At 47.9% G+C, this 121,896-nt stretch overlaps 1 protein-coding gene across 1 annotated transcript; it reads right to left on the reverse strand.

The window, feature by feature from the left end:
- Window positions 1-60,052: 60,052 nt before the first annotated feature.
- LOC119403430 (lipase member M) lies at window positions 60,053-98,093 on the reverse strand. Its single transcript, XM_049418326.1, has 9 exons — window positions 98,000-98,093; window positions 97,294-97,349; window positions 82,913-83,129; window positions 80,870-80,984; window positions 76,555-76,705; window positions 76,074-76,166; window positions 73,367-73,519; window positions 61,976-62,047; window positions 60,053-60,079 (listed from the first exon to the last, which is right to left on the reverse strand). Exons 1-9 carry the CDS (start codon window positions 98,091-98,093, stop codon window positions 60,053-60,055), a joined length of 978 nt encoding a protein of 325 aa, XP_049274283.1.
- Between the last annotated feature and the right edge of the window lie 23,803 nt (window positions 98,094-121,896).

The raw sequence follows: 121,896 nt of genomic DNA on the forward strand, positions 1-121,896 counted from the left end.
CTTGTTCCTCTTTGAGGGAGATGAAATCATTCATGTCATGCCATCTAGTTCACTGTATATTAACACATACCATCCCACTGTGGCACATACACGCTTGGGTGTAAAGAAGAAGAGAACGTTTTTGCTGCTCTGGTTCTGGGGCAGACGTCGGCTCCTGGTTCCCTGTCTTGTTTCGCCCGCGACATTACTGGTGGAGGGTGCTGGGTACATGTACCTTGGCTACAAAGTGTCAGCCGTCACTCCTAGAACCTTGGAGACAGCTACAGCTCCCAGAGCAAGAAGCAGCCGCCGCCTGCGAGGATTACCCCCCGAATTGCCAGCATCAACGAATGGGACGATGTTCGCAAGCTGCGGATAGTTTACTTCGCATTGGAAGATTCTGCGAAAACGTGGTACGACAACCACGAGGGCTCCTTTGCGACATGGCAAGAGTTTAGTCGACAGCTCCGCGACGCGTATCCCAACGCCGAAAGCGAAAGGAAGGAGGGAGCTGAACAAGCCATCTCGTGTAGGAATCAGCGGCCGAACGAGCGAGTTTCAATGTTTGTCGAGGACATGCTTCGACTCTTCCGGCGCGCAGACCCTGCCATGTCAGAGGAAAAGAACGTGCGGCACTTGATGCGCGGAGTGAAAGAACAGCTTTTCGCTGGACTCGTGCGCAATCCACCCACAGCTGTGGCCGAGTTCATCAGTGAGGCAACCACGATGGAGCGTACTCTCCAGCAGCGGTCGTCACAGTACGAACGCAACGACATCACAGCCACTGCATGCTCCATCGGATCTGACAGCGAGAGGCAGGCCCTCGCAGACTTCATACGAAGTATCGTGCGGGACAAACTGCGACAACGCCATGCAGTAGGAGCCCAACCACCTGTGACTGCACTCGCGGACGTAATCAGACAGGAAATAAGGCAGGCGGTCGCACCCCTTGCGCCGCTCGCACCACCAATACCTGAGGCCCCCGTCCTGACATATGCGGCGGCACTGCGATCTTCTGCGCCACCAGCACCGGGTCTCACTATGCGGACAATGGACCAGGCTACGCACCCATTCCCGGACACCGCTTCGAGTCCGCCTCCCGGGTCAAGGTTTTCGAGCGCACCCACATATCCGCCGTCTGCCTCGAGACAAAATGCTAGCAAGGCAAGTGTGTGGCGCACGTCGGATAATCGTCCACTCTGCTACCACTGCGGCGAAGCGGGTCACGTGTATCGCAACTGTCAGTACCGTCAAATAGGTCTCTGCGGCTTCCACCCTGATGCTCGATGCCCACGCTACGGTGAGTGCCCCTACGAAATCGAGGCGTATCTTACGGGCCAGCGAATTCCTTCGACTGTTCAGTGCCGCCAATCGAGATCGCCATCGCCTCGCCGGTCAACATCACCTAGCTTGCCCTCGTCGTCTTACGCTCCTTTCAGGAGCCGGTCACCGAGTCCCCGCAGGGGAAACTAGGAAACGCGACTTCTGGGGGTGAAGTCGCGGTTTACAGGGTCTTTCCTCGTGTTGCCTGTCTGCTCTCGGCCAGTCATCCTGGGAATGGACTTTCTTCGTGAATACGGTGCCGTCATTGACCTCCGTGAATTACTTGTATCATTCGAGGAACCTTTTCCTGCTGCCACTGAGAGCATGGAACTACCGAAGACAGCGTTACGTGTTGCCGATGATTCTGTGACTCTGCCGCCTCGAAGCAGTCTCTTTGTGACTGTGGAATTGGGACAGGACGTGTCCAACGCTGTAATTGCGGAGGCAAATTTGTCTTTCCTTCTTTCACGACAAATCTGCATTGCCCGAGGAATCATTCAGCCTAGCAACAGACGAGCTCACCTGCTGGTCACGAACTTCAGTGACGAATATCGTAATCTTGCCAGACGCACCGCCATTACATACTTTGAGGAAATTGCCGACGCCCAGGGTTCGTCAACATTGGCTTCACTTTTGTCTGGCGACCATTCTACCGATGACTTCACGAGCACTCTCGACGTAAGCCAAGGTCTACCCTTAGCACAACGAGAAAGCCTTTTGCGTATGCTCGGCTCATTTCAAGACTGCTTCGCTACAACGTCGAAGGTTAAACAGACACCGCTTGCTCGGCATCGTATTATCACCGAACCCACCGAACGACCCATTCGACAACATGCCTATCGGGTGTCGCAAAAGGAACAAGACGCTATACGTGACCAAGTTCAGCAGATGGTTAAAGACGACGTCATCCAGCCATCGACCAGTCCCTGGGCTTCACCAGTTGTGTTAGTAAAGAAGGATGGTACGTTGCGCTTTTGCGTCGATTATCGGAAATTGAACAAGGTCACCAAAAAAGACGTTTATCCTCTGCCCCGAATAGATGACTCCTTGGACCGTATACGAAATGCCAGATATTTTTCTCCATGGATTTACGTAGTGGCTACTGGCAAATCGCAGTTGACGAGCGTGACCGCGAAAAGACGGCTTTTATTGCTCCTGATGGCCTCTACGAGTTTAAGGTCCTACCTTTCGGTCTATGCTCAGCGCCAGCTACTTTTCAAAGGATGATGGATTCGGTTCTCACAGGGCTCAAATGGAAGTCGTGTCTCGTTTACCTTGACGACGTGGTGGTCTTCGCCGATACGTTTGAACAACACGTCCAGCGCCTGCAGACGGTCCTTCAGGCAATTAGAACAGCTGGGCTTTCTCTCAAACCTGAGAAGTGCCATTTTTGATACGAAGAACTGAAATTCCTTGGCCACGTTGTGAGTCAAGCCGGCATCCGCCCCGACCCCGAGAAAACCAGCGCCGTTGCCGCATTTCCCGTACCCACAAATAAGCGCGACCTACGCCGATTTCTCGGGCTCTGTGCGTACTACAGGCGTTTCGTCAAACATTTTTCGAAGATCGCTGAACCCCTCAATCAACTTACAAAAGACGGCGTCCCGTTCCTTTCGGGTGAGAATCAGCGAAATGCCTTCGACACCCTCCGAAACCATCTCCAGGCTCCACCTGTACTGGGCCATTTTGACGAAAACGCTGATACAGAGTTACACACAGACGCCAGCAACGTCGGTCTAGGCGCCGAATTAGTTCAGTGGCATATAGGCGTAGAGCGCGTGATTGCTTATGCGAGCAGAACCTTATCACCTGCTGAGAAAAACTGTTCTGCTACAGAAAAAGAATGCCTAGCTGTTGTCTGGGCCATAACAAAGTTTCGACCATACCTGTACGGCCGCCCATTCAGGGTAGTTAGCGACCACCATTCTCTTTGTTGGCTCGCGAATCTCAAGGATCCCTCAGGTCGTCCCGCATGATGGATCCTTCGGCTACAAGAATTCGACGTCACCATCGTACACAAGTCTGGGCGGAAACACACCGACGCTGACTGTCTTTCACGTGCGCCAATTGGAAATGCCAACACTGACCTTGAAGACGACACGTTTCTTTCCGCCGTGTCAGCATCCAGCTTGGCTCAGCAACAGCGTGACGACTCGGAGCTCAGCCCGCTCATTGACTACCTGGAAGGGCGCACATCCCAACCTCCTCGAAGTTTCGCACGCTCGCTAGCCTCCTTTTGTTTCCGGGATGGAGTCCTTTATAGGAACTTTGACCATACGCAAGCTACGTAACTGCTAATTGCGCCAACCACGCTTCGTTACGACATTTTACGTGCTTGTCACGATGAACCATCGTCTGGACACCTTGGCTATACGCGCACGTTGCAACGGATTCGCCGCTCCTACTACTGGCCACGTTCGCGAAGACTGTGAAGCACTACGTTCGCACGTGTCGCGACTGCCAACGACGTAAGACACCACCTATACGACCAGCGGGACTGCTACAACCAATAGCCACACCGAAGGCGCCTTTTTATCAGATTGGCATGGACTTGCTAGGATCATTCCCCACGTCTTCGTCTGGAAATCGGTGGATTGTGGTTGCTACCGATTACTTAACACGGTACTGCGAAACAAAGGCACTTCCAAAAGCTACCGCAGCAGACGTCGCCCATTTTTTCGTTAACAGCGTCGTCCTCCGTCACGGAGCGCCAGCTGTCGTCATCACTGATCGTGGGACAGCTTTCACCGCAGAGATGCTGCAAGAAGTCTTGAAGTTAAGTGGCACGGAGCATCGCAAAACAACGGCCTATCACCCGCAAACAAACGGGCTGACTGAACGACTGAACAAGACGATTGCAGACATGCTGTCAATGTATGTAGCCATTGAACACAAGAACTGGGACGATGTCCTTCCTTACGTCACTTTTGCGTATAATACTGCAGTTCAAGAAAGTACCGGTTTCACCCCTTTTCGCTTTGTCTACGGTCGAGAGGTCACCACAGTGCTCGACGCCATGCTCCTCCCCGACAACCTAGGAATGTTTTACACGGATGCTGCAATGTTCGCTCAACGCGCCGAGGAGGGCCGTCAACTCGCGCGACGCCGTATTCAGAGTCGCCAAATTGCAGACGCACGCCGCTACAATCTTCGTCACCGAGAAGTTACTTTCAATCCTGGTGATGAAGTCTGGGTGTGGACCCCCATCACACAGCGCGGCCGTTCAGAAAGGCTCCTGCGCCGCTACTTTGGACCTTACAAGGTTGTACGACGTCTCAGCGACGTTACTTATGAGGTTCTTCCAGAAGGCACCTTGAGACGTTGCCGTCGCCTTCCACAAACTGAAGTCATGCATGTTTCTAGGCTGAAACCGTACTTTTCCCGCTGTGACTCGACTGTGGAGTGCCATTGACTTCATTGACGCCTTAGCGTGTGTCCCCTTGTTTTCTCTTTTTCGTTTTGTTCTTTGCTGTTATTTGACTCATAGTTTGACAGCAGCAGACTACGTTCTTTTGTGTTACGACACATTTATTTCGCTTGTATAGTATCCTTCTTCACTTTTCTTTTGTCCTCATCTACAGCATCGAGACGATGCTTCTTTGGGAGAGGGGGTAATAACACATACCATCCCACTGTGGCACATACACGCTTGGGTGTAAAGAAGAAGAGAACGTTCTTGCTGCTCTGGTTCTGGGGCAGACGTCGGGTCCTGATTCCCTGTTTTGTTTCGCCCGCGACAATATCGCATGTTTGTCATGCATGCATGCGTGCATGTAGAATCTGGTAAATACAACGCATGACCTGTAATTTATGCTCGTCACGCACCCATGTCATGCCATGCCAAATTTGGTATACATCCAGTTAACAAAACGGCCGGAAGCGCACAAAGACAGTGTAATGTAAACCATGCCGTACATGTCATGCATGTCATGGTTTTCACGTTACCACCTGTCATTCATGTTCGTCATACAGCCACCTAGAGTTTTACTAATTTTGGTGTATATCAAGCTAGCGAACCGGCAGCGAGCGCACCATGAGCGTGGTAAGTGATGCTGTACATGACATGCAAGTCATGATTTTCATGTTACCACCTGTCACTAACGTCCGTCATACAGAAATATCTCGTCATATCGATTTTCGTATATAGGCATCTCACTCAACGACCGCGAGCGCCCCGAGGCCACGTCATGTAAATCATGTTTTACATGGTATGCCTGCCATGATTTGCACGTTATGACCAGTAAGTTATGTTCGTCATCCACTCTTGCCACGCGATATCAATTTTGGTGTCTACGCGCTAGCGAAGCGGCCGCGAGCGCACCATGAGCGTGGCATGTTAGTCATGCCCTACACGGCGTACATGTCATTATTTTCATGTTACCACCTGTAGTTTATATTCGTCATACAGTCATGTTATGCCACACTAAATTTGGTATACATCCCATTTACGAAACGGCCAGCAGAGTACAAGTGGTGGGCGGCTAGATAGATAGATAGATAGATAGATAGATAGATAGATAGATAGATAGATAGATAGATAGATAGATAGATAGATAGATAGATAGATAGATAGATAGATAGATAGATAGATAGATAGATAGATAGAACGTTTAAACTCGCAGAAGTTCGCTAAGTAATGATTCGCATTTAATAAATGGCGACAGCCGAGCGCGTAAATGCTGCACAGTTCGCATTTCTTTATCGCGTTAGTACTCGCGCGTGCGCGTGTAGGCAAGTGAAAACTGTCGCTATTTCTTTCTTAATCAGTTACAGAACAACGGTATGCTTCATTCGGGGCTGCAAAAGCGCGCGCAATGCGTAAAACATGCGTTACTCCGCGTGAAATGAACACCGCGCCGCCGCAGCTTCGGCCGCGCTGGACCAAATATGGCGGCCGGCAGGACGGTCGCGGTACTTTTCCCGTTCCAGTGACTTTAGATAAAACTAGAGTCACTGTATATGCTACCCTTAGGTAGCAGAGTAGCGCATAGGTCCGGCTAGCAACCACAGCTATGCGGTGAAGTCGCACTCCATTTTTGCAGGCGACATGTCTACCGCGTCGCCGATAAACATGTCTGGCGTGTCGAAGGCCGGCGATAAACATTGGCTGTCGATCATCATCATCATCATCATCATCATTAGCCTGTCTACGCCCACTGCAGGGCAAAGGCCTCTCCCATGTTCCGCCAATCAACCTGGTCCTGTGCTTTGTGCTGCCACGTTGTACCTGCAAACTTCTTAATCTCATCTACCCACCTAATTTTCTGTCTCCCCCTCACGCGTTTGCCATCTCTTGGAATCCAGTCAGTTACCCTTAATGACCACCGATTATCCTGCCGACGTGCTACGTGCCCGGCCCATATCCATTTCTTCTTCTTCATTTCAACTATGATGTCCTTAACCCCCGTTTGTTCCCTGACCCACTCTGCTCTCTTCTTGTCTCTTAAGGTTACACCTACCATTTTTCTTTCCATCGCTCGCTGCGTCGTCCTGAATTTAAGTTGAACCCTCTTTGTAAGACTCCAGGTTTCTGCTCCGTAGGTAAGTACCGGTAAGATGCAGCTGTTATATACCTTTCTCTTGAGGGATAGTGGTAGATTGCCATTCATGATTTGATAATGCTTGCCGAATAAGCCCCAGCCCATCCTTATTCTTCTAGTTATTTCACTCTCATGGTGCGGCTCTGCGGTTACTACCTGTCCTAAGTAGACGTACTCCTTTACAACTTCCAGTGTCTCGCCACCTATCGCAAAGCGCTGTTCTCTGCCAAGATTGCTCCACATTACTTTAGTTTTATGCATAATAATTTTCAGACCTACTCTTCTACTTTCCTTATCCAGTTCAGTAATCATGAGCTGAAATTTGTCTCCCGCGTTACTCATCAATGCAATGTCATCAGCGAATCGCAGGTTACTGAGATACTTTCCATTAACTCTTATCCCTAACTCTTCCCAATCTAGGGCCCTGAAAACTTCCTGTAAACACGCGGTGGATAACATTGGAGAGATCGTGTCTCCCTGCCGTACGCCCTTCTTTATTGGGATTCTGTTGCGTTCTTTATGGAGGACTATAGTGGCTGTGGATCCGCTGTAGACTTCTTCCATTATGTTTATATAGGCTTCGTCGATGCCTTGATTCCGCAGTGCCTGCATGACTGCTGATGTCTCCACCGAATCAAATGCCTTCTCGTAATCTATGAAGGCTATGACATAATGAACAGAATGTGAATAGAATATAAAAATAGAATAGTGGGGCGTAGTCCTGAAGGTGGGTACAGGAGGAAAACGAGAAGGAGAACGAAGTAGCTTTGGAGCTAGCCCTTGCACAGTAAAGACGTCTACGACCACGGGTGCTCGTTATTTATACGAGTCTTCTTGTTCTTGTTCTTCAAGCCCTTTGGTGATGATAATAACGCAGGCAAAACCACATATAGCCTTGCCAGCTGTAGCAAGCGGCGCTCGCTCCACGCCGGCGCGTGCACTGGTTCGATAGGATACCGCTAGAGGGCCACAACTGCGCGCTTCCTCTCGTTTTTGACAGTCGTCAGTCAGTCGGTTTCGATACTAATAACACGAACGAAGAAAACAAGGCGGCGGATCGGAGGGCTCGCAAGGCAGCACGCGGGCTCGCCACCAAGGCCCTGCGTGGAGAGTTCTAGATGTCGCAGAGAGACGTCAGCGTCGTGCGGACCCCGATATACAAGCGCGCGAAGCCGGAGCAGCGCGGAAGCGGCGGCAAGAGAACATCGAAGAGGCACGGGTGCGGGATGCAGCGGCCGAGCGCCGAAAGCGGTCGCTACCTGAAGTTCGTGGCGTCGATACCCGCTTCAAGTGCGATTTCCTCGACCGCACGTTCGGCCACAGCTGCAAGATATGCGACCGCTTGTGGTTCGACAAAACCTAGGCCACAATCGTTAGTATAACGACGTCTCACATCTCTATATGACAGTAGAGGAATTGTACGCAGTGTTCATAATTTACCTGATTATCTCCGAAGCAGCCTTCTCAATCATCATTCACTTCGTGGATATGGAGTGATTTTTTTGCACCATATGACACTATGCACTTCACAGTCACACATCTTAGATGGCTATACTGATACAAGCATTTAAATGAGGAATACGTCAGCTCCTGAATTGGAAATCACAGACCATTTTTTGCAGTTTCTATATTACTCTGCTGGAAAAGGTGTGTTGTTTTGATGAGTTTTTTTATTAAAATATTGCGAAAATCGAACTATTTTTTGCAGTTCCTGGGCACAACAGCAAGTACTATTGGACTTGCCTAAAATGAATACTTTACTATTTCCAACAGTAGCCGCGCAAAAGTAGAGCTTGGGTCAATTATGTAACTTAAAATAGTTGTGGAGTCGCTTAACGCTTTGGTGTGTGTCATTTGACCCACGTAGGAGTGTTACCGGCAAGAGTCCTCTGACTCCCTCAGATGTGGTAATGTGATCCTCGAGATAAGAGTCATTCCACCCTTCCTAAGAGAAGCAGGGTACTTTCTTAGAGCGCGCCAACTGTGATCCACGAATAGAATCACCGTGACTCTTTAAAAGGAGTCGTATACGTGGCAAGTCAGAACTCTCTGAAAAAAAAGTCACACATACTCTTCTTTTCTTACAGTGCATTAGCTACCGAATTAGCAGACATGCCTGCCTCACATCGTTGGCGAACCTATCGACGACTTTCCGCAGCGGCGATCGGGCGCTGCCATGTTTGATCACGTGATCGTAACTGGCCTTCCCCCATTCACTTGCCCCAGCCAACGCATTGGGCCAGCGAAGCGGCCGTGGCCGTAGCACACAAGCTGGTTGAAGCAGGCCGCAAGCAAGTCGTATGCTTGCGCAGCAAAACATAGTTCTATATGTTCTCACCCCAAAGTTGAAAACGTTAAGACATCTGCGTTTGTTTAACACGGACCACGCCACAACGATGAGCGATGTTTAATCTACTTCGCATTTATGGTGTATGCCTTTAATTGTTGTATTAGCAACCGCCAGTAGCTGGTGTCACAAGCCAACATGGCAGCACCTATGCAGACGCGACAGCCCTCTTCGATCCGAACTCGCGCTTGCTACTTGCCCACTGTCCTCACAGCAATAAATAAATGGCAAAATCGGTCATCGCGTTGAGTCAGCTCACGCTGGAGAAAAAGCGTCACGTATGCTTTGTCTTTATTATTGCGATCAGCTGTGTTAGCCATGCCTGCTAAGCCATGTCTCCGACAATGTGAGAATGAATCTTGGAAACACTGCAAAATACCGACGAGTACATTGCTCTCGAAGCTTCAGGACGCTAATAAAGCAAATAAATGCGTTGGTTTTGAACTTACGGGCCACACAGCGCAGGACGGCGACGTGATAAATTCGAGGCGGAAGAAAACTGCATCCACAGGTGCCGCCATGTTTACTTTTCCGGCGCTGCCGTCTGCTCGCTTTTACTAGCGTGCGGGCAGACGCTATGGGAACGCCGAGCAGACGACGCGACGCGGATGGAGACATATTGAGGAGAGCTGCCAAAGGCCATGGCAGGGGGATGGCCATGGAGACGGCCACGGTGCGTTGGCACGATCTAGCATTGATTTTACAGACCAGCTGCGGAAAATCGTGTATAGAAACAGATGCCTTACCCGGTATTAGAGTCCCTGGTGCCCCATCAAGCGGCACAGTGTCCACCTACGATAATTAAACTGTAGCTCCGTGGAGGAATTCAAAATTCCTGTCATGTATATCTCAGTAACATTAGCAATAGCGTCGTAGAACTTGCGAGAAAAGGGGAAAAAGCGAACCGGGCCAATCATCGCAGAAAGGTAAGCGCGCTTCTGCTCGTTAGCCGATGCTCAGCGGCGCAGTTTTCGTGCTTCGTAACTAGTCAGAGCGACAGTCCGCGTGCGCGTTATCGACGCGATCCTGCGGCCAAGAGCGGTGATTGATAACGCAACGCTGAATAGTGCCACAACACACTAGCTGTGGCCCAGTCTACCTCTACCTCGCGAAACTTCTGTGCATGCACACATTCCTCCCGTCAGTAGGCACTGAAACTGTGAATTAATAAATGATTGCTTCTTTCACCAAAGATTGAACCCCAATTCCACGCATGTCAAATATGAAGGAACAGCGTAGCTACGGTTGTGCTCTACTTGCGTTCTAGACAAGTCAGGCAGGCGTGCTCACACCTCCTACCCGATCGGAATCCATGTCGGGAAAATACCATCTGAAGCACTCGCTCTACATTATCCTTCCATTCTTCTTTCTTCGCCTGGAGCGCGCTTATTGACTCGCTCTAAGCTGTGCCTCCCGCGCCGGAGCTTTGCTTTGTGAGGCGGTGGTGCCCTCTCTTGACCCAGCGGGAAACCTGTGGGGAATGCTATCTGAATCCTAGCTGCGTGCATGACATCGTGGACACCGGACATTGCGAGCCTGTAAGCAGCCTGGCTGTTAAAAATCGAGCAGGAAAAACGCAGACGACGAAGGGACAGCACGGGGCGACTCTGAACAAGTGCGTTCTTTTTGATGGATATCAGTACACAGCTCCTATAGGTAGAGGCTGTCTACTGATGTACGTGCTTTGCTCTCATCACTTACTTCGCACTGAGACGACAGACAGAGTGAAAACCGCTCTGCTTACTGGAGCGGCCGTATTCCCTTACAGAAGCGTTTTGTAGAGTTACTCGAGATTATATTACAAACGAGTTCACTTCGTGTAGCATTCGAATTTGTTGCTATTGCATTCATTGCTTCACCCTTGCCGTGGAGCTGTCACTTTTTGATATTTCAATTCTATCCTGGTAGCCTTTCCTGAAAAAGAAGTGCTTTAGAAATGCATGTTCGAAACGGGCGGCGCAAAAACAAGGACAAAGGAAAGACTACACACCACAGAGGCGCTCTGTGGTGTGTAGTCTTTCCTTTGTCCTTGTTTTTGCGCCGCCCGTTTCGAACATGCACAACCAATTCCAACTTGCCCAGGCATCAATTCTTCTGCTTCAGAAATATTGAAACCGTACAGAGTCAGTGTTTGGCTGCTCACGCTGCCCCTAAGTAGGAGAGGGAGTTCCAGTACGACTACACATTCACTTGCTTCATTCAGATGTGCGTCGTCAGCAAAGGGGAAGATAGACGATGTGCCACTTACTTCACGTCTCAGACGTCTTCTTCATTACTGTCACATCATCGTTCTCTCATTTCAGTTTCAACGAAATCGGTCGCTACGATGTCGCGGCTGTCATCGATCATGTTCTCAACGCCACCGGTTCCACGAAATTGTCCGTGCTGGCGTTCTCACAGGGATTCCTCTCAACTGTCATACTTCTCTCTACAAGACCTGAATACAACGACAAGGTCCGTTTGTAAAAAGCGAGTTTCTTATACATTAGCGTAAGACTCAAACCTCGAGGTCATTTTACCTCCCTTTCAAAAAATTATTATAATTGAAGTTTTTTTTTCTCGCAGATTAATATCTTCTTGGGTTACGGTCCAGTGACGCATGTGTCGAATCTTCGTTTTCCTTTCCCGGAGCTCGTAGCCATCGATTACCCAGCGATCGTAAGTAACGCTGTATATACAAGTATGAAAACAGAGGGATCGTTCGAGGGAGTCGATTCTTCGGTTAGACTTAAATAGTGAAACCAAAAGACAATCAAGCCAAGGAAAGCATAGGTTACGATCATTGTTGTTGTTGTTTACATTAGCGTAATAATTATGACCTAAATTAAAAGGAATTAGCAGTGGGAAGGGCAGACGACTTGGGGCTAACAGTTTTTGCGGGTGAAGCTCGGTGACATGAAAATAAAAAATAAAAAAATAAGCGCGACTGGGCAAAATCAACGATAACATATAAACTGACTACATACTCTTCTATTTCCTCAAAGGCTTCCACCGCGTAGCTCACTGGCGCTTGGTTTCTGAACAGTCATCACTTCATTTGGACTAATTATTTTATCGTGGGCGCGTTACTATCTCTCAAACATTAAACAATTATTAATTGTTAATAATCTGTCCTGTAATATTTATCCAGATATCTCAGGTGGGCCGTAGGACAGCGTGCTGGGTCCATTATCATTTCTTATTTTTATAAATGATTTGCTCAATAACATTTCTTCCTGTATGCGAATTTTCGCAGGTGATAGTCTTGTCGATGTCCACATTAAATCTGCTACTAACCACTTGGCACTCCCATAAGACTTCCCTCTTATTAAAGTATGGTGCAACACATGGCTAAAGCACCTTAACACATCAAAACGTAAATTCATCTCATTCGGCCGTAAACGTAACCACGTTCAAGACGACTTACCATCTCACGTTTACCAATAGAACTACCTTGGTTCTAACCTTATTTCAGATCTCGCATAATTATTTCATATCTCGTGCGCACACGTCAGTGCCTCAATATCGTGCGGTTACATACGCCGTAACCTCATGAAGTCTCCCAATCATATTCGTAAACTAGCTTACCTCTACTTGGTCACTGTATCATCTGTAAACTCCAGTAATTCTCACTATGTCTCCTTCATACGCAAGCACCACCTACACTTGTTTGATTATGCATTATGCATCGTACAGCTATCGTCAGGAAATAAGTACACATACCCTGTGCTTATTTCTCATCGTTCCTCACTTGCACCAAGCACGTTAATACGTTAGAGCGAGAGCCCGGAAAAAGCTAAATTTTGTTAAATGTAACTTCTGCTTAGCGCCTCCCAAAATCAGAGAAATACTTTACTTTCGAACGTAACACTCGCATTAGAGGACGTATGCATGGCCAGGGACCCGCAACTTACAACTCTGTCTGACATGCCCGAACACGTACATGACCGCGCAGTCCGATTTGATGTAGTAATTGTTACTTCACTTCCAGTTTTACAGCACTTAGTGATAGCTTGAGGTGGGAAATATTAAGCACACGCACAAAAAGCAGGATATTATAAATGTTTTTCAAATTTGTTTCCGTATGGCTAAAATAGATAAGGAAACTTACCTTTTACTCCCTCATTTTGTATCTCAGGGAAGTGACAGCTGGTTAAAAATAAGGGAATTTATTTGTCGAAGAAATGTCCAGAGCAAAAACTTGGGGAGGGTCGAAGCATGTAGGGAATGGTGTTTCAGCTCCACTAATGTGAAACCTGTAGAGGGGTGAAGCATGCAGTGTACGCCGGTGTTTCCCACAGGAAAATAAAGGCTTATGGGCAATGAGACCCGCAGTCTCATTGCCCCTAAGAGACCCGCACACCCACAGAGACCCGCAGTCCACTTTTAGTTAACGTGCACGCTGCGAATATTTATTGTTCAACTACTCGCAAGAGAAATCTCCCACCGGCACCACCTTGCAGGTCAAGATCCAATGCCTATATATACACGGTGGCCGGCGGTTGTGCAGCGTGAGCAGTCGGTTTCTTTTTTAATCAAGAAAGTCGCTAGCAGACGCTGCTCAGTGTTTATAGCAGAAAGAGCGTTTCCATAGTCGACGCACACCGTTCGCTCTCTCTCGCCACACGGCGAGCACTGAGGCGGCGTCCCCCTCTCTGCGCTCAAGCAAATCTACCGTCCCGACAGCAGACGACGATGCACGATACACGCCGACAAGCCGAAACCTTAAGGTGCTTCACCCCTAATAGTGTTGGATGTATAAGGGCATGCAGTTTTTTCTAGTTCTCTTGTGTTAATTCTATTTGCTCAGTTGCCTGTTTGTACGAGCAGATGTAAGCCTGTGTATTCCCCGCTGGCAGTAATGCCTTCGGGCGCTGCCGGTATTTGAAATCAAAAATAATAACATGCTCACCGCACTACAGTCCATGCCAAATAGGGCAGAACGCTTCATCTCGAGAAACTATACCACTGAAGCGTCAAGAAGATTAGAACTGACCTTCTCGACAATCATTACGTATGCTCCATGGCATCGCTCTAGCACCATTTTTCCACAAGTATGTACACTGTAACAGATCTTTCATTTCATATGGATGTCCCATCGCGGGTGTTCGAAAGATTCCATCACCATTGATACGTTACCTGCATAATTTAGTGACACTTTAACATTGGATTCTTCAGCACTTGCACGCGCCATAAAATTATGGCCAGACCTGGCAGACAATATCCCTTTATTGTCCATTCCTGACGTATTTCGTCACCGACTGATTGCACATTTTCACGGAAGTTGTTTATTAACACAGCTATATTTGTATCGTATATTTGTATTATCGTAATTTGTATATTTGTACCACTGCTATATTTGTTTGTCTCGGTGCAAAAAAAAAAAACAAATGAGGACAACTTGCGACAGAGAAGCAGCGTGTTCAAAGTCAGCTGAACAGAAAAACGTCTTCCTCGTCTTTCACTGCAAAACCTACTGACCCACTAGCCGGAGTCTGTGAGACCTCGCCATCTTCATCGTCGTTTATGTATATACACGTGTCAGTATTATGGATTATGCACTTATTGTATATTATGTGTTGCGTTAAACTTTAAACATAATGTTCTTAAACTTTGTATACGATGTATAGTCGTTTGTTTTTGATATTCTTTTATTTGATGTGGAATGCGATTGTAGCACCCTGGTTACACACTGTTCAATGGGCCTGTGCGTTACTTGAAATGAAAGCAATACGAACACAAATAATGCGCTCATCGCATGTGGGACATTGTCATTTCGACTGCTGCGGCAGTGCTGACAGACTGGCGTCCTCCAATGGGGCAAAGCGACATTTCTGCCCATGTCAAGAAATGCAGTACAAAAAGTAATGTCACACTATTCATGTTCTTTTGCTGCGTGTGTCTCGCAGTCCATCCTCGACCCGTTGGGAGACAGCGGACATTTTTACGTGCCCGAACCATTCAAGCGCCTCATCCAAGGAATCTGCAACACGTTCAATGGACAGCCGTGTGCTGCTTTTCTAACACTCACATTGCTGAGCAGTAATGATCAACTAAACAAGGTAAGAACAACTAAACAAAGTTGCTGAGCAGTAGTGAAGAACTAAACAAGGAGTCGAACCCACGACCCCCCGCTCGGCCACCGACGGCAAGTTCTTCAGCATACTAGCGGCGAGCTATTTATATATAGCATTTACCGCTGGTGGTACTCAAAGCTGCATGGCACTTCACCGTGTTTTCGTTATCACTAGCAAGATGGCGCGAAGGGCTCGCAGGGCGCGCTTTAACGGTTGTCGCCACGCACGTTTCGATGCGCGTGGGCCTCTACAGGGCGTGTTCACTCGTGTGCGCGTGCTTATCTCATGATGCGGGTGGTTTGTGCGTCTTCTGCTCTCACCGCAAATTTTTGTTGCGGTTACAGAGATCACGAAGGTCATTTAGCTCCCTGCAGCGGCCGCTTTTGCGAAAGGAGCGCGCTCCTCACACACAAATAAGTTACAACTGTAACAGTTAGCGCTCATCCCGTGTGTACTTGTGCGTTCGTTTCGTGCGTCATCCCTTGTGTTTGCGCAGCGCGCTTTAGCTGTCGAGCTGTGACAGTGGTTAGCTCACGCTCATGCTCTGTATGTTCTTTCCCTGCTTCTTTTCTGCTTGAGCAGCGCGTTGCAAGTTTCGAGCTGCTTGCCTTTCTGCGCGTGACATTACAATTTGTTGCTATGGCACTCAGTCCTTCGCGCTTGTCGCGAAACAATGCACAATGCTCAACTGCGTCTGTGAATGCACGCTTTACTTTCGTGTTATACCGATTCCTATGACAGAGGGATCAGCCATGTTTTTTCCTACCTATGTCTGCTTGAATATGCGCTATGGTCCTTTGCTCCCTAAGAGACAGAATTCTTTTACTGTTGCTTGCAATCATCCGTGATATACCTACAGCAGCACGGACATATTGACGCCTTGTTTGTAATATAACGAGTAGCTTATTTACTCAACTATTTACAGTGCACAGCGCAGAGTAGACAAGATGGCGCCAGTTTAGCAACAACCAACAGCCACGTCGTGTGGCGTCGTTTCACTCCTCTTTCATGCAGCCACATTGCGGCGGCAGTTCTGTATAATAAGCCACGGGCGGTACAAGCACCGTCTCGGTGCTTAATCTGTACACATGTGGTTGAAGGAATGTAATAGAGCTACAGCCGAGCTACGTGAACGATGTCGCTAGAAGCTGACGATGACGCTGGATCAGCTGGGACGATCTCATATGTAACGTCAGTCACCTGGAGAACGACACGGTGTGGTCCAGTATAGCGTGACAGCAGTTTCTCAGAAATCCCCACACGCCGAGTAGGTGACCACAGAAGCACAAGAAAACCCGGGGAAAAGTGCACGTCTCTATGATGACGAGTGCAGGTCTCTATGATGAGTGGTAGAATACTCGTCTGCTACGCAGAGAGCCAGGGTTCTAATCCTATCCGATCCTGGCTAATTGGCGCGATGGCGGTTACGGACACTGGCCGCGGCGGACAACTGCGGCGCCAAAATCGGCTTTTGTTGTGATCTCATAACAGCTTTCGCTGTAAAGAAAAACACGACGACGTACGCGGTAGTATGCGCGGGAAACGCCCAAGTGGCCCGCCGGTGGAGCGTCATGAATTTCGAGGAGGGAGTAAGTCAGAGCTGAAAGGCTCGAGGTTACGGTGGTATAGGATCCCGTGTTTGACAAGAAGCAATCGTATAAACGTCGCGAGGCATTGGCTCCAGTTTGTCAATGATGGCTCGTAAAGAAGCATCGCGGTGTTGCTCGTCGCGAATATTGAGTAGCTACGACACAGAAAAAAGCGCCTGCGATGGTGTCAGTACCGCCTGCTCCTTCCACGTGTAGCGGGATAAACAATCCGTATCATGATGCGATAGGCCTGCTTTATACATTACATAGAACGCGTATTCTTGCATGCGTAGGGCCCAGTGAGCGAGCCGTCCTGTGGAATCCTTGAGTGAGGCTACCCAGCAGAGCGTGTGATGATCGGTGACAGCTTGGAGTGGGCGCCCGTATAAGTATGGACGCAAATTGGCGACTGCCCCCACAAGAGCCACGGCCGCTACATAAAAAAACAAAGCGGCCTGCTGCGTCGCGTCGCCGTCAATGGGCGAGCGCGGGTCGGCTGAGCGGCAGCTGTTTTGGGGTGAGGGCGCCACAAGCACGGTCCTCAAGGCAGACGCCGGTTCCTGTTACGATATGGTCGCCTCAGGATTAATGCGTGTCCGTATGCTTTTTCCTGTGCTTTCTCGTGTCCTTCTTGTGTGTGACCGCGCGTGTGAGCAGCTTGCCTCATGTTTCCTGCGCCTGAGTACGGTTTTTTGGTGCGCGCGTGTGTGGCAGACGGTTTTTTCTAGCGCTGTGATGACGCGAAGCTGTTGCGTGCCGGTGTGCAGCTGTGTGAAAAGACGCGTGAAAAGACGCTACTGTGAAGTACCACGTATTCCCATGCGATCTACAGTGTCGGGAAGTGTAATATTCGCAACAGAGCACTTCTTTCTCTCACAAACGAGCGCTAAAACACGCGCGCGCCGCCGCATACTGACGACAGCATCAAGCCGCTGTGCCGACTGTTACTGCTGTTACCGCTGTTACCCCCACCGTGTGCGCGCAACGAAAAAAAAAGACGAGCATCAAAAGGCGCCCAGGTCGAACCCCTACCCTCTCCACCGAAGACGCCGTCACGGTTGCGACAGCGGATCGGGAGAATTCAAGAAATCAAAGTGGAACCGACCGATTCCGCAGACGAACCGTGAGACGAATCCTTTTCCCCTAGCTGTCGCTGCGCTACGTGCTACGAGCCGAACATGTTCGCGAAACCGGGAAGGATCCAAACGAGAGACGACGGAGGGTAGGACGGTATGGTGAAGTCAGCGAAGAAGTTATGTTGTTCGTGTGAGTCGTGTAGTGCGGGAGTTGCTCGCTGGATTTCATGGAGAACAGACGTGCCGCCCGCGATGCCTTACGGACTAGTCCTCGTGCCTCTCGCCGTCGGCGCCCTGTGACGGTTGCGTCGACCGCTATGCCGTGCGCCTCTCATCGGCGGGGCCTTCGCCGCCTCGTCACCGACGTGTACCGTGCCTCTAGCTGCATCGTGGTCCCGTCCCTCGAACTCCTGTGACCACCTCCATCTGTCCTGTCTTCTCTTCTCTTCGACGCCCCTGTCTCTGTCCGATCACTTCTCTTTTTCTTCGACTTTCCTTTTATTCCCTCCTTACCCTCCCCCAAAAGGCGCTGAGCCGTGCTGCCGTGAGGGTTGCAGAAAATAGTGCCTTATTCCTTTCCTTCAACCACAACCACCACCGTGTAGTGCGGTCAGTCGATCTTGGATGATCTAGTGATGACACCGTGGGAGCACTATTTAGAAGGGTGTCGCCGAATGACGGTGACAAGAGCTGGAGTTCGTTTGAGTGTTTCCTGGAAGAGAAATATTCCAGAAACGTTCGAAGCATTGTGGGCTACACACGTTTGGATAATATTCAAGGACTTTAAGTGTTCGTGGATAGTTTCTAATGGATGAGAGTGCATTTGTAGCACGGTAAGTTTGTTCCCGTTGTTTTAAACACCATCTAAGTGATGTTGTAAGTCTCCAGGTTTCTGCTCCGTACGTAAGTACCGGTAAGATGCAGCTGTTATATACCTTCCTCTTGAGAGATAGTGGTAGACTACCATTCATGATTTGATAATGCTTGCCGAATGAGCCCCATCCCATCCTTATTCTTCTAGTTATTTCACTGTCATGGTTCGGCTCCGCGGTTACTACCTGTCCTAAGTAGACGTACTCCTTTACAACTTCCAGCGTCTCGCCACCTATCGCGAAGCGCTGTTCCCTGCCAAGATTGTTCCACATTACTTTAGTTTTATGCATATTAATTTTCAGACCTACTCTTCTACTTTCCGTATCCAGTTCAGTAATCATGAGCTGTAATTCGTCTCCCGCGTTACTCATCAATGCAATGTCATCAGCGAAGCGCAGGTTACTGAGATACTCTCCATTAACTCTTATCCCTAATTCTTCCCAATCTAGGGCCCTGAAAACCTCCTGTAAACACGCGGTGAATAGCATTGGAGAGATCGTGTCTCCCTGTCGTACGCCCTTCTTTATTGGGATTCTGTCGCTTTCTTTATGAAGGACTATAGTGGCTGTGGATGCGCTGTAGATTTCTTCCATTATGTTTATATAGGCTTCGTCGATGCCCTGATTCCGTAGTGCTTGCATGACTGCTGATGTCTCCACCGAATCAAATGCCTTCTCGTAATCTATGAAGGCTATGTATAGGGGTTGGTTGTATTCCGCGCATTTCTCTATCACCTGATTGATAGTATGAATATGGTCTATTGTTGAGAAGCCTGTACGAAATCCTGCCTGGTCCCTTGGTTGATTAAACTCTAATGTCGTATTAATTCTGTTAGCAATTACTTTTGTGAATAGCTTGTAGACAACGGACAGAAGGCTGATGGGCCTGTAATTTTTCAGGTCCTTGACGTCCCCTTTCTTATGGATCAAGATGATGTTGGCATTCTTCCAAGATTCTGGTATCCTCCCTGTCGAGAGACACTTCGTATACAGGGTGGCCAGTTTCTCTACCATAATCTCTCCACCGTCTTTCAACAGGTCTGATGTTACCTGATCCTCACCAGCGGCTTTGCCTCTTTGCATTCCCTTTAGGGCTTTCTTTACTTCTCCTGTTAATACTGGTGGGATGTCAGATTCCTCTGGGATATTACTGCTTCTTACGTTATCATCCTGACTGTCTCGGCTGCTGTACAGATCTCTGTAGAACTCTTCCGCTATCTCAACTATTCTATCCATATTGGTTGTGACCTTGCCATCCTTGTCCCTTAACGCATACATCTGATTTTTGCCTATGCACAGTTTTGTCTTCGTAGCTTTGAGGCTTCTTCCGTTCTTTAGAGCATGCTCAATTCTCTCCATATTATACTTTCTTATGTCGACTACTTTACGCCTATTGATCAACTTCGAAAGCTCCGCCAGCTCTATTTTGTCTGTTGCATTTGAGGCTTTCATAGCTTGACGTTTCTTAATGAGGTTTTTCGTCTCTTGGGATAGCTTACCAGTGCCGACGCAGCGAGCGATGGAAAGGAAAATGATAGGTGTAACCTTAAGAGACAGGAAGAGAGCAGAGTGGGTCAGGGAACAAACGGGGGTTAAGGATATCATAGTTGAAATCAAGAAGAAGAAATGGATATGGGCCGGGCACGTAGCACGTCGGCAGGATAACCGGTGGTCATTAAGGGTAACTGACTGGATTCCAAGAGAGGGCAAACGCGTAAGGGGAAGACAGAAAATTAGGTGGGTAGATGAGATTAAGAAGTTTGTAGGTATAACGTGGCAACAGAAAGCACAGGACCGGGTTGATTGGCGGAACATGGGAGAGGCCTTTGCCCTGCAGTGGGCGTAGACAGGCTGATGATGATGATGATGATGATGATGAAGTGATGTTGTGAGTTGTAATTGATACCTGCCGAGTGTGGATGTTTGCGTGATGCTTGTACTGCCTTAACTGAGAATATATTTTGTTTGTGTTGTCAACTCTTGGCTCTAACTCTTGCTTTGGACCACAACCGGCATTTGTTGGCGCACTAACAGGACCTTCATTTAAATTTTGTGTTCTTTCGTGGTGAGTTTCGGTGGGCCGATAAGTCAGCCCTTGGAATCTGCCCAACGACTGCCTGCCCATTAAGGGGATCAGTGATTGACTGACATTTTTCATTTCAGGTGAGTCAAACGGGCAGCATTCGTAGAGAGTATTGAGGCCCACTCTACAAAACACTGGTACTTCTAGGGCAAACTGTTCACATATGTGGGGTAATCGGCAGTTCTAATAACGACTTCAATATTCAACGTGTAATGTGCAGCTATAAAACGCGTTATCTACGGCCTGATTGGAGTAAGTGTCGGGCGTACAAACGAGGCTGTCGAAGCGCTTCTCCGTGAACAGCTGTACCAGTGTGGTGGCGCCAGTGCGGGCGCAAGGAGGACTAGGCCCCGGACGCCGTTTCGGCGCCACGCAGCAGGCCGCACCTGTTTTTTTTTATGTAGCGGCCGTGCAAGAGCGAAGCGCTCGTGCTCTATGCTTGAACAGTTGCGCTCGGCTGGAGATAGAAGTCGGTTTGCATAGGCTATAAGACAGTCATGTCCCCGTTGGTGTTGCAATAACATTGCTCCTATGCCGTGCACACTGGCGGCAGTGCAGACATCGGTTGAAGCTTAAGGATCCAAGTGGGCCAGCATTGGAGGCGTTGTAAGCAGGGTCGTAAGTTCAGAAGAAGATGAAGCATGGTCAGGGCCCCAGAAAAAAACGTGGCGTCGTTCATCAAGGGGTCTATGAGGGGGCGTGTAATGGTCGCAAAGCCCTTAAAAAAGCATGAGAAATTGGAGCAGAGCCCCACAAAACATCTTTTGTGGACTTCGGAACAGGAAATTTTGCAACAGCGCGAATTTTCTCTGGATGTGGGCGCATGCCTGTTGCATCGACGAGGTGTTCAAGTACAGTGATTTGACGACGAGCGCAGTGGCACTTAGAAGTGGTCAGTTGAAGTCCGACTCTACGTAAAACATCAAGAATCGTCGATAAACGGTCGAGATGCGAGTCCAATGTCGGCGAAAAAACAAGGTCTTCGAGATAACACAAGCAGGTGGACCATTTGAACCCTTGGAGCAATGAGTCCATCCTTGGTTCGAAAGTGGGCGGCGCATAACTGAGACCGAAGGGCATCACCTTGAACTGATAGAAACCTTGAGGAGTGAATAATACAGTCTTCTCGTGCTCCATCTCTTCGACGGCTATCTGCGTGCAGCAGGAACGAAGGTCGATAGTTTAAAAATAAGTAGCACCGTACACGCAGCCTATGGCGTCGTCGATACGGCGAAGGGGTAAACACCTTTTGTTTTGTAATTTTGTTGAGGTGCCAATAATTTACACAAAAGTGCTATTTTCCATCCTTCTTGAAGCCCAGGCGCTGCACGAGGGCTCAGTAATGACTTTCGCAAACATATTCTCTGCTTGGCTTCCTATTGTATTACTGTACGCTCTGTAGCGGAGACACGATATGGACGTCTGTGAATTGTATTCGCATCGCCAGTATTGATGCAATGAATATAGACAGTCGTTTGGCTTAAAGATGTCCTTCCAAAGTAAAAAAAGGTCGCCGTAGTTTTCGAGAACGAGGTAGAGGTGGCCGTTGTTGCGACCGCTGCGCGTCGCCATGGAGGCACGGGAGTCGTTCACCTCCACCGCTAATGTTACGAGGAGCTTATTTAAATAAACTATTTAAACTGCACAGCGCAGGGTGGACAAGATGGCGCCGGTCCATCAACAACCAAAGACGACGTCATTCTCCTCCTCTTTCATGCAGCCACACTAAGGCGGCTGTTATTTATCACTATCGTTTCCCCCCCTTAAAGTACCCCCTCACCAACCGGAGTTCAAAGACAAGGCAGTGGTATTTGTCTCGCCTTCACTACCCTGCCTACAGGCGATAGCTCCTCCTCGCTACTTATTTCTTAAAAGCACCTGTACAATGCCAGCACTAAGCGTGGAGCCCATGAGGATTTCGCGCTTGTCGGCTACACGCAGTTCGCTCCGCTTACGCAGTCGAAAACACAAAATGAAGTGAAATTAGTTCATCGCGCATGATAGTCATGCGAGACAAAAAAGAACGGGTGGATGGCTGCAGGGCAAAGCGGTTTAGGAGACAATTCAAAACTGATTATTTGCGTATATGGACAAATTGAGAGTATGTACCGTAATTACGTCACGTCAATCACTGCTCTGACGTCACGAAGTGCGCCAGAAAGGCGAGACACGCCAGGAGAGAATAACGCGCTGTTTTTGTAGCGTTAGCTACACTTGCCTAGCCAAAGCAGGTTTCGCGGGGGTCATCATGAGCAGTGCTGCGCATGCGCGCGCGACTCGCCGCTGCTGCTCTGCGCATTCGGCATGTCTAGCCCGCGTTTCCTCTGAAACGCGGGCTAGACATGCCGAAATTCTCTCCTGCGCAACGCCGATGAGCTCTAGCGCATGCGCGTCCCCTCCCCTTCTCTCTCCTCTCCTACGCTGCCCCCTCTCGCCCGCCTGTCGACCGCGTTCCCCGCTCGCCCTGTAAGAATTAACGGCCAGGCTAGATCACGGTGTGGGCTAGATGGAAGATACGACGCGCGTAGCGTCGCTCTTCGCGTTCCACGACGCGAGCTCGGTAGCATGCCCAACGAACGCCAACGGAACGCGATCGTGCAAGTGCTCCGGCTTCGCATCTACTCATGGTCCCCTTTAGCGGGAGATGGTGTATTCGCCTTCGCTGTGCAGTCGCCGTCTGACAGTGCGCTGGTGCCGCTTGATAGCGCATCTGACTGGCGTTTGCAGGTGGGTAACGCCATGGAGAAAGAGAGCGCAAATGCTGCTCAACGGTGCAGAAGAGCCGAGAAGGTTATGTCATCGGATCCCGAATTAGTTGCCTGGCAATTAGCGCTTCAGCGTAAGAAGAATGAACAGAGCAACGCTAAACGTGCTGCGGAAAGCTAAACGTGCTGCGGAAATCAGGAAAGCTCAGAATAATCAGCTGAACCTTTGCTGACGCTACGTATATCCTGGCATAGCCGAGCTAAGCCACTGCATTTTTTTTTGCACTTTCAGAGGCCTTAACGTGGAAACATTACGGAGACAACTAAACCGTAAAAAAAGCAGTGGGCACCGCACGCAGGCGCCTACTTCTCCTTGAACATATTCTTTAAAAAAACGCCAGCAGTATGATTTGATCTAAAGGGATGCGTTGGTGGGCTAGTTGGTACATGCCTTGACATTTACTAAGCATGTGCAGAGCAAACAAACAATGACAAGGGCAGTCTATGTCGTTCATGCGTGTGCCGTTCCTTGTCTTGGTTCCTTTGTGCTGCACATACTTCGTATATGGGTCATTCCACACCAACTGTGCCTATTGTCGCGGTCGACAAAAATCAGTTTCTCTAAAAAAATTCCAGAAAATACACACCTATAGGCATAAGTTCTACGGTTTTTTTTTTGTCGCGGTCGACAAAAATCAGTTGCATCGTAACTTATTTTAGCGCACACTGACACACGGACACAGCTAAAATAAGTTACGATGCACCCACCTGCAAACGCCAGTCAGATGCGCTATCAAGCGGCACCAGCGCACTGTCAGACGGCGACTGCACAGCGAAGGCGAATACACCATCTGCGCTAAAATAAGTTACGATGCACTCATACCAACTAGCTCCTCTTTCAGTATTACTTCAAAAATCAGTTTCTCTAAAAAAATTCCAGAAAATACACACCTATAGGCATAAGTTCTACGGTTTTTTCTCCAATAATATGAGCCGCAATAATTTCTTTGGCACGTGAGCGCCATTTGACCTTCACCAAATGTTGTAAAACCAGGTACGAAAACAAAATCACTATAAATCGACCGTTCCGGGCATTCTCTCAACACTTCTTTTTTTTTTCGTTTTTTTTTTATCTTCGTCATTTTATTATAGGGTATTTCCTTATAGCTGCTTTATATTTTTTACGCCTTAGGGCCTAGGTAAAGTTGAGTTAATTGTAGCGTTTTCTTGAATTTTGTCACAAAAGACGATTATCGTTCAAATGCGCAAATTATTTGTATAAAGATCTCCATAAAACGCACTGTCGCCTAATTTTTTTTGCCTCTGTGTGCTGCATAGGCTCTAAAATAAATTTCTAAACTTGGAAAACATTTTATTTTGGATAATCTTGCGCCTTCTGTAGCACCCTAAAGTGCGCCAAGAAAAAATGAGCAGAAAAGCATATACGATTGAGAACCATAACAACTTCGTTAAGAGAAAATTTAATCAATGCACTTTTTGTTTCAGTCGAGAAAAATATTTTTGTAGTTTAATAATAATATCTGGGGTTTAACGTCCCAAAACCACGATATGATTATGAGAGACGCCGTAGTGGAGGGCTCCAGAATATTTTTGTAGTTTAATCCCACCATTGCATTGTTGTTCTATGGGGGCAATACAAACCAGCTGAATTTGTTACATAAAAAAAGAGGTAGCGTATTCATAGCACATAGTTTTGACTTGCTTTTGTCAGTGCCTTATATTGTTTAATACATATCAAGGTGGCAATAAACAGAGCTAAAAATATAAAAATTTGATTTGCTTAGATGCCACAATTCCCACAACATTGAGTCGCCTTACTTATTGCATGCGGCTCTGAGAATCAATGGGCGTTAAAATAAGTTATGCTTCAACGTTCATGTAAATCGGAGAAAGGAGGCGTGAGGGTGCTCATTTATAGCTGATTCACACGAAGTTCATCTATGTACTCCGCAAGGCACGGCAGAATCTAAGCCAATGGCATTGCTATATTTTTACCTCTGTTTATTATCACCTTGATATGTAATAAACAATATAATGTACTAACAAAAGCAAGTGAAAACAATGTGCACTATTTCTTTGAGGTAGTGCACATTGTTGCACTACGTCTTTGTACATGAATGCACTACTTCTTTCCACTACATCATGTTGCAAAGGAATGCACTACCTCTTTTTTTTGTGCAGCAAACGCAGTTTGTTTGTATTGCCCCCATAGCAAAACAATGCAATGGGGGGACTAAACTTCAAAAAAAATTCTAGATAAAAAAAGTACTTTGATTAAACCTGCTTTGGGCAAAGTTGTTATGGTTCTCAATCGCATCCGCTTTTCTGCTTATTTTCCCTTGGACCGCGTTAGGGGGCTACAGACGTCTCAACATAAGCTAATATACCGTTTTTTTTTTCAAGTCCACGATTTTATTTTAGAGTCTAAGCGCCGCACACAGGCAAAAGAAAAAAAAATATTACGAGATAGAACGTTTTATGGACAATTTTGGAAAAATAATTTGTTTTGTTCGTCGATAATCATCTTTTGTAAATAAATTACCGAAAACGCTACAATTTACTCAACGGTACCTACGTGCTAGGGAGTAAAAAAAAGAAAGCTACTGTAGGAAAATGTTCTATAATCAAATCAAGAAGCTCGAAACACGCCAAAAAGCAATTGTTTAAATAATGCCTCGAACAGTCTATTTCTAGCGAATTTTGTTTTGTTTTTCGTACCTCGTGTTCCAACATTTCGTGAAGTTCAAGTGGCGCAGACGTGCCCAAAAGCTTTTTGCCGCTCAAATTATTTGGGGAGAATACTGTGGAACTAATGTCTAAATGTGTGTAATTTTCTCAGAATTTTTAGAGAAATTGATTTTAGATGAGCAGCATTTGCTCGCGGCTGTGTCCAGCGGTGGCGTCCGCGCTGCACTGCGCATGCGCCCACTCTCGCGCGCTCGGGCCAAGGAGAAGTCTTCTTCCGCTTGTTATTCGACCGTCTTGATGTGTGCAGAGCTCGCGCTCGTGCCAAGGAGAAGTCTTCTTCCTCTTGTTCTTCGACCGCTTTCATGTGCACTGAGCGCGCGCTCTCGCCAAGGCGGTCTTCTTCCTCTTGTTCTTCGACCGCCTTGATGATGATACGTACAGAGCACTTTAGAGGCCCAGGCTGCCGTATGCTGTCCTAGCTTGGCGTAACTCAGACAAAACCATACGTGAGGGCACGCGCTAGCGCCTTCGTACCTGTGTAAGGGGCTGGTTAAAACACTGTGGCCTCTCCCCCTTACTCTCTCTCAGCAATAATGTGATGGCGCCGGGGAACGAGATTCGGCAGACACGAGATGAACCCGCGTGGCATGCTTCATCAAGAGGTCGGGACGAGCAACAGCAACAGCAACTACAGTGAATACATGGTGTGCTCCACTTGCAAGGACACGTTAACATACGGCAAGGTGCCTTTGATGAACGGAACTTTAAGTCGACCCATGCGCTGCTTCGCATCCCCACACGGTTCCCTTGAGTGGGAGAAGGTGTAGTTTTTGTCGAGCGCCACGTTTGGGACACCTGGTGTGGAATGACCCATATATAATAACAATAACTTCTTTATTTCCATCAACGATGGAGGAGACTGCTGGTAAAAGTTGCTTGAAACACACGTAGCTTGACAGAGGCCCGCAGCTAACAAGCTATGAAATATCAGGCACCAAGCTATCAAGCTATCAAGTAGGATTTGAACTCGATTTACAATTCTCTATCAGGTGGGCTCTCCCTTCGTTCGAACAGTCTTACAAGCGTGAAAGCAACTGGCCATCCTATCTGGCAGCTTCGTAATTTTAGTGAACACATAAGGAGCTCGAAACGGTGACGTAACCGCCCATGCTTTTCAGAAGCCAGCTGGGGCTGACGTCACGTTGCGGCGGGCGGAAAATGGTTTCGCGATAGGCGGTCACTCACAGCATACGCCCACTTCTTGCCTGAATACCCGCCATGGTGGTCTAGGGCATTTGGAACACGACTACTGACTTGAAGGTCGCGGCGGCCGCATTTTCGATGGATGCGAAAAGGCTCGAGGCCCGTGTGCTTAGATTTATTTGCATGTTTAAGAACACCAGATGTTGAAAATTTCTGGAGCCCTCAACTGCGGTCCTCCGGAGCCCTCCAAATTATATTGTGGTTTTGGGACGTTAAACCCTAACAACTATTGTTATTATGACTACTTGCCTGAATAAACGAAATTAAATGATCACATTGGCGTCACTGCACAACGTTGCCATTAGAATGTTGCTGCTTCAGTCTACATTGGACGTACTAGCACGTGCATAGCGGCACGACGAAAAACCTTTCACAATGGATGAATGAATGTTTGAATTCTTTGAAAAATACGCATTAGTAACGCGAAGGCGTTTTAAATGCGCTCAAAATTTCTACGTTAAATGTTCGTGTATACTGAATTCTCGCAATGTCTATGAAAATGATAGACCTAGGGCTGTATATTTCGTTACGACTCTTGAATTTTCAGTAATGTGCTGACGGCTGCACGTCATATCTGACACTCACTCATTATGTATGTCATATTATCCCGTTGTCATGAGGTTTACGAAGGAAGCAGTCGGCGTGTTCAAGACGAACCTCTTCATTTTATCCCACTTGCGCCTGAAAATGAAGCGGTCTAGTACAAGCTATTCAATCTGTACACTGATAGCGGCGAGAACAGCGTCGACCGTCGAGTAATTGACCGAGCGGTAAAGCACGTGAGCATTTATACTTGTTCCATCGAAGGTTCCGGCGTTATCGCTGGTGGCCGCGTAAATTCCAGCATAAACTCCAATGTTTGCATTGTGCGCGCAATTTTATCGGGATCTTCTAAAATATTCTGGAAGGTTCCCAGTCATTCGGGCGCGGTTTACGCAAGGCTGCAGTTGCACCTGTAACTAGAAATATAAGGTGCTCATGTGGCATTGCCCCTCTCTGAAAAAGCATCGCCCCGATTTTTAACCCTTTCAATACAAAATTATATATTTTATTTGTAAGCAACCGGTTTTTTATTTTGAGACGTGCATGATAATGGTGGCCCCCAAAAATGAAAAAAAAAAATCTTTGATCACATTGTTCAATGAAGATAAGTTTTTGTCCGAAGCATTTCAATTATTAATTCTTATTTAATAATATTTCCATTAACCTTACTTAACTTATTACATAAGTCGTTAGTTATATGGGATAGTATAATGTCCAATAGCCACCATTCCAATTTTCGACGCAAAACTAAAATAAATACCCTCTCTCAGCATGGTGAAAGTAGAAGCTGCCTCAGCAAAATGCGCAAATAGCATGAACGCTTCTGTAATTTCTTTGTTCGCAGGTGACCTCGCTTTGGTGTATGTACCAGGTATGCACCAGTTATAGAGCACATGGTTAATATCAGCTCTTGAAAAATAACAACGCTTTATATTTTCCAGGTGCTTGCTGAGTGACCTAGAAAATTGGTTATTCCATTTAGAATCGCCGGACCTGAATCATTTAAAACAGAGCATGGAAGGGAAAGAAATATGCATACAAACGAAGCAAAATAACAAAGATAAGAAAAAAAGTACATTTCTCAGGTTAACGAACGCGTATCAAACGGCTTACAGGGACACTAAAGGCAAATATGAAGTCGACGTTCATTGTTGAAGTAGCGTTCCAGAAACCACGTACGTGCTTGTTTCGTGCCAAGGAAATGCTTATTTTGAAAGAAAATAGCGTTTTAGCGGTCCGCGCAGCGTTAGCGCACTACAAATCACCCGCCTGAACGGTCCTTCTGACGTACGGGTTCCCGTGCCCAACGTTGCCTGCCTTTACTGCCCGGCCGCCGACGCTACGGTTTCTTGTGCAACAGCAGCCATCAAGCTTGCCAAGACGCAGCCACGAGCCACTCCGAAACTGTATAGTTCACTGTAACGGAGCTTAGCTTGGTCAGCAGCAGAAGCAGAGTATCAACAGTGCGAAAATAGCGAGAGCCAAGCACACGTAGCAGTAGCGATACCGAAACTGCGATTGAGACGCGACCACGTGAGCGAAGCGCAGCTCGGCGAAAACGGAACCTTTGAGCCATTCGCGCCGTTCCCCCATGATAACGCCAATAGGATTTTTCCATGTATCAAACAGAAACGAACAAGCAGCATTTCATTACGTCTTCTGATGCGCGGAAGGTTATTTTTTTTATTATTGCAACTAGTTTATTTACTAGTGGTTAATTGCACTCGGAACTCTTGACGTCATCGGGGTCATATCCAAAATGTCCCACTCGTGGCTCATATCGTCTGCTACATTTACCTTAATTTCTTGATTAGTAGAGCACTGCTGTAAATAATATTGACGTTGTAGGCGTTCTCACACATTGAACTTTCACTCTTACATAAGTTTGTTATTTGCCTTTAGTGTCCCTTTAATGTGCACAACATGGACGACTTCAGGCAGTGCGCGGCGCCGATGAGAGTTTGTAATTCCGTCGAGGATGACCTCGTAGTCCAGAGCGCCGAGACGGCGATGCACATTGTATGGCTCGAAGTGTCCCTGAACTTTTTTGTTGAGTCCACATCAGTGTATCGGTGTCCAGACGCAAACAAGGTCTCTTGGTTGGTATTTCATGTTGCGTTGTCCAAGATTGTAGTGACGGCTGTCAACCCTCCGCTGGTTCTCGATAGGCAGGCGGGCGAGCTGTTGAGCGTCTTCAGTGCGTTGTAAGTTCCTAACAATGTCCATATTTTTAAATCAGTGATGTTCCGCATCATAGCGTCGAGCGTCGTTCCCGGATTTCTCCCGTAAACGTACTTGTATGGCATCAACTGCGTCGTTTCTTTTACAGCCGTGTTGTAGGCGAAGGACACGTACGGAAGCATGACATCCCACGTCTTTTTGTTCTACGGCGACGTACATGGCTAGCATATCCGTGATGGCCTTATTTAGACGCCAGGTGAGGCCATCTGTCGTGGCTGGTATGCGGTGGTCCGGCGGTGTCTTGTCTGGCTGTATGTAGGAATCGCCTGAGTTAGGTCCGCAGTGAAGGCCGTACCTCTGTCGGCGATGACGACCGATGGGGCGCCATGATGCAGGACCGTGTTCTCAACGAAGAACTTGTCTACCTCGGCGGCGCTGCCTTTGGGCGTGGCCCATCTTTTGGCGTAATCGTTGAGGTAGTCAATAACTATGACGATCAATTTGTTTCCAGAAGACGACGTCGGGAACGGGTCAGTAAGTCTATCCCGATTTGCTAGAACGGTCGGCGAGGAGGCTCGATGGGTTGCAGAAGTCAGGCTGATCTAATTGGCATTTTGTTCTGTCGCTCACACTCTCGGCAAGTCCTTCTGTAATGGGCGACATCGGCAGTGCGGTGAGGGCAGTGGTAGTTTCTTTGTATCCTCGCTAGCGTGTGGGAAAATCCAAGATGTCCAGCCGTCGGGTCAGCATGGGAAAGCTTCCGGAACCTCTGCAACTAATGCTGACGGTGTAACGAGGAGGCACTTGGCTGATGGTTGAGAAGCTCTTTCTTAGGCGAACGTCGTTTTGCAAGAAAAATGACGCCAGTCGTCGCTTGAAGACCTTCGGAACAACGTCGGTCTTCCCTTCAAGGCCCTGAGTTCCGGGTCCAATCACTGTCATTCAGTGAACTTGTTGGCACTTCTGGTTCCCAAGAACCAGTCATCGTCCCGTCAACCAGTCGACAAATCATCAGGGAGTCGACAGGCAATGCTCTGGTCTGGACTTGCAAACGACGGTAATGTTGAATTCTTTTAGTCTCAGTCCCCACCGTGCCAACTAACCGGAAGGATCCTTCGAGTAAGCTAGCCAATATAAGGCACGGTGGTCGCTCACAACTCTGGAGGGCCTGCCGTAGAAGTAGGGGCGAAACTTTCATGTAGCCCAGATGATGCAAAACACTTGTTTTCTCTAGTGGAATGCTAAGCTTCCGCCTTGGATGTGACTGCCTTGCAAAACTGATAACACTTTCTAGTCCGTGAGTCCTCTCCGGAAGGATGACACTGAGTGCTGCACCGCTTGCGTTGTTGTGGGCTTCCGTGTCGGTGTATTCGTCAAAATGCGCAAACATCGGAGGCGTCTGCGGGCGTCATTTCAGTTCTTGCAACCCCTCGAATTGCGTCGTTTCTCACTTGAATTCCGCGTCGGTATTCGTGGGTTGAGTTAGTGGCTCGGCAATCCGTGAAAATTCCTGGACGAAGCGTCTGTAATAGGCGCACAAGCCGAGCAACCTGCGTAAGGCCTTCTTGTCGGTGGGTGCCCTGATGGCAGTCATGGCCGCTGTTTTCCGCCGGTAGGCGTGAACTTCAAGCTGGCTAAAAATGAAATAGATGAAAGAAAAGGAGGCTACTACTGAAAGTGCCTACTGTGGACTGAGGGATGTCCCACACTGGCGTGAAGTCGCAAACCACGCAAATGCATTTAATTGGAACGATTTTTTTCTTTACAAAACAGTTCCCACTTTCCGACAATAGATCATTACTGTTGTTTAGCGAGGCTCAGAGAAGAAAAAAGACGTGTTACTGTATTTTGTTGTTACTAGAGATGTTTTTTACGCAGTAGCCATCACGCTCTGGAAACAGAATGTTTGACATTTTCTGCTTTTGTTCTAATAAAAATGATGCAAGAGGTTTTTGATAATATCACTCTCCACTCCTTTGAAACATTTTGGGGGACTTTGAACAAAATTGAGATTGCGGTTTTTTATTATAAATTTTCGAATCAAGGAGCACTTTAGACTTTTTGTTGTTTCGCGCATGAAAATCTATTACTTTGAAAATTATTCGAGAAATACAAACGCAGAGTCTCATTATTCACATAAAGGCCTATTCATACAGCAAATATGAACAAGCTAAGATGTTCACAGAAGTAGCCATACCGTCCCAAATTTGACTGATTCTCAAAAACGCAGCGTTTTTCGTAAATCTTTAAAAATACATAGTTTGCTCAGAATTCCATGAAATCATAAGAGCTATTTCCTCTCTAGTTCTACTTCCGCTAAGAAGAAAGATATTTGTAATATATAGCTTCAGTAGCTGCCAGCATGCCTGCGAATTTACGAAGACGCACTCTTCGTAAAATGGTCGTCGTCAACCGGAGACACTTGTCGAATTTTCCTGTGTTGAAAAAAAATTTTGTTTGAAAACGAACTGCGATTTCGTCTGTGCAGTCATATATGCACAACGTACAAAAATATCAGGAAAATTCTAAACATCAAGTATCCACCTTTTTTTATCTTTCTTGGAATCGACCCGAGTGAACGTAACGGAAACTTGGTGTACATCCCTAATGCTGATTCGCATCCCCTCATGGCTCCCTTGAGTGGGAGATGGTGTAATTTTTAAATATATTTCCTGACTGTTATCCTTATAGTTGTTTACTCTTACTGATTTCACTGTTTTGTTCCGGCCTGTAAAACGGGTGCATGGAACAGGTCAAGCCTTCAAGACCTATGGCCACTATTCTCAAGATTAGTTGCATGTTGAAATAAATCTGATCTGATTTTATACGTAATACTCATCGACGGAACCCTTCTTAACGAGACTATAATACTGGTGTCACTATGTTATGCTGCGTGAGGCGTACTGCCCTCCATCTGAAAACCATTCTCATGCAGTATATAACGACCATCCAACAAGGTTTTACGAAATCTCCAAGCGCTGTCTCTTGTCAATCTCTGCAGTAATTTCATTTTTATGGCATGCAGCGTGCAGCAAGCAGCAAACGCAAACATAATTTTACCGCATTCCTGGTAATCTTTGCGCCTATTTCAGACGAGGATACCTGTGCTTCTGACCCACTTTCCCACCGGAACATCTTACCAAAACCTACAACACTACGTTCAGGTAAGAGAAATCAATATATAAATAAGGCGGTTTGCTACCAATTTCTATAATGTGAGTCTAGCTATCAAGCGCGAAATGTTTATCGAATAGTGCGTAAGAGCACATAACAATATCATTGGGGGCCTAGATTCGAAACAAAGGGATTCCCTTCTAAACAGCGATAATGCCGTGGATATTCTAGACATTGTGAATGAAATTCCGTAGGCACAAAATGTGTCCTCAAAGAATGTTCAGTGACTTCTAATGCTAGACCAATCTCCACGAGCAATATCTGCTCTGTAAGACTCCGCACTTCGTTGAACTGTTTCCGCTGACGACAATCAGGCCACACTAGGAAATAACAGAGACAGGTCATATACTGTGTATGCTGGCGTGTCTCCTGAAATCCAGCTTTCTCCTGGAGACAGTGGCATAGGCCGAATGATAGGAAAAACGTGGGGCCAGGGAAGGGGGTGAGGTGCATGAAGAGCAACGAGGAGGTATGACTCATACCGAAAAGTCGCCTCCTTCTCACCGCTCCGTGTGCACTAGTCCCAATAGTGGTAAGACGATCAGACAGCGCACAGCAACAGTCAACTACGATAAGTGCATCGGCGCAATGGATTTCGACCAACTCACCGGCAGTTTCCGCCGTCGATGGGAATGTGCTGTCATTTGGGACAGCGGACGCAGAACTATGTTCCAGCAAGTGGGATATCTATTCGTCGACCGAATCACTACTGCCAACCGAGCAAAGCACCAGGGTGCGGTACGTACCGTGCCCCAACTACACTACAAGGGGAGAAATTCTGCATTTTTGGTAAGACGTGAAGCTGTAGCGCAAAGTAACACAGAGACAAGAAGGCAGGACACAACACGTGCGCTATTTTTCAACAAAATGGTTTATTGCAACCTTAGCACGAATATATACGGTGGTGGTCCTCACCACTGTATATATTGGCGAACGATAGCGCACGTGTTGTGTCCTCACTTCTCGTCTTTGTGCTACTTTGCGAAAAATATTGCTCCAACAAGAGTACCTCAGGTGGAAGATACATTGGTCGCTTCTTGTGCAGCCCTCGCATAAACAATTCTCACGCAGCTGTCTTTAGTCTCACATCCGCATCAGTGTCCCAATGGCTGTCACATACAGAACACATCACCGAGTCCACAGGTAGGACCACATCAATCGCTTCATTATATATTATAGCCACTCAGGTCGGTGATAATTACGTTAACAAGACTGTTCTCCGCAGGCTATTTCTCTGTGTGGTTAGTACAAGTCTACGCTAGAAACAAGCAGTTCCCCGCGCTTCTCGAAGCATTCGTGGAAGCAACATTGACGCCCGCCTCAGCAATTCAAGCTGGAACTGGTCTAACACTTGTACCGAAATCCTGACCCGCAAGATAGGAAAATTAGATGACAGGCTTCTGAATCCATATATTGACAAAAGAAATTTTAACTTGCAGAAGTAGAAATTCCAAAAGTAAAAAAAAACTACTTTTTCGTTATTGTGACTATTGTCCGCAACAGTAGACAAGGACTTGCTAGATCATACATATTGCGAAATTACAGAAATATTGCTACTCGAACTTATACAAAATAAATGTGTGGTTTAGATTGATACCGACTAAACTAAAATACTTTTGCTTTGGACTGACTGTTTCAGGACATCTGGCTGAACTATTAGGAGATTTGTTGTAATGCCGCAGTCACACGTGAATCAAATATCGCATTAGGGCTGCCGAACGCCTTATGAGAATTTCGTTATGCGGCTCAATAATCTCTTAAGTCTTCTCACGCCACTTCTAAAATGCTTATTGAGTTTTTATTTAGTTAAGTTCTTTTTGTAAAAATGGGCACATACTTCCTTTGTCTCATATATGTTTATGCACATAACTAAACCATTTTAACATGCCCATTACACTTATCATCTGCAGGTTCTTCGGAGGCTTACAACATGACAAAACATTTCAACTTTACACGGGACGTGCGTCTGTAGTAAGTGTATAGATGGCACTATATTACGCCACCTTTGTGGGTGCAGGACTCAGAATAATGGGGGGACGGGAGAGGTGACAAAGCATTAGGTAGAAAGACAAGGGTGAAGCAATCGGGCTTGGGCGACCGGGAAGCAGGGGCCCCGTAAATGCGCCGGCTACCCTTCGTCCCTGTTGTACTTTAAACCATCGCAAACACTGGCCATAATGCCATTTAGAAGAGTTATGACCTAGGCCTAAATTTCGAATTTATCAATTTACATACACGGCTTACCTAGTTCTCCGGTTTGTATTCTGAAGCAGCTGTGATGGCCAAAATATTATACACAAAAAAGTAATCTTCGCCAAAATGGTGCATCCGATGTAAATCGTTTTATCAGCTCCTTATTAGGCGTCATGCATAAAGCTTCAATAGGAAACTTTATAATCGCGATCAATGACATCAGGGAGATTGTTATCTTTCTAAAACTTGGTTATCGATAAGGAATGAACGGTGCAACTATCATATCCCATTGTGATAAAGCAATTTACGAAAAACTGAGAGCCCTCCCGGTGGCTCAGTAGTTACGGTGCTCCTCTGCTGACCCAAAAGACTCGCGTGCATTCCTGGCAGCGGCGGTCGCATTTCGATAGAGGCGAAATGGAAGCACGATGCCAGTGCACGTTAAAGAACACCAAGTGGTCAAACTATCCGGAACATGGAAACATCACCCCTTCTATAGACTAAGCCTCCATATCACCAGTTCATCACGATCCTTGTCTTTCCGCGCTCAAAATCCTTATGTTTTGTTTTGCGCATATCTTTTATCAACTGGAAGATGACTGAAGCCCATTCGCAATAGCCTTAGATATGGCGACATACAAGTGAAATGAATTTGCTAAAGTACACGTGGAAATTCAAGGCGATAAAGTACCGTCTCGCATTCTGTTTTGATGTCGCTCAGGCACATCTTGTTTTTAATATACACGTCATTTGCCCTACAGGGGCCCTGCAACACTTTTCTGATTGGTAATGGAATGGTCTCGCTATTACCGCATAACGCTTCACGAATAGTATGCCGCACCCGCCACGGTGGCCTAGTGGTTATGGTGCTCGACTGCTTACCCGTAGGTCGCTGTATCGAATCCCGGCCGCGGCGACCGCATTTTCAATGAAGGTGAAAATGCTTGAGGCTCGTGTACTTGGATTTAGGTGCAGGTTTAATAACACCAGATGGTCAAAATTTCCGGAGCCCTCTACTACGGCGTGATCATACCATGGTTTTGAGAATTAAAGCCCAACGATTATTGTTACGAATCTTATGCCGCAAAAATTTTTAGAACCCCTCAAGTGCGAGCGGAATTACAGGGATTTGTCGCACGCTAAAAGCGTTTTCTCTCTCCTTTCGTACCAGCGAGCGCGCTGAAAGCTACGTAGAGAGGGAGACCTTCAGGGCTCTCTTTCTTTTTTTTTTTCGAGCGCGCGGCTTACCTTCAGTGAGATCGTGAACGGGCGTGCGGGCACATGGCGGCATCTCGCGGCGGCCACGGCAACTATACGCAGCTCACGATGTCTCTCTCTCTCTCTCTCGCTTTTTTTTTATATCATGGTACTGAAGCCAACAAGCTATAGCACGTTGTATATAGTCCTATAAAGTGTATATTCAATCAATCAAATCAGCCGACCGCAGAGGACGTGGGTATATGGCGCAGTAATTTAGGTTATGGAATCACCTGTAGAGAGAAGAGGGAGTGATTTTTAGCTGACTTTGAGAATTCATTTTAAATTTCAGGCTGCGTGCAGCCCTATAATATTCGCTCGCCCGTTGTCTGAAGCCTCTATTATTTATCGGCAATGTTGCCTGAGCAGACTCAAAAAGTGTTGCAGGGCCCCTTTAATAAGCGCTGAACTTAACATATTGGTAAAATAAAAGACTTTCGCGTGTTCTTTTACAGCTGTACAAAAGCAAGAGATTTGGCATGTTTGACTACGGATCCTCTAAAAATAGAGAGATCTACGGACAGGTGAACACATTTTTCTTTCTCTTTAAGGACAGTTTAGGCGGTCTGAATTTTCGACACTAAAGCGATTAGGCCAACCTTGCAGTATAAGTGTTTCATCAGTTTGTTTGAGGTATTTCAGATAGTTTTTTTTGTCATAATACACTCTACAATGAAGCATGTGTATAGAGTGCCACATTTGATGAATTAGCGCTATTTAGAAAAAATAAACGAAACGAGACGATAACGACGAAATAAAGCGCATTGCTTGCAGCCTTATCCTCTTCCATTATTTTGTAATTGTCTTGTATGACTAGGTCACTATAATTTGCGCTGATTGATTAACAGCTGTTAGGGAATACTAACTCGCTTGAACTGCCAGCTGCTATTCGTATAGATACGCCCTGGAGCACTAAATATCACACCAGGCACATTCATCGGCGATCTTGCATTTTACAATTTCAATCATGTTGACAATGGTGTCAAGAAGGTGCTTCCTTTAGGCGTACAAAAGAACAATAACAGCAGCATTTAGCAGCATAACTGTGCACAAGTGGTTTCTAATGGTAGACCCATTGACATGATAACCGAAAGGTTAAAAAAGGTAATAACTCAGCAATGGCGACGAGCATAAAAAGATTAACTACTTGACATTACCCGAGTTTGTCAATGTGCCGTCAATCATCCCGCAACGTATATTTTTTTGTCTTCTGATGACCACTTCGGAACCTTTCGAAATCCAGCGAGTTATTTAGTCCGGTCATAATGCTGAGCATGATGATACCTTCTTAGTTAACATGCTTAAGGTCACCGTCGAAGGTAATATGCCACTGGAACAGAACTGCACAACTTGCTAGATAATTTTGGTCCATATAGCAATTCAATAAGCGGGTCCGTCGCGGTGGTGTAGCGGTTACGATGCTCGGCTGTTCACCCGAAGGTCACGGGTTCAATCCTGGCCAAGGCAGTCGCATTTCGATGGAGGCGAAATGCGACAATATCAGTATACGTTAAGAACACCAGATGGTCGAAATTTCCGGAGCCCTCCACTACGGCATCTCTCATAATCATATCGTGTATTTGGGACGTAAAACCCCAGTGTCACTTGTCCCGCTAATCGGATTGGCAATCGCCGGGCGGATTCTAAGTGCTGGCGTCTCGGCCCTCCGAAACGCACCACGAAAGCGTGGACAATTTAGAGTTGGTCCTTTGGTGCGCCAGCGAACGCCGGTTGCAGTCCAAAGACCGAGTCAGAGCCGAGAGTCGATAACACAAACGAAAACGAAATATGTTCTCAGTTAAGGCAATACAAATAATACAAACACGTGCACACTCGGCTGGTACCAGTTACAACTTCACAATATAACTCAGATGGTGTTTACACAACGGGAACTAAACAAACAGATCAAATGCTACAAATGCGAACTCATGCATTATAACTCTTCAAGGACAGTCAAAGTCCTGAATATACAAAGGCGTATCCAGTCCACAAATCTTCGACGGTAATCGAATGCTTCTCTTCAAAGAAACACTCACGCCAGCTCCAGCGTTGGTCGTCGTAGCTCAACCGTCGTCGTAACTTGTCACGGCTCACACGGCGTCGTCCTCCAATTCTTCCAGATCGAGGATCGACTGACCGCACGCCATCATAAACACGTCTTCTTTGGCTAACGGAGCCACACTTAGCATAACTTCACCATCACCGGCCGACTGACTCACTCACTCCTTCTCTGACTGTCTGGTCGTCGTTTGCGCGCTTTTATCCCCTCTCTCCCGGTTTCTAGAAGTGCCGGGAGCGTTCTTCGGCGTCTAGTACAGCCAAGCCTATGGAAAGGGCGAGAGCTTTCTCGTAGGTTCGAATCGCCGCGACGTCGCTTGGCGATGCATCATGATTCGCCCTTCTAGAAACATCCAGGATTTGCCGGGCGTTTGATAGCGTTGTCTGCGTCTGGCCGGTCTGGCTCGAATAGGTGAGGAAGATGGGGCGCGTCGGCGTCTTTTGATACTTGTTTTTTCATCTTACGGTCACACGTTCTGTCAAGCATGCAAGAACATACACTACTTCTTTCCTTGCGCTCAGCCTCGAGCAGCATCATCTCTAAATAATCTGCCTTTTGTAGAGCGATGTTGTTTTGTGAAGATGTACTTATACACTGTATGGAAAAATCACCCCGTCCAGAGATCACGCGAATTTGGTATATTTCGCACATTGAAGACGTTGTTTCTCCACTGATTACCAGATTCGTTTGTCGATCACGCTGAGGACACGCTCACTTGGTAACTGTGGCCGTAGGACAAAGTAAGGTGTTTAGATATGAACAGAGAGAAAATTTTTTTTATATCTTCACAGCATGCAACTCCGCACTTTTGTAACGTCTTGCCAAAAGCGGCATTGATCAATGCAGACTATTCTCAAGGAAATATTTCTGTGCAGACGACGCCACCAAAATTGCAACCAACTGGGCCCTAACATTTCATTTTAAGGTATTCGTCAACAAGAATACAATTTTTTCAATAAATAAAAGGTATTTGTGTCTGTTTTGTTTGTGTATCGCGTGCTCCATTGCAGTTCAGTATTGTAGATCTCCGCTCCTTCCCCACTATACTCCTTGTGTTGATTCTCCAGCTAGTCCATACAAATGAAAGACAGTACCTAAGATTTCATACACCAATCAAAAAATCTTATCGCATGACATCGATAGTAACTGCCATAGGTTCTGTCAAACCCTTAACATGCTGACTTGTCTTAATGTCATACCGCAGGAGGAGCCTCCAGAATATCCCGTGGAGCGTATCAAAGTTCCCTTGGCACTATTCTCCTCAGTCGGCGACACGCTCGCAAATCCAGAGGACCTCTCGGCGTTTATTGACAGTTTGAGTTCACCGCCACTCTTCAACCACGTTGTACCGCAACAGGACTTTCGTCACGTTGACTTTTTGTTTGGTTTGAACACATATGACTACCTCCACAAACACATGATCGAAACCCTGGAGAAATACGCTGGTAGAAGCATGTGAAGAAACGACAATATTGCTAACGACCTAGACATTGTCGTCTGGCCCTGAATGATGTCACCTATATTATACGACAACAAAATAAAATCTGCTTTATTATTAACATTTTCACGTGACGTCTACATTGGTTGGAGGCATTTATTGTGGTGGTTCTTTTGGCATAAACTATGAAATCATTGCATCTACAACGCAATTCAGTGGTCGCTATGGGTGCCAGAATTGCGAGAAAGCTGGTGGGGCAACAAGTCTTTTAGCCTCTGTTGATTCTCCTATGCCAAAGTGTGCCAAAGTGTAAAAAGAGCTGAACAATAAAAAACACAAGGCATAAAAAAGACTGCTTTTTAAATGGTTATGCACGATTTTGCATAATACACGTTGTGCCAACATCTCGGACATTTTTTATGGCTACCTGAATTTTTATATGGCTACTAATTTTTATATGGAATGGCTACCTAATATGGCTACCTAATTTTTATATGGAATTTTTATATGGCTACCTGAAATGGTATGCTCATTAAACGTCGAATATACCAAGCCAACTGTTCACGTGCGCATGCATCTGCGGTAGCACAGCTTGTTGATTTGATAAGAATACAAAACGGCAAAGGCTACAGAACCTTATGACGGCACCAAGACGCACCCGAAACATAGCCTATAGATGGCTTGAACTGACTGATGCTGGAGTACCAACATGGTGGAACGCGAAGTTTGTGATATCACCTTAAGGCCATCAGCATATTCGAGGCAGGTTCCTTTTGTGTTTGTGCACAGATGCCGCAAACCTTCGAGCGGTCTCATATTCACATTGAAGCAGCTTAACCGCCAATTAATGCTGCTGCCGTGACTTCATTGAAGCCGCCATATTTTGAGTCAGTACGTTAAAAACTTGCATCCGCGACATCACGCGCAAGCAATTTACGAACGCGATGTGCTAAGTTACAACCATAACAACTTATCACGCGGTTAATATTTCTTGGGGCAGAACAGCCGCGCTCTCCTCATCTTCAGACCACTTATGTAAAGCGTGCTCTCGATCAATGCCCAACAACTGTCTCCTCCGTTGAAGAACTGTCTCTTCTTTTGTAAATGGCCTTGAACTCAACTCTGACAAGCCGCGTTTCAAAGGACATGAACAAGATGAACGGGCGCGGACAAGGGTCTCTTGTATAAGCAAGAAATTACGTGACCGCCTGTCTTCTTAAGTGCATTGAATTTGATAGCACTGCATTTGCGTGCCTGTCAATTCTATATGAATGTCAAACTACACAGAAGTCCTTTTTACGCGATCACAAGACATGATTGTTCAGACGTGTGTTTGTATAAGACCAATCAATTTTGAAGGTTTACCACAAGGATTTTGGGTGTGGGCAAGGTCGGTTATTGACATGTGCACACACAATTTACGACTTGGGCAAAATGAATGGTGTGAGTCCACCACCCAAATTATGAAGGTGGCCCTACAGAACTGTGGGAGTAAGTCAAGTCATTATCGAACGTTCAACACAATTCTCGCAATGGTCAGATTGAGTTTGGCGACTCGGCCACCCCAATTTTGGGGTTTGTTCAACTCAGTTCTCAGAGAGAGCCACCCAGCCTTTCTCGATATTGAAAGCTGACGCCATCCGATGTTGATGCCGTATCTCCTACTTCATAGAGCCCATTCCCAATAAGTCACACGGCCACTTATGCATTCGTCTAAGACAACCCGTAGACGCAGGCCATTTTTTTCTTCTTTGTATGCTGAGTCGATAGTACTGACCGGGGGTACGACACAGTGCTGCATCGTGGGCTTTCGCACACGGCATTGCGAGAGTTGCCGCTCCGGTGGAACGCTACCAGAGCGGCCGTGCATGTGATTCCACAGCAGCAGCATCGCTGGCAACTCTGCTTGCGTTCCAGCGCCGATGTGATAGTAATACGTGTTTTGGGTGAGTAGGCGGGTGGAACACGCCCTGGTCGTACTGAAGCGCTACAGTTGCGTTGAGTCGCGGCCGTGCATGAGCATATCCTAGCGCGGGATCTACATGGCTTCCTGAAGAACATCGAAACAACAAAGAATGTCTATTGAAAAGTTTGCGGAAACTTAGGAGCATAATGCAATGCCTGAAAAAATGGTGGCGGCTTTCGCTGTGCGATGGTATTCAAGGAATGGAACGGGCTAAATATTTTTACATTGTTAGAGTTGCCGTGGACGCAGACGATCGGTTTTCACGTTTCATGCATCTAACCCTTCCGTCTTAAAGATAAAACGCAATCGCAACCTTCCCTCAATGTGCGCCGGCACACATTTCACTGCTCTACCAACAAGTTACTCGAAAAAACAGGAACACGTTGGCATTTTGGTGTTGTGTTATCCAGAAAACTCCACGGAGGTCACCAGATAAAATACATTGCATCGAAGGTTGCTCGAACAGCAAAAATGCTTCGCAATTTCTGCAACAGTCAATTAGGATTGTTCCTTCCGTTTATGACATCCCATGCATACCTTTGGATAAAAGAATGTTCGACTGAGTTTATTTTCCGGGCGGACCTGCATAGAAATGCCGGCGTGTAAGTCTTTAGGCTCCATTATTTTGTCGCCAACATGGTCCTATAGATCAGTGAGTTTACGCTATCATGTGCATTCTCATGTACCTTCTTATGCGCCTGCGTAACTTACAAGTTGAATGGTCCTTAAACACTCGCAATTCTGACTGTTGTGGTCACACATTTGCCATCACTGAACCTGCTTCGTGTAGTACACTCTTAGAAAAACAATTAGTAAACAATTAGTAACTGCATGTATTCACCGGTTTCGAGCGTATTGTACTACCACTGTGGCATCTCTTTACTAACCAGGAACTAGTAAAGAATGTAAATTTTGTCGTTACTGTTTTGTCGCATTTTACTACCTCCACTTTCTACGATGTTGGACCTTTTTGTGACAAGTAAACGGCTAGTATTTAGATAATGAATATGCCGGCTTTCCTTTTACGAATGTAGCAGTAAGCGATTTCACTTGCGTATGCTCAAGAGACTTGCGCCCCGTGGAGGGCGTTAAGCGAGACCGCTGACACGTACAGGTGCTCGCAGAATAATTAAGAATGCCGGAGAGAAGGCAGCTCGCCAGCGGAAACAAAGCGCAGTCGTATTCGGGTGTGCGGACTCCCTGACAAGCAAGCTTGGCGTCGCCCTGCACCACGTTGCCTTGCACAGTAAAACACCACATTTCAAGCCGCAGATACGAAGAAATAAAGCTCGGCACTGCGCAAAAGCCTAGACGCTTTTGCGCAGTGCCTGCGCAAAAGCCTAGACGAGACACACAGGAACAGGCCCAAACTTCCAACTGAATTTATTATCAGTGTGAGACATATAATTATGTGTGTGACACAACTGAAGTTACCAATGACACAGGTGCGCAGAGTGCCAGCGCGCATGAACTAAATACTCCCACGGATGTATTGCCCCCTCCAAAAAGGTCATTCCTTCTTTGTCAATGATATCGAGATCATGCATGGGCAACTGATACCTTCACGTTGCATTTGGGCTGCCTCCACAATCTCACACGTGTGCTGATCCGCGTCATGGAACACAGCAGTACACCACTCAAAAACAACAGAATGACCTTCTTGGAGCGGCACTACATCTGGGGGAATAATTAGTTGATGCGCTCTGGTACTCTACTGTCACTGATCCCCTTATTGGGGGTGGCAATAGCCGGGCAGATTCCAAGGGCGGGCGTATCGGCCGCCCGAAACGCACTACGAAAGCGCGGATAATTTGGAGTTGGTCTTTTTAGTGCGCCAGCGAACGCCGGGTGTGGTCCAATGACCGAGTCAGATCCGAGAGTCGATAACACAATCGAAATATCTTCTCAGTTAAAGCAGTACAAACATCACAAACGGATGCATACTCGGCTGGTACCAGTTACAACTTCACAATATAACTCAAATGGTGTTAACACAACGGGATCTAAACAAACAGATCAGGCGCTAAAATGCAATCTCATGCATTGCAACTATCCAAAACAGTTAAAGTCCTGAATATTCAACAGCTTATCCAGTCCACAATTCTTGGACGGTACCTGAATGCATCTCTTCCAGGAAACACTCACGCGAACTCCAGCGCTGATCATCATTGTGTTCCTCCGTCGTAACTTGTCACTGCTCACACGGCCGCATCATCCGATTCTTCCAGATCGATGATTGCCTGACCGCACAACATCATAAACACGTCTTCTTTGGCTGACGGACCCACACTCAGCATAGCTTCACCATATCCGGACCGACTGACTCACTGACTGGTCATCGGTACACGCTTTTATCTCCTCTCCCACGGATTCCAGAAGCGTCCGGAGTGTTCTTCGGCGTGCAGCACAGCCAAAGCTCGGGAAAGGGTGAGATGTGTCTCAATAGTTCTAATCGCGCCGGCGTCACTCGGCGTCACGTCATGGTTTCCCTCGAGGTGGTTCTTGGCTTTGCCGGGTGTTCGATCTGGTTGTCTGCGTCTGGCTTGAGTGGGTGAGGGGGGGGGGCGCCACGCCGGCGTCTTGTATTACTTGTTTTTTCGTTGTTCGCGCTTCTTGGGCGACCGGCTGGCGTCATGCTATCCCGCTGCCGTTTGAAAGTCGCCGCGCGCGCGCTTTATTGACGCGCTCGTTTGTGGTACTGCCCCCCTCCCGCCCACTTGAAGAATATTATCAGATAATTCGCAATGCCCACGAACTATAGGTGGCGCGCCGTGCGATTCAACATGGCGCCCGGAGGAGGGTCAACCCGTTTGTTAGCATAGGAACAGATAGGACGTGCGGACGTACGGCCCGTGCCACTTTCACCGGATGAAGTCATGAGCTGCACTGAATTGGATATGAGACCAAAATACTTTCCCAAACCATGGAAAGTGCTACGTACTCGCCACCTAATTATTTGCTGCGGTGTGAAAGTTTATATTTCCGCTCAGTTCCCGTGCATCAACGATGCTGCGCGAAATCCTGTGCGTGCTACATAAAACTGCATGAACTAGAACTGACGTATGAGCCGACCGGCACTCCGAGGCAGTACGTACCGAGCCTGACTTACGGATTTGCTGCAGTAGTACGCCGCCAGCGAGTAGTGCCATCGCTGCTGCACGGGACCGCACGTTTAACGTGGTGATGGTTTGCAAACATATTACGCCGTCGTCATTAATTGCGTACTCAGGAACGCGGAGTTACTTCTTCAACGGAGAGAGAGAATTACACTTTATTGAGGGACCAGGCGCGCGTGCTCTTCCCCAGAGGTGGGTGACTTCCTCATTCCAGGTAGCCATGGCTTGCAGCTGACGCTCGAGCCCTGTCCACCAACCGGAGCTGGTCCTCAGGGTTCGCGGACGTCAGCAGCGCCTCCCACTGGTCTTCCGGATTTTCGTCCACGTTCCGTTCGTCTATGGGCGGGATACTTGGGTTGTTGCGACATCCCCATACCATGTGGTACAGGGTGTTGGCAGTGGCCGGGCAGTATGTACAGTGCCTGTTAAAGTTGCCGGGGTACATTGCGTGGAGTAGTGTACCGTGCGGGTAGGTACCCGCCTGTAGCCTTCTCAAAGTCACTGCTTCCTCTCTAGTAAGCCTTTTATGAGCCGCTGGATAGTGGCGTCGTTGCTTCCTGTAATGCGCGAGTAGGTCGGAGTACTTTCTTGGAATTGGCTCCTCTTCGTTTTCGGAGTCCGAATATCGCTGCGGAGTAGCCCGGTGTGTATGCTCTCGGGCTGCGGCATGTACCGCTCGGTTCCCCGCTAGGGATTCGTGCCCCGGTGTCCAGAGGATACTTGCATCTTCGAAGTCGCACTTTAGGAGGACTCGAAGGGTTGATTTACTTATTGATCCTTTTTGAAATCTTCGACATGCTTCTTGCGAATCCGTCACTATGGTTACTGAAGAAGAACTTGTACCTATTGCTAACGCAATGCCAAGTTCTTCTGCGGTAGTTGCGTCATTTGCATGTGTCGAAGCGGCAGCGAGTTCCCTACCTGTTTCATCCACCACGCTAGCTACATATTTCTTTAGCCCTCGATACTTAGTAGCATCCGTGTAACGCACGCTCTCTTTGTTGCTATAGGTCGCTAGCCTCTGCTGTAACCATCGTGCTCGCGCTTGTCGGAACACAAGCATTTAACATCCCATTCAGTAGCACTTGTGTCACAGCCATGCTGAGACTCTAGCCGTGTGCAACTCACTTCACTCGCATGTTGCAGGTTCGATCAGCACGATCGAAACACGAATATTGAAAAGAATGCACACGTATGCTTTTTGCAACGTCGAATAATTCGACGATGCAAAACATTCGTGGAATAACAATGCCGTTCGGAAGCTGCCCGTGAAGTACAGGAGAAGTTAGCCGAGAGGCGGGGATTGTGGCCGTGACTGCACGTTCCATCACTAACCATTTCGCTTCGCTGGTCGAGCTCGAGTGTGTTGGCGGCAAGCGGCGCTCCATAATATCCACAATAATTGTGCTACATACAATGCACACGAAGAACTATGCTTTTATTTTGATCGCGCTCAAGGATATTATACATTAAATACAATCAAAGTGACTTACGAGCGTGAAAGAACATTACCGCACGAGGGGACGTGAAGTGCAACTAGCCCCTCATGAGTTAGCAGCTGATCGTTCATCGTTGCTGTCACTCTCGGTGCTTTCACAGCCTTCTACGTCCAGTGAAAAGTCCTCGTCGTCAAGATGGTTTCTTTCGACATCACTGCTGAAAGCAATCTGAAGAATATCCTCCGTCGAACGACTTCGACCACTCCGCGTCACCATGTTTACAAGTAGAGAGACGTTTAAGCGCGAACGTAGGTGGACGCGCGAAGAACATATTTTGCTCTCAAACCGGTCAACAAGCAAATCTCTTGCAGTGTGCTGCCACCTATCAACAAACGTACAAAAACAAGTGGCGCAGCGCTGGCTATGAAACAAACACGCTGGTGAAGGACGGCGTCGAAAGCGTTCGCTCCACGAAAGGCGTGGAGCAGACGCGTCTTCGAATGATTGCAACGTCACTCGCACTATTCATAACAGCGCTTTCCTGACAAAACATAGAGACCCTATTTTACTGTATCACCGACTTGAGAAGTTATTGAAGAGCACATCGCGAACCCGCGCGACCTCCGTATGTACAATGTTATGGGATTCATGCACTACAAGAAACACTGACGAATGCTATGTGCAAGTAAAGCAGGGTGAGCTTCAACTGAAAATGTCAGACGATAACATTTAGCTAACCTACGTGGCTACAGAAAGCCTCGCGAAGCTGATAGTATGTGTACGCTGTGGGCTAGCATTGTAAGCGCGAGTTGCCACATATTTTCACGAAAACTTCGCGTCTCGCAAGAACGAACCAGATTTCTCGCGTCACGGAGGGCCCGGTTTGTTAACTGATGCAGGGAACATGCAAAGTCCTAGTGTTTGTTTCTTCCCAACGCGTTAACACTGAGGCTAGCACAGCCGAACAAGGGAGCGACTACGCAGTGCTGCCATTTTGTCGTCTACTAACCCTCCTGGACGCTCCTGAATTCCGCTTGGCGGCGCACAGTCTATGGGCATTGCGAATACTGAACAACAGAAATGAGTGCGCACATACAACCAAAAATATCTCACATACAAAGTCCATAACTGAGTCCATTACATAATACGCGTCACATTTACAACATAGATATCAATACAATTCATGGGGCATTTTAATTTCACGACACTTGAAAAATAAACACAAGTTCATAAGTACAACACACTAACAAACAGTTTATACAAAACAATGTGAACGGACAAAGCTCTGCATTTACAACGCTTATACAAATCTATCAATGGTATGGTACACATAATACCACCTACACTTCGCTCACTAGCCATACACACATGCCATAGTTTATAACAGTAGAACATACGCAAACTCAAAACACTTCAAACGCATTCAAATTCAAGCTCAACACCTATCCTGTGTACATCGTGTCGCGCTTGCGCCCCTTCTTGCGGTGCTCGCTCCCTCTCTTTTTGTTTGTCCTCTTCTTTTTCTTCCTGCGAGCCGTCTCGATCGACGGTGTGGGAGGAGTCGTCTCTGCCGCCGTTTACACATTCGAAATTGGCAAGGCGTCGCCGCGTTCTTTAGAACGTTCTCCGTGCTTCATCAACTTCTGCACGTCGTGGTGTTTTGCCTGGACGATCACCTTCGTCATCATTTCACTCACGGTTGGTGGTGGCCGCCCGGTGGCAACATCACCTGCTCGGCGCGTTTTCGCAGGCAGTACAGCGACCGTTGGTGCTTCAGTGTTGCCGTTCTCTGACACCTCGGCTTCAATTTGAGCTCGGGCGACTGCTTTCACGGGATTCTCATCCGCGGTTCCTTCTCTTTGCGGTTCCCGAACTGATGAAGGCTCCATCTTTGGGTCTTCTCCCAAACGTTCAGTATCGTATAACCCTCAAGCTCCGTCGATGTTTTCCACGATTAGGTCTAACAGGGGGTTATCCATGCACAGGGCAGTAACTCTCCCCTGAAGTAAGGCGTCTCAAACTCAATCTTGGCTTGAGGAAGCATTCGAGTCGAACTATCATGCAGGCGAACCCCGCTGATACTGCCTGTGAACTCGGTGTCTCGGACCAATACTTTTCGCACGATAACAGTGGTGCATCCACTATTTCTTAGTACCTTGACTTCCTTTCCACCAACTTTCCGCTTAAGTGTCAGCATTCCTTTCATTGTGCCCGTTGTCCGTGTTGTCATTTCAGCACCAACGAAATGCATCTTCTTTCCGCTCTTCAGCTCAATTAATTCCCAATTGATCTCTTCATCCTGCTCCTTTTGCGGGGCATACATACAAGCAGCTTGGAGGTGCGTCTGCCTTGTGCCCAGTTTGTCCACATTTAAAGCATTTTCTCACACTGGGACATGAAAAGTTGGTCCGACAACTGTTAGCGCGATGACCTACTCGGTCACACAAAAAGCGTCGCGGAACATTCTCCGCTCTATGCTTCTTTTCTTCTGGTGCCAATTTATTCGAATCATCGGGACCCTCCTTTTACACTTTGGACAAATTCATGCCACCTTGCGCTTCCAAGAATTGAACACCCAATTCAAGCATATAGCTCTCCTCTCTTTCAGATACAGCGACATGCTCGGGCGGCAACTGGGGAGAAATTGTTCTTTGATAAGAAGCCCTCAAAGTTCACCATACTCCTGTGCCGTCTCTGAAAGTTCGATCCACCTGTCAAAATAATGGCTGAGTCGGGCGACATACAGCGTTGCCGTCTCGCCATCAGCTGGCTTTCCAGTACGAAACCGATCTTGGACCCTTCCACCGTGAATCTAAATCGCTTCAGCAAAGCAGCTTTCACGCTTGCGTAATTAGCTGAATCGGTAGGCGTAAGCCAACCGTATACACTCAGCGCTTCGCCACTCAGACAAGTACTGAAAGCAGTTGACCATTGCTGCTCCGGCCAATTCTGGCTTTTAGCAATCGTCTCAAACCTGGTTGTCTGCGTCTGGCTCGAGTGGGTGAGGGGGGGGAGCGCCGCGCCGGCGTCTTTCAATACTTGTTTCTTCGTTGTTCGCGCTTCTTGGGCGAGTGGCTGGCGCCGTGCTACCCCGCTGCCGTTTGAAAGTGGCCGCGCGCGCGCTTTATAGACACGCTCGTTTGTGACATCTGCGCACCTGTGTCATTGGTTGTTTAGCTCTGTTACACACATAAATATATGTTTCACCTAGATAATTAATTCTGTTGGAAGTCTGCGCCTGTCCGTGTCAGTTTCCTCGTTTGTCTCAGAGCATTTTTTCGCGGAAGAAGTAGTACAGCATCAAACAAGCTTGTTTTAAAATTAATATAAATATCAACACCCAAGATCCAACACGGTGGCCTAGTTGTTATGGTGCTTGAGTGCTAACCCGAAGGCCACGGTATCAAATCCAAGGAGCAGGGCCGCATTTTCGACAGAGGCAGAATTCTAGAGGCCCGTTAGCTTAAACTTAAATGCACGAAAAGACCACCAAATGGCCTAAATATCTGGAGCCCGTCACTACAGCGCTTCTCGTAAGCATATCATTGTTTTGGGACGTAGAACACCAACAGTCTATATTTTCTAAAGTATGGAGTTGCTCTACATTCCTGTAAAAAAATTTTGGTTCTCCTACTGCACATATTTTGGCGATTGTAAGAGCCGACTGCCGTAAGACTACAACAAGCGATAAGATAACGCTTCGATGACGCCGACGCATCCTGAAGCCTGGGCCTGCCGATTATTTGCTACTATGCAGCCCAGCCAGCGGTGGTGGGTGATGTTGAAAACTGGGCGTAACACTATCTCAGTGATAGTAGTATCGGCAACAGTCGCATGAGCAGAAAGAGGCTGGTGTTTGCAGTTTACGGGGGATACATTGAACGACTTTTGCCAGCGGGCGGATGCGCTGCACCTCACGACTCTTCAAGTGCACCGGTACACGGTGTTCGGGTTTTCGCCGGAACTGGACATGAGACCTCTGCGCTTCGTCGACCCCATTCTGGCACGCAGAATAGCGATGCCTGTGGGTTGATCCCTATAGGACCGTAATTCTCCCATATCGACACGTCCTTTGCAAAACGTGCTATGAGCAATGCTTTCTCAACGAGGCTTAAGAATGCGCACTCTACCGTGTCCAGTTTCATGAACAAGGCTTGGAATGGACAGATCTTCCTGTAGAGAATGTGCTCAAGCGCAAGGTAAGAATTTCGAATTTTCTATTGATAGAGCCCGTCTTATGTTAAGCAGAGACGCTTGGTGTACCTTATTCTAATAAAAGGATGCAGGAGGTAACGCGGGCGAGTACCTTAAGAAATAGCGTTCAGCTTGCGAGGATACAGGAGTGGACATGTCGGTAAATATCCTTGGCAAAGAAAACAGCATTCTGAGATAATACAAGAAAGGCAGAGGCGGGACGAAGCGCATCGTATAATATCTTCTTTTTCCTCGAGTCAATATAGCGAGCACATTTCTTTCTCCTAATCCTTACTTGCTAATACAACAGTGCACACGTAGTGGCAGCGATATTAGAGGCGGTAGAATTGTTCAGAGGGAACATCAATTGGTTGGAGAAATCCAGAAAGCGGCAGAGGAGGCCTTTTCCGGCGTTGGCATAGGTCGCAAGTAGCACCATAACGACGCACTGAGTGGTATAGTCCAGGCCAGAAGAAAAGACGTCGCGCGCCGTCGTGTGGTCGCGAAACACCGAGATGTCCCGCCATTGGTGCGTCGTGAAGTTGTTCAAGTATGACGGGCCTTAGATGGCGAGGAAGGACAAACTGGAGCTCAGGGCCTTCGATGCTGACGTTGCGGCGGTAGAGGATGCCGTCATAGAACACCGACATACGGAATGGGGCGTCGGTGCTGCCAGACAGAACGGCGTCGATGATATCGCGCTGTGACTCACCCCTACGTTGTTCGGTGTGCATATCGCTCACGTCAGTAAAAGCCATTACGCAGCTATCCGGATCATGCGCAGCTGGGTTAGGATCATCCACCGGATGACGAGAAAAACAGTATGCATCCTTGTGCAAGCGTCCAGACTTGTAGGTGAATGTAAACGAAAATTCCTGGAGCAAAGAACCCAGCCACCAAGACGTCCGGTCGAGTCCAGAGAAGTGAGCCAGCAGAAAGTATGGTGGTCCGTAACGCCGGAGAACATGCGGCCAAATAGGTATGGCCGGAACTTGGCGACACGCTGTACTAAACCCATGCACTCTCTTTCGGGGATAGAATAATTACTGTCGGGGGGGGGGGAGAGAGCAGGCGACTGGCGTAAGCTATCACGCACTGTCGACCGTGCTGCCGTTGAGGGAGGACTGCTCTGATACCGCGCCAGCTTGTGTCGGTGCGGACTTCTGTTGGAGCAGATGGATCAAAGTGGGCAAGTATGGGGGGAGTAGTCAAGAAGCCGATGAGAACTGTGAACGCTTGAGCCTGCTGAAGACCCCATGAGAATGTGGTGTCCTTCATCAGCAGACCTGTTAATGGCCTAGCAACGTCGGCGAAGTTTTTCACAAAACGACGAAAGTAAGAGCATGCGCCGAGAAAGCTCCGCACGCCAGAAGAAGAGCGGGACATAGGAAAGCTGCGAACGGCGCGGATATTTTCGGGATCTGATTGGACGCCGTGAGAGTTTACAAGATGTCCCAGCACGGTAATCTGAAGGCGGCCATACTGGCATTTTGTGGAATTCAGTTGAAGCCCGGCTGTTCTGAAGACTGCGAGTATTGCAGCGAGACGCGTCAGGCGGCTCTCGAAGGTGGAAGAAAAGACAATCACATCGTCAAGGCAACAAAGACAACTAGACCAACATATAACCTCGAAGTAAAGTGTCCATCATTCGTTCGAATGTCGCAGGAGCATTACATAGGCCAAAGGGCAAGACCTTGAACTGGTATAATCCATCCGGCGCTATGAAGACAGTCTTCTCGCGGTCCATTCCATCGACAGAAATGTGCCAGTAGCCGAATTGAAGATCAATAGACAAAAAGTATATAGCTCCGTGGAAACAGCCCATCACGTCATCGATGCTTGGTAGCGGGTATCCGTCTTTTCGTGTGATTTTGTTTAAGTGGCGATAGTGAACGCAGATACGCCAGGTGCCATCTTTTTTCTTGACAAGGACGACAGGGTAGGTGCAAGGACTGTCTGACGGTTCTATGACACCTTTGCTGAGCATTTTTTCGACTTCCGTTTGGATAGCTCTGCGCTCAGTGTTGGAGATACAAAAGGGGCGCCCTCGAATAGGACTCGCGTCACCAGTGTTTATACGGTGCTGAACGACGGACGTTTGCCCCAGAGGTCTGTCATCAAAATAAGAAATGTCACTGTTCGACGCGAGAAGGCGACCGATTTCAATGGTATGGTGCAATCATCTTCGAGAAATCATCCGACAAAGAAGATGAGCTCTGAGTCGCAGTAGGTGGAAGCAAGTCAGTTTCGGCGGTGAGAGTTGCAATTTCAAATTCGTCTACATGAGATATGTTGGCCAAGAACATGCCACTGGGAAGTACTTGAGAACACAAGCTGAAATTTAGAGGTGGTGGCGAGGTACGGTTGTCGATGAAAGTCGCGAGTGTATGCGGAACGGCAACGTTCCGGCTCAAAAGAACGTCAACGAGGGAATAGAGGACATATTCACCGTCGGGAACCTGCGGCTGAACGGTCAAAACGACGTAAGTGGCTACCTGAGGTGATAGACGCACATCTTGAAGAGAGCACACTCGCGGCGGGGTAGTGTTGGGAGCAGTGACGAGCTGAGGCAGTTCTAGCTGAAGGACGCCGGTAGTGCAATCGATAAGAGCAGAATGATTTGACAAAAAGTCCAGTCCAAGACAACACCGTAAGGGCAGCGGTCAGTCACGGCGAAGATGACTGACGTGCCTCGAAATTTGCTCGACTATACTTAAGCGGGCAGTACACAGACCAAGAACCATCGGCGTGCCGCCATCGGCGACACGGAGCACTTGTGTAGTTGTGTGAGGACTTTCCTTAAACGTGTGCGTTGGCATGAACTCATTACCGATATCTTCATTCCAGTGTCGACAAGTGCTTGGACAGGTACGCCTTCTACTTTAACGTCAATGACAGTTCGTGTAGTGGCCACAGGTAGAAGATTTACTGCCGCAGTCGTCCATGCAGCAACACCTCCGGGGGCTGCATATCTTAGTCTTCCGAAACGGGGCGGCCCAAAGCCACGGAGGACGGTAGGCGTCGTGGGTGTGGCGAACGGGACGATGGGCGACGTGTTTGCGGCGAACGAGTTTGGTGTCCACGTGGTGAAGGCGAGCGGCTGTACCAAGTGTTCTTAGCGGCATTGTCAGCGGCGTTGCACTCGGGAGCGGGTGAAAAGTAGTGGGTATTACCGTCAAAACGGGTCATATTGGTCGTTGCACGAGGTGCCGAGGACCATGTGCTACGGCAATACGAGCAATATGTCCAACGCGGCGGCAGGCAAAAACATATTTGGTGGTCATCTGCAGTTCGCCGCTCAGCGGGGTTGCGAGAACGTGGAGAGAATTGTCGGTTTGAGGAGGACATAGCAGAAGGGCGTTCGCTGACTCTGGGCGTGGCGACAGAACACACGGAATGCACTCCGAGATTTTCCAGCTCCTGACGAACGATGGCTTGATTGAGAGGAACGGTAACAGGTGCGGCATCGGTGCTGCGCCAATAGAATGCTGAGGGCACCATCACCTCCAGTTCACGACGAACAATTCATGTCTGGTCTTCCGGTGGCGAATGATGTTGCGGTGCCGACTGGTTTTCACACGTCGACGTGGCAGCGGTGTTTGGAAGTCTGGCGAACTGTTGCAGAATACGGCGGCTTTTGGTTTGACGGCACTCCTTGATGATCGCATCCACGGTGGAACAGCCCTTGCATATCAGGAGGTTCAATGCGTCGTCGGCAATCTCCTTCAGCACATGCCCGACCGTCTCACCTTCCGTCATTTCACTGTCCGCCTTTCGGCAGAGAGCGAGCACGTCCTGAATATATGAGAGGTGCGATTCCGTGAAGATTGGGCGCGGAAGGCCAATTCCTTTATGCCGGCCATCTTACGGCCAGCGGGTCTGCCAATTACCACTCGCAACTTTTTTTTGCATTGGTCTCAGCTAGTGAGTTTTTCGTTGTTTTCGAACCACACCTTTGCTGTGCCCCTCAAGTAAAATAACATATTGGCCAGCTGAAATGTTAGATCCCATCTGTCCGGTACACTCACGCGTTCAAACATGGCCAACTAGTCTTGAACGTCGACGCCATCGGTCCCACAGAATGTACCGAGATCCTTAAGTGGTACGCAAACAAGTGGTGGTGATGGCGACGTTGATGGAGACATCGACGTTGATGCGGAATGCTCAGCGTTAGCCATAGTTGGGAGGGCGAGGCGACGTCCGCTGCGGAGCTCCGTTGCCTGCTGCAGCACCCCAAACCTCCACCAATATAATACGGGGTTGTTTCAGTATACACAATACGTATTTACGAAGAATTGGTAAAAGAGTCAAAATGGCTGACCACCACACTCGCGCACCAGTCAGGCTCCCCAGCCCTTCGTCTTCCTGCACTTCATTTCCGTGAAGCAATACGTTAGAACGTGACCAGAATCATCAGACTAAAATTACAGCGCGAACGCACAAGACACCCACGAAGAAAAGAAACGTACGACACAAGCGTTGAATACCAACTGCTTTATTCTTTGATACTCTAATTCATATATTCGTGTATCAAGGCAAACTTACCGCACCTGCACTCACAATAGCTTTAAACCAAAACGCCTTGTGCTTTCACCGCGAAGTTTGCGTTGAAGGTATAGGCCACACGAAGGTCACTACGCTCGTGGAGCAGCCGCGTTTGCGAAAGGAATGATTTGCCAGCTAGAGGAGCCAAAGTAGGAGTTAGTTGAAGTAATAACTGTGAGAGTTCGCGCTCTTCCTGTGTATACCTGTGCGTTCTTTTCATGCCTTATTCTTTGTGCTTGAGCAGCGCGCTGTCAGTGTCGAGCTGTGACAGTTGTCAGTTCGCACTCGCATTGTGTTTTCTTTTCCTGCTTCCTTTGTGCTTGAGCAGCGCGCTGCAAGTTTATAGCCGCTTGCCGTTATTCTTTTTGTCGAACATTTTCTTGTGTTTTCACGAATTACCCCGTGGACACAAAAACCCTACTTCGAATACATGATTGCTAAACACACTGTTAGGAAGCTTTCCCTTCAAAAACTTCGAATCTTCTGAATACAGCTGATTGTAGATGGGACGTCTCTGTTATTGAGAAGTCCTATACCGACGAAGATGCTCTTGAGTCTTCAGAGTTTATTAAAAATTTCGGATGAATCTGCTGGTACTTTTTGACGATATTTTTCCCTGACTATAAATATGTATTTATGCCGAAGTAAACCTGATCTCATTTGCGTGACAACAGCGACTCGCGTTTGCAGGGCAAGCGAACAAAAACAATGCCAAGCAGAAAAGCGCGACATCCATCCTATCAAATAACACAGAGTTTCTTCGAATAAAACACGATTGGCCTTGCATTTTCTTGCGGATTATTGTAGCATTGCTAGGTTCTTGTGCCGGCATTATTTTCGATTGTATTGATCATCAACTTGTGCAGGAAATCTGTCACTTGGTAGCCGTAACCGAAGTCTAAATGCCGGAAGTCTTTTGGTGGCACCACGTTGTTGAAGAGCAAGTTAGAGCCAAGCCTTTCAGCAAGAAGAGACACATCTTTTGGATCAGCGAGCGTGTCTGCCTCTGCTGAGAACAGCGCTGTCTTGACTGCAATGCGATCCACGTCGTAAGCGGGAGGCTTCGCCTGTAAGCATGTATTAAATAAACGCGTGATATAAAGGAGCACCCATTCATTTAACTGTAGAATAAAGCAACCAGTCAATAAACTAATTTTGCAGTTTTTTAACATGAAAAGCTAAAGCTAAGTAGAGAAGCGTCACTTGACAATAATGTGCACAATTACATTATATGTATCTGTTCTTGTCTGGCCCAAGTGATAGCACTTGTACCGTGTATCTGGCTATCGCCAGTATGATGTGAAACGCACACAAAATGTATTGTCAGTAAAGTCGAGCATAAAAACACTCTTATTTTGAAATACCTGTCAGTGATGTTCGGACAGCTTATTGGAGCTCATCATAATTTATATCCTCGAAAAATAATGACTTTACTTCGTAGCTATAAGCCGCGACACTATCACACATACGATCCGGCCAGGTGTGTGTTGTTACATATACAGCAACAAAAAATTGCACGTCTTTACCGATTAACGGGTAAACTGGTATCAGGACACTAATATTCCCTTTAATGCAAATTGGTCGCTATATTGCTGCATTCGCTCTTTCAACCGTGACTACAACAGATAGCCTAGAAAGTAGACATTACAATACAGGTATGACCAATACGATTAGGGCTCTGAAACTATCAAGAAGTCAGAAAACGCAAGGTTCAAAATAAGCGCATTTATCTTCATTGTTAGCCTTCAGTTCCAAGAAACTTTGCGTGTGAATGTGTCATGATCGCTTCGTAAACTTCACGTTATATATCTCCGTGTATAAATAGATACTCTCACATTCAGAGTAAAATTATTGCAGCGTTGCAACCAGTAAGAATGAAACGCAAAGTAGCGATTACACATTACATTCCGCGCAGTACTCCTGTACAGCCAGATCGCGCGTGTAGCATAAAGATGACAATTAAGAGGTGCACTATTCTTGCGGCCGGATCTAACAAAACACTAAGCTCAGCATCTTAATCCACACAGAAACACACAACAACGACGTGGCGCACAATGCAGACATCACTTATTCGTCCACTGAGTAAAGAAATCGAGATCAAGAAGAGTAAAGAAAACATAACATTATGGACAGTGGAGCCATATTTTACGTGATATGCAATGCTCATGAACAAGAAGAATAATCAGGCCTTTTATGGACCTGTGTGGGTCGATATGCTGTTTGGCACGCAGACAATGCGTAATAAATAAATAAATAAGTAAATAAATATATATATGTGGGTCATTCTCTATCAGGTGTAACAGGTAAATTTTCAACCATCTCCAACGATGGTAAAAATATCATGCTAGTATATGTGTATGGCAGAAGTAGTTCTTGAGGCGTTATATTTCGGGGAAAAAATTGTGTTGCCTAGAGGGTGCTTCAAACTTCGGGCACTCAAGTGAAACTGTGTCGCGCTAACTAATTTATATAAAATTACTGGTTTCAGCTATTACTACGAAACAATTTATTTCTTAATCTCAAGGTCCTGAACTTTGATGACTATGAGAGTTTATTCATTTTTAACTTTCTTTATTTTTGGCATTGATGAAAAATCGCGACGTGCTGCATGTTTAGCGTTTCTTTAGAAATGGACAGATTTTACGTGATTGATATCATCACATTGGCAGCTTTGTATATTTTTTTAATTATTGATAAAATCATGGCGGGATAGAAGGAAGCATAAACGTTGTCACAATATTGTGAGAAAAGTGGGAAAAAGAGCATTTTGATCTATATTGTGGCTTTATTTTCGCATTGTAGCGTTCGAAATCAAAATGTGACTTATGCGATGCGTTGTTATGAAGTATGCATTGTTGGTATAGCACAAAGAAAGTTTGAAAAGATTAGTCTTTGTTTTAAGAGAGAAAAAAAAATTCAACTGAACAACGACAGGTTGGTACTAATGTTCTGTTTGCCTCACCTTCACTGAATGGCACGTCAGCGCAGGATTTCAGCCGGGGCCTTCTCGCAGCAAATATTGCAAGTCATAGAAGTGCTTGCCACTTATTTTAGTGACACTGCTGTATACAACTTCAGAGACAGCAATAGTGCTTAAATTTTAGAACGGTAAGTCCCCATTGGGCCATATATATATATATATATATATATATATATATATATATATATATATATATATATATATTCACCCTGATTACCCCTTAGCCTGCGTGTGAAAATCTGTGTAGGTGTATCTATATTACATATCATTCGGGTATCAGAAGAAATATTCTTTACCTGTCCGTATCTCTTTTTATTCTTCGCCACACCATAATCAAACATGAGAAAGTTCTTTGCCCTGTTGATCTGCAAAGGATAGAACGACACGTAAGCTTATGTATAATCAATATCACCTGCAACAACTGTTGAAAGCGACACTGCTTGCGTCACTACCATCGAACCACTGCGAAACGACGAGCTGGTGCGCATGGTGTTCCTCAGTTATAATGCCGCCCTTCCCTACATCGCATGCATTGAGATAATGTTCGGTTTAGCAGCTGACCTCTCACCAAAGAACCGCTGATGAATCAGTGATGACCACTTCTAAAAATAAATCCTTTTGAAAGTTAGCAGTAGCACTGATAGCTAGGCGAGTTGATAAGGGTTAAGAACGTGCAACACTATATCACAGAAGCCAGAGTAAGCCTCTCAATCTTCACGCAAGCCTCCAGCTCTTTCTCTACCGTGCAAGCCACAGTGATTCGTTATGGTTCAAGTTAGCTTGTGTTTTTGTGTTACGGCAATAATATTTTTAAGGAAAGTAACGCAAAAGCAATCGATTACATTTCTGTAATTGCTCAGTTGTTTTTGTGGGTTCTAATTGACAACTGTAATCAATTACATTTTAAACGAAGTAATTGTAATTATATTCGGTCACTTACCTTCTGTAACGATTACAAGTCTGGTTTCGACACCAGCTGATTGTTGTGGCGCTTTCAGTGCATCTAACGCGTTATTTTATTGGATGGCTGAAGTGTCGGTGTCGGCGGACGATGCCGAACACGTTTAGCGCGTTAGCAAGAGGTTCCGTTTACAATAGAACTAAGAGATGCGTTTGGTTTACCGAGTAAAAGATGAGCAGCGCGAAACATTAATGTGGGCCAAGCCGCTGCTCGACTATGATGATTGCAATTTTTAATCGATGTGCACATGTATGTGAACATGTATGTGTTGCCTCGGACATGAGGCATATGAGGCACTTAGCCCTAATAAATCGCGATTTCTAGCGGGTGAATATGGGTGCAGCATCCTAGATATTTTCCGATTTTTACCAGTGGCACCACTAGGCTATTGTTGCGATTGCGCAGAATAAAGTTAAGCAAACATCAAAAAGTTAAACTTATCATTGCGTCGAGTCTAATGACGCTCACCAGGCCACGGTGGCCGCATTTCGCTAGGGGTGGAAAAAAAACGACCGAAATGGCCGTGTATCAAAAACGAATCTGGAGTCTCCCAGTCCACCACGCATCATATTCGTATGATGATTATGGCGCTTCGGTTCCAGAATGTTTCTGCCGTTTAGGCTGAAACCACCGCAAGCTGCATGCTTTGAACGGCTACTCCTTTCGCCTGGGTGCTCATCTCATAACTTGCGACGCACTCAGGCACTCATTTTCGCATGTTGTGTGTTAAGAAAAACTGTGTGAAAGTAAAGCGACCACCTGGGAAGTTTAGAAGCCTGTCGCGCACACAACCACAGCGATACCAGCGTTCGCATGCCCTCTCATGCGCAGCTGCGCCTCTCGGGAGGGGGGGGGGTTCCATATGAATCTGACGCGGCAGTTTCGTGACCGTAGGAAACATAGATGTGCTCTGGTATGTTCGATAATTAACTACCCACGCGGTACGTGCGATCCTATCTAAACGTCCGGCAAGAGTTGCGAAAATTCCTGTGGTACCCGGCGTGGCACACGTCGAGCGACAGGACCGACTCTTAGCCGGTGGCACAGAGTCACAATCAACTGGAAAAAGACACGTTCCCTTGTCAGTACTTCCCTTGACATGGTGACCTGTTGCTTTCCTATAGAACGGACTTACATGATACTTTATCACGTCTGTATTTCTCACAAAAAAGTTTAGCTGTGGCATATCCCTGCCGAAAAATCTCATACGACACGTATACATGGCACATATCAAATAATCTCGTATGATGATACGAGAACAGTTATGATTCATATTTGGTCATACGAGTTTATTGGATACGAGGCATATGTGTCATATGAGAACTTAGACGAACGGGAAACTCATACATATGTATGCACTTCCCGTTCGTCTACGTGTTTCCTGCGAGCATGAATTTCTTTATTTGCCCCCTGTGCGGTGGTTATACGTATTTCGAGCATGTCCTGTGGGGCTTCGCTCCTGCCGGTCCCCCTTTCACCCGAAAGGAAATGAAGAGACTCATTAAGGCCCGGGACCAGACCTCTCAAATCCTGGCCGTCCAGAGGGCCCGCGCGAGGGCCGTCAGGTTTTACCTGATGGTCCCCGAGTGGGTTTACTCGCGTCTATTGTGGAGGGAATAAGGTTGTTTCACTCACTCACTTCCTCGTTGCATGAACATCAACTACGTAGATCCACTGCCTTTTTGACCACATTGCCTCTCAGTTTGATCCAGTTCGCATTTTCTGCGGTCCTTTTGCGGCTGTTTTTGTAAGTCCGCGTGCTGCACAACATGGTACTTCAAATGCACCATTACTGATTGAGCTGAGATTTATTAACTGTGGCAAAACTACAACAATTGTGAATAGTTCATACATGTATGCTATAAGGTCCTTACCAGTCCTCTATAAGTCTATGACATAAAATTGCTTTGTTAGAAAGAATCTGCTGTGTGCAGGGGCGTAGCCACATTTTTTTCAGGAAAGGTGTTTAACCACATTTTATATCAGTTCGTGCGTGTATGTATATGGGCTGTGTGTGTGTGTGTGTGTGTGTGCGCGTGTGTGTGCGCGCGTGTGTGCGTGTGTGCGCGCGCGTGTGTGTGCGAGTGTGTGTGCGTGCGTGCGTGCGTGCGTGCGTGCGTGCGTGTGTGTGTGTGTGTGTGTGTGTGTGTGTGTGTGTGTGTGTGTGTGTGTGTGTGTGTGTGTGTGTGTGTGTGTGTGTGTGTGTGTGTGTGTGTGTGTGTGTGTGTGTGTGTGTGTACACGCGTGCAATACTTCAAAAGGTCGGCGTGGTCAGAACCAAACTACCCACCACCCCTAGGTTCTTCAATGGTGCAGTGGCAAGAACTACATATACAGCAAAATATCGTATACGATGGGGGTATTGTACAGTTGGCTTTGTTTCTTACCTGCACGAAGTGTCGTAGATTTTGATACGATGTTCCGATAGGATAATGCGACAGCGCTACAGGCAATCTCGTCTGAAAGAAAGAAAACATTTATAGGGACCTAGAACAACAGCCATTTTGCCAAATAATGGCTTTCGTTACAACTGTAGCGAAGCGCTCGAACTTGGTAATGGGTCGTCCTCTCGAACACCTCCTAGTGGGTCGCCCTCTTCGGCTCTTTTAGAAGAGAACGCAACTCGCGCTGAGAGTCGGCCCCGCCTCGACTGTCGCTGTTGAGTATTGTCGCCGCTAATAAACCTCTTTATAATTTGGTGGGGAGTGCTGAGCCTTCACAACAACTTCGGCCCTCGTTCGATGCCCCTGGCTCTTCGATCCCGTACCTTGCCGCCTACCATGTCTCAAGACGCCTCCCAGCAAACGACCCCGCCCGCACCGACATGTCCCGGTGTCCCTCGTATTCGCGACCCTCCAGTCTTCACTGGCGCCGATGGTACGAACGTGGAGGACTGGCTCGCCATTTACGAGCGTGTGAGTGTCCCCAATAAATGGGACGAGGCCGGAAAATTGACTAACCTGGTTTTCTGCGTCGCGGGTGTGGCGGGCCTGTGGTACAACAACCACGCATCCGATTTTACGACGTGGTCCGACTTCAAGACCGCCATTATCAACGTGTTCGGCCGACCTGCCGTTCGTAAGCTCCAGGCCGAACAGCGCTTACGTGAACGCGCTCAGCAGACCGGTGAGTCATTCACCAGTTACATTGAAGACGTCTTAGACTTCTGTAAGAAAGCCGACGCCACCATGTCCGATTCTGACAAGATCAGGCACATCATGAAAGGCATCGACGACGACGCCTTCACCATGCTGCTCGCCAAGAACCCCAGCACAGTGGCAGAGGTCATCACGCTCTGCCAAAGCTATGAAGAGCTGCGCCGGCAGCGATCGATGACCCGTCACTCTCCATCACGCGACGCCGAGCTTGCTGGCTTGTCGACCATACCCGACTACTCCGCGTTGCTCGCAGAGATCAAGACCTTCGTGCGCGAGGAAATCGCGCGCCAGTTCTCTCTGTTGGACTTTGCTCGCCCTCGGTACGCTCAACAGCAGTCGACCACCCTTCTGCCTCCCCTCCGTCGAGCAATTGAGCATGAAATCGCGGAGGTCATGCCCGAGTACCACCAGCACCATCCGGCTCCTGCACCTTTGAGTTACGCCCAAGTTGTCGCAAGACCGCCCCCATCAATCGCTACGGCTGCCCCACACATTTACGCCGAAGCCTCCACTCGACCTCACCCTTTCGAAGCTGATGTACCGGTAGCCTACGCCGACGTCACGCACAGGCCACGACTGCAGCCCACCATGCAGTCCTATCAGTTGCCGCCCCGTCAATCCCGTCCTGCACCATGGGCGGCCCTGCCCCAGCGAACCGATGGCGCACACCTGACAACCGCCCCATATGCTTCGCATGCGGTTACGCCGGCCACGTGGCGCGCTATTGCAATCGCGTGCAGCCGCCTAGAGACGTGTCGCCTGCCACCATCCAGTCGAACCGGCCGTATTACGACCGTATTACATTTGTCTTCTACGCGTCTAAGGGAACATGCAAGCTTTTCATGACATCGCCGCAGCCCCGATGTGCAGCACGCATTACAAGCAGAGTTATAATACGATCCATCGAAACCCGATTTTACGGAATTCCCGGTCCAATGAAGAATTTTCCATTCCCGGGCAAGTGCACCATTGCACTCAATGTTTTCATCTCCTGGAATTAACTCAGCTAACTTGGCACCAAATTCGAGTAAACTGTTTTTCCCGAAATGGGTAGGAAGTAGTCATATCATTTTTACTTCTGACAAAGGCACCTTTTTCATGGAGCATGCGCTCTAACGATATTGAGACTAGCCACCCTAGTCGTGACCATATATTTATTTTTACGAGGGCGCACATGGCGCTCATGCACGGAACAATGGACTCAAAAGTCGGTAGCTTCCTGAGATGGCGCCATGGGCGGCGGTGGTGTATTTTTCCGCAATGATACGCGAGCACTGCAATGCTTTCTTTCCTTATTCCATGCTTGCGTGGCCGATTGCACTCACTGATAATGTCTTTCCAGCTTTCGTGATCGGCCTGCTCGCAAAATCAGTGCATTCGTTTCGCCGTCCTCGAATACTTGAAGCCTGTCATAGCATCACGAGACCATCTACCCTGCTTGCATCGCCCGGACATGGGAGGTTCCTCGTGCGAGCCACCTTCGCGGACCTTTCACTCGCTCAAGCATGCGTTGGCGGCAAATACAATGCCACGATAGCTAATGGGCCTCGGTACATTATAATTTTAGGCTTCCGAATACTGAAAAACCTCTTTCTCGATTTTCCCGATCCCGATCTGACGAAATGATACGAGCGGAGTCATGACTTCGTTAAACCAAGTGTAAACTACCTCGAACGCTGAATACCTTGAAACGAAAAGTTAATGCAGCTTTGCACTAGTCGTGCCAAGCCTGAAGAAATTTCAGAGTTGGCCGCCTTCTTTATTTCTCCTAGTTTTGTCTTTCTTTCTTCCTCTCTCTCTCTTTCTTTTTCTCTTATCTTTTTTATATCTATTTTTGTCTTTATTTGTCTCTATCTTTATCTATTGCTTTCTCCTTTTCGCTGTTTCTATCTTTCTCTTCCTTCTTCTCTCTCTTTCTGTATCTCACTTGCTTCCTGTTTCTTTCTCTATTTCGCTTTCTTTCTCTATTTCTTTCTCCCTTTTCTCTAATTATTTCTCTCTCTCTAGTTACCTCTTTCTCAGTCTTTATATGTGGTGCTCTCCCCTCCTCCTTTTTCTCCTTGGCCCTCTCTCATTTTTCCTCCTCAACCTCACTTCCCTCTCCCACCTCCTGGCTGGATGGATGGATGGATGGATGCTATGAGCGTCCCCTTTATAACGGGGCGGTGACAAGTGTGCCACCAGGCTCGAAAAAAAAAAAAAGAAAACCTTTACTCTCTTTTTCTTTTTTTTTAGCGTTGGCCTAGTGTCTTTACTTCAATTAAAACTATTTTACTCCAGAAGACAAAAAAAAAACCTTAAGTTTTCAGCTTCGTTCTGTGCCCTTTACGGCAGAATGTCCTTATTTTTTTTTTCCCCATTATGGCTTATGCTGAGCGGAGTCGCCACCTGGTGGCTACTTGCCGAAGCGCACCTAGTGTGGATAGCTCCTTTTCTCGCCTGCTAGCCACCTCGTGTTTGCATGTGCACGTACGTCATGCACGTCCTCAAATGGCGCTTTGTTTCCTTATGTTAGCTATAAAGATGTTTATTGGCGGACACTCGGCGAAGATGAACGACAGCGACAGTCAAGGCGGGGCCGACTCTGCGCGAGCTGCGCTCTGTCCGAAGAGGGCAACCCACTAGAAGGGGCCGGAGAGGACGACCCACTTCAGGGTTCGAATAAGCTTCGCCACAATTACTCCAGGTGCGAAAAGGGAGCCGCCTGGCGACCTAACAACTTGTCACAATGAGCGGGTCATGGTACGCCTTGAGGCGCTCCACGTTTACAATGTCGCGCCCTCGACGGCGCATGTCCGAGGATGGATCGGTAGGTTCGATCAGGTAGTTTACAGGGGATGTGCGTTCAACGACACGATAGGGGCCTTCGTATTTGGGCAGTAGTTTTGAAGAGAGGCCAGGTGCAGTGGTAGGGATCGAGAGCCATACGAGCGCTCCAGGGAGGAACGTCGGCTCAGAAGTGATTCTGTCACCGCTAATGCTCCTCTGTCGCTCTTGGTCATGCGTAGTGAAGGTCTTGGCAAGTTCGCGACACTCTTCAACAAGTCGGGCGGTAGCAGAAATCGGCGCACACTCAGACCGATCCGGCTTGCATGGAAGGATTGTATCGATTGTGTGCGAGGGGTGCCTGCCATACAATAAGAAAAAGGGAGAAAAACTAGTGGTGCTCTGAGCGGCGGTATTGTAGGCGTAGGTTACGAAGGGCAGAATGGCATCCCAATTGGTGTGATCGGCGGCGACGTACATGGAGAGCACGTCGCCGAGCGTACGGTTAAAGCGTTCGGTGAGGCCATTCGTCTGCGGGTGGTAAGCAGTAGTTTTGCGGTGAACAACGTTGCACTCCTTTAGAATGGCTTCGACGACTTCTGACAAGAAGACACGGCCTCGATCACTGAGCAGCTCCTGAGGTGGACCGTGACGTAGCATGAATCGGTGGAGCAGGAAGGAGGCCACATCGCGCGCTGTAGCCGCTGGGAGGGCGGCAGTTTCGGCGTATCGCGTGAGGTGGTCTACAGCGACGATGGCCCAGCGGTTACCAGCGGATGTCAGAGGAAGTGGCCCATACAAATCGATGCCAACACGCCCAAACGGCCGGTCAGGGCAAGGTAGAGGTTGCAGACCTGTCGGCGACAGGTGCGTTGAAGTCTTGCGGCGCTGACAATCGATGCAGGAGCGAACGAACTTCTGCACGTAGCGGTACATCCCTCGCCAAAAGTACCGTTGGCGGATGCTGTGGTAAGTTTTCGATACCCCAGAATGCGCACACTGCGGATCAGAGTGGAACGACTCGCATATGTCAGAACGCAGACTTCGGGGTATTACTAGTAGCCATTGGCGGCCGTCGCCGCTGTAGTTGCGTCGGTGGAGGAGGTCGTCGCGAACGGCGAAATGGTGGACTTGACGACGCAACGCGCGAGTGGGTGGTGTTGCTGACGGATCAGTCAGCAAGTCTATCAGTGAGGCAATCCAGCGATCCTTGCGCTGTTCGGTAGCGATGGTGTGAATATCGATGGAAGAAACGGCAAGGGGAGACACTGAGCTGTGGGCACTGTCGTCAGGCAAGGGAGAGCACGACAGGGCGTCGGCCTCAGCATGCTGGCGTCCGTTGCGGTACAGTACGCGGATGTCGTAGTCTTGCAGGCGAAGTGCCCAACGGGCGAGATGGCCTGAGGGATCTTTCAATGACGACAACCAGCACAGCGCATGATGGTCGGTGACGACATCAAATGGGCGACCATACAAATAAGGTCGGAACTTCGTAAGGGCCCAGATGATTGCCAGGCATTCTTTCTCCGTGTCGGTGTAATTGGTCTCGGCTTTAGTAAGCGTGCGACTTGCATATGCCACGACATATTCCGGAAACCCAGGTTTGCGCTGTGCAAGGACAGCGCCGAGGCCCACACCGCTGGCGTCCGTGTGTACCTCTGTAGGGGCCGCAGGGTCGTAGTGGCGTAGTATCGGAGGAGACGTCAACAAACGACGGAGCTTCGCGAAAGCGGCGTCGCACTCTGACGACCACGTATTGAGGGGCCCGTTGCTGCCAAGGAGCTTCGTCAGCGGCGATATAATGGTCGCGAAGTTTCGTATGAAGCGCCGAAAGTAGGAGCATAGTCCTACGAAACTGCGCAGTTCTTTGACGGACGTAGGTTTGGGGAACTCTGTCACGGCCCGAAGCTTGGCTGGATCGGGGAGAATTCCGTCCTTGGATACGACGTAGCCTAGTATTGTCAGCTTCCGTGCTGCAAATCGGCACTTCTTTATGTTCAGTTGTAGCCCGGCGTCGCTCAAACGCGTCAAAACAAGTCGCAGGCGTTGAAGATGCGTGGAGAAGTCCGGGGCGAAAACGACGACGTCGTCGAGGTAGCACAGGCACGTGTGCCATTTCAAGTTGCGCAGAACGGTGTCCATCATGCGCTCAAAGGTCGCGGGCGCATTACACAGCCCAAACGGCATGACGTTGAATTCGTACAAGCCGTCGGGTGTGACAAACGCTGTCTTCGGTCGAGCGTCATCAGCCATGGGGACTTGCCAGTACCCTGAGCGCAAATCGAGCGATGAAAAGAATTCTGCTCCTTGCAGGCTATCAATGGCGTCGTCTATTCGAGGGAGGGGATAAACGTCTTTACGGGTGATCTTATTGAGTCGTCGGTAGTGCACGCAGAACCGCACAGAGCCGTCCTTCTTCGCAACGAGAACGACAGGAGACGCCCATGGGCTGTTTGAGAGTCGAATAACATCGCGGCGAAGCATGTCTTCGACTTGCTCGTTAATTACACGACGCTCTGCAGGAGATACGCGATAGGGACGTTGCCGCAGTGGTGGTTGGGCGCCAGTGTCGATGCAATGCGTGACAGCAGACGTGCGGCCGAGAGAAGTTTGCGCGACATCGAACGAAGAACGAAATTCTTCCAACAGGCACAGAAGCTGGGAACGTTGGACCGACGTAAGGTTGTCAGCAATGGAGGAAGCAAACACGTCAGCGGGTGACGAGTCGGATGTGGTAACAGCACTGAGCGTACGGGAGCTGGCACAGTGCGTGTCACCCGGTGCGTCCATAACTTGTGCGTCTTCGAGGGCTTCCGCTCTGCCGAGACATTCCCCTCGCACCAACGTAACAACGTACGGGGATGGGTTCGTAACGAAAATATCGGTGTCGCCCTGAGTGACTTGCACGGTCGCAAATGGCACCAGCAAACCTTTCCTGGTGAAAACGCGGTCAGAGGGAGAAAGGAGTGCAACGGTGTCGGAGAGACCGGTGCAATAGACGGGGACAGCCGTTGACGAGTTTGCAGGAACTGTTGTGTCGTCTTTGACGAGTACCTTGGTCGCAGCCGATGGACTATTCGCCGGCGTCAAATTGGAGAATGGTGAGAGATCTATTTCGGCTGGTGCGCAACGAATTACGGCATCGTGGCGAGCTAGAAAATCCCAACCCAGGATGACGTCGTGAGAGCATGAAGAAATGATGATGAATTCGACGGCGTACAGAGCGTCCTGAATGATGACACGGGCTGTACACACCGCTGTCGGGTGAATACTTTGGGCGCTGGCTGTACGGAGGGAGAGCCCGGAAAGCGGCGTCGTCACTTTTCGTAGTAGTCGGCTAAATTTAGCGTCCATAACGGATACGGCAGCTCCAGTATCCACAAGGGCTAATGTGCGCACGCCATCTACAAACACGTCTACTACGTTCGATGGGCTTTGCTGAGGGCTTTCGCAGTTCGATAGCGTCGCAGCCCTTGCCTCTTGGACTGCGATGACTAGTTTTCCTGGTCGCGCGCGACCGGACGGGGCCGCATCGGTGACAGTGAGCGGCGTCTTGGGGACGGCGAACGGCGGTTAGATGGAGACGGGCGTGACGTCGGTGACATAGGCGGCGGCGACTCGTAGTATGGGCGGCTGGACTGGCTGGTGACGGTCGATCCGAATCGAGGCGCCTGCATGCGATTGCAATAGCGGGCGACGTGACCGGCGCAACCGCACGCAAAGCAGATGGGGCGGTTGTAGGAAGTGCGCCATCGGCTTGCCGGGCTAGGTGCCATCCATGTCGTAGGACGCGAGGGACGGGGTGGCTGCTGATATGACTGCATGGTGGGCTGCAGTCGTGGCGTATGGACGACGTCGGCGTACGCAGCCGGCACACTCTCTTCGAAGGCCTTGCGACGGCTCCGGCGTAAGTATGTGGGGGAACCACAGGAATCGCTGGAGGCGGCCTGGCGACAACTTGCGCGTAACTGAGCGGCACAGTCGCCCGAGGGGGCTGGTGGTATTCCGGCATGACCTCTGCGATTGCCTGCTCAATAGCCCGGCGTAGGGGAGGCAGCAGTGTGCTCGACGGCTGTTCAACAGGCTGCGGGTGAGCGAAGGCCAGTAGAGAGAACTGGCGGGCAATCTCCTCGCGCACGAAGGACTTGATTTCGGCGAGCAAGACGGAGTGGTCCGAAATGACCGACATGCCTGCGAGGTCGGCGTCGCGTGATGGAGGTCGACGCGTCATCAGCCGCTGCCGGCGCAGCTCCTCATAGCTTTGGCACAGTGTGATGACCTCAGCCACAGTGCTAGGGTTTTTCGCGAGCAACATGGTGAAGGCATCGTCGTCGATGCCTTTCATGACGTTCCGGATCTTGTCAGACTCAGGCATGGTCGCATTGGCTTTCTTGCACAAGTCCAGGACGTCTTCAATGTAACTCGTGAAAGACTCGCCGGACTGCTGGGCTCGTTCACGCAAACGCTGTTCAGCTTGCAGCTTACGAACGGCAGGGCGGCCAAACACGTCGACGATGGCGGTCTTGAAAGCGGACCACGTAGTGAAATCGGAAGCGTGGTTGTTGTACCATAGGCTTGCGACACCCGCGAGGTAGAAAACCAGGTTGCTTAGTTTTCCGGCCTCGTCCCATTTATTGGGTACGCTGACACGCTCGTAAATCGCGAGCCAGTCCTCGACGTCGGTGCCATCTGCGCCGGTGAAAACAGGAGGGTCGCGGATACGGGGGACACCGGGACAAGATGTCGGTGCAGGGGGAGGCGTTTGCTGGGCGGCATCTTGAGTCATGGTAGAGGGCACGGCACGGGATCGCAGCTCCAAGGGCATCGAATGCTGACCGTAGTTGTTTGAAGGGCACAGCACTCTAAACCAAATTATAAAGATGTTTATTGGCGGACACTCGGCGAAGATGAACGACAGCGACAGTCAAGGCGGGGCCGACTCTGCGCGAGCTGCGCTCTGTCCGAAGAGGGCAACCCACTAGAAGGGGCCGGAGAGGACGACCCACTTCAGGGTTCGAATAAGCTTCGCCACATAGCGCACGTTTAACTGCTTTACGCATGCATAACAAGATGTACAGAAGCCTTTGGTCCTGCTCGACGGCATATGCACTGTAATAAGATCAGTGAGTGCGACTTTCGAGAGTGCTGTGTATTGTCGTCGTACCCTCCGTTCGCCAGAATTACTTTATTTAGTGTCCGTGCCGCTTTCTACGTCAAGCACATTGTAAGGTGCCCTTGGCATCGTCCCAATATACTATTAAGCAGTGTGAATGCAGCGTTTTAGCGACTCGGTGGTAAACAAAAAGGAGGCTCTACGCCATGCACTTTCGCGTTGTTCTTAAGCGCATAATTGCGCTAGTGTAGTTTGTTGGTTACGCGATGAGCTTTGGTTGTGTTTAAAAGGCCGTGGTCCCACAACATAGGAATATTTCTATCAAGTCTGACACTTTGCTACCTAAACTGTCCTCTAAAAATGCAGAACACGTAATGACATGGAAGTCATAAAACGGCGTTGTGCGCAATTTGAACTCGGGGCAAAATTTAGGCAGAAACACCCGTGTGCTTAGGTTTAAGAACGCTTTAAGGAACCCAGATTTTTAAAATTAATCCAGACGCCTTACATTTACTTCATGTAATTTTTGCGAAACCTAATCTGTTTTTACATTATCTTCATCGTTTGTGTGATGTTGTTATAGAGTGATCGAAGGCAGCGGTCATTACTCATTTGAAAAAAAATGCTCCTCCCATAAAATAACCGGACTATGTTGCGTCACTGTCAAGCACGTAATCAATCGATGAAAGCTCTGTGCTGAACTGTTATCTACTTTTTTCACTGTTACTGGAGCAAGAACAAGCGCCTACGTGTTAAACACCTCCGTAGCGCTAAAGCTCTGTCAGCCACGTAAATTTCCTGACTAAACTAATCAACTGTCCCATATTTCATGCAGAACTGAATAAGAAAATAAAATGCGTAAGCATATTCGTGCGCGCAGGGATACTCAGCTCATCGCACAGGTATGAGGGCTTTCATTTTTTTGTATCTGTATGAGCAAGAAGTCAATACTTAAGTAGTTCAGTCACGTTAAAGCAGTGCGTAGTAAGCGGAACACAAAGTAGTCACGTACGAATAGAAAAACAGAAATACAGCATATAATAAGAAAGCGCAGACTGCCATCCAGGTCAAGCAACCCTTCCGGTGGCAGATTGCCGTTCTCTTAATAGTAATATTGACGTTGGATGGGCTTCGTGCACGGATTCGGCAAAAAGGAGCGTACATATTCAACGCATTTTATTCGTCGGCAATTGCCTCAATCGCTAAAGCTCTGTCAGTCACGTAGATTTCCAGACTAAACTAACCAACTGTCCCACATTTCATGCAGAACTGAATAAGAACCGCACACAACGAAGCGCCACTGTGTGCATTTGTATACGCGCCACGGACCGCCTATGCACACTGCCGCAGCGACAATGCTACCACCTAGATTACAATCTCGTGCCGAACACTGTGCAAGGCTACGCTATGCGCTGCTAGCGTGGCTGGGTAGCCCAGAGGTTAGGACGCTCGCTTTCTGATCGCGGGTACACGGGTACGAATCGCGCCTCTCCAAGAAACTTTTTTCGCCAAGAATTTCCCTGTTTCTCTTTCTATCTCTTAGTCTCTCTCTCTGTGTAATTAATCTCTCGCCCATCAGAGTTTTTGCATCCCACGTTGGTCAAATCGGCGCACGGTTTCTGGGAGCGCTGTAGAGAATGAAGAAGAGGACGAAGAGAAGGCGTGCCTTTTCATGAAGGTGATCATTTCTGTTCACGCCTCACGGAGCAATGCTTCGCTTAAGGCGAAGCGAGACTTTGATAGTGAATTTCAAAATTTGCCTTTACAGCAGTAGTAATAAAAGCTACGGCTATAAAATTTGCAAGGTAGTTTAAAGGTAGACGCAGGTCACATTGCAGCCTAAAATTAGTTTGAAATTGTGTTTAGTGTTTTTTTAGTTTAGTTTTTTTCTAGTTTTTACACACGTATTTTTGTTAAGATCTGCTGTCTGCATATCATTGCAATATTGCACAAATGTAGCTACTAACGATTCACACAAGTGGAGCCAAAATTGTTAGCGTACAACAAAAATTAGATTTCTTATGTTTTTTATCTTTGTTGATATATCAAAGTTGCCACTTACGAATGTTTTTTTTTTTTACACTAAAAAATACAGACGCACCGAGGCTATTTTTTATACTTCCAGTTAAATAAGTATCGCTAATTCAAATACCTGAGAATTTTCGCTTGCTTACGCCTGATAGTTCCCGAGAATGAAGTACACACGCTCCAAAAATGTTGTTTTGCTAAAACGCAGAGATTACGGACGGGTACACGCACATTCCTGTTACCGATTCATAAGAAAAGGACCAAAAATGATTTTCCAAACCGCGAGTGTCGAAGTGTAGTATAGTTTCTGAAAAATAAAGAAACTCTTCATCAAGTGATTGCAAAATCTTAAAATAAATATATTGATCAAAAGAAGTCTCACAACACATTAAACAGCCCCGCTTTTAAAAGCTATATTTTGTGGGCTAGTAGCACTACTTCAGGCAAGAACGATCCCCAAGCTACACAAATGCCATTGCTGATCTGCATACCTAACAGTTACTTCGCTAATCAAAAAGCTTCTGCATGAAGTTACTGCCGTTTCAACGCCAGCTCCGCAGTGATTACATGTCGCGCTTTTGTCGAGGACGCTTCATGGATTTTGCAAACGATTATGTTCTCTCTCCGTTTCAGTTGACCCTGGGGGTACATTTTATCAGTTGACTACGATAACCACCAAGATATAATGTGCCCGCGTAACGGAGCAGCAGTACCTTGTTCATCTCCTCAGGACTGCTCAAAAGTGTAACGAAGAAGAAGAGGCTGCATGGTTGTCCTTGCAGGACGCCACAAACGAGCTCGGTTACCTCCCTGGGAGCCTCTGGTATGTACAGGTAACCGCTGTTTCCAAGAGGATCCAGAAGAAGCTGCGAAGAAATACGTGATGTCATAACATAAACCTGCAGGTATTGCGTATTGTTCTTGTGGTAGCATCAATACAGCAATAGCCTGCTTAATCAAGCAGATACATCAGTTTTGCCGCGCGAAAAAAGTGATGTCACCACAGGACAGCGAAAACAAGCATAAATACAATTAGCATTCTCAGTGTCCACCTGTTCTTAATGCAAGACAACATTACGGCAGAGAGAATCATAGACATAATATTTAATTTTATTGTTAATCTATGCTAAATAAAGACGATGGATCGCAATGCTTTGTTTCCCTTTTAAAAATTCTCTGAAATCGAAATGGTTCGCTAAGACCATTTGAAGAATACCGATGACGAATTTCAACAAAGTTGTAATACGCGGTAGAAAGACCCATTTAAAAGTACTGAATGTTTACCATTGTTTGGTCATTGTTTTGGCACAATAGTCAATGTAGCGGCAAAAATCTGTTTTCCCAATAAAAAGTCTCTGACTGGTATTATTGTGCACCGAGAGTACCTGTTCTGCTTTTGCATTATTTAGATAATTACACGTAAACTCTCAAATGCGACGCACTACCTTCGCTTCAACGATTTCATCGGGGTGTGGGAGCGAAAATGTTTGAGGCCCGTGTACTTAGATTTAGTTGCACGTTAAGGAACCCCAGGTGGTCGAAATTTCCGGAACGCTCCACTACGGCGTCTCTCATAATCATATCGTAGTTTTGGGACTTTAAGCCCCAGATAATATTATTAATATTCACCGGGGTGTGTACGCCAGGGCATCGTTGAAGGGAAGTAACGCTAGTGGATGTTTATCCTGAAAACTGCTCGTTGGTTTAAAGTGACGTTTTATTACGCTGCTTCAGTGTGAGTAGGTGTCAGTTACCTTTTTTTTCCTCAATCAACCTCACGCCATTTTCACGCCTTTAGCATGAAACTATGACAAACCGTTTATTAATCTACCACATGCTGAACCTTTCACTCATTCAGTGCCTCTGACTCCTTCTTTTGCCCCTCTGTCATTAAGTCCGAGCTGCCTGAAGTTCTTCGTGTGGCATTCTAATGTGTTGCTATCGCATTCATTGCTTCACCCTTGCGGCGAAGCTGTGACTTTTTTTAGCCCCTAGGAATCAGACAACCTTCCCACCTGGGTTGGTTTCGTATTAGAGCATCGTCAATGAAAGAAGCGTCGGAAATGCCACCTGCCGTCACGTACCACATGCTACGTGATTGCAGATGGCAGAAGCAGGGTGTCGTGCATTCGCCGTCATTGCTACTAGTGGTCTAGCTAACACTCCCAGGATTATACGCGCAGAAATACCCAATAAAGTTGACGGGGAAACGACCGCCATCGTATCTCATTTCTTGGAATATGCGATGCGTTATCCAAAGGTTGTAGGTTCGGGCCCTACAGATGGCAAGTGCTTTTATTGTAGCAGCAAATATATGGGCACTCCAGATGTTTATTCTTGCTTTTTGCGGTAGGCCTAGGCGTCGCCGTAATGTTCAGTATAAAGTCAAATAAATGACATCGCCCACAGCGTCGTATTTTTTCAACTGCGAGTGAACTCGTGCGAGCGCTGCCGATGATGGCGGCTCTAGCAGAGGTGAAACGTGCGGGCCTTCTCCGTCGAGCGAAAGGCGTACGAAAGAGTGCCGGAAGCGAGGTTGCATACCTCCAGGAAGAAATTCGCACTTTAATCAGGCTGGCGTCTTCGCTCGCGGCAGCGCACCCGTATCTTTCGAGGCAGTCAGCCCACGGCCTATACCAGGGGTCTCAAACTCACTTCAGCTAGCGGGCCGCCGTCACGAAATTTCGTCCCGCAAGGGCCGGGACTGTAAAGAAGCTAGGAGCGGGGGTGGTGGGGGAGGAGATTAGGAGTGGCTGCTGTTTCTACAAAATTTCAAAAAGGTCAATTTTGAGGGAGATTTTGGCACCCAGATTTCACCAACACATCGATACCGATCTCTAAAATGAGTAAAATCTGAACGATTCTGCAATATAACTCGTCATGATCTCAGAGGATGGCTCACGAAAAAAGTGCGTTGTGCCAGTCAAACTTTTGTAGCTCATGAACGTACTCAATAACAAAATTTAAAAAAAATGTTTGATGATGGCAGTCATATGGGGGGCAGGCCGCGTGTTTGAAACCATTAGCCTAGCTTTGTCCGCATTGCCTTATCGCTATTTTGTTCTTTTAACACCGCAGAGTTGAAGCCATAGACAACGCGAAAGTAGCTTCGTTCGCTGTAGCTGTCGCGTTTACTTACGCCAGCGTTTTGTTTGACTTAGCCAAGTCTCACGCAGAAGGAGTGAGTTCCTAGCCTTACTTCGTATGACATACTAGTTTGTTATTATCACATTGACTGCCTAGCCCTCGCAGCGAAACGGACTTTCTGCAATAGCCTCCTGTGCGAAGAATGGCTCGCATAAATTGTAGTGTACGATACTTCACCAACATGAACCTCAACACAATCCCTCTTATCAGTTCGTAAACAGTCATCGAGTGAGATGACAGGAGTAAGAGGTGCACAATCATTCTAGCACTTACAGACAGTGGATCAAAGACTGCTATGATCTCAGGAAAAGGAAATTCAATGTAAGTTATATTCGCCACTGGACCGTAGGCTAAAAGTAGGTCAACCTGCAAGAAAAAGCGCGATACAATTATATTTCAAATTTTTAGATATCTATAACAGGCGCTTAAATTAAGCGAACATGAATATATTAAAAGATTTCACTTTGTTAAATAGCATCATATTCGAAATAATCGTTAGCACTAATCATTGCATACAATATTTCAGCAGTTACGCGTACAAGCATTTTTTCTCAGTCGGGCATACATCGCCTTCGCACTGGCAATAATAAATGCAGACGATTCCAAAAGCAGGAAAGTGCGGGCGGGGAAGAATCCTAAACAGTCGAAAGCTTATCGCTAATGTTGGCCATCTTCCCTCACTTTGTGCTTTGCGCAAGCTGGTTATATTACATATGGTCCTTAAGGCACGACGACGCTCTTGCCGACAACGTACCTTCTCGTTGTACTCCGACCTCGTAGAAAGCAGTACGACGCTCGCAGTCACGCCTTGAGAATATGCGAGAAGGGTCACTCTGCTGGCGCCGGTGACATTCAGTACAAGGTCAATGACGGCGGCAATATCGTAGCGACCGATTTCGTCGAAGCTGAGGCATGGGTGCAATGAAAAACACAAGTGATCGATGTCGTTGATAAAAGTTCAAAACTCTGATTTTTTTTTTACATTTCCTTCTAATAAATATGCCAAAACGACGCTAGGTGGCTGTGGAGTGCACGCGTGCTTCACATGGGCTCCCGCTTCTTAACTAGCACCACGGCTCACACCAACTTCATTTTGGCATCGGCGTAAGAGACAAGATGAGCGGAATCGGCTGACACTACTCACCACCAAATGAGTGTCCCATTTTCTGATTTTCGCGAAGCCACATGCTCGCCTGGCTAAACGTAACGTCGAACGCAAGCCCATCGGGAAGCGTGCTGTTAGAGCGCTGCGCGTGCTTGCGACGGTCGAGCGCTCCTGTGAGCTTTGCACCGGCTCCTGGCCATGTGACCACCGGCTGCCAAGATGAGTTTATCAGCAGCAAAGGAAATCAAAACGCCTGTTGACCAGCTGGACGATATGAACACCATGCATATGGACGCAACCGAAATACGGATCGTAGAGGTTACCTGGAGGAATGACGCAAGCAGCGCTTGAACAATTGAACATGAAAGCGTTTGGATAACGGGAGATGGGAAGAGGCAAGAACGACGCCGTGGATAACACGATGCCAGAAGGAAAGCCAAGCAAGGAACAAACGTCACCGCAGCAACCCCAACCACAACGTCGCAAGCCTGTGATGCCGCCCCTACCATTTGACAACTAGCAACGTCGTATAACGCACACAAGAAATCCTCGAGCTAGCAAAGTGGAACAACAACGCATGCACGCAATCAGAGAGCCAGCGCCCTCTCTCAGCAAGACTTCGGCGAGAAATTGTTCGTGCAAGTGCACCGACTAGAAAACCTGATTACAGCAAACACGGCCGAATAGGAAGACGCCAAAAAGTTCGAAAGCATCACCAGCATACAACTTGGAGGCACTTTTTTCACCATGAAAGGCAACACGAGAAACCAGGACGACGTATACTGCCGTGTCATATGCGGACTCCTTCCCGGCATGAGCGAAGAACTGAAGGCAGGCCTCCGCGCACCGGCACCGTGCACAATTTTCCGCGCCCTCATGCTCGGAGCAATCGTCTGCGGCGGTGATCGTTTAGGGGCGAAGCTCCTTAAGGTCGAGGCTTCTCTGCTGTTGCATCGTAGGCAGCCGCTAGTACTCGGAGCGCCCACTAGATGGCTCTGCGGCGCTCGCTCTCGTATACTCCGACGCGTGCTCTTGTTGGATAACAGCCCGCTAGAGAGCCACAACTGTAAACCGCGTTCGCTCTCGGCGCGCTTCCTCTCTTTCGACAGGTTGACCCTCCTCCGGGCGCCAGCTTGAATCGCATAGCGCGCCACCTATAGTTCGTGGGCATTGCGAATACCAGACAGGAAATCGCACAAGACTGTCATCGTTGCGAGCGTGTACAGCCCGCCAAAAACCAACTGCCAGACTTCGACCTCTTGGAGCGAGAACTGAGGAAACGCACCGATAGTCATAAATTCCTTATAACGGGCGACTTCAACGTCTCTCACGCGGCTTGGGGCTACCTTACCACCACAAAGAAAGGCGCCCGAGTAGACGACACTGCTCAGCAGTACAGACTAACTGTGTGGAACGATCCACTCCAGACAACAAGAGTAGAGAATAGTGACTCCAGAGACCCAAACCCAGATCTCACGGCAACGCTAAACGTGCGCTCGGCAGAGTGGAGCCGTCTCCCAGAAACCCTAAGAGCGACCACCACATCGTCCAATTAACCGTAGCTCACACTCGGAAGCCCGCCAGAACAGGCACAGCATAAATAACCGAGTGTAAATTATTCAGAGATGATATAAATATTGACATCACCATCGAGAACGTTGATGACTGGATGAAGAAGGTCCTCGACACGGCGCAACGTCACACCAAGAGAATCCAGCTGAATGAGGAAGCGCCAGCCGTTTACACGCACCTCCTCCATCTCAGGGAACACAGATCTCTTAGGAGATCGAAGAGACAGAGCTAAACAGGCAAGTCAGGAAGAGGATCGCCCTGCTCACCGAATACGCGCACGAATATACAGAGAAGTTAGGACGACAGAACTGGCATGCATTCTGTGGCGTGCTACAGGGAGCTTTAAGCACTGTGAAAACGTGGCACATTTTTGGTGGTAGAAGGACGCAGCAGCAGCCGAGAAGCTCTGCATGCTCGTACAAAACTACGCTGGACCAGAGGAGAACCTCCTACGAGAGGTTCAGGAGAAGCTGTGTGGAAACCCTACCATAACAGTCACGGCACACGACAGAGCCTGCGGCGCAAACCAAACCCTGAACTTGACAAAACTATTACGCAGACCCTGCGCAGCACTATCTACACTCACCAGAAACACCAGCCCAGGCAAGGATAGCATTATCAAGAAGCATCTCCGGAACCTTCCGCAGCAGGCCACCGAAACACTCCTCCAGTGTTTCAATGAATGTTGAGAACGGAGAAATATCGGCTACCTGGAAACACTCAGAGATCACCATGATCCCCGAACCTAACACGCCTATCAGCATCGAGAACGTACGCCCCATATCCCTTACATCGTGTGTGGGGAAATTATTCGAGCACAGGGTACACAACCGGCTTACTCCCTACCTCGAAGACAGGGCATATTTTCCCAACACAATGTTCGGATTCAGGCAACAAGTATCAACGCAATACATCTTCTACCCAAGGAAGACCTTATCGATCACTCTGGCACCAGAATCAAATCTTCAGTTGTAGCCATCGATATAAAGGGAGCTTTGGACGTCAGTCACGTTTTTACCCTCTGCAATCTGGAACATCTGGTCTCGGATATACACTACGTCAGGAATTCAGGAATTCTCTCATGCACCGCAAGGCCAAAGTGGGAATATACAACCTGCGCAGCTACACTTTCCCACTACCGAGCAGAATTACGTTGCAGGGTTCGGTCCTACAGCCGTTGTTCTTCAACGTTTCCTCAATCAAACTACCTAGCCTCCTCGAAAGTCTGCCAGACCTACGACATGCTTTTTACGCAGACAATGTCACGTTAGGGACAAGGGCCTCAAATACCGGAACTCCAGAAATACGCCTACAAGAAGGGATAGATACCATCGAAAGATTCTTGCGAAAATGCGGGCTCTCATGCGCTTCCGGGAAGTCGGAACTTCTCATCCTGAAATCCAGAACGAGAGGACAGCCAGCCGACTACAATGAAGCCGACCCCTGCGTCCCCCTCAGGAGAGCCCATCCCGAAAATGGAATCTTTGCGAGTGCCGGGGCTCCACATCCACAAAGATGGGTCCGGGGTGGCCATACTCCCTCGACCACAGCACACGTTATTGTAGCTAACACATCTCGTCAGGAGAATCGCACGCCGCAGAAGCGGACTTAAAAAACAAGACACGCTACGTGTGATGACAGCTGTCCTCAGCAGTCGGAAAACTTAAGGCACTCCCTATCACGCGCTGACGAATGCAGAGGTAAATGTCAACATCACAATACGTAAGGCCAATACATTCGCTTTGGGGCTAGCATTCCCGGCTTCCACGGCGACACTTCTCAAGATGGGCGTACACAACACCTGACATGAATTAGCCGAAACGCACAACGCTATTCAACTAGAACGGCTAAAGCTCTCGCCCACTGGGAGATCAGTGATTCAACGGCTGAACTACGGCAATACTTTTGTAGGCGACACAGACACGGAGCGAAAAGAACGAATTCCGCCAAACATCTGCGATTCTTTGTGCATTGCAGAAATCCCACGCAACAAGCAACCACGCAACACCAGGGAAGAAGACAAACCCGAGTGAACGTTCTACGGCGAAAGCACAGCCATGATTCATTCGGACGCCAGATATACAGATGCAACCATATATTCAAATAGAAACGCCTACGCTTTGAGCGTCGTAGCCAAAGCTTGTTATTTTCGGGCTGCTACTCTCTGAATACAATTTATTCGACATCGTTTGAATGAACAGCGACCACATTTCAAGCGTACCCATTAAAACTAAGACACAATTGAATTGGGTATGTAATTCTGATCATACTGAGTTATTAAATATAATGCATTTACATAATGCATGGCATGCATAATGCAATATAATGCATTGTTATTTTGGAAGATACGAACGTTCGACATGACTAAATGTCTTAGGGCAGTGTGCCTTGCCTCCACTGCCAGTAGCGGTCGTCTTTTTGACGCAGTTTCTCGTGGCGAGAGCGGAATGCAATCTCCCGAGTGTTCATGGCCCATACGTCGTAGCCACGTTGAGCCAAAAGGAAGCCTGCATAGTATGACAACAAACACGTTATCAACACAGTCAGCCTTTGAAATGTTTTAGCTCATGACAGCCCCCGAAAATATACAGAAAACTTCAAGGGCGTTTACCTGACGATATTTAAACGTGTCAGGATATCTAATAACTGTTTCCCCGTTATTCTTTGGGATCTGAATGCACATAATTGTAGATTGTCCTAGTTTTTAATAGAAAAAATTCCTGCAGGCGTACCCAGTTTCATATTTATTATTAGAGATCTCTTAACGTCCGTGATCGAATCAATATGATCAGTAATACCATCCGGTGTATATACCATACATTCAAAATCTCATTGCAAAGTTTCATTGCCAGCAAATACATTGAAGTTTATGGCAAATATGAAGAGCAACGTATTGTTTAAAATAAATAACACATGCCTAGTGTCGAGGCGATCACGGAGGCGATCACGAGAGCACCCAGACGTAGAGGGATGGATAGATAGATAGATAGATAGATAGATAGATAGATAGATAGATAGATAGATAGATAGATAGATAGATAGATAGATAGATAGATAGATAGATAGATAGATAGATAGAAACGCTCAAAGTGCCTTTGGTGTGCTAAGAAATGTTTCGCATTTAAAACTGACAACAGAGCTCCAAGATGAGTACAGACTTCACGTCGGAGTATAGGTAAAGATACCCTTTGGGCGTCAGTGTAGTCGACGTATCTGGTATGCTCACGATCCATCCCGTAACCAGAAAGGGACGGGGGCGGAAAACGGGAAAGCTCTAACAGTCATCCTCCCTTTCTGTCTGCCCCCCCCCCCCCCCCCTTTCTGACTACGAGATTTATTGTGAGGTTGAGCTTGATCGTCGACGTCACGGACGCACCAAGCGGATCTTATGGTCTGATAGGAGTTCCCCCCCTCCCCAGCCCTTCCAAATAGTTGCCTCCTCAAACAGGTACTTTCCTCCAAATAGGTGCTTTCCTCAAAGAGTAAAGACCTCCAGCGAGTGCTCCCCTCCATCTCCACCCCCCCTCCCCTCCCACCAAACCGAATAAGATTTCTCGTTGCGGGCCTGCCCACGATATCTACATGACTATACAAAATGCACAAAGAAGACTGTTCAAATCGCAACGCTTTGTTGAAAGCAATAAAAAATCGGCATGGGCCACTAATCGGCTACTGCTCCCTGAATGAGTAGGATCTGCCCATTTTTTTTTAATGTGACATAGACTTCTCCTTGCGCCATAATGTTTTGTGTGTATATGTGCATCAGATGTGCGTCGTTGCACCGGTGTTATCTGTGAAGTGAAGCAGTGGCTTGTGGAATCTGTGATCCAGTGGTCTTAACTGGTCGTGTCAGCCTCAGGAAGGCCGGCTTGGCAGGAAGCGCAGGAAGAGTTCAGACTATGACATTCAGACTATGACCTTCAGTATCTATGACATTGCGAGCCTGCAGCATCGGGGAGGACCGCAGCTTTGGCTCAGCCTTTCGAGAGTGTTCCATGGCTAGGCCGCGCAAAGTTAGGATTCCCGAACAGCAGCATGCATAAGACGAGCGGTGTCGGCAACAGCAATGGCAGTACGCGTAGAAAACGCATGCACCTTACGCTGGACCGCACTCGTTTTCCGCGTGAAAAATCAGCCTGGCGGCCCATGTCACTGCGACAACGTATTGTGAGTCCTGCTTCGGTCGAGCAATGGGAGTTAACACTCGCGAAGAGCGGCATGAGCCAAACGGAACACTGCACTTATCTTGCTGTCGGTCACTTCATGTGGTGCATTGTTGAATTGGTCAAGGCTTTGTTGCACTGGTCACTCTTATCAGGTGGCACCACAACTTCGCTGGCCAACCACCTTCACGACATAGATTGATGTCCATGTTTGTTATTATTTTTACAATGTCTTACAAACGCTTCAATTACGCAAAGAATTGTTCGCTTACCTGCGCTCTGTGAGGGGTAGTTAAGGAACCAGACACCCGATTCCGACAATATAGGCGGCACCAGAATAATCGGGTTGCAATTGGTGCTGTTTTTTGTTGATACGCTGGTATTGTCCTGAGCCAAGAGGCCCACCCTGTCGATTTCTAAGATGTAACCGTCGTCCGTCGTAGCCTCAGTCGTCTCACAGGAAAATCCGAAAAATCTTATTAACTCGCACTGAAAAGACGGAAACCAGGAAATAGTTCAGTGATAATCTCAAGAATTTTTTTTGCATAGAATGATGCGATGTACCTAAAGAAGCCAAGGTTTCGCCACAAGGGCAAAGGAATGAACACAATAGCCACAAACTAAAACGTTATACACGATGAGTCTAGTTGATAACGTCTTTAGGATCCAACCTCGAGTAAGGAAACACGCCCGCTGCAGCGAGCGAAGCCACCTTCGTGTAATCTATCGCTTAGTCTTAGACTGAACGCTAATACCAGAGCGCGCCCCAAGGTATGCGCTATCTGCTAATCCGTGTGAACACAGGGCGTGAGCTACCGCGCTCGGCCGTTCAAAGAACGCAGTTTCTACCGCAGCTACGCAGCCCCCTCTCGGAACACCCCATATGGCTTTGGAGCGATGGAAGAGGTCCAGCGCGTTTCCTTTCCGCTTGATCCGCCGTCGTCGGCTGCTCTCACACGTACAACATACGGCTCGCGCGTTTCGTCTTCCCTTGAGCCACGATTGTCGGCAGCCCTCGTATCTGTACTTGCACATGGAACAATCTACGTGTGGACGGTGTTATCAACTGGGACTTAATACGACACCTCACGGCGACGCCGACGGGAGAATTGTGCCTGGGGTGTCCATACAACTGCTATCGCGCTAGAACTGATTAAAATCCGATTTAAGGTAACGTATAGCGATTGTGAACGTGCGCAACAGCAATTGATTGTTGCTCACGATGAGGCCCAGTGACTGTCGATTGTAAATGGGCAGGGTTCAAAGTGCAAGTTTGTTGCATGTTTAAAATTTTACTCTTAAACGTTTTTTTTTTCTCTTAAACGCCAAAGTTTACACGAGAAAACTCCTATTGTGCTTTTGTAACCCTTTACGCAGTGCTAAACTTCCTATGCTTATCGGCTGAAATATATGTTGTAATATAATAATAATAATAATAATAATAATAATCTTATTATTATTATTATTATTATTATTATTATTATTATTATTATTATTATTATTATTATTATTATTATTATTATTATTATTATTAAAAAATTCTGCAGATTCCATGTACCGTGGGAATCGATGTTATGCGAAGGATGCGCGGTATGGTGAGTGTGGCGTAATTTTTCACATTGAGCGAAACGTTACGGAATGACGCTAGATAAACGTATTAGAGGTATACGCACACTCATATGTTCAAGAGTCGCATATGTATTATATAACCAGTTGTTTACAGTTGCGTAACGATACCAGCAGCAACATGTATGTTACCAACCAGACGCGGTAAGCTGATATGTAGTGCTTAAATTCTTCAATAGTAGATAGCTCGAATCCCAACAGGACAAAGAAGGAACACATGCACAGGACAGGCGTTACTCGCAAGTAAGCTTCATTCAGCAAAGCCGAGTGGCACGCGCAGGCGCACTGCACACGCACTACAGTCCCAGTTGCAGTTTTAATGTTTATACTTGTCTGTTATGGCGGAGAACGCACGCACGTTTCACGAACCCGTGTGTGTGTGTGGAAGGGGTTCTTGACAGTTCTTGAACAAGGTCATCATCCCCGTGATCAGTGTGCACCAGCAGCTGGACCGGACTTCTTAATCGGATCCGTTCATGATCGCGGCTACGAGAAGTCTAAGTGAAGCGCGAGTCTAAGTGAAGCGCGGTATAGTGCAGCTGGTGGAAATCCTGGATGCCTCTTACGATGCAATTATCTATGATGCCTCCTGTCATGGAAGCGGCGGCGAGGTCTTTTGATGCCCTATCCACATCCAAGCCGTCTTTCACGCAGTATAAGGACCAAGCTTTGTTGGGTCTTGATAAATCAATGTTCAAGTCACCGGTATTGATGAGATGCCTGGTTCTCTCAGCAGATTTATTGTAGGAAGCATTGACCCCGATTTATGCGTAATACACGTGGTCCACGTTGCGGACCACGTGGACGAGTGGATGGTAGTTGAGCGTCTTCCAGGGGTGTTCTGACTTCAGCTTCCTCACTTTCCTTGCGTCCGCCGCTTTGGTGTAGTGGTCACGGAGTAAGATAGACAGGAGCGCCGACTCCGCTCGTCTGGAAGGGACACATTTTGCAACGCCACTTGATGCTTCGCGGCGTGTTTGTCAGATGGCGCTACGAATGGAGAAAATCGAGAGTCACTGTATATGCTACCTTTAGGTAGCAGTGTAGCGCATAGGTCTGGCTAGCAACCACAGCTATGCGGTGAAGTCGCACTCCATTTTTGCAGGCGACATGCCTACCGCGTCGCCGATAAACATGTCTCGCGTGTCGAAGGCCGGCGAGAAACATTGGCTGTCGATGACTAGTGCTAATTGAGTGAGCTGCAGCGGCGGCGTCGAGAAATACAAAAATTGGCCCGAGCGTCAGCTTCTCCGCAATGCATGGTTGCTAGCGGCGTTGGAAAACAGATGCGCAACTCTGCTACCTAAAGGTAGCATATACAGTAACTCTAAGAAAATCGGCGTAGGAGAGACGCCGTCCTCGAGCAGAGCCACAGGCGGGGACTACGTCAGCCGTTGCCATAGCAGCGGCGCGGACGCGTGCTTGGCCGCGTTCGCGGGTCTGCATGCCTATCTGTGTTGTCGTTTGCTCCGCGCATGCTGCACGCCTGCTACGAATTCTTTTCTGTAGAGCGCATAGCTTTTGTCGCAGATGGGGCCACGAAGAGCGAAATCTTCTCTCGCCCTTTGCCGTAACCACATTTACAGCCAGGAACAAAACTCTTCATTGCCTCCTGTCCGGTTGCTGCATGTTGTTATATGCCAGGGCTCCCAATCCAAACTTCCTTACTTCGGCAAGGCATTCAAGCTGGTAGAACATCTGACGCAAGTGGTGTCGACATCGATAGACTGTCTGATGCAACCAACGTCAACACCAGCGAGGTGCCATGCAACCCCCGGCAACTCCTGCGATGCGTCTGACGCACCGACGGAAATTTCTCACGCAGCGTGCGGCAAGCCCTCTCATCCAAGGATCCGATTCCAGCCAGCGACCAACGGCGGTTCCTGATTGGAGGCTTCGAACTACTGGCTGATGCAAGGAATCGGCCAGGGTTATAAAAGAACCAAGCTGCGCGGAGAGGGGGACAGCGGACGAAAAAATCCCGGGTCGTCGTCGCACCTGAGTGCAAGCCCCATAAGCTGTCGGCCCCAGTGCCGAATATGTAACACCTCTGTTTATAGGTATATAAATTTACCTTAACTCACCCTCGCCTTGTCCGCTCCGTCTATCAGCTCTGCGCGATGCAGCCGCAAGCTGAGACACCCGATACCCAACAATGTCTTCACACACAAGTACCAAACACCTTGTTTTTTCGAGTATGAAGAAGCACACTGCAGACACGCTAAACAAAGGATGTAACACGAAAATGTCCAACCAACACTACCGCGCAGGCGCCCAGATGTGGAAAACAAGTGTACTTCTGCTCTGCCGTTTTTGTTCAGCATAATTTTTCGTCTGCTTTCACTGAAGATATGTTACAATGTTTTGCATATGTGTATAAAGAGCGGTACGATGTTTTTAGTTCATATTTTAGTATCAATACGCATACATAGCGTTTTTTTTTTTCTCATATTGAGAATGCCGAGCGAACGGGTTTCTAGCAGACGACACGCTCCGCGCAGACCGTTCCCTGCCACCGCCGCCGCCGCCGCCGCCGTCTTCCTCCCATTAGCGCATGCGCACATGAGCGCAGGTGTTGAAGGATTTCTATGCGCTTCGACAGATGGCGCTACGCGTTGCGATCAGCGCCGGGAGAGGAGAAAGCATGTGCGAAAGCGTGAAGAGGAGCGGAGGGGGAGAGCAATGGAATGAGTTAGACCGCCGCGTCCTGCGTTGCACGGTTTGTCCCGAGTGAATGCGTGGGGCGGCGGCGGAGTCGGCGCTCCTCTCTTATCTTACTCCCAGGGTTGCCAGGTTGGGCTATAAATAGCCAAATTGTGCTACATTTTTATGGTCTTGGCGGGATTTTTTGTCGTTGGCTATTTGGCTACTTTTGGGCTATTACCTGCCTTCGCTTCAAACGCTTGTTTTTCAGTGCCCTTTCTCCTCTTTAGTGGTGGTTTTGTGCCTCCAGTTCGTTGTGAATCAAGTGTTTACGTACACAGTTATCTTTACTTCACTCTTTCTACTATCCTTTACCTGTGTGTTTGCATTCTTTAGGTATCAGCAGCCTCCACCAGACAATTACGGTAGTCAGTAATAATGAATATATTCCCTGCCTTTTAAGACGAAGCTTCTTTTGCCGGGTTTCGCGATGCTGCTAAGTTGCTCCTTCTCATGGCGAATAAATTTGTGGATTTAAATATAAAGTGTACATGATAGCACGCAAGAAGTAACTTGGACCCTCGTAACGTTTTTCTGTGCTATGCCTACTATCACCAGATTTTACGCATCACCGTTGATTTTAAAGGTTATAATTTACCGCTTTACTTTAGCTTAGCTTGATGTGGATTTCAACTTATGCTGTGAATGTGATCCGCATCATTTAGCTTTAGTTATTTGCTTTAAACCACGGCCGCTACATAAAAAGAAACGTAGTGAAATACCAAACGAGCAATTACTAAAAACATTCATCTCCTCCATGGGGTTCTCCATTCCTTTGACTACAATCCTCACATTGTGTCGTCACTTCAAAGAAAACAAATTAATAAAGAGCAACAAGAAAACAGAAATTCTAGCAAATAAAGTGACATTTCCTTTCTATTTCTGCTACCTGCACCACACACGCGATCTTGCAAGCAGCAGCACAATTGGAGACATGTATAAACTCTCTGTGTATAAATTATAATAAATAGAAACCTTTTTCTATATTTGCTGTCTTTGGCTATGTTGGGCTATTTTTTATTAATTACGTTTGGCTACTTTTGGGCTATTAACGGGCAGAAATTTGGCGGGTAGCTCTCCGAGTACCTGGCAACCCTGCTTACTCCGTGGTAGTGGTTACGGTGCTCGGCGGCTGACCCGAAGGTCGCGGGTTCCATTCCGGCCGCGGCGGTTGCATTTCGATGAATGCAAAAGGCTAGATGCCCGTGTACTGTGCGATCTCGGTAGGCGTTAAAGAATACCGCTACTATGTTGGTTTAGACTCTGTATCACATGGGGCACATACCCGCAAATAATGAACTCTGGTATACGGGTATGTGCCACACGTGACTGAGAGAAAGGGTTTCATGACAGACGCGCCAGATATTTTGCGTTATACTTGTCACGACCAGTAAATTGTGTTCGTCATGCAGTGATCCCCTGCTATGCCAATTTTGGTATATTACAAGTTATCGGGACGACCAAGAGAGCGCCCAGACGTAGGCGCCTAGATAGATAGATAGATAGATAGATAGATAGATAGATAGATAGATAGATAGATAGATAGATAGATAGATAGATAGATAGATAGATAGATAGATAGATAGATAGATAGATAGATAGATAGATAGAAACGGCCAAAGTGGCTGAGGTTTGCTAAGAAATGCTTCGCATTTAATAATATTATTAATAATAATATTCTAATCATTGATAATATTGCCTGGGGCTTCATGTCTCAGAACCACGATATACTTATGAGGGCCTCTCTAGGGAAGGACTCCTAAAATTGAGACCATCTGGTCTTCTTTAACATGCCCTGACATCGGGCCTCTACCATGTAGCCTCAACCGAGGTGCGACCGCCGCGGCCGGGATCAAACCCGCAACATATATACTGCTGAATGATTAATGGCTGTCAGTGCATTCACTGCTTTCGCAAAATTTCAATGAAAATTTTATATAAAACATTGGCACGCGCTCTTCCTTTGTTATTTTGATATAACTAGTCCGTTCCACGCGTAGCCGCTGCCTTGCGCAAGCCGCGCCCTAATGTCTGAGAACCTTGCAGATTATGTTAGAATCCTATAGGCTTGAGTGCGAAAACGCGAATAGCTGAGGTTATTCTGGAACTAAAGCGGCCACCAGCGATAAGGCTCGAATGTTGGATGCCGCATGTATAAATGTCAACGCGCCTTGCTGCAGATCACTTTATCGACGGCCGGCGCTCTGTTCACCGCTATCAGCGTAGAGTGTGTATTGCTGTAGTTTGACTGCGTTTCCCGGTCACAAACACTCCGACTCTGGCCCTCGTCGACGTCACGATTCCATGATAATACTGACGTAAAAATTCTTACAAAACGTGTCTAGCTAATCTTCATATAAAGCCTAGGATCATTTTCACATGGATAGATTGCTAAAACAGGCTCGCACTTATAAAAGGCCAGTCATCACCTCCAAATGAAGGCAAGGATATTCCGTGGAAAGCGGCTTGAAGCTTTCTAGTACCTACATCATGACGAACTCTCACCTTGCTTAAACAATTAAACCATGCTTAGAATTTTTTGACGGGCTACGCACACCTCAAAGTAGTAATAAAATGCACTTGACATAAAAGCTTGCTGTCATGCTTAACCGTTCGCCGTCTTCATTCTGATGACTTCATTACAATAACTGACTTGCTGATCACTTGTTGTCCTGCTATTACACAAAAATAAGCATTACTTTCTTAGCTTATATATGACTCACTCATTCGCATTTATTAAGGTTCTCTACACTAGGGCAATCGAGTACTAGAAAAATTTCCTCGTGAAATTTTCTTTCCTGATGTTGCAGGTAGATATTGTTCAGAATGAAAATTGTCCAAACGCCCTAACTGACGAATGTGTCCATTTTGTTCTTCGTCATGACGCGTATTATTATTGCTCACCGTAGTCATCTTTGCTTGTTGTTGTACGTCGGAAGCATATGTTGTCGTTGTCCACTTCATGCATAATAATATAAGCAAAGGAACCTTCAGTAGAACACAGTGAATCGCAGGTAGACACCTCATGCCGCCTGATCAGTGCGAAATGCGCACGTGAAACAGAGTGCAGCTGCGTTGTACCTTTTTCCCCCAAGGTCATTTTGCTTACGCGTTCGCCTGGTGTGCTTCAGCCATTTTGTCACTTGCATTTTGTAATCAAAGCCACTACTTTGTTCGAAGTAGAGGTAAATTTGTGTGCTCAATGCAAACAGCTGCTCAGCGGAGCAATGACTCAGCTTATCCAGATAAAACTGCACTATGCAGCTTTTAGATTTTTCATTTTTTTCATTTCACCTAAATTAACATTTATTTAGACTGATTAGAAGGCTTACTGCAAGAAGGTATAAAATAAAACGCTATCTTTGAAAACGGTCATAATTTTTGTGTGGCTTCCTCATTTTAGTTACTCGATTCCCGATTCCGCTTTCACTAACCATACCTTACTACTGCTACCATTATTCACTACAAAAAAAATTATGGCTGATCCCTCCGTCATAGAAAACGGTGTATAACACGAAGGTGAAACGGCATCGTCACTGAAGCACTTCATTGTCTATAGTGCATTGGTATATGATAGCTTGTACAATGGCTGTTGCTTGCCAGATACAGCACCGCTTGATGTGGACGCATCCAGGTTGACGCCTGGTGGCACATCTCCATACCGACAGCTAAGGTCCATGATCATGATTTAAGCACTACGGTAGCTAAAGTTGTCAAGATATACCTGGACACCACACATGGTGTCTTGCGTAAATATGTCATCAACAATCACATAGTAAACACTGATACTCGATAAGCACTCCTTCAAAGCGTCTTGAAACGCGAAGAGAAACGCGACGAGCGTCGTGTTTTCTCTCTAGCCTAGCCCTTAAATTCACAGGGAAAGCGGGGAACGTGGTGCGACAGCCAGGAGAGCGTCGGAGAGCTATTTCTCGATATGGATGGATGCTATGAGCAAGGCTTCCTGGCTTTCCTCCCTTGGCTGAAGCTGACGCCTCGCGCTTTTATTCTTCGAACATGGTGTTACACATGTCACCGCCCGGTTATAAAGGGGACGCTCATAGTGTCTATCCATTCATCAAAGAGCACTGTGAGAGGATAGCGTGAAAGCTTAAAGGCGCGTCTATGTAGCCTCCGTGATGCGTTTGGCCGTATCTCAGTGGGCTAAACGGCCGCCAGCTAACGTCGCGGGCCGAGAGCTCGTGGGTTCGACTCCTGTGAATGGAACTTCTTTTTTCTTTGCCATCTGATGGCACTCATTTTGCGGACGTATTTCCGTGACGGAAATACGTCAGCAAAATGAGTGCCATCAGATGGCAAAGAAAAATATCTATCAGAAAAAGTTCCGTTCCTAGGAGTCGAACCCACGAACTCTCTTTGTACTCACACTTTCACTTTGCCAATTCACCATTGCCATTTGTCGCCCCCCCCCCCAAAATTTCCGGAGCCCTCCCATACGGCCTTCCTCATAATCCTATCGTGGGTTTGGGACATAAAACCCCTATATTTATTTTTATTTTTATTGATATGACGGGAGGCGTCTGCTTCTGCAGGAGCTTGCTGAGTAGCGTCACGCTGGCCGGAGCTCACCGGTGCGATTTTGACCCCTCCCACACGTAGTCGTGCCCGGCTGCACCTTGTCTAGAACAAAATGGCATCTGGGGCCTGAGTCGATGCCGGGCGATTGGACCTTTGAGACCCTCCGGGCTTGGGAACACAGCTTTTTTGGCTTCGGCTTCATGTACACGGCATTTTCGCATTGACCCGCCCGAGGGGAAATCGGTGGTAGCCTTTTCTTATCTGCCAACCCACAACTTCGTTTTTTCTTTCCCTTTTTGATCTTTCCAGGCTTCAATCTTGGTCTTTCCTCCGACATTCCTTATATATATATATATATATATATATATATATATATATATATATATATATATTGACACATCGCGATGTTGCTTATTTGTAACGCATTCAAGGTGAGATTGCAGAGCGATGAAGGTGCAGAACTGCACGCATCCGCGATTGTTAACGTAACAAATTTAGCACAACTACAGTTTTATTACTGCGCCAACTGTCTGTCGTCATAGCGCACGTTTCGTTTCCGATTCCTCACCATGCACTCATTTCATGATTAACCGCATAACTAACTGCAGGATCTCATCCTTGTCCTAAATCTACGATATCACACTCGTGCGCTGCAAGACAATGACAGCAATGTTCGTTCAGCGATCTCAGTGTTCAGTTATATGCACATATTTGTCAGCTATCACAGTAATTATACACGTACGGAATGAAAGCTTTCCATGTATATGAGTGACTTGTTTTGCTTGCACCTGACTGTATACATTGCTTGTACCATGCAGCTTGGGCACTCAAAATAAACGATGTAAACCTGACATAATGTCATGTTTTCCACATAATGTGGAAAACATGACACTTTTTGAGAATGGCTTCGACGACTTCCTACAAGAAGACACGACCTCGCACGCGGAGCAGCTTCTGCGCAGGACCGTGATGCGCTATGAATCGGTGGAGTAGGAAGCAGACAACATCGCGCGTTGTATCCACTTGTAGCGTGGCAGTTTCGGCGTGTGACGTGGGGTGGTCAACAGCGAAGATGGCCCCGCGGTTACCAGCCAATGTCAGAGGAAGTGGCCCAAACAAATCTAAGTCAACCTGCCAACACGCCCGGTTAGAGAGGTAAATGTTGCAGACCTGCGGCGACAAGTTCCTTAAAGATTTCCGGCTCTTATAATCGAGGCAGGAGCGAACAAACTTCTGCAGGTAGCGCTACATCTCCTGCCAAAAGTGCCGCTGCCGAATGAGGTGCTAAGTTCTGTATACTCTGAAGTATGCACACTGCGGATAAGTATGGGACGAATCGCATGTTTCAGAACGCAGACTGCGGTATACTGCTGGTAACCACTGGCAGCCATCGGCGTCCTAATTGCGTCGCTGAAGTAGGTCGTCGCGAATGCCGATATGGTGGACTTGACGACGCAGCGCGTGAGTGGTGAGTGTTGCGGGCGGATGAGTGAGTAAGTCTATCAGCGAGATGATCCATTGACCCTTGCGCTGTTCGGTAGTGATCGTTTGAAGGTCGGTAGAAGAAACGGCAAGGTGAGATACTGGGCAGTGGGCATTGCTGTCGGGCACGGGAGAACGCGACAGGGCGTCAGCGTCAGCATGCTGGCGTCCGTTGCGGTACAGCACGCGGATATTGTAGTCCTGCAGGCGAATTGCCCAGCGGGTGAAACAGCCTCAGGGATCATTCCATAACAACAGCCAGCATAGTGTGTGGCGGTCAGTAACGAAATCAAATGAGAAAACATACATAAAATGTCAGAACGTTGTGAGGGCTGAGATGATTGCCAGGCATTCTTTTCCCGGGATGATGTAATCGGTCTCGCCTTTAGTACGACTTCCACATACTACGACATATTCAGGAAATCCTGGCTTGCGTTGCACCAGGACAGCGCCTATGCCAACACTGCTGGCGTCCGTGTGTACCTCTGTAGGGGACGTAGAGTCGTACTGGCGTAGTGTGGAAAGTGACATCAACAAATGACGAAGTTTTGCGTATGCGAAATTGAGGGCCTCGTTACATCTGAAGAGCTTCATCAGTGGCGATATTATACTGGCGAAGTTCCAAATTAAGCGTCGAAAATAGCAACGCAGTCCAATGAAACTATGCAATTCTGTGACGGACGTAGTTCTTGTGTGGTGTGCATTCTTTTTGTGTCTTGGCTACGCTGACCGTCATGAGTATGTTCCAACTAGCCCAATTCGCTGCATTATCGTAGTGCTAGGGAACTCGGCTACGGCCCGAAGCTAGGATGCATTGGGGAGGATTCCGTCCTTGCACACGGCATAGCCTGGTATTATCAGCGGCCAGTCTTAGAAGTGGCACTTCTTTGGATTCATTTGTAAGCAGGCGTTGCTCAAACGACATTAGTAGGCGCAATTTCCTGTGACGTAAAATGCGCTTACGCTAACGTCGCTTATGAGGTCCTTCTTGATGCACTTGAAGACGTCGGCGTGGAGACCGACTACACGCGTGGATAGTCAGCTGCCTTAGCGGACGTACCATTATTATCTCGATGTCTGAACTCGACACGGGCCGGTAGCCCATAAGCCATGGATTCCCACAAGGCGTGGTCATCAGCCCATACTTTTCAGCATTACCCTCATTGGTGTGGAAGCTGAGCTCCCTGACATTGTCAGAATGAGTTCGTACGCGGCCGCTTATGCATATGGACATCGGGAGCAACGCATTCACAACTGCGGGCAAGGCTACGACAAGGCACGTCAATAACATCAATGTACTTGCGTCGTCAGGACCTAAAAAATTTATTAGCGAAATGTGCCGCATTGGCGTTTACAAAGAAATCAATAATGTGGTACCCAATCTTCGCTGACGGAGCAGTGATTCCTGCTTTTACGCACTACCGATATTAAGGCGTCATCACTGACCGCAACCTATCCTGGCCGAAGCATTTGAGTGCGCTATAGACCAAACTAGTTCGTCTTGTAGACATTCTTCGTGCTCTAGCAGGATTAAGATGGGGCGCCTCTGTAAAAGGTTTTCTGCAGTTGTACCAGGCATTGTTTGTGGGCTATATAGGGTACAGCTCACCTGTGCTTTCGAGTATGCGTGTAGTGTGCATTTGTACTTTGAAGTTGTTGTACTACGGGTTTGCCACGTCCGCGAGATAGAGCAGCAAGTCGCTCAGTTTGTCTGCCTTTTTCCACTTATTGGTTGCCCTCACGCACTCGTAAATCGCGAGCCAGTCGCGCACATTGCTGCCATCAGCGCCACTGAAGACAAGTGAGTCGTAGTGACTACGTAAGCCGGAAGATGTGGTCTGTGTAGATGCCAAGTCATTAGCAGCTACAGAGAAGCTGAGGCAAGAGCCGTCGTGTAATCATGATATATCGTGTTCTCTACTTCTTCTTTGCTTTTTCTCGTTGGCTGCGCTTATATATGCTCTTTTCTGCGTCTTGCCTTGCCCCAGAAGTGATGGGCATTTCCAGGTGATGCAGAGCTTGAGCCGATATTTCAAACACTTTTCTATATTGAATCTCGATGGTGCAAGCCCGTACCAGTCCATCACGACCAGGGTATAATTCTAGTATTGGAGCGAGCGGCCAAAAACATCGATTCTTTCTGTAACCTTGCAGTAGCACAACATCGCCTACACTTAAACTGTGGTTAGATCCTATCGGATACTGAAGCAAAGATCGCAATTCCAAGAGATACTCATTTCTCAAACTTTGCCACAGATGATTCAGTAGCCCCTGTCCATGCAATAGCTGCCTGATAGCACTATTGCTAGTAGTATGAGGCCAGCTTGAAGCTTCAGATATGCTGGCGTCCCAATGGGCTAGCGTTAACTCCCGACGAGCAAGTCAGCCGGGCACAGCGCTGACAGTTCCCCTGCCGTCGTATACGTGGATGTCATAGGACTGGAATTGATCGCTGCTTCGACTTGTAGAAGTAATGTCATCAACGCTTCGCTTCCTAGACCTCTTTTCCCGAGAACTTTTCGAAGAGCTGACTTGATCGACCAGATGAGCCTTTCCCAGCAGCCACAGGGCGTTGGGCACAAAGAATTTCCACAATGTTGGGTGGATGGCGACAACTGCAGTAAACGGAGATGTCAGTGCGAGGCACTCCTCTACGAGCAATAATCGTTCTGAAAGCAAGAATAAAACTGTGCGATGAGAGGTACCCCGTCACGTCTCAATATACCGCTCTTCTTGCGCAGGCAATTAGCACAATGTAACTTTTGCTACATTGGTCCTCTCTCTTGTCAAATTTCATGTGCAACGGGCCTCACGGCAAAATAATAATAAAACTTGTGATTTAACGTCCCAAAAGTGCGATATGATTATGAGGGACGCCGTAGCGGAGGGTTCTGGAAATTTCGACCACCTGGGTTTCTTTAACGTTCACCTCAATCTAAGTACACGGGCCTCAGACATTCTAAGTACACGGGCCTCAAACAAGGCCACAAAAAGAAAGAGAGAAAGAAATGAAGAGCGAGACAAATATAGAGGTACAAACAAACAGAAAGAGAGATAATAAAAGCATAACATGGCCTTGAATAGTACAGTATAGCAAGGGGGTGCGAATGGAAACTGAGGGTGAGCAGGAGAGAAAGACATAGAAAGACATATAGATAGAAACAGACACAAAAAACGATAGAAAAAACAGACAGCAAGATAGAAAGAGAGAAATATAGAAAAATAAAGAACGAGAGAGAAGGAAACACAGAGAGAGCAAAGATAGAAAGAAAAAGAAAACGAGAAACAGAGACCGAGAGAGAGAAAAGAAAAAAAAAGATTGAAAGAGCGAAAAAGAGAAAAACTGTATGGTGAGAGAAAGAAACAAAAAGAAAGAACCAATGATAAAAAACGGGAAACAGAGGTAAATTGAAAGACATAGGGAAGGAGAAAAATAAATAGAAACAAGGAAGGCCACCCTGCCCCGCTCTTCCTTCAGGCTTGGCGCCACTAGAGCGAAGCTACCTTAAATTTTTTCAAGGAGCAAACCACAATTCTCTTCCAGCCAATATGAGGTTGAGTGCTTCCTCAAACGGCACGAAACCCAAATTACAAATGTCATATAAAATGAAGGTAACGTTATGCTCATATAAAAATGAGGTCTGTTTTATTGGTTTTGTTTTTCTTTCTTGCGCCGTTTCTTTTTTCTTTTCTCCTATCACCCTTTCCTCTATGCTTAGCCCTCCCGAAGAAGCAGGCTGGCGTCGTGCCCATTTTGGTGGCAAATGCCAGCCTGTTCCCTCCATGTTTCCTCTGTGTCTTCGTGTGTTTTGTGCATCCAAAGTAAGCAAATAGGTTCGTTGAGGAAGCGTGCTCTTTTCTTCTAGGTATGTGCCATAACGATGAAATAGGATGACAAGGAGAACCCCTACCAAAAAGTATTTTAGGATACCCGACATTTCGAAGCTTGACCGGCTTCCTCTTCAGGAGTGAGAAAGCCCAAGAATCTACAGTGTTTATGTGCGCCGTCTTGCTGTGCGCGCGAGGTTTGCCGAGACTTGACGCAAGCCTTGGCAGTAGAGGGAAGGCAGTGCCCCCATGATACGGTTGAAGTTTCCCGCTGTCTGTTGCATGAAGAAAGTAATCCGTGGTGTCAGTACAAACGGCTACAAAAATGCACTTATCCGCAGAGCCTTCCACAAAATAAAAAACGGGGGAAACGGGCCATCAGCGTCACCGCAAAGACACCGCCTATCACATTCCTAAATCGCGGGCGCCAGTCAGACAATACCCGTATACTAAGAAAGGCAGGAGTCGACCTCACCCTCAAGCCGTCCACCACCAGCGGAAACATGATCCCTGGGCCCAAAGACCGCGCACCTGTGGAAATAGGGCAGGGCATTGTGTACAAGTTTGTGTGCGCCGACTGCTCCGCCTCCTACATTGCGGAAACTAAGAACTTTAAAGAAACAATGCCGCAGCACTGACGCGACCTCCGTCCATTGAACACTCAGTGGAGCGCAGCGGCAGATCTCTGCGAGCAGTGTGACCACCTCGTGAACGTCGACGCTGCGGTGTTCTTGCAAACCGGAAGCAACCTTCGCCGGCGACTCCTCCTGGAATCTTGGCGCATACCTCAGATAGCAAGAAACATCAACCGTACCACGGGTACACTGCCCTCCCTCTACTGCCAAGGCTTGCGCACGCACGTCAAGAATGCCCATACAGGGTGTTTCAGCCAAAAAGCACCAAGTATAAAAACAGTAAACTTAGGCGCTACGCGTCTCCAATAAGCGCAGTATTGCTCTGATCCATATAGTGCACGCCAGAATATATGTTCCAATCCGCCAAGCTCGGCCATTAACAAAGATTTCTTATGGTGGGACACCACCTTCGACAAAAAATTTTACAGTTGTATTCCAAGTTGCTGCTACCAACGCTCGAGGGCAGGGGCCGACCGCAGCCGCGGCTGTGGTCACTGCTGCGGATCGGCTGCGTCGGCGTCGCTGCCGCTGGGAGGCGGCACTCACCAGCGACGAGCTGACTGATCAACTTTGGGCCGTCCTGCAAGCCGAAGATGCCGCCCGGGTCAAAGGACTTCAAGCCGTCGCCTGACGCCGTCATCATCGAAGGAGGGTGCGACCGGACCGGGGTTAACCGCCTCTTCCCCCACCTCGCCCGGACTTTTAATATAAAGTTTATTCATTCATTCATTGTAATCCAAAAGTAATATTTATAGTTTTGGCTTGTAGGGCTTAGGTAAACTTTAAAACGATGAAATTCATAAAAATTCAAATATTAAAATTTATAACAATCAAAATGTGCAAAAATATGCATGTTGCGCCAACAGTCGTAACTAGGAAATGGTTGTGGCGATTCGAACGCGACTTGGTAGGCATGTAGTGAGGACACTATTGTGAACATCTAACCTCCACGATCACCACATCTATAAGCTAAGGTGCGCTATCATAAAAATACTGATACATTTCATATTCGGCAGGTTTGTTTTGCATACTATTGGCTATAGCACAAAAATTACCGCTCGTTTTCAATCATTCTGCTTGAATCTACTGCTACGATAATAAAAAAATAGGACGCAAAATTTCATCTGAAAATATTTATTAGAAGGAAAGTCTTCACTGTTCGCATAGCTGCAGGATGCAAAAAATCATGTTTCGAGAAAAATGGCTTTAAACAATTGAACGGAATCTCCATGAAATAAAGAAACATTAAATATGCCTGAAATTCATCAGGATCTTAGCTTGGGGCTTCCTTTCATGGGCAGAGCCTGCTTTTGAGCGAGCTGAAGCATGTTTTTCTTTTTTCTACCTCGTTTGGCGTCTCCAGCTGACTTTCATCCACGTGCTCCGTAGTGGGTCCACACTTGGTATATTGAACCCCAAACTTGTGCTAATGCTTCTTTTAGGGGCGAACCTCCTCTTTAGCCTTGTCACGCGTCCGGCGTAAGGCGTAACCGGCCGTATCCCCCGAACAGTATCTCCCATCACCAATCCTTTGCAAACTGCCCCCTACTTCGTATTTGCAAACATCCCACTATGATCCATCACCGAACCATTACTTCACCGACCATAAAGCCGCTATGAAAAAACTTACACCATCTCCCGCTAAAGGAGACCATAAGGCGATGCGAAGCCGGAGCACTTGCACGATCGCGTACCGTTGGCGTTCGTCGGGCATGCTATACTCGCGGACAACTTTTCTTGGCAATGAAGCGAAGGCTACAGAGCCACAATGCACGTATCCTACCGCTAATGAATGTTGTCCCACAATTGCGTCCGTATTTTCTGCATGAGATATATAAAATACTCCTTCATTTTCTACAAGTAGCTCTTTGAGGCGGAACGCAGCGCACACAAGCGAGATATTTGCATTTCTTTTACTTTCTACGTTGTCAGTTTGCATTTTTGCGTGCGTGAATAAGTCGCGCCTTTTACCCGTACCTTAGACGCTTAGCAGCGTTTGCGTCGAAATGCAACGCTTGCCATCACTTTCCACGGCGTTACGAGACGCGTGCCAAACCGGACTACTTCGCGTAGCAGTATATGTGCAGACGCTCCGCCCCCGTAGCTTTCCCTTCATTGCCAAGAAAAGTTGTCCGCGAGTATACCGACCTCGCGTCGTGGAACGCGAAGAGTGACGCTACGCGCGTCGTATCTTCTATCTAGCCTGGCCGTTAATTCTCACAGGGCGAGCGGGGAACGCGGTCGACAGGCGGGCGAGAGGGGGGCAGCGTAGGAGAGGAGAGAGAAGGGGAGGGGACGCGCATGCGCTCGAGCTCATCGCGGCGTTGCGCAGGAGAGAATTTCGGCATGTCTAGCCCGCGTTTCAGAGGAAGAGTGGAAAGGGGGAGGGGAGAGGGAAAAGTGGAGAGGGGGATATGGAAAATTGGAGAGGTGAATGGGAGAGGGGGAGTGGAGAGGAGGTGTGTGGAGAGGGTATGCGCCTGCGCAGTAAGGGTAGTCACGCCGCACACCACCACCACAGGATTGAGCTCGGCCTTAAGATACTTCGCATCTAAAAAAGGGGAACGGAAGCCACCTTTGCAAAGTGCCCACTACATCGTCTTTGCAAACATCCTACTACGACCCACCACTGATCCATTACTTCACCGACCATAAAGCCGTTATAATGAAGGGGGAACGGAAGCCACGTCTAGCTACCACTTATGATTCATAAAATTTCTTGTATAAATATATACAGTGTTTGTCACGTCTTTGATGATGTACTAGGCTATCGTTTTGATTACTGCTAGGCCAAACCACTGAAGATTTCACGGTGTAACCATGATTGCTTCAGGAGCTTCGCCCAAGCTCTTCATCATTCACGCGTGGATATGTTGTCAATTTTTTTCATCCTCTACTTCGCCATATGCATGGAATACTATATCTTTCTCCTTGAAAGGAAGGAACTAAGCCATGGCGTACCAAAAAGCACAGACAGCCGAAAAAAAACGCGTGCAACTTACACAACAGAGTGCCGCAGCCGTGCAGTGGAAATTTTAAAATAAATAGAAAACATCAGGTCCCACAACCTTCAAAACATGTGTAGACAACTTAGCATTACGTAATATGTATAGGAAAATACATTTATGACGAAATGGCAGGTATTGTGGAATCGGAAACATTCAGTTTTGGTTTCGGATGCGTCTAGAAGGGGTTGGAAAAATGGTCATCACTTTCGAACGACTCAAGATAACTACATATTTCTTTTTGCTAAATATTCTTGAACAGCCAGGAAGCATAAAAATGTTAAAGTAAAAAAAGTGACTTTTTTCAGAAAATGTGTTTTCGAATGTGGTGACCTATCTTAATGAACTTTTTCAATGGTAGCTCTGGAGAAAAATCTTCAGTACAGAAGTTGTAGCGCTTCTTCAGAAAGATCGAATTTTGCCATTTCTGGTAAGATGACTCCCCTTGTTAATTTTTCGTCTTTTCTATAAAGCGCACGAATTTCAAAAAAACGCCACGTGACTGCCAGCTAGCGCGCGGTGCTTTTAGTGCCCTCAAACTTAAGTCCAACGAATTATCGAAGGCTGCTCAGCCATGAAGGTCGATTGAACAGGCCGCGGTGACTGCGATAAACGTCAAGTAACGGTAGGGCCGTTCCGCTAAAAAAAGCTTCGACGAGAAAACGGTCACCACGTGCGAATGCGATAAGAGACCGCAGGCGCTGTACATCCAGAGCCTTTCTCGCCTCTGTAGAAGCCGGTGAGGCTTCGAAACGTCGGGTAACATATTTTGCTTGGAGAGTTTTCTTTTCCCAATATTTCGAGAGTGTTTTACAAAAAAGTGTTCTTATATGCGCAAGTGCTAGCCAAAATCGGTTCCAATGTTCTAGCATGAGTTTGCTGACCTCTTCTTGTATAGCAAGGTTATATTATTATCGTTAGTCAAACAGTTCCAGAGCGACATTTATGTAAAAACGCAAGACAGGTAACTTTTGTACGACATTATAGGGATCGAATACCAGACTGACTAATAAGGGAAGTGACGGCGTCATGTCTTCGAGAAATGTAATAACATTAGGCATTGCCCGCACATTCAGACTTCTGCAAACCTTTTCGTATCCCAATCCTCTGTCTCTCATAGGATTTATCCTGACTACTCACAGTCGTGCCCCAAATGTACTCATGACTCATGCTCTTTTTATCACGCGCTCTGGCTGTGCCCAGCCCTTACCGCCTCTCCACCCATCACGAAAGAGCAATGGTAGGAATACCTGAAGATCAGCAACCTCCACACTCCACTCCAGGCCGTCCACAGGGCCCACGACATCGCGGTGGGACTATGACTTCCGATCACATAGTATGCGAGGCCATTTACTAGATGTTTGGAGAATTTCCGGCTCTCTAGATCTGAGTTCCAAAGAACTGAAATAAAGTTCTTGTCATGTCGTGCCTCTTTTGTAGACATGTTCAGTTTGTACAATGTCGCCTTTTTTGTGCAGATTCCATACAAGTGAGGTGTATTCAAGCCTAAACCTAACGCAAGCGTAATATTAGGTTGCGCAATATTAAGCTTCCTCCGAAGGAATCACATCGTCTTTAACGGTGATGAACATTTTGATGGATAAGTGTAGACCAGAAAATTTCATTATCTACGTGACACCACTTGTACTTGTCAATCTCTAATACAGCGAAAGTCATGAGCTATACGTACTAGGTTGTTTCTTTCTTTTTAGGCGTAGTAGAACGTTTTTTATGTGAGAAGCTTTTTCTAGCGAAACTAATGCACTTTGACCGCTTCTATGTACGTACCTATCTATCTAGCTGCCTACGACTAGGCACTATCCTGCTCATCTGCATTAGCTGTGACATACCAAAATTGCATAGCTGAGGATCACTGTATGACGAACACGATTCACTGGTCATGACATGAATTATTCAAAATGCCAGTCGCGTCATAAAACCCTCTCGCTCAGTCACGTGTGGCATATACCCACATACCCTAGCTGATGTTATGCGGGCATGCGCCACAGGTAATACAGTTTCAACCAACACATTAACAGTGAACATCCCTATTGAAAATCGTGGGTTGGTGGATGCTGGAAATCTTGGTGGACATGGTGGAAACAATAGTGGACAAGGTGGAAAGAATAGTGGATGTGGTGGAAGCTGTGGTGGTCATAATGGCTGATGATGGCGAGAGTGGAAAAAATGGTGGCAGATGGTGGTGGTGGTGGCGAGCTTCTTTTGGTGTCAAGTGGAAAATGCTGGCTGATGGTGGCGAGCAAAACATGTTTTGGTGGATGACTTGGTGAACAAGCTGGATGACGATGGCAGTATGGAAGCATGGTGGATGACGGTGGCATGATGGAAGTGAACGTAACATTATGTGAAGTCGCTGTCAGTTCTAATGTTTTCCTCTTGAATGTGCAGAAATGTATGCAGTTCAAAGAAGCCAATACCGATAATTAGGCTTTCCAGCGCTATTTTTTTTATTCATGCGGCGCCAATAACCGCCACAGGTTTTCTGGAGCACAGCAACCGTGAATAATTACATTTTACGCACGTACTTATCAGGTTTACATCCGCGATGTGCTGCTGCATTTTGATGTTTAGAAGTCTAGAAGTATTGGTGTGAACAGCGACAGTAACTGTTACATCGCCGCGCATTTGCTGAGAAGTAAATGAGTCCATCGGGGAGACCAGAAAACAGCCTCCGCTTGATACCGTTACGCTTGAAACGCAACTCTGGCAATTCTTGCACACTCACTTACCTCAGCGGCACTTTAAGGTAATAGTGAAAACGCATGCAAAGCTAAAATGCACAAACTTTTACCTTCGGCCTGCGTCGAGATAAGCCCCACGAAGTATGACTACCACCATCATATTCTACCACCATGATTGCCACCAAAGATTAGGCGTAGCGTAGCGACCGAGTCCGTCTACGTGTTATCGGCGCTTCTGGGTTTCAGGGTACACGATTCCGATGAGTACGACTGACTTTAGAGCACACCTGTGGCATCGGCTAACCTAAATGAAGCATTTTTTTCTTGTGTACGGTGTCCGCACAAGAAGCGATGAGCATAGATGCGACGCGCTTCCAGCAAACGCCTCCGTTCACCAACCGCCGCCGGTCGCACTCGCCGGCGCTTCTCTGACACGTATGCGAGAACATAGAGTTGTCAATTCGTGCGCCTTACTGAACCAATATGATGGCATATTTTTCCAGCGCACTGCACTTGTTTTGGCCCAGCTGTTATGCCGTTGTAGCTAATGATACAGCGTCAGATCAGTGCGCTGGCACGGCTGCGCTCTACGTTGCGCGAAAAAACAACAACAACACAGTACTCAATCAATTGTACGCGCGCTGCGCCATACTATCAAGGAGGTATACCTACAGCTCCGACTCGACAAGCGTCTTTACCCTCCTCCTCATCCATCGCTCACTCTACTAGAGGCTCGAATTCTACGGCACATCCAAATTAACTGCCTGATCACCCCCTCTCGCCTTTTTCTTTATAAATATAGATCGGACATCTGCTGTCCCAATTGCCCATCTACATATGCAGACCTGCCACACTGCCTTTTCTACTGCCCAACTGCTCAGCAATCCAGCTCTTACCCTCCCACTTCCCTTTCCATCACCACCTGGCTCGACTGGATCGGCGCCGAAGGGGAAGAAGAACAGCGTCGACTGATCGCGCAGGCAGTCGAAATGCTCGGCCTATGAATTTGGCTGAATAAAAGTCTATTACTACTACTACGCGCGTATTTATCGAATGAGATTAGAGTCGACAGAAAGCCTCTCCACATGTCGCACTTTGGAAAAAGCGAGAAACGGCTATTAAAACTTCGCAGTAACACCCGGTTGACTATACTCGCGCTCCTCGCTCCACTTGACATATTTCTTTGGAGTTACGTTGTGAATTCTAAAAGAAAGTTAGCGCTGTTGCCATTATCGACGTGTCATTCGTTACCGGCAGCAGTTTGTTTGCGTTTAACAACTACGCAAATTTTAGTAGGATGTGAAGATCGCGTCTGTCTCCAGTATGAGACATACAAAGCTGAAGCCAAACGGTGTATTAGTATGTTGACTAGTCATTTTGCAAGTCGCCAAGCAAGTGTCAGCGTGGCGTAGTCTCGAAAAAAGAAGAACCGTGACAATTCCCACCCCGTAATCCGTTCATTCTTGCAGGTTACACTTGTTGATTGCTTGCCAGACTTAGTTGTCTCATCAAACTTCTCCGAACGCCCGTGTTTGTGGGGATTCATGCAGGAAGTTTACCTCGCAGTTCGGTTCCTTAAAGCTCGCTTTTCCATGGAATACCTGTACACAGTCTCGCGCAAGGTACTATATAAGGATTTACTAACTATGCTCTTCCCGCCTCCGTTGTACCGTTCATTGTACTCCGATCTTTCAGGCCACGATGTGTTGAAACGTGTGCGCAAAATGTATATTCCTCCTAATTCAAAGAGATTTTTCTATAAACTCCACTCTGAAACACTTCCGGTAAGCACATGGTTGAAAAGAAAAGGTATTTTTGTCTCTTCTGTTAACTGCCGTCTATGTGATGTGCCGGAAACAATAGAACATTGCTTTATTAGCTGCAAAGACGCTATTCTGTTCTGGGATGTCCTTCAGAGAGCACTGCAGAAACGTTTTGTCGTCAATTCTCACACCATACGTTATCTTATACCAACATCGCTTGATGAAGTGCCATATGATATGTTTTTCCTCATGGGTATGCATAGCTTATGGAAGACACGTATGCAGGACCGTAACGCAGAACCCACCATTTCTTCAAGCATGCACTTCATTCGCATGACTATTCAGCTAAAGGACATTTATGATGACCTGGACTTTAGACCGGACTGGTACCCCCTCTTGGTGAGGTGCTCGGCCTCACCACCTTTCTAGTATAACACGATGTGAAGAACTCTCACCGTTATACTGCACGTTGTGTTAGCCATCGAGTGTGCACTTAGTAACGCTTGAGCGCATATTGTCGCTATGTGATTGTACCTTTGCTTGCTTTATTTGTGCTATTATTGTGCACTGTAATACTAAGTGTGATAAATACCATGAAAGAAAAAAAAAAGTCAGCGTGGCGTAGTCGTACAGTACTCGGCTCGGGATCCGCAGGTCGGAGGTTCGATTCCCGGTGGCGGAAGTTTTTTTTTGCATATAATTTTTTTTACTTTTTTTGTACTAGTGCTTTTTACATCGCCTTCAATACAATTATTTATGTGTGACGGCTAGGCACGATGGTGCCGACGCTGTAGAGCCGTTTTACGCTCCGTCGTTCTCCAGCATCCATCATACGCCAGCATCCAGCATACACCACGTGCCACCATCTTCCAGCACCATAATCCACCATAATGGTGGATGGTGGAATCCACCATTCCTCATGGTGGAGGAATTTTCAATAGGGATGCACATTGAAACGCAAGGCAAGTGAGGGAGCTTAAGCCAGAACGCCCTGGAAGACGCTCGGCTACCATCCACTCGTCCATGTGGTCCACCAGATTGGCGCAGTGTTCCCTTCATTTCTTACAAGTCTTACGCTTACCGAGGATAACGTCCGATTGATTGACAGCCGCTTTGTAATAAGCGAAGAAGCCGCCGCTAAAAGCCCTGAAGGCATACGGCCATACTACAACAATGCGGACGTCGACTGCTATAACGCAAATTGCCTAGGCGCTGCGGACGACGTGTTATGTGATGCCGTATTTATCACATAACCGGCTACACAACGTCCAGGTACGCAGACATCCCCTGGCCAAGGTGGCCAAGATGGACGTAAGCGACATGGGTGGCCTGCCGGCCTCAATTTGCCTGATTGCGTTGGCACGCACTACATGATCAAGGCCAACATCGACGCGGCCTCGTTAATGGAAGCATGGACACCTTACGGTACATGGAGCGTGAAGAACATGGCGACCTCGTTTCCGGTGAGTTTCCGGTGTCCATAGCAGGCATTGTCCTCCCATCCAGGTGGAAACACATCACCACCGCACACCCCTTAATACAATTGAAGTGGGTGCCAGTGGGACTGTGAACCACCGCAAACGACGATATACGCCAGATCTCGTTTCCCCTCAATTTCGCGTCCGGACACCTTTTTTGCCTCACGCAAGCAAACGCTATAACTATACATAAGTCATAAGGGGCCACATAGGCCCAGGCAGTCTTAGAATACAATAAGCGATATTAAGCTACAGTCACCTTCCTACCGTATGTTTTGCATAACGTCAATTCCCTAGTACGTGGAATCTGCACAATTTTCTTAGTGTTAGTATGAAATGAGCTGTAGTCATTACTTCATGCACTATTCGAGCCAGGCTATTCAGGAACCTTTCCTAATTTTACTACAGCAGACAAGCGACAACTGGGCTAGCAGGATTTGTCCTGTGTCAGATCAACATTTTGATGATGTGGACACCACTGGCATCATTCCACTTTACAGGATATCTTTCACAACTTTTGACAATGAAATAGCAAGTTTTTAATTAGCCAACAGTTTTAAATCAGTTACAACATTGCCCAAAGGATTCACTCAGCGATTTTTCGTCTACTCGTTGGACCTATCTCTAGGTTTCTTTTGACGGCTGCTGAACAAAGGAAGTCTTTAAAGCATCACTAGTATCATTTAGCATCTGCTTCGTACAGCCCTTCGCAACACTGGAGTATCGCAACACTGGAGCACGTGCGTCGAATGCAACCTTGAGCATCATCTCCCATGGCGTACCGCCACGTGTGATCATTATGGAGGTCGCAATTCGACCGCCGCAGCTGCACCAATGTTGTCGTCCTCGATGCGAGGCCGATGTCGCACTCGGGTGTGATTTATTGCTTGTCATAGTTTCATTATATTTAACACTCGTGGTATCATCTGTATTTCCTATTAGCGAATGGTGCGCATATTAGCACGACCGCTGAAATTATTTGAGTTTAATTGCAACTGGGTTGCGAGGGTAAGCAGGTGATAAAACCTGAAATTAGCAGTTTGGGGTGAACCTGCCCACCTCGTACACATGGCAGCTTCATAGCGGGCAAATAAGATGGAATATAGTTGGACAAAAAACCGCGGAGCGAAGCCACTCGAAAATGCTGTCAGTGAATAAAAATTCTTGACTAAAACTAACTCTTTGATTGCGAAAAGTGGTAAATGAAATGGCGTGTATATCTAAAGTTGACATTATATACCCCACAAGCAGTTATGGTTGAAACAAAAATCAGTGCTTCAATAAAAAACATTTTGTATGAGTGTAAGGAGAAGTTCAGTGAAACAAATTTGAACCTCTTACAATAGTATATACAATCGTACAAATATATGGCGCAGATCCTGTAAAGGCAGAACATAAGTTTTTACGTTATATTCTTTATGAGCCTGAGTTCATGGTCTAGGTAAGAAAACTACAGTATTTGTTTGTCACAGAGGTGCTAGACAAGTTCATACTCTATTGGAAACCCAGTGGCGCTGTCCCAGTGCCATACATGATGATTGGACAAGTGTGGCGCTGGGTACTGGGAGGCTGGCACGCTGCATGAGGCACGTTGGACGCTGGCGCGCTGCACACTGGGACACCCGTTACGGCCCAAAATCAGGCTTTTAATTTGTTTTTAAAAATTGTGGTACTGTCCAGATTATAATTAGGGTTGAAGGACGAGCACTGCGACAAAAAAAAAGAAAAACGAGCGAACGAGCGGGAGTCGAACCGACCACCTCGACGCACCATACATGCTGAATGTGACCCGTTACCGCTACGCCACACTTATAATTTTTTTCTTTTTTTTACACCACACTTAGAAGGTGAGAGACGACCTCTTTTTTTCATTACGTTATAACTAATTTCGGTAGCAAGTATTCTCATTTTGATCAGGACGTCTTGAGGGGCTAGTTGGTTCATACTATGCAGGAAAATTTGCGCTAAACTAGAAAAGGACAACACAAAGAAGGAACCCTTAGACAGATCGAGCGCACACTACCAACTGTTTTTATTGAACGTAGAGCATCAGTTAAAATAGGGAACCCCGAACTGCGCAGACACCCCGTGGCTGCGCATAGATGCACAGACACATCGAGGAACATCACGTGTTAACGCACATTATTCATCAAAAAAGACACTTCTGCGCCGTAGAGCGCTACCGAGGCCTCACTTACACAGCTATCTTTTTTCCCCTTAATGAAGAATGCTTCCAAAACCTCCCGCGCACACGTGTTTTTGCTACGTCCAAGTATTTTAGTCTGTTGAAATCGTCCTTCGCATCCACAGGCAGCGCAGTGAGCTGGCAAATTCGCCATTTCTTTATTTTTGATTGACAGCTGGTGTTCACGCGCGCGGTCATTTACGCAGCGGCTTGTGTGTGACGGCGGTGGCTGAAACCCTCCTAAAAAAGCTAAAAGGGCGTTCGCGAAAACCGCAGCGGGGGGTCTCGTCCAATGAGCGTGAGAAGCCGATTGTGTTACCCTATATACACCGGGTGACACACAACCTGAAAAAGGTTGCCAATCGCCACGGCGTTGGCATGGTGTTCTCTGCGCCTAAGAAGCTTTCGAAGCTGTGCGCGCGCATTTCGAGTGGCGAAGAGCGCGGTAGCCTGTGTAGCAAAAAGCATGCCAACCCGGTTGTGCAATGCGATGTAGGAGTGGTGTACGAGATACCGCTTTCCTGCGGCAGGTCTTATGTGGGCCAAACAAGCCGCTGCGTAAATGACCGCGCGCGTGAACACCAGCTGTCAATCAAAAATAAAGAAATGGCGAATTTGCCAGCTCACTGCGCTGCCTGTGGATGCGAAGCACGGTTTCAACAGACTAAAATACTTGGACGTAGCAAAAACACGTGTGCGCGGGAGGTTTTGGAAGCATTCTTCATTAAGGGGAAAAAAGATAGCTGTGTAAGTGAGGCCTCGGTAGCGCTCTACGGCGCAGAAGTGTCTTTTTTGATGAATAATGTGCGTTAACACGTGATGTTCCTCGATGTGTCTGTGCATCTATGCGCAGCCACGGGGTGTCTGCGCAGTTCGGGGTTCCCTATTTTAACTGATGCTCTACGTTCAATAAAAACAGTTGGTAGTGTGCGCTCGATCTGTCTAAGTGTTCCTTGTTTGTGTTGTCCTTTTCTAGTTTAGCGCAAATTTTCCTGCATATTCTCATTTTCTCGTTTAGAAACGCAGATTTAGGTCTCTTCGTGCTCGCGACAACCTAACAGAAGATAGCTATAGAATCCCAGGCAGCACGCCGCCATTGGACCGATCTCGGCCCAACGTCGGCAAATGACGGCAGCAATATTGGCCCCACGTCGGCAAATCACGCTCGCGCTACTTTCACCCGCATCGGCCCGACGTCGGCTAGCCGCCTTTGGGCCGACGCGGGCTTGCCGGCTTCGGGCCGACGTGGGCTAGCCAGCGTCGGTCCGAGACGGGCCTGCCGTTATTCAGCCGATGATGGCAAGCCGTCATTGGGCCTATGTATGCTAGCCGATGCCGGCGCGGTGTCGGCCCCGCCGACGTCGGGTAGCCGCCGGCGTGACCGTTTACACCCGTTATTATGTTTTAGCAGTGGTGGCTTACCGTGCGCTAAGTACGGTAGTACTGTACGGTCGTGGTCGGCACGTAGCTAGTTTATATGGAGACACCGGCGGTAGTTGCTCGATGCGTAAAGTAACCAGATCAGGCACGCTGATACATGTGTTGTAAAGTAAAATGGCTGCGTGCCGACCACGGCAGTTCGGTATTACTGTGGTTACTGTACTGTAAGTCAGCAGCGCTAAAATAGACTATTCGCGGCCCAACGACATTCATCGACTGCCATTGGTGCCATATTCAAAAAATGCTTCCTAATTAGAACGACTGCTCCACTGATGTCTTAGTGTACAATTCTGTCGAACCGTGCAAGGCAGAGAACGAAAGTCAATATTGTCTCAAACAAAACTAAATTGATGAAAGGCCTGCTGCACCAACTACGCATACGTCTGAAAAATTAAGGAGCAACACAATTGCAAGGTGATAAACACAAATTTATTCACAGATATGAACACACGCCAGCAGTTCCGGAATAATTATGCCATCAAAGAATATCTAAACATCTATAGATACCGTACCCAACATCTAAAACAACCCCACAGCCACCGTATTCCTCAAAAAAAGCAGGACAATCCTAATCGAGAATGGGATCAGGCGCAAAATCATAGGCGTGAGCAGGGTTCCCCTTCAGAGGGGGGGGGGGCGAAGGTTCATTGCGCCCCCCCCCCCTCCCTATTAAGTCAATGTGTTTGGCAGACCTTGCGCCCACCTCTCCTTAAATGACTACGGGGGCCGGCCGCCCCCCTGCCCCATTGTACGCACGCCTATGCGAAGAGTTACAATCTCTTCAACGTTATGCGCGGCACATTCACTATAAATATTGAAAGAACTAGAATGGGCAAAAATAGGAATAAGGATTAACGAAGAATATCTTAGCTACTTGCGTTTTGCGGACGATATCGCGCTTTTCAGTAACGGTGGTTCCGAATCACGAAAAAAATTCTGGAGATGTAAACGAAGGCAACATTAAAGTAGGATTAAAGACGGACCCGAAGAAAAGAAAGATAATGTTAGGCGGCTTGCCGAAAAAGCGAGATTAGGAATGGCAACTAGACTAGAAGATTGTGTATACGCGTGAGCTAATTACGAGCAGAGGAACACTCCCCCACCTCTCCCCCCCCCCACGTTTATTAAGTTCACCAAGGAACGGTAGGCATTCGCAACACATGGCTGGCAATTAAATTAGCGTTATCCTTTAAGCGGGAATTGCAATTTTTTCAGTGATATCTTAAGGGCCAAAAAGATGGATAAACTGCTGCACGCGACGCGAGAAACATTGCGAGCGGTACCACAAGATCCCATGAACTCTACATCTAAACAAGATAGACACGCACGCATTCCTAATCTAAAGGTAAGATTGTAACAGAAAGGAATCGTGCATAAAAACCACTCACGTGTGCCTGTTCGATCGCTAAAAACACGAGCGAATAAAAATGCAAGCGCACCATATCAGAATACACAAAACACAATAGAGAATACGCGATAAGAAAACAAAAATCTGATGGCACGTAACAGCAGTGAACACGCGGCCTTATATGAGGTGAGCGAGTTCAACATGGAAGCAGGGGGCCACTGGTTTCTCGCTGCGGTGATCTCTGCCGAAAACAATGCCGGAATCCTGCCGCGTATCCGTCTCGTGCACGATTTTGACTTTCCACCACACATGTCCACACACCGCACTTCTTGAAGAATTCTGCTGGTCGGAGTGAAAAAAACCTGCTCCCGCAGCTACGTTTGTCCCTCCGTCTGGACGGCTACCCTACCCTGCCTGGTCAAGCGAGTTTCGCGACAATGGCGCTGAACGAGGGGAAGGGAGGGACGGGGGGGGGGGGGGGTAGAGGTTGAAGAAGACGAAAAAAAAATGCGAATTCTCCCTTCTTGAAAGCACGCCTCAGCCTACCACAATGGTGTGCGATCCCCCCAGCATGTCTATGGGCATGCCTAAAGCCCCTCCATCACGTCTACTGCCGCTTTTTTAAATAGCGCGAAGCATTGTTCCGCCGCCGCCGCCTAGTTCCGGTTCCGGAGTTTCCGGAAAGAAGTTATTGGGCCACCTCCTTCCGCTTTTTCCTTCTATCTTGTTTCCACACACCCGAGACAGCAATTATTTTTCTCTGCTACAGTGAACTAGAATATCTTTACCTCTGCCACCGAGGGAATTTTCGTTCGGTGTTTCTGCGTCGCTAGGGATGCCGCCTCGCTGTTGCGCACCAGGCTGTCCGACGCGATGGAATACCGGCAAATCTCTCTTTTCTTTACCCCTTGGTAAGTATGATGAACAGAGAACAGCCGTCTGACTGCAGCGCATTGGACGACAAGTCATCCAGCCAAAGAAGTCGGCACTGAGCACCACGTAGCGCTTATACACATGTGCAAAAGCAGCATTTCATACATATAACGTACTGCGTGCCGCCTCGCAAACCTACCTTCCCGCGCAGTATAAATATTCCGCCCGTGTCGTCCACTGTTAACTTCTAGTGAGCCAGTGGGGTGAGTAGCGGAATTGTTCATTCTGTCTACGACACACGCAAACCTCGCGTTCGATGACTGCATGGCATAGATGCGGCAACAGACGCAAAGGAGGGTCTTTCATCGACGCTTGACCGACGTCTGAAGAAGCAGCCGTGGAACAGCGATGTTCGAACTTTACATTGCAAAACGATTATATTAATCGGTCACAATGCCCAGTCTATGAGCATTCACACCAGTATGACGTTGCAGGAAGGCGTTTAAGTCACTTCAGGCAGACCAAGCGAGCTTAACTTTACACCAAGCTCGCACACTGAAGCTCGCATTCTTTAATTCGGCTCGCCTTTTCGCCGCATGACGAAGGCACATTTTCGGTGCATCGCACGAAACTTCACACAACACACATATCAAGGAGGTCCTTCCATCGGGCGAGACGCACTCGTGCAGTTGCAATGCCCGCGCACGCATCACATACGCACAGCTGCAGTTCCCATTGATCTCCTAGACGCTTAGCTACATCACCTAGTGTGTGCATTTAGCGAGATCGGTGTACATCAAAGCTCCATTAAAGCAAAATCACGACCGATCCTCCGCCGGCAGGAAGGTTGCGGAGACAGCCGAGCGGCAGGACAATCAGGCGGGGGGTGGGGGAGGGTGCAACCGGGAAACATCATGGCGGCACGTCCGCTTCCGCTGCGGGAGATCCGGTTCAAAGGTAGAGGGAGAGGGCGAGTTGGCGCTACTTAACCTGGTCGGCGGAAAACTCATGGAGGGGCTTTAGGCATGCCGTTTGAGAAAGGCGTTCGTCGAATTCTCAATGCATCACTTGTTGCCACATGTCGCTGCATGAAAACTTTGCGTACACCACGTTGGAGCCGCACTTTTCATCGTATTTCACGTGCCATAATAATACTTTTATGCGACTGTTTCTGAAAGCATGAGGGAAGGAGTCGTTGAGCGAGATTTTTACTTGAAAAAGATATGTATGTCGCAAAATGGACGGCAACGAAGTGCAAATGCGAACTGACAAACACGTGTTTGTCAGTTCGTTAAAGATGGTCAGCGGGCTAGTTGATTTGTAAACATTCAAACGACAAAACGTGTCTACACTTCGCCCGGTCTTTTTTGCACCATACCTATTTTTCTCAAGTAATGAACCAACTAGCTCAGCAACACGCCTTGCTGAGCTTTTACTATTTTCATAAAGTAAAATTATGTGACATCACTGAAGCAAATGCGCTTGTTACGCTTCGCCCAAACACGCGCGTGAGTAAATATGTGTAACCACAGAGATCGGAAACTGTCCGTGTAGTATATGAGCGCTGGCGCCACACATTCAGCGGCTGAAAGGATATAGCGCTATAAATATGATGACAGGCTCGATTTATGCACAGAATTAGTATTCACATAAAACTTCTTCCGCTAAAAGCATTCGTGCGGGAATGTTTGGGTGAATTTTGATGCTGGATACATTAGCGAAGTCGGCCGACCAGTGGTAAAAACATTTACGAAACAGAAGTACTTCGAATTTGGCCCATGAAGTTAATGGTATGTGTTATAACGTTTCAACATTTTTGATAGCGTTGAACAACTGGTCAACAAAGTGGCCATCTAATTTCAGTCAGTTATTCTACTAAAGACCACCTTTTTTTGGTAGAAAAGTGACTGTGCTAGTGATAGTTGTTAGTCATTGTCATAGCAGAAACGAATAAGAGAATGCAAGCTATTCAGTCGGCGATACTTCGCGCCCCGAGTCGTACGTGCGGCATTAGCACGGTACAATATTTGAACTTTGTTATTTGCGCTAGTACAGCAATCCATGTGGCGGTATTCTACAGCTTAAGCTACAAATATTCAAGCGCCTAATGCTCTATTGCATTACGATAGGCGGGCGAGCTGCCGGGCTTCTTCGGCGGGCTAAACGTAGAGCGCAACGTCCAGGTTATTCTCGTCACTGACGGCCGGCAACACGGCGTCCAGCGTCGTTGAGGGGCTTCCGTGAACTAGTTTGAACGGCGTCATAGTGCGCTGTTTCTTACACTGCCGTGTTAACTTCAGGTTATGTGCGGGAGATATTATGGCGTCCCATGTCATGTGTTCGACGTACAGTACATTGCCAGCATGTCGGCGAGGGTTCCATTTAGCCGCTCTGTGAGGCCATTCGCCTGCGGGTGATGTCCGTCGGTGACTTGTGTGGCTCTATTTCAAGATGGTTTGCGTCAGCTCTGCCGTAAAAGCCGTACCTCTGTCGGTGACGAGGACTTTTGGAGCGCCGTGACGCAGGAGGACGTTCTCAACAGGGCATGTATAACTGTGTGAAGGGAGACAAGAAATTTCCAACATCGTCGATAAGCCATCGGCTCCGCCGATGTCAGCTGAAGCACGGCAGAATGAGGGCATGCTCGGCCTAATGTTGCCGGTGAAAACCATCGGCTCGGCCGATGTCGGCGAAAGTACGGCAAAACGGCGGCTAACTCGGCCCAATGTTGCCGGTGAAAGAAATCGGCTAAGCTGATATCGGCGGGAAGACGGCAGAAGGCCGGTTAACTCGGCCCAATGTTGCCAGTGAAAGACCAACATCGTTTGAAGGGCGGCAAAATGGGCCCAATTTTGCCGGCAAAAGTCAACGGCTCCGCCGATATCGGCGCCAGGCTGGCAATGCTGCCCCGATGTGGGGCCGCGCACAGCCGCCGTAAAACCAATATCGGCCCGACGTTGTGTGCTGCCTGGGATGTGTTCGTTGTGTGCTACCTAGGATCAGAACGTCTATCTGGCACATTTGACGTAAAACATATTAGCGTAACCGCAGATGTGTTGCGGCTATCGCAGTGACTCGCTAAGCGGTTAGTCATACCTATGTAGAAAATAACGTGCATCGGAACTGCACACTGAACACTTTAGTTTTCATCACCAATTTTGACATATGTTCGGTCCTCCTTATTTACATAGCACGTACTATAAGCCGCAGCTGTTACCTCTAGCTCAACGTCAAAGCCGAACCGACCATTAGGCTTAGAGCTGTATTCCATGATCACTCTGAAGATCGTCGAACTTCAATTACGAAGAATATAAAAACAGCTCTACTGTAGTTTCTATCATAACAGACTCAAGCGAGGTCATATTTGCACCCTCGACTACACAAATCAGATGCAAAAAATGCCGAGATTGAGCGTTAGAGAGGGTAATTGCTGCCGGTGACATGCAGCTTTCAGCGGTACGAGCCCATTAGGAAGGACTGACTGCCAGAGTCGGTGGATGTTGATTATCAGACTAATAGTAATGTCATATTGTGTTGCGAATAATACATTATTTTGATGTAGTTATATAAACTACATTGAAGACACCCGATCACACCCTTCAGTAAAAGAGCACGCGCGCGCGCGCTCGACAGATGAATGTGTTTAGCGTATACGTATGTCCGTGCTCTCAATAAAATTAAAGCTAGATTTGTGTACGACACAGAATAGAATATTAATTTGCAAATATTCGTTAAATTTTTCTTTCGACATCTCCCGATCTAGTATAAATCTCATACCAAGCCCACCCAGCACGCCTAGTTTATTTCAATGTGCCGGCAGGGTTCCCAGTGGTCAGGCACACACTGTACAGCGTGGGCAGTGCCACCCAGTGCGCTGTAAGCACTGGGTCAAACTGTACAGCGTTCCCAGTGTCTTTCAGCGCACTGGGCGGCACTGGCCACGCTCTAGTCTGTCCCGGCGCCTCCCAGCGCGCTGTAGTACACTGCGACATACTCTACAGCGTTTCCAGTGCCAGCCAGTGCGCTGAAAGCCACTGGGAGGCACTGGAAAAGCTTTTTTTTCGATAGAGTAGCGCGCACGTTCTACATGTTATAAGGAAGTTTACATTTTTGTTCACGGTTATGGCTATATCCGCCGGGTGTTTCGAACATTCCAGAAAGTATAATGAATGCCAACTCATCCCAAGATAGGCGGAACATAGCATTCGAACATCCGCGACCTTGCTCACTTTGCTGTATATTACCTGCGCTTATAAATTATAATCATATTTCTACAAACGCAAGTTTTTAGCAGAAAAATCTTTTCCATGCTTTCAGGTTCCCTTCATAGAAACAGTAGGTTCCCTCGCGCTATTGTATTTTGTTGAGCACCCGCGCTTCATGTATCTCGAAAATGCAACAAAAAAGCCAACTTCGCATTGGAACAAGAAAATAGTCAAAGAGAGCGTATAGATGACCTTCTATATATAGTGCAATATCACAGAAAATGAAAATTAAAAATTGTGTTGAAATCACATCCTGTGTTTTGCCAAAAAGCAGGAAGGTACTGCGTTTCTCCTAGCAACTTGAACAGCACTTATTTTCACATATCTTTAAACGGTCGACTATCAAGGAACTTCCGTTCACACAAAACAGGGCCTCTTTATCATTGACCTAGGATGCGAATACTCACTGTAGTTGCCGCTATCACTATTTTCAATTGTAACAGCCATGCCCCTGAGGTGCTCACACAAGCCAAAATGACTACCGCAACTTTTGCTTTGCTTTGCTATTGTTGCGTTGTAGATTTACAGATGTGCTGTAAAATGCACACTGTGACATCTTACGACTGCGCAAGAATAATATTTATAGTATATGGCGTTTAACGTCCCGAAACGACAATAACATTCTGAGGGGTGGCGTAGTAGAGGGCTCCGGAAAGTTCGACCACCTGGGGTTAATTACCGTGCACCTAAATCTAAGTACACGGTGTTCAAACATTTTCGCCTGCATCGAAAATGCAGCCGCCGCGGCCGGGTTTTGATCCCGCGACCTTCGGGTCAACAGTCGAGTGCCATAACCACTAGACCACCGTGGCAGGGCTTTACACGCCGCAGCCAATATGGAGACTCCGCTAATTTTCGATCAGCTCTAGGTAACTATTCTTAATTGCAACTGCGGGCCTACCATTAGAGCATATTCAAGCTGTACTCATGGAAAACATAAGGTGGGTTCGATTCACCAGCGCCAACTACACCAGTGCTCACGCTGGGAGCAAAACCCGCCTTTTTGAAAATGTGCAAGATATCACAGGGCATATTACTCATTTAGTAAAAAACAAATTGATGAAATCGTGTTTTGTGGTGAAGTTAGTGTTGTTAATTCCCGGTCATGAGCGCAACAGGGAACTCTATGGGTACTGCCGGGGAATAACAACTCCGTCGTTAGATTGGATTGGAACTTCGTAAAAGCTGGTGTCGCTATATATATATATATATATATATATATATATATATATATATATATATATATATTGTGAGCACCATGAGCGGAAGCGTAGGTTGGGCCCTCGTGGTTGATCAGCACGAGGGAGAGAAGGACCAGGCAGAATAGAACAGCCGGCCTAGTCAACAGGCGTTGTGTCTATTTCTCTGTGTCTTTCCTTCGCAATGGCGCAGTCGTCGGAAACAGAGCCTTAAGGCAGAAAACGCCTGTGCTCGTCCGTCCTCAGCTTTGCGGAGCCGCCAGTCAAGGAACGCCGTCCACGCTTCCTAGGGCATGGAAACCGCAAGCCTGCCGACGCAGGAAGCACAGTTCGGCGGGGACGGCGTCCAAGCCTCCTCGACACCCGCTTACCTGCCGGCGCTACAAGCACCGTCCGGGGAAGGCGTACAGGCCTCCTCGGCGACTCGACGGTCTTCTACCGGTGATTTCATTCATCGTGTTGACCACGCTTCCCTGATTGAGGACATCGCCACGTTGATTGCTGCGACGAAAACATATTCCGCCGCCGCAGCCAATGGTTCTCCAGGCGGCTCACCCGACGATGCTACGAGGATCATCCGCGCAGCCACGCGCTTGTCCGAACAGCTTCACAGCTTGGCGCCTTCTAACTGCGGGTTCTCAATCGCCGCCGTGAGTACCGGGGGCCCCGCATTCTCCACGGCCATCGCCCCTGGCTCCTCGCTCAACCTTCCCACGGACGTCATGCGGGCGACATCCTTGCTTGCCCAGGAACTAGACCGTTTCGCCGCGAGAGCCTCCAGATCCTTGCAGTCCACATTAGCATCAGCGGTTTCAACGGAACTACCGGAGTTCCGAGGACTCCAGGATAATGCCGTTCTGTGGATCAAAGCAGTAAACGACCTCGCCGCCCGCCATGCCTAGCCGGATCATCGGAAATGGCTGGTGGCCATCGACCGCCTTCGCGATGCTGCCAAGGCATGGCATGGCTACGAAGGCGTCAAACAACAACCCTGGACTGAATGGTGCGCCAGGTTGACTTACGTATTTCGCCCGCTTTCACATACTTGCAGCCCCTCCCCTACCGACTCACTGTGTACCACTCATGGCAGCTGTGAGACGCACAACATCGACGGTGCATCTCGGGCCCCTACTACCCTGCCCTCCATCGGTGACCGAGATCAAGAGCTTCATCACGATGGTGTAGCTGTGCCCTGCACCAACTTCTCCTCTCCTGAACCCCGGCCCGATGGTACAGCTGTGTCCTGCAGCTCCTTCACAGGAAGCTTCGCGGAACGCTCCGCGCCGGACACCGACACAGGCCGCCAGCTGCACTTGGTGGTCGAGAACTCAAACTCATTGTCGCGACCCACCTCACGACCTTCCTTTCTCGTGACTAATGTGCCTCCAAACCACAGAAGTCGATCACGCGAGCGCTAGGCTTATCTTCACCTTGGCACGTGGACAAGCGGGCTCCTCCGTTTTCCAACACGCTAACCGTTCCCAAGCTGGACGAGCCCATGCCAGCAATAGATATTAATGTGCTCTCAGACCCACCGGAGCTCAGTACGCGAAGTTCATTGCAGTCATTGGCCGAGTGCGCATATGGTCACCTTGCCCTGAGTAAGATCCAAGCTGCTGGTACAAGAGACCGTCCAGTACAGCCTAAGTGCGCCGATGGCGTGACTGATAAATTCCGCAGCGATGCTGTCACATCAATGACTCCGCAGTCGGCCATTCTAGCATATCGCAGACGCGCACCGGAAAGCGCTTGCATGGACGTTCCCATCCCGTTCAAGGATGTCTCTCTGATGGAGGACGGAGAGACCAAAACGCCAACAGACATCAATGACATGCCACTTCGATCCAAGTGTCGCTCTCTTACGACCAAAAAACACGAAGTCCTGTGGCACGCACAGTATCCACATGTGTGTGGCACTAAAGTAGTGAGAATTGATGACGCGGCAGTGCGGAAGCTTGTACAGAGGTTGCGAAAGAAGTGCCAACTGCTCGCGTCGTCTTCCGCCGCTCACCACGTTAGGCCAGAGCGCGACCGAGGCCTTCTGCGACCTCCCCGACACAGCCAGCTTCGCCCCCCAGAATGTTCGGCACCTCTGCAAGACAAGTCGTGGCGTAAGCAAAGCCGACCACCGCGGCACAGTCAATGCCGACCGCCAGACATCATCGGCAAAGCACAAAGGCAAGCCCAGCGGCGTTGTATCGACCGACCACGGCGACACAGTCAACGTCAGCCACCAGAGACACTGTCGGCGGCTTCGTTCATTCGCAGTCATGGCCGAGTGTGAGCACCATGAGCGGAAGCGTAGCTTGGGCCCTCGTGGTTGATCAGCACGAGGGAGCGAAAGACCAGGCAGAATAGAACAGCCGGCCTAGTCAACAGGCGTTGTGTCGATTTCTCTGTGTCTTTCCTTTACAATATATATATATATATATATATATATATATATATATATATATATATATATATATATATATATAGTAGCGAAGCGTTCCTACTCAGTAATGGGCCGTCCTCTCGAGCGCCTTCCCGTGGGTCGTTATGTTCTCTGAGAGCACGCCCCTCGTGCAGAGAGTAGGCCCTGCTTTGACTGTCGCTGCCGTGCGCCGTCGCTGAGTGCCCGTTAATAAACGTCTTGACAATTTGGTGGAGAGTGCTGTGCCCTTTAAACAACTACGGTCCGCATTCGATGCCCTTGGAGCTTCGATCCCGTACCGTGCCTGCTACCATGACTCAAGACGCCGCCCAGCAAACGCCTCCTCTTGCACCGACGCCATGTCCAGGTGTCCCCCGCATCCGCGACCCTCCTATCTTCACCGGCGCGGATGGCACCGACGTCGAGGACTGGCTCGCGATCTACGAGCGTGTGAGCGTCCGCAATAAATGCGACGAGGCAGGCAAACTGAGCAACCTCGTTTTATACCTCGCGGATGTGGCAACTCTGTGGTACAACAACCACGCATCCGATTTTGCTACGTGGTCCGCTTTCAAGACCGCCATCATCGACGTGTTTGGCCGCCCTGCCGTTCGCTAGCTGCAAGCCGAACAGCGTTTACGTGAAAGAGCCCAGCAGTCCGGCGAGTCTTTCACGAGCTACATTGAAGACGTGCTCGACTTGTGCAAGAAGGCCAACGCAACCATGTCTGAAGCCGACAAGATCCGGAATGTCATGAAAGGCATCGACGACGATGCCTTCACCATGCTACTTGACAAAAACCCTCGCACTGTGGCAGAGGTCGTCACGCTGTGCCAAAGCTACGAGAAGCTACGCCGGCAGCGGCTGATGACGCGTCGACCTCCATCACGCGACGCCGATCTCGCCGGCTTGTCGGCCGTGTCGCACCACTCCGTCATACTCGCCCAAATCAAGTCATTCGTGCGGGAGGAAATTGCCCGCCAGCTCTCCTTACTGGCCTTCTCTCACCCGCAGGATGTTGTACAGTCGTCGACCACACTGCTGCCTCCCTTACGCCGGGCTATTGAGCAGGAAATCGCGGAGGTTATGCCGGAATACCACCAGCCCCCTCCGGCGTCTGCGCCGCTCAGTTACGCAGAAGTTGCAGCCAGGCCGCCCCCAGCGCTCCCTGTGGTGCCCCCGCTAACATACGCTGGAGCCGTCACCAGGCCTCAGGCCTTCGAAGCGAGTGTGCCGGCTGCGTACGCCGACATCATCCATACGCCCCGACTGCAGCCCACCATGCAGTCGTCATATCAGCAGCCGCCCCGTCCCTCGCGTCCTGCCACGTAGATGGGACCTAGCCCGGCAAACCGATGGCGCACTTCCGACAACCGCCCGATCTGCTTTGCGTGCGGTTGCGCCGGTCACGTTGCCCGCTATTACAACCGCGTGCAGCCGCCTCGAGTCGGATCAGCCGTCACCAACCAGTCCAGCCGCCCGTATTATGACCCGCTGCCGCCTATGTCACCGACGTCACGCCCAGGTCCATCTACCCGACGTTCACCGTCCCCACGACGCCGCTCACTGTCACCGATGCGGCCTCGTCCGGTCGCACGAGACCAGGAAAACTAGTCGTCGCAGTCCAAGAGGCAAGGGCTGCGACGCTATCGAACAGCCAAAGCCCTCAGCAAAGCCCATCAAACGTAGTAGACGTGTTTGTAGATGGTGTGCGCACATCGGCCCTTGTAGACAGTGGAGCTGCCGTTTCCGTTATGGACGCTAAATTTAGC

The sequence above is a fragment of the Rhipicephalus sanguineus genome, chromosome 8 (assembly GCF_013339695.2).
Source record: "Rhipicephalus sanguineus isolate Rsan-2018 chromosome 8, BIME_Rsan_1.4, whole genome shotgun sequence".
Lineage (NCBI taxonomy): Eukaryota > Metazoa > Arthropoda > Arachnida > Ixodida > Ixodidae > Rhipicephalus > Rhipicephalus sanguineus.

What these genes read in the sequence shown, in the direction of transcription:
- LOC119403430 (XM_049418326.1), bottom strand. Translation starts at nt 98,093, where the DNA reads ATGACGGCGTCAGGCGACGGCTTGAAGTCCTTTGACCCGGGCGGCATC. An exon ending in GACCGCTACTGGCAGTGGAG is followed by an intron (nt 76,706 to 80,869) that starts GCAAGGCACACT and finishes CCCATGCCTCAG; the next exon opens with CTTCGACGAAATCGGTCGCT. An exon ending in GGTCGGAGTACAACGAGAAG is followed by an intron (nt 76,167 to 76,554) that starts GTACGTTGTCGG and finishes TTTTTCTTGCAG; the next exon opens with GTTGACCTACTTTTAGCCTA.